The sequence below is a fragment of the Barbatula barbatula genome (genome assembly GCF_947034865.1).
Source record: "Barbatula barbatula genome assembly, chromosome: 20".
In the NCBI taxonomy this organism is placed as follows: Eukaryota; Metazoa; Chordata; class Actinopteri; order Cypriniformes; family Nemacheilidae; genus Barbatula; species Barbatula barbatula.
In genome coordinates, this window is record NC_136783.1 from 11,620,142 (window position 1) to 11,752,327 (window position 132,186).

The 132,186-nt window shown below is 38.8% G+C and overlaps 5 protein-coding genes across 22 annotated transcripts; 1 reads left to right on the forward strand and 4 right to left on the reverse strand.

Moving 5' to 3' along the window:
• Positions 1-18,029: 18,029 nt before the first annotated feature.
• dido1 (death inducer-obliterator 1) lies at positions 18,030-38,206 on the reverse strand. 10 transcript variants are annotated; one of them, XM_079482586.1, is made up of 17 exons: positions 38,069-38,168; positions 35,938-36,000; positions 33,885-33,998; positions 32,636-33,536; positions 30,374-30,716; positions 29,262-29,480; positions 28,420-28,624; positions 25,462-26,044; positions 25,147-25,306; positions 24,923-25,039; positions 24,720-24,821; positions 24,252-24,405; positions 23,627-24,110; positions 23,368-23,518; positions 23,198-23,287; positions 22,884-23,079; positions 18,030-22,046 (listed from the first exon to the last, which is right to left on the reverse strand). In XM_079482586.1, the coding sequence occupies exons 3-17, from the start codon at positions 33,964-33,966 to the stop codon at positions 18,550-18,552; spliced, it is 7,284 nt and encodes a 2,427-aa protein (XP_079338712.1). In that variant the 5' UTR covers positions 33,967-33,998; positions 35,938-36,000; positions 38,069-38,168; the 3' UTR covers positions 18,030-18,549. The 10 variants fall into 10 exon arrangements, with proteins under 10 accessions (XP_079338712.1, XP_079338713.1, XP_079338711.1 ...); XM_079482587.1 differs by having other exon boundaries at positions 29,262-29,477; positions 38,069-38,150; XM_079482583.1 differs by having other exon boundaries at positions 18,036-22,046; positions 24,672-24,821; positions 25,462-26,041; positions 38,069-38,156.
• Positions 38,207-38,964: 758 nt separating this feature from the next.
• zmynd8 (zinc finger, MYND-type containing 8) lies at positions 38,965-60,422 on the reverse strand. Of its 2 annotated transcripts, XM_079482595.1 has the most exons (21): positions 60,319-60,422; positions 56,629-56,699; positions 52,886-53,037; positions 52,106-52,327; positions 50,595-50,663; positions 48,918-49,031; positions 48,458-48,550; positions 48,265-48,352; positions 48,119-48,174; positions 47,948-48,025; positions 47,730-47,845; positions 46,709-47,205; positions 46,211-46,348; positions 45,431-45,586; positions 44,309-44,854; positions 42,795-43,295; positions 42,497-42,690; positions 42,326-42,406; positions 41,110-41,188; positions 40,627-40,866; positions 38,965-40,423 (listed from the first exon to the last, which is right to left on the reverse strand). In XM_079482595.1, the coding sequence occupies exons 1-21, from the start codon at positions 60,330-60,332 to the stop codon at positions 40,254-40,256; spliced, it is 3,675 nt and encodes a 1,224-aa protein (XP_079338721.1). In that variant the 5' UTR covers positions 60,333-60,422; the 3' UTR covers positions 38,965-40,253. The 2 variants fall into 2 exon arrangements, with proteins under 2 accessions (XP_079338721.1, XP_079338722.1); XM_079482596.1 differs by lacking the exon at positions 50,595-50,663.
• Positions 60,423-63,970: 3,548 nt separating this feature from the next.
• ncoa3 (nuclear receptor coactivator 3) lies at positions 63,971-94,422 on the forward strand. 2 transcript variants are annotated; one of them, XM_079482593.1, is made up of 23 exons: positions 63,971-64,056; positions 81,395-81,499; positions 81,589-81,749; positions 82,813-82,913; positions 82,993-83,167; positions 83,396-83,581; positions 83,693-83,779; positions 84,738-84,881; positions 85,011-85,158; positions 85,352-85,845; positions 86,440-87,434; positions 87,834-87,960; positions 88,157-88,315; positions 88,453-88,671; positions 88,922-89,036; positions 89,917-90,088; positions 90,254-90,604; positions 90,713-90,826; positions 90,915-90,977; positions 91,159-91,336; positions 91,658-91,838; positions 92,083-92,266; positions 92,536-94,422. In XM_079482593.1, the coding sequence occupies exons 2-23, from the start codon at positions 81,414-81,416 to the stop codon at positions 92,545-92,547; spliced, it is 4,452 nt and encodes a 1,483-aa protein (XP_079338719.1). In that variant the 5' UTR covers positions 63,971-64,056; positions 81,395-81,413; the 3' UTR covers positions 92,548-94,422. The 2 variants fall into 2 exon arrangements, with proteins under 2 accessions (XP_079338719.1, XP_079338720.1); XM_079482594.1 differs by lacking the exon at positions 90,915-90,977.
• A 2,401-nt stretch (positions 94,423-96,823) lies between these two features.
• id1 (inhibitor of DNA binding 1, HLH protein) lies at positions 96,824-97,896 on the reverse strand. The gene is made up of 2 exons (XM_079482606.1): positions 97,421-97,896; positions 96,824-97,316 (listed from the first exon to the last, which is right to left on the reverse strand). Exons 1-2 carry the CDS (start codon positions 97,772-97,774, stop codon positions 97,281-97,283), a joined length of 390 nt encoding a protein of 129 aa, XP_079338732.1. The 5' UTR covers positions 97,775-97,896; the 3' UTR covers positions 96,824-97,280.
• Positions 97,897-121,115: 23,219 nt separating this feature from the next.
• pfkfb2b (6-phosphofructo-2-kinase/fructose-2,6-biphosphatase 2b) lies at positions 121,116-131,849 on the reverse strand. Of its 7 annotated transcripts, none has more exons than XM_079482601.1 (17): positions 131,707-131,813; positions 129,692-129,838; positions 129,129-129,254; positions 128,708-128,804; positions 127,720-127,786; positions 127,536-127,610; positions 127,391-127,447; positions 127,155-127,279; positions 126,844-127,051; positions 126,587-126,733; positions 126,076-126,180; positions 125,515-125,644; positions 125,359-125,421; positions 124,946-125,010; positions 124,578-124,610; positions 123,969-124,163; positions 121,116-122,568 (listed from the first exon to the last, which is right to left on the reverse strand). In XM_079482601.1, the coding sequence occupies exons 1-17, from the start codon at positions 131,759-131,761 to the stop codon at positions 122,503-122,505; spliced, it is 1,761 nt and encodes a 586-aa protein (XP_079338727.1). In that variant the 5' UTR covers positions 131,762-131,813; the 3' UTR covers positions 121,116-122,502. The 7 variants fall into 7 exon arrangements, with proteins under 7 accessions (XP_079338727.1, XP_079338728.1, XP_079338730.1 ...); XM_079482602.1 differs by lacking the exon at positions 131,707-131,813 and adding an exon at positions 130,455-130,668; XM_079482604.1 differs by lacking the exons at positions 124,578-124,610; positions 131,707-131,813 and adding an exon at positions 130,455-130,696.
• Positions 131,850-132,186: the final 337 nt, after the last annotated feature.

Sequence of the window (132,186 nt, forward strand, 5' to 3'; positions counted from 1 at the left end):
CTTGTTTTTTAAATACTCCACATGTGGAAACAGTGACATCAAATCTGTTGAATTGCTGTAGAACATTGGAAACTCAAAGCATCTCAAAACATAATATAATCCAATATAAATTCACTCATCTATAAAACACATTAAGGCCTCCATTCAGACAAAGTCTTACCCTGTAGGCTACCCAGCAATTCAAATATTCCCAGACAGAGTCTTTGTTGAATCCTTTGAATCATAAGATAAGATAACCCCCAGCTGAGCCACTGCAGCTATGTTCAAGGGCAGACAACAGCTCTGAAACTCAGGAGAGGGAAACGTCAGCCACCTGGGGCTTCGTTTTGACAGTTTATATTACAACTTAAATCCTCAAACATTAGGTGGCAAATTCCATAGGACGTCTCTAACGCAGAGGGGAATCTACCATATGTTCAATATGTCCTCAAATCAAATTATCAAACATAAGTGCATGCATTGACTATTAATGAATAACTCTCTTTTGTCGTTCTCTGGATCAGCAACATCATAAAGAAAACCCTATAGTGTAAACGCATTACTACGTTTTTGTGGCCTTGACCCCCTTGCAAGATGAATATTTACAACAGCTACAACATCACATGAACTCTAACAGGAGTCTTTGTTATTCCTGTAAACTGTTTAACAGACTGACTGACAACATTAAACAGAAATCTCTTTTCTCAAAATCAGCAGTCTCAAAACGCTGTTTTTCATAAATCTGCAGCCAGACTGTGGTGGCACTAACTTTGACCTTTTTTTCTGTGTGGACAGGCGAAAAGCAGACCATGTTTGTTGGCATTGTAATTTAAAGGATATAGCTGGTGACTCAAAGAATAGCTCTGAGATAAATAGCCCTGCAAAAGTGGGTTACACTGTATGCAGAGGATGAAAACATGTTTTCAGATTTCTATGAAGAACTATTTCTGACCAAGCAGATCCGTGAAGTTCTGTGCCCCCACCTGGACTGCCACATTATGCGGCACATGTGAGAGATTAGAGGAAAAACATGACAGACACCAACATTTTACTCATAAACACACATATGTATTCACAGAACTGACCCAAACAGGAAACTTATCGGGAAAGAGGTTCAATGACTTTTTCCCAGACCTCAGATGTGTCTCTCACCACCTATATTACATTACACCTTTAAAAGAACACACTGAATGTTTCTAAATTTTCAAAACACGTAAAAGGAGTAAATTATTGTACTTGAAAGGCACATTCAGACAGACACTGTCTCAAAAACATTTAGCGAAAAATCTAATTGACAAATTTACACAGATAAAAATAGGTTTATAAAGAGACTTTATTAATGATCTTGCAATACTAGAATGTTTTTGTACTCTATAATACAATGTAATATATATGAGTGAACATATACACTCAAAGATAAATCTTTAAACAAATAGGGCACAATATACTGTATAATTCATTTTCACAGTTGCTTTACCGGTATTTTACATTATGCAATGAATTACATTGAGTACTTTGATTAAATAGATTTTTTACAGTGTACATATTAATGTGGATGTATACTTTTTCTTCACCTTCTCTAATTCATATCATGTAATGTTTTAACATGTGTTTTTCTTTTAACATTTTAATGTGTTTTTTATGTTTTTACTTGTACAGGTATACTTTGATACAATTTAAATAGTAAGAAACGCTATAAAAATAAAGATGACTTGACTTGAATTTGTTCTGTTTATCATTGCCCATGATCAAATTCTTGTTTTGTCTAAAACAACAACAATTAGTCATATTTAAAGTAATCCCAACATTCATTACAAATCCATTAGTAACCATTTAAGCACTAATGATTTAGTAATTCAAGTAACTATGAACTATCCTCTTAATTACCCCATTAAACCACAGAAAACATATTTTTCTCATTTTTTTCTGGTAACTCCAGGTGTCAGACATACCTCACATTTCCCCAATGAAGAGAACATGAAAGAAATCGCATCAGCACTCTTAGGCGACACAAAAGCACAGCTACACAAACAACATTTTCACCTTCCCCCAGTCCCTAAACCACCACCCTGCTGCAGAAAGACAGGTGAAACCAGGAGTCAGCACTTCATCAAAAATAGCAAAGAAAGACCTCCCCGTGGAGTCCAAGACCTCTTCAGCCAAATCAATACAAGACCACTGGGCATGGTTATGGGAGAGTGTATAGTTGTAGTTTAAAATTGTAAAGCTACTGTAAAAGTCTGTTATGATGAAGTTTGAGCCATGTTTTCATAATATTGTCAAATATTGCTGCTCTTCTGAAACTTTGTATCTCCATAATTTGTGTTATCTCCATTATTTTATTATTAAGTTTGTCACTGGGTTGTGCAAATATCTATCCAAAAAAAGTATTAAAAAGTTCTCGTCAACTTTTTGACAAAGTATTAATTTATCCTTTAAACATTTTTTTTTATCAATTTGATCATAGGAAACAAATGTTATGGTACAGTAAACATCATTTTAAATGTTGTTATGAAATCTGTTGTTTAATTGGGATTTTAGCTGACAATATGTAGAAATCAGTATAATTCATTCACGTTTTGCTTCTATTGTGTAATATCTGCCCGGTGGTGTGTTGCAAACATGACCGCAGAATGCATGACTTCCCTAAACTGACTTTTCCTACACCCAAAATATGTTACAATTTGTAAACATTGCATAATATAATACGATTTTGTATTGAGAATAATTCATGTTATATTCAGAGAGTGCAAAGTGGGTTCAGATATGACATGATAAGCAGGGATACATACGGTACCTTGATAACAAATCACTTACACACAGTCCACTCAAAATTACACAATCCTCCACACTGCACTGTAATAACATCGATTTACTGGTAATGAATAAAAGTCTCAAGAAGCCCAATAAAAAGACTGGAGGCTTGGCCTTTAAAAGCACAACACAATGGCCCAGTCAAGCACTAGCCTACAGCCTTTAGGACAATAGATTTATGGGGCCTGGAGATCTTGATTTCTTTTGAAAAATTGTGCATGGGGTCTGGCTGCCCTTTATGTCATGATTCATTCTTGCATTCAGTTTTGCCTAGTATTCTAAGGCAAACACGCGCACCCTATGGCTTTGCACCAAAACAACACGTCAGAGACCCCCATTAGGCCATGATAATATTTCAATAGTTTTTTTTAGCAGCTCATGGACTTGCTAAAGCAAAAACAAGTCTGATCTCAGTTCAGTGTAAAAGGCTAAAAACACTCTCGATTAACAAGGCTAAGCTGCTGATATTTCTTTCTGCAGGGAACAATAGAACTGTGAAAGTCCCCTAGTCTGAATTTACTTTTTCCTGTGACTGTTTTCACATCTTTCAGCCAAAGGAGACTGAACGGATGCAGATACTACTGTTAAAAATATCTGTGTTTTCTAACCTCCACTGGTCTTGGCTGTCAGACAGCCCTGAGCCTCTAAACACCTTAAAAGAGTAGTTCACTCTATGAACATTCCTTCTTCCGCAGAACACAAAATAAGATATTTTGAAACATGTTGGTAACAGAACAGCACAGCCCACCATTCACTTCTGTTGTAACTAATGCAAGTTAATGGCTGTTAATAACATTCTTCAAAAAATCTTCTTTTGTGTTCTGCAGAAGAAAGAAAGTCATTCAGGTTTGAAATGACACATTTTCATATTAAATGTGAACTATTCCTTTAAGCAAAGCTTTCCTGTAGCTCAGTGGTAAGAGCATTGCATCAACAAAGCAAGGTTGTGGGATCGATCCCAGGGGATTGCAGATACCTTTGTAACATGTATAGGATAATGCTATGTAAATCGAAAGCGTCTGCTAAGTGCCTAAATGTAAGCGAGAGAGGTGCTAAATAAGGGAAGTACATCTTTTTAATGATCCCTTTAAGAAAAAGATGTGGAATTATAAAGCAATATTTGAAAAACCCTGCATTTGTGCATCAGGCATATTGGTTATAGCATTTTTTGATAAAGTGGGACATCACAAATAGCTGATTGGATTGTTTATAAGCGCCTTTGATATTTACTCAAGGATTAAACTGTAGATCATGAAAAATATGCGTTGGTATTCTCTAAGGATGGTTTTGTTTGTGTTAAGTATCACTTGATGGGTGAATGTTATAGGCTTGACCTCTTAACCCAAAACTGGTTTAAAATGAATAAATCCTCAGTAATCAGAATGATTTCAGGGCAAGATAAGAGCATCCAATGTATGAGATATGCTTTATCGTCAAACAAGTCAAATTCTGAGAAGCAACACATTGACTCAAGTCATTATCAATCCACTTTTAAAGAGACTGTCTTGAGATATACAGTACTAGTAGAAGTATTTCACACAAAACAGATGAGCCCATAATCAATAATTCCATTCAAAACAGCCAGCCATTAGTGTCAGAATCCCACAATTTTTACATCTGCTTTTTATATGCCTTAGCTGAATCAATGCAAATGTGTCAAGTCTCAAAAACAACTTTTTGTAAAAAAAACTAGGAGAACCAAATCTCAAGGTAAAATTAGGTCAAAGTAAAGGCCATTCAAAGAGCGGAGACATCCTCGCACACAAACATAGATTATACTCCTACTTGAAGAAAAAGTCAAGGATGAACAGGCAATGACAGACCATCCTTTACTGTATGCATACACTTTAACCACCTCAGCAAAACAGTTTTGCTGAATTTCTTTTCATGGTTTTATACAGAACCAATTATATTATAAAGAGGCGGGACTGGAAAAGATGATTTCAGGTCTTTACTACTGCTGTAATATATAAACAAAACAATTATATTAAAAATATTTTATTAAGGGAGAGTAAAGTATCACTTATTATCTCTAAAATACACAGCTTCACTTCTGTAATATGCTATATTTTTTCAAAGCTGTTTCTGCTGTGTATTAAATTTTCCACTGAATTGTGTTGTGCTTTAGAGATAATATCCTGGAAGAACATTTCTGTTTGTTTTCTCTCATTTTTATTTTACAGCATACAATCTTGTGAACAGCAACACGGACTTGCCATTTAAAATGGTAAAGGGATTATTCTGTGATCTATTTTGTACCATGACCGACTACATAACCTACATCTCAATATCAGCAACATTCAGTCACTTATGATGAATTTATTACAGTGATGTGATGTTGCCATGGCAACCCAGGTTACAAGTCGCACTTCTGTTCTGTTATTACTTACATTGTATTCATCATCTATTTTACTCACCTCTTGTGTTTTCCTGTTTTCTGTACAAACCCGACTTTCATCAAATAGGACAAAATCGATCAGCTGCACAAACTTACATATGAAAAACAAAAACAAAACACTCATCTTTATCATGTTATTCATTTGATCCGTTTGAATGTACACCCAAGACCCCATAATAAAGGTAAGAATAAAACCAGGCCATCATGTGGCCATCTTCTGTGCTATGAGCTTTTGATAAGAGTCACTTGAGGGGGTTTACACGTATCCATTTTAATTTAGTGTGTTTGTGTTAATGTTTTGAGCATGTGCAAAGCCTAATGGCTTTACATGGAGCTGGAGATTGTTCTTCAGTGTTCAAAATTATTTCATTTAGTCTATAATCCCCTCCACAGCTAATTCATTTAAACCCATGGTGGGCCGATTAATTCATCTGAACATTATCAAAAGGTGTGGGTAATTCTGCAAGAGACCATTTCTTAAATTTGATAATGCTTTGATGATTAGATGAAGACGGTCTAAACAAATGGAACATGGGTCCATGAAGTGCTGTCATAAAACATAATTGTGACCATGACTGTCTCTTTGACAGATTGCCACAGTTGCCATGAACTTTACTGTAGCTGCACTTGGCCGATAAGCATTTGGCTTACTTTCAGTGTTATTGTGTTGTAAATACAATATAGACTCAATTGTTTTGCCTCTTTTAGCCACATATGCTTAAAATCAATAAAAAAATCATTTTCAAGATTTAAATGTATTACCAGGCAAACATCGAAAAGCAAATTATATTAATCTGTCACTTAAATAATAAAATTTTCATCACTAGTCTCATCTGTTAAGTTATTGATTTCACTTGACTCCAATGCAGGCTTGTCAACATTTATAGGATGCTCATCAATGTCTAGGTGAATATAAAATGCTTTCCTCTAAGTTTAACATTTCGTAACGATGCATTCACTCCACTATTGCATACTGGTTGTATCATGAATCACATTTTTAGGTTCCATGCAAATGTATTTATTTTGAATTGTATCCTATTTTTAATATTTCAATGCACTTCAACTGAATGAGAATTGAACCTTTCAATTCTAAACCATAACCGTTACTACTAAACCATACAGTAAATAGCTAAAGGGTATTAATAGTCTTATAATAAATATAATATAATAAAATTAGATGAGCGTAAAGTAAATCCTCATAATGGTACTTACATGGTATAGATTTTCATAATTAGTATTGGACTGCCACTGTAAAGTCTCTCAGAGCTGAAATCACCCCCACATGTGAGCTGAAATAAATGAAAGGCTATTATTTACCTGCTGTTTATTGCACAATGCACAAGGGAAATGCTGAGACAGCACCAGGGGCTCATTTCGCACAATATGCGGGCAACCGAAGCGGTCTGAACCCCAATTTTGTCAACCTTAAACATGTCCAATTTGATTTATGTGGCAGCTTTAACACAGCTTACTCACAGAGTAACCTCACATGTGGCTTTGTTTGTGTGTTAAATTTTTTAAGTAATATATTTATATTTGTCTGTTAATGACAAAAAATCATCACATTTAAACACCCTGTTTAGGATCTTTATGATGTACTTGACAAACTCACAACATGCTTGAAATCTTTAGAATAGCCTGCTGTGAGGCTGTTCATGTTACTTCAATGACAGATTCGCTTTAGGGGTTCGAACAATATATAACAATGGCATGATTTTATGTGTCTAATAATGTTGTCCTTCTAATGCAGAAGGGGAGAACAACTCATAATAGCACACAACCCATCCTCAGGGCGTACTGGCCATTGAGCTGTTATTGAACCTCTGTTTTCCTCATTCTCCGCTTGTTTTTATTCTGCCACATAAACCATTGCATTTCAATCTGTTTTCCATCTCTTCACCTCTCGTTCTGGCAGGCTGGATGACCGTGCCAGTGCATTAGCAACCAAATATATCTCTTTCATTGTGCTTCTTTGTGATCTTGGGTTAGGCTTGAGGTCAAAACTAGAGGAAATGGAGATAGCTCTTCATATCATGTAGCTCCTACAAGTACATATGGAAGAAGGATTTTTTTCTTTAATGTATTTACAAAGTCTTTTCATAATATCGTGAAGTGCACAGAGGGGAAATGAATGGCCTCTAGCCATGGAGATGTCTCGGATTGATATCGTGATTTTTAATTACCTGATGAATGGGGTGAACGTAGTGAGATGCGATCCAGAATGTCTTTACTGTGAGATGATAGCGTGTACCACAGCTTCCCCCTTTGCCCCTAAGGATGCTGAATGCTGTAAGGTAGAATAGAATAGAAATGTTATAATAAGGTCTTTTAAATGCATGTAGTAGATAAATATCAATTTCTTTATAAAAATCTATTCACCCTTCTGAAAGTTACAAGGAAAACAAACATGCGATCAGACTTACAGATGATGGATGGAGCTAGTGTAATATACAGCTTCTACAGATCGTTCTGTTGCAAACTAGGTTCATCGTGATTCTAAGCACACTGTGAACCTTTAAGCACTAAATTCCGTTACCACCACAAGCATGAGCTGTCTGGACCTGAAAACATGAGATGACCTTGTCAATAAGGTTAACGTGTTCAAAAACAACTGTGTGTTCTATTACAACTGCTAGCACATGGATCCTCAGCGTACAACGTATTACACCTTATGACAAAAAGTGCTTTATATGTGCTTTGTGCAATATTTTGGAGGATCAATTGACAGAAATGCGATATACTGTACATTAGTATGTTTTCAGATGTGTATAAAGATCGTACATAATGATCCGTTATGTTTTGATTACCTTAGAATGAACAACTGCTATCTACATACACCGCTGGTCCCCTTGCCATTCGCCATGTTGTTTTTACAGTTTCCCTAAATGGATAAACTGCTCTACAGAGCACGTTTCATAAATACGCCAAAGAAGGGAAAACATGACATCATAGTTCCGTGTCAGCCACCGTGGTGCTTAGAAAGAGAAGGGGAAGGGTTGCTGTTGGTTGCAATTCACAACCTCACCGTTAGATGCCGCTAAATTTCATACACTGGATCTTAAAAAACAATTTATGCATTGAAAAATGTTCCTGTAATGTACATGAACATGTACTTCAACTACACAAATGTACCCATCTCCAGAACCCTTAAATTGTATATATGGTCAATAGCTGCATGCTGCTTGTATATATTATTAATGTAGCACTTACTAGAGAAAAAGAGAAAATTATAGGATTACAGTTGCTGGAATACCATTTAGCTATTCCGCAGAGCGACACACATACTGATTTAAAGACAACTGAATATTTGGTTATTTCACATGAAAGATTAGACAAAATTAGGATTTGCACAGCAGGATTTCATCTGATTTAAACACTGAACTGTGTTTCACCTCAGGATGGGGAAAATACAAAACGTGATTAAAATGTCATGCCTGTATTTTAAGCCACATCACACGAAAGCTCAAATGTAACGTTTTCATGTTTGTGCTGTGGGTGATAATGGCATACTGTTCAAAGTGATTATTATTATTATATCTGGCCAATCAGATCAGCTACTGCTGAGAAGCATCTCCAAGATGTTTCAACTGAATACTGCATTACCCATGTACCCAATGTACCTCAAGAGCCATATTTTATGCAGCATAAATGCTGCGTTTTAAATGGTGCATTGTGTGGCTTTTAATTGTTTGATGGGGAATTTCCTTCTGTTGCACAAAAGAAGAATGTGATTCAGTTTCCATAATTTATTCATTTGAAGTAGCAATCCACTGTGACACCAGTGGTTTAATGAAGAGTAAATATGCCTGACATTTAGTATACATTGAGACCCAGAACATTAATTTTGTTTTTGTCTAAGCTGTTTAAATGTCACAGCAAATAAGGCCACGGCAGGAAAAGCATTGTACAATGTTTCCATATCATAAAGCAACCCTGCTTATGGAAATGATGCAGAAATACAGAATGAGATCTAAAACTACGCAAACACACCAGCCAACATTTTCAATTTCTATATTTGCTAGTTTGGATAGTCAACGTTTAGGCTTGCCATCCCTCCTGAAATAAACTATAGAACACATGACAGAACTTCTAATGGTTTCCATTTAAATACTTTTATGAACCATTAGCTTTTCTATTACAACCATTACAAAACCATAACCAGTTTTTGGGCATTATTCCAATAGGATTTATTGGTGTTCTATTGGTTCCCATCTACCAGATAACATCCCACCAATAGAATACATCACATACCAGTAGACACCTTTACAGTTTCCATTAAAACCAATACAACTCCCATTATAACCTTTTACAACTTTTTATTGTGTTTTGAGCAGGATCCTATTGTTTTTCTTCTGCAGGAGTATTGATGACCCCGATGCCAGACACAAACTAAAAGCAAGAAAACTGCTTTATGTTTCCTTAAATCCTCTGACATCTGTTGTATTAGAAAGTAACAACAAGATTTTGAAACTTTACAAGTTTACTATCCGTTCACTATCCAAAGGGGACCCAGCAGGCAGTTATGGATCTACAGTAATCGTCAAATCTGACAGTGATCTACGATTACAACCCAATCTGTAATATTTCGAAAGATTGCAGAGATTAGCCCTGCTTCGCAGCATCCTTTTGCAATAGACCATCAACGATGTTATTGTGTTTTTATATCATCATACAGCCATCGTAAAAATTGAGAGCAGCCGCTGTGACATCGGCACTCAACAGGACACATATGATCATCTACTGCTGTCATGATTTAGTGGGTTGTGGTGTCCAGAGGTCTTCTTGTCTCCGTCTATGTGAAATGCCATCAGTCATGACATCTAACTTTTACAGAAATATAGAAGATAACTGTGGCGTGTCATGATGATGCCTGCAAATGGAGTGTGAAGCTCCTTTTTTGAAGCACCATTTCATGACAGAAAGCTGTAGTGCGATAAACACATGATGCTCTCCAAACCATTTCTGCCGGCATTCAACAGGCATGAACACTTTGGAAACATCTGGCCGACCTGTGTGCTTTAAACGTGATGAAATACACCATTACAATGCAATGTCAGTTACAGGTAGATTTACTAATAATTAAAATGCTAGGCACCATGAAAGAGTACATGAAAAAATATATTCTGTGTATACCACAGTATTTAAATAAGTGGGCATGGTTAACACATAGATCAAGAAGACCCACAGTCAAATACAGAGCACTGGACTTGAATTGGGTTTCTAAACGTATGTGACTATCAACAATTGCACAGCCGGGTAAAAAATAAAGACATCATTACAAATGTTCATTTAATCAACATTTCTAGATGTATTGTGGCCATTTTAGTCCAGTGTCTGTTGAATTTTAACAAAATAAAACCTCAGGAGTGACATAAAGTCTTCCAACAGGAATGTTAAAGACTGATAGCATAAGACTCAAGGTGATCACATAAAAAATCTTTTTTTTACTTTTCTCAAATACATGTAAAAATATGACAGTTGTATTGCTTCAAAGTGAATATAAACTTTCTTTCTTTGTTGTATTTGAGGTCTGTAAAAATACAGAGCATCTTTTCTGTTTCCCTAGTTTTCCTTTTCTAAAAATAAATGCAAATAGAAAGAAGGAAACAAAAATGCTAATCTAACCAAACACATACCTATAAATAGTAAATTCAGGAAAACTGTAAATAAATTTGAAATGGTCTCTTATTTTTTCCCACAGCTGTACGTTGACATAAAATTACTCATACTATGATATAGGCCTTTGGTCATACTACCCAGCCCAGCAAATAATCAATACTTGATTTTGCTTGTGGTCCCCAAATAAAAAAAAGACTTGCAGTCTCAAATATATATTTTTTGTTGCTCTTTTGTTATGGATGATGTCTGGATACTAAACTGCAAGAGAGACCGTAAACAGAGATTTCCATGTGACAGACTTAAATAAAGTCATAATTACAATATGTAACTCTTACATTTAGAAGTACCAAAAACAACAACAAAGGCATAGTTTGATGATGCTGTTTTGTGGAATTACAGTATTGGAGCTGTTGCTATCTTGTAGCTCAGTGGTTATAGAGCATGGTGCTGATAATCCCAAAGTTATGGGTTCGGTCCCAGGTTTTGCACCACTTCACAAACAAAAATGTGTAGTATAAGGCAATGTAAGTTGTTTTGGATAAATATATACATTTTTACCGCCACTGATGGAAATCAATCCGACGAGTCTCAAAAAAGCTTGTTTAAGGATAATACAGACATAATAACGGTATCAGCAGTCTAGTAAATCATTAACAAAGATAACAAAATATAGTTTTTTATATTTTGATGCAAACATTTTACATATTGTGCCTTTAAATCAAGAAAAAATGCCAACAGTCAAGTCTAAAAACATCTACTGCAAATACAACCACTTTATCCATTACAGCACCTCATAGAGTGTTGAATAATGCACGACATAACACACACCTGCATAAGTACTTTCTCTTTTGCCTGTGGTTATATGAAATATCATTTTCCACCCACCCACGAGCGATAAGCCCCTGGATTTACTCTCCTTATTACCTCTGTGTAGCATTTAATTTCCTGGGTATTTAGGGCTGTTATTGCTACAAGCAGTCGCATGTCAGGATGGGCAATCACTCTGGGCAATGCAGCATGACAGTGACGCATCATTCAGATATCTGTGCGCGCATTAACCCAGCTGTTTATTTTCTCTAAGTACACCAGCTACAATCCATCATGCCATTGATTGTTGAGAAACATCTATGCTTGGGAAAAATGGCCTAAATGAAGTGTGTGCTATGGAAGGGATTGATTTTAATTTAAAGAACCTCACAAGTGTGCAATAATGAATATGTCACGAGTCCTCCGTGAAGGCACTAGACTTGCTCGCAGTTCTCTAGGGGCCAAGCTGGGAAGATCTCTCTTTACAGGGCTAATCGTGGGTATAATAGACCTCCACACATATAAATGTATGTCACTGTACTAGTTCACTGTATCAATCCTCAAAAGATGGGAAAAAAATTTAATGATTCCAAAGGCATTCTTAAATGTAACATTTGACTTAAATGAGACATTCAAATAGCAAAATAGTTCTGTCTTAAATATAAGGTTTTATATACATTTTATTTTCTTTGCATATCGTCACTGTCCTTCCAAAACCTTGTATGTCCAAATTCACAGTTTTCCAGGAAACTGTACTGTACATTTTAAACAATTAAATACTGTATTGTCAAAGATGAAACGTTTTAATATGTTTTATTGGTTAAATATTTGCAAAAGCCAGTGACAAACATAAAGGGTGACTACTAATAATGATTTATGGCAAAAAATTTAAATCACAAAATATGGAGATACTAGGTTTCAGAAGGACAGCAGCGATATGTGTAAAAGTGTGCTTTGTGTTGCATTTGTACACAGACAGATTTTATTAAACATAGTAAATACTTGCAGTATTTAATATATTACATTTATTCTTATAGCAGTTATTGCATGACAAATGCTTGAGACCCACTAGAACATATTTTTTACTCCATTACCTCTCTATTAATGTTAGGTGAGGAAACATTAAATGTTTAATGGCATCATTGTTACTGACAGACATAATAGTGGGAAACCATTAATCTTGCCGGTAAGAAATTTAATTAAACAAGAGACATTAAAACAATGAAATGTAACCCGAGTAACAACAGAGCAATGAACCACATACGCATCATTAAGCCTCATAAACGCAGTTTTATGAGATTTTATTTACATCAGCTGTAATTTAAGTTGGTAACATTTTTATTGCATTATATTAGCACTGACAAACTAATAAGGTATGATAAACCCGGCCAGACGAATAAATATGATGCAAAGCTGCTTGTACATAAATAAAATATCCCTGCAAAAATACCCTTTGGTTCACAACCCAAAATTACCCATCCCCTCTTCAACATGTCCTCAGCTGAGAGGAAGGATATACCCTACTTCCCTGAGCTCCACACCCTGTGTATAGCACACAGACAAGAGAGGCTTAAAGGCTCCCATAGGGATTAACCTGTGGGTGGGATCCCGCAGAACAGGCAGCATGGAGGATCCATGGAACTATCCCGCATTCCTCTCTCATCTATATATGATGACATCTGTGCTGTTTTTGTCATGTAACATTAACTGATGATCCATTCGTGTATGTGGTATACATTTTAAGGAGTGCAGTAAACATTGAGATAATGAAACCCATTTATTAATTCATTCATTGGTGTTCCTTTCTTCTTTCTAATTCCTTGGCGGTTAATCCCACATTTTGTGGTCTGCATAGTTGAGGCAGGAGAGGAAGTAGGCTGAGGGAGACAGGAAACCGGAAGTAGAATCAGAAATAAAGGAGAGCTGAAATAGCGAAAAGGGTCAATTCCCTCCAATAGTACAAGAGCTTACCGGAGAATGACAACTCTATCCCTGAAACCTGGAATCCTAAAGAGAAAATACTGTGTATTTCACGTAACATTATAACCTTGATATTGGTAATACATCTATTTTTTCCACCATAAAACATGTTTACCAAACCTAAAAAAACAAATTGCGGTAATAAAATAACCGATTCTCTGCATGGTATTTACCAAACTTTTTCAGTTGGGTATTTTTCACACATAATATTGATTATTTCCACTTAAAAATTTAATTACTATGATTTTGCTAATTGGTATGCACAATATAAATGTATTTCTGGTTTGGTGTTTTAGGGGTACTGCAACCTGACTGAGTTATGACAAAAAGCTTTGGGACACACAACAAGCATACATTTGACATTTATTGTGGCCATATACAATTAATTTAAACATTTTATTGTTATTGGTTAAGCATATGTTTAGCCTATCTGTGTGTGTGCGTGTGCGTGTGTGTGTGTGTGTGTGTGTGTGTGTGTGTGTGTGTGTGTGTGTGTGTGTGTGTGTTGATCACTGTGTGGTCTCACCTGATCTGTTTTGGTCAGTATTGCATTTTTTTCCCCATCTTAGAATGGGACAACCCAGCGGGAAAAATATATGAGGCAAGGTCACAGTACACCCTCCACCCCTCCAAGCAGGAAGTGTCCAAGGGCCTGGCCCATATGAGACAGGAAGCACAAAGTGCAAACCAGCATCCACAACCCAACCCTCCAACCAGGACGTACACAGAAAGCTCAACCTCACTTGCATGCCTGCAACAGAACTTAAGCATGCACCTTAACACAAAAAAGATATCACACATAGGTTACTAGTACTCTAGTCTACATTAATGTAATGTGTAATGTGTTTCTAACCACATTTAAAAGACACTGTCAAAAATATTATCAATTAGGAGATTCACAAGCTTTAAAGGAATTTACTTTAAACCGCCATTGTTCAGTTCTTCAAAATGTCTTCTTTTGTGTTCTGCAGAAAAGGGAAAAAGTGAAATGACAAGAGGGTGAGTAAAGGATGACAGAATTTTGGAAAATACTGTACTGTAACATTAAGAAATTAAACAACACGTATACTTAAGCCTCTTGTCCTATGGAGATTACAGTCACTTACCATAAATCTGTCTTTTCAGACATCATGACACAAAGTAACGAACGAAAGCGTGTGGAACAGACACTCCATGTGTGAAATATCTGTGCTAAATGATCACTCTTGGCAACATCTGCCTAAAGTAAACACATCCATCATGCATTAAATAATCTAATATGTGCAATATGCACAACAGGGGATAACTCCCCTGTTTTAATATGGGGTGTCAGTATACAGATTATTTATGGCGAGGACAGACATTTATGAAAACATCCTTGGCAGGGCATAGTTGCAATATCTTTTGCCTTAGATAAATGCACAAGATGCAATACCTGTAGATTATGCACACACACAGATACTGTGCAAAGTGTAATGATGTTGTGAGTGGTGCGAATAAATCATAAATGCTTTAAACAAACCACAAGGTATAACAGAATAATCAATCATTCAGTGTTCTGTCTCCCGCTCTATTTCTCTCTGTCCTGAAGCATCCCTGCAATGTCCATAGTTAATAATGATGTAAGGTCATTTCAGACATTATATTATTATTATTACATGTATTTCAGATACGTGAAAAGCACAACACAACATGTTACACATAACATAAACGGCAATAAATCACTTTTATAAACATTTTATTTAACATTTAACAAAAGGTAAATGAATCAAGATTTGGGTTTAATGGTCCACAGTCTGTTACATGTGAGAATACATTTTTGCCATCAACACCTGTCCCAAATGCACCCTTTATGTAAACTGGGGTCTCGTATCATCTTCTTGCATGTGTTGTAGGATTCTATTTTGCAAACCCATCATTTGAGTTATTATATTTTAGGTCACTTAAAGGGACAGTTCACCTGAAAATAAAATCCTTAGGATTTTTTTCCAACACAGAAGGTAGAAGTATCCTTTTTTTATGTGTCTTTTCTCAAAAGACAAAAAAAATAGGGACTGGGGCTGTCAGTATATAAAATTCGGCCATACATCATGTTTTGTGTTCCATGGTTGAAAGTCATACCGGTTCAGCTCAACATGAGAGTTATTGATCAGAAGGTAAATTTGTCGATTTTAGGTGAATTGTCACTTTAATTGTAGACTCAGAGGACTCCAAGGATTGAGGGTGTTATTTAGGACAGGTCATCTCGCACTAGTTTTATAAAATATAAAATAGGTCTACAATTTCAGTTTACGATTTTCTCTGACAGTGAGTCTTATACATCCTAATGCTCAGTTCCCAGGTGGTAAAGGTGGGCAGTCAGAAGAATCAGGATTAAGAGCAGACACATCATTAAGGATCCAGGAACACACAGATACAAATCTCTGAAAATGTCGGATGTGAGATATCTGCTTTGGGGCAAAATGTAGTGTGTTTAGGAGTCAGAGCTCAAACCAACAAGATCCCTTAAAAGGGGCCTTTAACCCTACTGGCTACGATAGAGTAAACAAAAACACGGACATCTTCATAAATGTACACACAAACACACGTTTTTATTAGTTTTAGTTGTCTAATGTGCATTGAGGCTTTCACAAAAAGATTTATTGCCATTGTTTATAACTAATGTGAGGAATATTTGTGCTAAATTAAATAAAAAATAGATGGTAAAATTTGAATCGACTTTGAACCATTAAATATAAATTTGAGCAACGTGGTACACTGGGGGAATTCAAATGCAGATTTTTCTCTAAGTTCTGCTGTGCATAACTCTTGAATGGTTATTTATTGAAAATACATAATATACATTTAAACTAATGCATGACACTATTCCAGGGTAATGTTGTTACACATTTTGCTGGATTCTAGCAAAATTCACATCACAGGCACACAGATAAAGGTCATGTGCTGAATGTGAGACAAACCACAAAGGCATATCTCTCAACAGAATGACAGATCGGTTCAGTAAGAAACATTTTATTCTGGATACTGTGGGTCATTTTTTGCTCTTTACACACTCCAGCTGTGATAAATGATAAGACAGCTGTACAGATATGACATTGAGTGTATCATTCTAAATGACCTTAGAAAGGGCACGATTGATGGGTATCACACCCATATACAGTCTATAAGAAAAGTACAAAGTAACTTTACAGAATAAAAAAAGGATTAGAAAGTATTGTTAGTTACAATTTATATTTCAAAACGCCTCAACATATAGGTCACATTTAGGAATAAAAGGAGTCAAAGGCTACAAAACACACGATACACTTTATCGGTACTATAGTTTGATAAATTGTAGTGTGATTTGAAGGGTTTTATTTTCAGTTTTCTCTCTGAGGATTTACCGCCACCTATTGACGAGATGCTAAAATGACATCATAACCTGTTAAGGCTATGCAAAACAATATGGGCAGAAGCAAGATATACTTAAAACAAACAAAAGTAAACATTTGGATATCGTGTAAAATATAAATTGACCATTTGTATTGTTTAATATGTTGAAGCGAAATTTGATGATTCGATTATTTATTGGAATATGTGCCCAAGGCGGCGAACGGAATGTAAATATTTTTTACCTTTATTTTTATTCTAGGCCCAAATTGTCCTTCCTTGTTTTATTTTGATATTACGATTGATTAAGTCGATCATTCCAATGGATGGTGACGCTTTTTTATCTCGCGTGTCGCAGTTCAATATTTGATCATTATTTTCTTCTTTTAGATTTTGATCGGCTGCCAGTGTCTTATCGTTTATAAACTATAGTAACTTTGAAAGTGTCACCTAGTAGTATCACATTGTTCCTCTGTATCATTACAGCTATGTGGAGTCCGGTATGCGTGAATTTGCTACATTTTACTAAATCAAAAAATGTGAACGTGCACTGAGTGAAACCATTAGGCCTATATTTCCACAGCAAACTATTGTAAACCATCATTTATTTTAAACACACGGCTATACAAACCTGTTTATTCAAGAGGTAAAATTCTTAGATACTCGTGTTTTTAAACGCATACTAAAACAATAGTTTGTAATTCCCTTGAAAAGACCCCAATCACACCAGTTATCTTTGTTTCAGACCAACAAGATTAACGTTATGAGGTGGCCAGCCCAATCTTCATACCTTAATCCAATAGAAAACTTCTGGGGGACATAAAAAATGCTGTTTCTGAGACAAAACCAAGATATATTATGCAGAGTGTTCTCAATGCATTCGTGTATTGTAAAAAAGTTGTTATAAGGATTAAGTGCTTTACTCACTATTTTCAAACACACTACTATTATTTTGAACACAACTGTAGGCCTACATATATTAACCTACACTAAGCATTTAATGTTTCAAACTATATCAAACGCCTCTATAGAAATAAGTTAAGGATAATGTCTAAAACAGCAGAGAGACAAGAGCACAAAGATTACTTGTAATCATAAAGAGGTTTAATTAGAACAATGTGATGCGCATCAGGAGTGGCTTTAGGACAATCTTTAACAGCCTATAGACACATTCATTAAATGCTGGTTAAGCTTTTACAATACAAAGACTTTCTACCGAGAACAACTCTTGCTTTTCCTTTACACATCATTTTAAAGCTATATGGCTTGCTTTTTCTATTTAGAAAAAAGTAGATAAAATCGTACCTGTATATACACACATACATACATATTTACATGTCTTGCTGTATTGTTCTAAACGTTTTCCATTTTTTAAAACAGCAGTACAGGGAGAAGGTTGTGCTGACAAAATTATCATCACGTAAGTAGTACACCCAAAGATGTCAAGAACATCAATGACTTTACATGTAAAAAGCATAAAAATGTCAAGCAAGACAAAGTACAAAAAAAGACTTTGAAGAATAACTTTTAAATCCATGCAACTTTAGAAAAAAAAAACATTCAGAAAATGTTCTTTCAGTTTTTCATCATCTAAGATGAATGACTTATGAGTGGGATTCAGATTCTGTAGACTTTGCCCTAGAGGTGTCAGACTTTTCCCTTCTGTCCTCTTTCCTGTCTTTGCTCCTGCTTCGGTCCCGTCTGTCTCTGTCCTTCTCCCTTGCTCTGTCTTTCTCCCTGTCACGGTCCCTATCCCTCCTATCACGATCTTTCCCACGATCTCTTTCTCGGCTCCTTGACCGTTCTCGTCTCCTGTCCCTGCTATCCCGATCCCTTTCCCGATCCCTTTCCCGGTCCCTTTCCCGGTCCCTTTCCCGGTCCCTTTCCCGGTCTCTTTCTCGGTCTCTGTTCTTCACTCGCTCTCTGTCATTATCTTTTCTGTCTTGTTCTCTCTCCCTCCCTCTGTCCCTGTCTCGGTCTCTCCTCTTGTCCCCATCTCCATCTCTGTGTCGGTCAGACTCTCTGCCTCTACTGCGATCCCTCTCTCTGCTGTGTTCCTTATCCCTTTCTCTGCTGCGACCACGCTCCCTTTCTCGGTCCCTGCTCCGGTCTCTTTCACGTTCCCTTTCTCTGCCTCTCTCATACTCTTGTTCTCTGCTCCAGCCCCATGATCGTCCGCCATGAGCAGAGTCACGGTCTCTTTCTCTCCTCCTATCCTCAGACAAATCGCGTTGCCTCTCTCTTTCTTCAGGCAATGCTAAGGGGGCATCTCTGTCGCGTGAGCTACTGTCAAATCTGCTTGGACGGTTGTGAGGCTCTGAATCATCTCTAGAGCTTCGCCGCCTCATTTCAGGTGAGTGTCGTCTCCAGTGGTCATCACGGTGGGTGTCAGGACTGTGTCCACTACCAACACGGACTTGCACTGGGATGGGACCATCGGTAGGCGTTGGAAGCAAAGGTCCACGAACAGGTCGAACATCACTTAGGCTGTCTTCATTATAGCTGTATCGTGGTGGCGGACCAGCTTCCTTATCGTAATGACCCAGTGGTGGACCTCTTGGCCCACCAAACTGCTGCACCGGTGGTCCTCGGTGCCTTTCAAAGTCTTGAGACGAACCTCCCCGTGGTTCGTCAAATGAGCCCCTGTGTTGAGGTGACCCACGAAACTGGTTTGGAGGTGGAAATCGCTGGCCTGACAATTCCCCTGTAGGACCAGAGGGAGGTCCCCTCCGTCCATCAAAGGGGTTTGGAGGCGGACCCCTAAAAGGTGGCCCTTGTGTGGGTTTCTGGGATTTCTCTATTCCCTGATAAGAGTTGCCATCATCAACAGGGCCTCTTGACATATTAGAAGGAGGTCCATGAACCTCAATGTTACGAGGGGGAGGTGGTCCACGCTGTCCGGGGAAATGGGATGGTGGCGGCGCTCTATTATCAAAGTGACTTGGAGGGGGGCCTGAGAATGGTGGAGGTAGTCCTCTAGGGGCAGAGAAGTTAAAAGGGGGTGGAGGACCATTAAATCGTTGCCCGTCGAAGTTTGGAGGAGGTGGTCCAGGTGGTAGAGGCCCTGGAGGTGGGCCTCTTGGTCCAATATGCTGAGGGGGTATTGAGTTCATAGAATTATCAAACATCTGAGGAGGAGGACCTCTCTGACCTATCGGTTGGTAAGGAGGTGGTCCTCTTGGTGTGAAATTAGGAGGCGGTGGACCTCTTGGAGCATCAAACTGAGAATTACCACTCCACTGATTCTGATAAGGAGGATACGATCCAGGTGGCGGATTTTCTCCTAGGGGAGGGGGTGGACCTTGCATTGGGGGAATTTGCATTGTTGGTGGTGGTCCTGACATCGGAGGAGGGAGATGCATGGGTGGTGGAACATTCATGGGTGGAGGGCCTTGCATGGGAGGTGGACCGAGAATGGGAGGAAGCCCGATAGGGTGAGGAAACGACATTGGAGGTGGAATGTTTGTGGGATTTGTTGTTGGTATATGTTGTATATGGGAACTGTGAGAATCCATATAGGATGAGTTGTCCTGGAAGACATCGTCTGGCATTCCTGAGTGGACAGACGTGGATGACGTACTGATCGTTGAAATGCTGTAATATGTGGTTGCAGTGGTCTCAATTGGCTGTCCACTGGACGCAACCTCAGCTTTTAGTATGCTGGCAGAATTAGGCCAAACCTCCTCAAAACTTTTACCCTCAGATTCAATAGGCTCATCCTTCATTTGTTCCTCCTCTGGCTCTTTATCCACATAACTTTCAACTAACTCCGGGTCGATGTTCTCCCCTAGTAACGGAATAGAAACTTCGGTGCTCTCTGTACCAAGGAAAGGTACCGCTTCACTTTCAGCTTCCTCCTGAGGCTGGGGTGCTTCTGTTTGCAGAATCTCATGCTGGACTTCGTGGGAATCCAAGGTGGTAGTGACCTGTGATTGAAGTGTGTCTATTGGTGTAGTTGTTTCCTCCACTGGTATATCCACAGTAGAGTCCGGCTGTGTTGTTTGTGTGTCTGAGGCTATAGTTGCTTGTGATGGCTCTATGACTGCAGTTGGCTGTGGAGATGTTTTTTCTGAAGTTTCATGAGACTGTTCTTCTTTCTCTATGGAATCAGACGTATGTCTTCTGTTTGCTGCTGCTGCGGCTCGAGGGTCCCTACTTTGCCTTGGGTCTCTTCTCTGGTTAATAACTGGAGCTGCTGAGCTCTTAGCCAGTAGGTCTTCAACTTTTTTACCAAGTTGCAATAACTGGCTATTAGCCAGTAGAGATGTGACAGGCTGTGAAATCAAAGTCTCTGTTATTTGTTGAACTGGATCCTCTAACAGCTTCTGTTCCTCTACTTGTTTCTCCTGAAGCCCTTTCTGATGTTCAGTTAATTTCTTACCACTTGGATTAACCCCAACAACATCAAAAATTGAGTCGTCCTCGGGGTCATAAGCAATATCATCCACCGCACCGGGGGTGCCCTCAGATAGCTTAATTGCTGTTGATAGTTTTGTTGAATTGTGAGTTTTTTCTGCAGCATAGCCAACAGCTGGATCATATTCTTCCTCTGGATCATACGGCCTATCATCCTGTACTTCCACCTCTTTACCCTTGGTTATTGCAAACTGCTGTACAATCGGGTCTAGCAGTGATACAGAAGGCATGGACACCTCTCCAGCACTTTGTTCTGAAGGTGATGAGACATCAGAATCTTGCTGCTTCTTACCAAAAAGTGTTTTAAGGATGGTCTGCAGTGGTGTGGAAGCGACTGCCGGTGGGGCTGTGACATTATTGCTTGTTTTAGAGGTGATACCAGATGCTTTCACAGAAGAAAGAATGGAAAGGACGGAAGTTGAGATGGAACTTGAAGATTCCGAGACAGTGAGGGTCGGTGGTGTGCCTGGTGGAGTTGTCCTGATGGCATCCAGACTAGATCGAAGAGCCTTGTCCTGTTTGATTTCAGGTTTTGCAACAATGAAAGGTTTGGGGAGGCCTGTCTCGTCATCTCGTAACGTTTTTGAACGTTTTTCCTCATTTTCAAGAGGGGCTCCAGGACGCTTCTTGTCTTTTTGGCAAATCAACAACCCCAGGAGGAGATTGGGACGAGCTGGCTCTAGCCCTGCAAAAAAAAAAATATTTTAGTCAAAATCACAGAGGTACAGCATATTCTTTACGTATATAGTCGCATTGGTTTCAGAGAGCTTGTTCCACAAAATACAGTGGTAACACTTTTACGGTACACTTTTGAGTATTACAGTTCGACATTATTTGTACATTTAAAGAAAACTGTTTTCCCTTTAAAAACTAATAAGCATTTTTACATACACTTTAAATTAACCCCAATGTGAATTTAATAATGGTTGGAATAACACAAAATCATATCAGTTTAGATCTAATAGATTACAAATTTTTTGCAACAACTGGTCTTAAAGTAAAGATGCTATTAGCACCCACATCACTCACTTAGCTTGAGCAGGGCAGATTACTTGATTTATCAACTTTGTTATTGTAATTTGCAGCATGGTGGTTTAATTTGTGTGTTATTTTACAAAGTTAATACTAATATTTGTATGTGTTTTATATTAGTGACATACATTCAACCTTTGAGCAACTCATATTTTCTATTGAAAGAAAAACAATTCTCTTTTAGACTAAGACACAAATCTAAAACCAAACTTGGATTAAGAAAATATTTTATTAGCACGTTTTACAGACAACAAGTAAAAAGAAGTGTGCATTCAAACAGCTAGGGAAGAAACACACATTAAAGCATATTTGACGTTGGTTTTCTTTTTTGTAAATTCTTTTTTTTGTAAAAAGCTCTCAATTGACAAAATAACTAACAAGAATCCAGATAAATACATTATAAACATGCTTATTTGTTGTTAACATTAAAACATATCAGATTTGTTAGATTACCTGTTACAGATTTTATAATATCCTTGCAGATGCTTACCTGGTCCATCAAATGGTAGAAGCTTGGCAGGCAGTGGGTCTTTTGAGCTCAGTGGGATGAGGTAAAGGTCTTTGATGCGCTTGTTGCTATTAGCCACCACCCCAAACCGCTTACGGCTACTGAAATAGGAAAACAGAGACACGTATGCTACCTCTTCCTCTTCAGTTGCTGGATGGAAACGAATGAGACAGAGTTCCTGAAAAAAAAACATTGAGGAAAGCGACAAGTGTTGTAAACTGTTAGCAAGTTAAGTTTAACAGGGTTGACTTAGTAAGTTGTAAATTCTCCTTGTTTTATATATTTTCATTTCATACTTTTGACAGTGAAGTCTTCAGCTTCCCCACATAATCCCACACTGTGTGTGGTGATATTCTACCGCCGATATGAATGGTGTCAGGCAAGTCCTGCAAATAAAGTAAAAGTGTTTATAGACCATCGAAAACTTCTGTATGACATTCTAACATTAAAACTTCAAAAAACAAACCTCCTTAATGTGTTCGAATGATCCAGAAACTAAGTAGGCTTTTGTGACAAACTTGGCGACTGTGTGCATGTTTATGAATCCTTTCCACAACATCTCCTGACCGGACAGGAACAAAGCTGTTTCTCCCTCAGGAGGGGGCTCTGTCACACTGCTGAAAACACACAAAATATATAATTCAAATCAATAGTGTGGAGATTGTTCATTATAACACATAACATTTCTTTCAGATGAATTGGATATGCTTTGAATACAACTGTACCTAGCAACACTGGACCCGTAATGCCGTGTATCTTGTGAAGAGGCTGTTTTTTGCACCACAGGTTTAGGTATAGATGATGGGGCGAGAGGGGGCATAGGCAAAGGACCCTTTGCTTCTACAACCAGAGGCTCAATAGGCATTGGAATACTGGCTGGTAAAGCAGAAACACCAACATCAGGAAGAGTTAAAGGTACGGATGACCGGTGACCTGCCGTACGAGGATCTCTTCGAGTTATTGTAACGGAGGAGACGGCAGCAGGAACTGGGGCCTGGACCAATGGCAATATACTTTTTGGATCCTCCATCACAGATGAAGAATCGGGCATGGATGTGTCTACACCAGTGTAATAGGAAACATGGGAGTGCTCAGGAGGGGCTTTGGACTGTCGCAGCTCCGGTTTGGACTTAAAGGTTGGCTCTGGCTTTTTAGGCACAGACGTTTTACTTTTTTTGGAAGGCGGTTCATCATCTGCGGACTTCTGACCTAAAAAATGAGCATTAAGTAATTTAATACACTGTATAAGTCAAACAATTGTAGTTATACACAAATCTAGTTGTACCAAAATGTTCCAACAGATTTGAAAACATTTTATTTAAATGTCCTTATTTTGAAAATATTTTCCACCTGTACAAATTTTGCAGTTTAGGTCAAACAGATGAGCCCTATGCTCTGCTGTAGTGTCTTTCAGCATAGTACTGAAGATATCAGGCATAGCGCTGGGTTTTCCAGTAGAGACTGAAGAATGTGATGTAGAGGTATGCTGGTCTTCCTGAGAGTCCTGCAAAAAAATTAAAACGAAAACAGAAGAGGAAAGAATTAAAGAACAATATTACAGGTATTCCAGATGTTACTATAATCCATTTTTTTTACACTTATGTACACCTTTACCAACAATGCACAGAACGGAACTAAGGTGATTAAGTTAAGAAAAAAAGGGAAAACAAATGATGCATCCAGCAAGCAAAAGGAAAAAGATTTTTTTAGGCTTCGGGAAACTGAAATGAAAGAACAGATAATCAGGAAAGCCAGAGATTCAGCACTTACAGCAGCAGAAGCCAAGCGGGGAGATTGGGAAGTGGCAGGCATACATACATCTCCATCAGACATTGGAGGAGCTTCCTCCATGTCTACATCGGGGGGGACACCTTCTTGTCGGGATCCGGTTTTGGAATGTCCGGACTGGGATTTTACATCCTTGTTGGAATAAGCAAACAAAGACCAAGTCTTACTACTGATAGATTTTTATGTAGTTAACGCAGACGATTTAAAATGTTTTTCTTGTTTGTTTGTTTTACCTCGGTGGTCTCTGTTTTTCTCCAATCTGACATCTCCTTGGAAAGAAGTTCTTCAGGACTCAATCTCACCAGCCTGAAAGGACTGATCTCACCACCAATAACTCGATAAAACAAGCCCTGACAAACAGATGAATCAAAGAATACAAAAATAATTTAGATAACAATGCACATTTACTCTCTATGATACATAAACGCACAAAATACGTGTACATTAAAGGACCAACCTTGTTTTTAGGGTCCTTTAGATTGAACATAAGGGATCGGTACTTGTTCTTGTACTTGTTGTCAGTGTTCATACAAAGGTTAAACATCTCTTTCTCAATGCTGACCGCCAACTTCCCAACTTCACTCTCGGACATGGAGAGATCATCGCTGTCGCTCACCCTGTGACATTTAATAAATTTTAATAAAAAACTACAATTAGATACCATGAAAAAACATTCAGTCCATATCTTAACCAGTGCAAAATTAATAAATTAATAAGCTATTGATCAATAAAACAAATAAAAAAACAACAGTATTTGTGAATCATCTATCACCTCTTATAGAGAATATCAGTGAGTGATCGCCTGATGTTGGATCTCATCTGGTTATTGGGTGGAGGTTGCGGCGGCGCAGGAGGTGCAGGGGGTTGGGTCGGTTTAGGCGTCGGGTGTTGGATGGATGGAGCGGTTGACACAGATGAGGGTGGTGCTTTAGAGGAGGTAGAAGTCCCACCCTCAAAAAACTCCTTCTGCCCTGCCTGTGGCTGTTTTTTAGGGATGGTGAATGTGCTCTTCGTTACACGGAGAGCTCCCGAGGCATGATGGCGAGATCCAGGAGGACCTGGTAGAGATAAAACTGGAACGGGAGGCGGGGGAGGCCCTGGCTTTTTGGGTTTGTTCAATTTTCCCTGTGGTTGGAGCGGTTTCCTTAAGTCTCTGACACTGCTCATATGTGTCGTACTGGGTTTGGCTTTGGTAGGAGAAGCATCAGCAGGTCTTTTTATCCCCTTTGAACCAGATGCCTTCTTCCCACCTTTGAGAACATCTGAAGCAGGAGCTTTCTTATCCACAGGTGCTGGCTCCTTTTCTGCCTTCACTTCTTCATTTTCCTCCTTTTCATTGTCTTTATTCGCAGCTGCTGGAAAATACAAGAAATAAATGGAACCATCAACACAAGCAAAATTTATAATATCAAGTGTGAATTATAAAAGTAAAATTATTTCAAAGTACTGCAGTGCTGTTTATATGGTGTCTAAGGATGACTCATATATTAAAAGAGTAAAATGTAGTTTGTTTGATTCACATATTTTAGTGCCTTGCCATGATATAGTAAACACTCATCTCATGTTAATGAACATAAAGACCAAGCTCAGGAAAACAAGTTATTGATCATTTAAGATTTATTTAAAAAAATGTACTTTCATTATCAATGTGTAAGATACACCTTACAAGGAATAAAATATATATTTATATACATATATTCCTTACTATAAAATATCTGCAAACCATGTCAAACAACTGTACTAGGAAAACCAGTGGCTTCATATTTAAAGAACCAAAACAAGCAAATGTGAATCAAAACGATTAAGGGTAGACCAACAAAATGATAACATTTTATGTCTGAGACCATTTTAGATCACTTGAGCATCAAATGTAATATTTTAATGCAATGTCATCAAGAAACACTTCTAAAAAAGAAAATGCTCTGTATATATTGTGAGATGCAAAATGATATTTTTAAGTGTTAAAAAGGAAAATCCTATTGTCATATTACAATGGAAAATGACCATGACTTCCCAAATATTACAGATACATGAGGGAGGAATGCCAATGTATCACATTGAAATACAAGGGTAAACATTTGTGCAGTAAATACTACAGCTCAGAAGTGTACTTTAAGTGCCCTCTGTCAAATTAATCCACATTCATGTGTTATCCAGATCAGACGATTTCTCCTTGATCGAAATGTCAACATTAACAGCACAAATGACAAACAGCTGAATGCAACCTTGTGTACACAAATTACACTAAATATGAGACTCAAAACCACATGACCTGCTTAGACAAAGGCAAAAAGATTTTTATCCTTAATATTCATAATTTGATATCAAACAAAGGCAGCATTTTTCTTTGTGTATTCTTCTATAATGACAACTCAACTTTCTCCCTTTAAAGTCAACCATTCCCACTGGAGACGCACACTCAACTTTCAATCTCAGCTGGACATAAACCTGTACACTAACCTTTCTCCATATGTAATAACTTCTTAAATTATTTTGAACAGAGAAATGCACATATGCATAAGTCTACAATCTATGTTCGTGTATAAACATAGCTCAACATTTCCTTGTGTGCTGCAGTAATAAGGCGTGTAAGTTCTGTCGACGGTTGTGGGGTGAAATGGTGTCCTCGGCTGTTCTTGAGCGTTCCTCATTTTTTGGTTGTCTTGGACTTTTCTGAACTCCACGGTTCCTCTCTCGGACCGGCTCCAAGGACTGTAGGATTCTTATTGCAAACCACGGTGTGACATTTGGCTTATGGCTGACAAAGGCCAAAAAGAGGCAAAGCCATGCCATCCAGTGTTGTAATCCAATAAACAGACTTCTTTCACAATTGAAGCACAAGGCCATCAAGAGTGTTATCCGTAATTTCACTTTATTTTGAATGCCACTTTTCTCAATTGGGGTTTATAAATGCAGTGCATGCAGGTCAAAGGAATATCAAATGAAAAGCTGTTAGATTAAAGTTACACTTTCACTGATATGATAGCTTTGTAGTCAAAGTCTAAGTAAGAGATAAGAAATATTCTATACTTTGTGATAAGGAGGACAGGGTAAAAAGACACCAAAACCTACCTGTTCAGTAGTACCTGTCCTGTGAGGTCAGAACATCTTTTTGCATCTATTGCCCCCCCCCATGTCGGCAGAGGTTGGAGATAAATTGGTAGATAAACGCTCAAACACACACACACACACACATACTTCACAGACCTTGTCCAGTTGGTATTGCAAATGTATATCATGGCAAGGCACTATAGTTTGGAGTCAAAATCCTACAAAATTTTACATTATATTTGGTCATCTTATTTTATAAAAAAAATTCTTAAGATTAAATTAGATTAAATACTTTTTACTATAGACTAAAATACAATTCCTTTAAATGCATCTTTATTATCTATACTTACTATTCTCAAATTTGATAAACTTACCTGTTCTGGAGCGTGAATGACCTGATACAGGCACTTTCACAAAGCATTTTACAACAAAATATGTAGTGTAAGATGTCCAACTTGAACACTTTCAGAATAATAGCTGTGCTAATATTTCCCAGCACAAGTTTCCCTACACATGCATATATTGTGGATTTCAGTCCAATTTAGAAAACAAAGAACGTTTTTTTAGATCTCTGAACTCAAGTCACCTATGCTGCAACATCACTCCCGACAGTTCAACGGCCCTATTATTGGCAGAGACAAGACAATAAAATGTGGAAAACCCTCAGAGAGATACATACACGCTTTGTTTAACACAGATGCTGATATGGGAGCAGTCTTTTCTGGCGTTACTGCCATGTAATTATGATCACTGGACCAGGATGACATGGCTGCTGGAGGTGGATGCTCCTCTGCATGCTTGTCTTCATCCTCATCTTCCTCAGTCCCAGACTCGGAGTCCTCCTCTTCATCCTGGTTAGAGGACCTCCTTTCAGAGCCACTCTTCTATAAACAAAAACAAAACCGAAACGTTAAAACATAAATGTGACCCTGTCCGTGAAATCCAACTCATAATCTAATTATAACAGCATCAGTTTTATTTTAATTATTACTTTTACTATGATTTTAATCTTTGGCATGGAATTATTTAGCCAACGTTAAAGATATCAGAGTTATATTTTCACAGAATGTTCTTAACGTTATCTAGGATTATTTTATGTAGAAAATAGTAAATCACAAAACATGACTTTGGCTGGGTTTTCACAAGCAGGATCATCTATCTCTCGATATACATTTATATTAAGGCACTTATATTCATTACTTTTTAAACACTGATATTGAATCTTTGAATTGAGCTACTTGTTAACACTGCTACAACTTTTAATCAGCAACAAAGTGTCTGTAGAAAGTAATAAAATCAAAACATTTCAGACAAAAACAGTAAGGTCTAAAGGACCTTGAATGACAAAAAAAACATTGTACCTTTCTCCCTGACTTATCTTGCACCTAAATTTGCAACCATTTGGTTAAATGTAACACCAATAGAGCCGTTTCTCTAAACAGAACAGTCATAAAATCAATGGATGTAAATTCATATTCCACCCAAAACGAATGCTGACCATTCTCGGGTGCTTTAGAATACCTTTTGCAACGATTTATTAGTGGTATTTTTCTGTTGTTTGGGCTTGCTTTTCTCCTTCTGTTTGGAGTCTTTTCCATCTGTGGTGATAATCTTCATGGCAGCTGCGGCATGTCGAAGGATGCAGTCATTCCCACAGTAGACCGAGTCAGGAAGAGCGTCTCTCTCACAGCCAGGACCAATGCACTTTGGAAGGGAAGACTCCTTGGTTGCTGTCACCTGCTAAAGACTCAGGCACGTCACATTTCTGCAGCCACTTGAATGTGTCAGAAATGTTTGAAATATCTTACGTTTTTTCTTTATTAATTTAATTACAGTAGATTGTCCTGATGTGCATGAGTGCAAATGAAAATTTCTTTAAAAATATCTATTACTTCTTATATTTTCATATTTCTTACATTTAAAAATAGAGTGTTCTTTTTTCAAAACTTTGGCTTTCATAAGACAGGGCAGTTAATAAAAGGACAAAACAATCAATACTAATAATGTGGCATTATGGTTTGCTTTATGGATTACAACTACATTTTATGTTTTCCTCATATACTTTAAAAAGGATAATTTACAACCTGTTTTTTTATTAATAAGGCGGCAATCTGCATTTTACCACTTTTTGTATATTTTAATCCATGATTAAACTGTCTTTAAATTTGATATGAAATTAGACAGTGATGGTTACAAAACCTTCTCATTTTACCTAAATTATAGAGGGTAAAACACCTTGAGACCACAACAATGAATAAAAAATGTCTTTACATAAAACTATGATACATTTACCTTTGTTATTCTAGTATTAGTCAAAAGACTAGTAGATAGACGGTTTGTAATCATAAACCTACCAAACACTAAAACAACCAGATAAGATTCTATATTAGATACCAAACAATTCTTTACATTTAAGAATCTCATACTCGAGATATTACAATTTACAATATTACATTACCAATCATTTACAAGTTAAACTGAAGTTTGCAAATGTCAGGCAATAAAATCCTAATATATGCATCAATCACATGTGGATCAAAAACAGCATTGCGAACTAATGTCAAGTTTGTCAAACTGATGAAACCACAAACAAGCAAGCAGCATTTAGACTCTCGATTCATATTGCAACATACCGGCTGGAAAATCTTTATTTTCTTTTTGCCACTAGGATTGGCAGCCTTCTCGATCCTGCCTTTGATTCCCAGGTCATCGCCAGCTCTCTCCTCTGGTGTCACTGCAGCAGTGCTTGATGTTGCCGGACAGGGCTCTGCTTTACGAGGGCCGGATGCTGGCCGTTTGCCATTCTCTGCAGCTGCTGCGGAAGGCCCGGCCTTGCTTATCTGTCCTTTGTGCGTGCTGCAGTTAGGACAGACGTAGTCTTCTCCGTTTCTCTCCATCAGCCGGCCTCTTGCCTCGGTGATGCCCACGCAGTCGCCATGAAACCACTCCTCACAACGATCGCAGCAGATCATGAACCTGAGCAGATGGGTTTAAATAACCAAACACCCTCAAATACATATCTGAATATTTACTCAGACCAGAAGTGATAACCCCCAAAGAGAATAACATGCACTGAAATTTTTATTCTGGGTTGATACATGCTGTTAAACAGTCTGATGTGCCTAATATCATTTTAGGTTTTTGCATTTTAAATGAAGATATAAAATCTGAACAGTTTCACACAGTTTGTAACTCTTCGGGTAAAATATCCCAAAACCACCAAGCCAGAGTTAACAATTATTCTTCAACAAAGAAATTTTTACTAGACAGAGATGCGCTCAACTTATGTCAACTCAAGCTTGGGATGGGCTTCACCACGCCTCTCAACCAATGAGAGCATTTGGGGTTGGCTTAAGACTGCTGAAGCGAGCACATTACCTAGGAACGCCAAAACTGAATGGAGAAAGGTTGCGAACTCTTACATGGACATTTTGTTTCAAATATCTTCCAGACGTCGGAGTTGATAAAACAAACCACTCCATTTCGTCTCCCCTCCTTCAGCCATGCACTTATCTATCAGTGCACTCGCCCCACTAAGACGTAATATGCACGGGTGTAAGTGGATTACTTAACGCTATTGATGATAAAGCGGATGGAAATCAATAGCCAGAAGAATACAGCCTGAAAAATACAAACATTTCCCTGGCTAAGGTACAAAACAGCAACTACAACAAATTGTGTTGCGTGCATTGTATGCAGTGTGAGGCTAATGCACAACACATGCACGACTAGTAAAAGTTCTCTTTCACATCTTTTTACTCTGAAACGGACAAATAAACCCCACATTACGTCTAAATTTCCATATAAGCAAGGTTCCATGTAAAAGTGGTCTGTTTTAACGTTAACAGCTTGGAAACAAAAACGGACACGTTACAGAACATTAGATACGTATAGATAGAGCGCTCAAGGGGCAGCAGCATAATATTTAATTTGATTACATTAATGTTTAGGTTATTATTTACAAGAAATATTTTACTTTAAAATTGTTAATGCTACTATGTAAAGGAAATACTGTTGTGAAAGTTGTTTATTTTATTTAAAGGGTTTGCAAACTAAATTTTATTGTACTTATTGTTCATATCGCATTATTGAATTTTACGCTAAATGCGATCAATCACAGAAAAGTAATGTGATTAGTAGCGATTCAAATGTTTAATTGCAAAGAAGCAAAAACGTGATGACATCTTAGCCCTGTGTCAGCCACCTTTGAAAGAGAGGTGGAGTGAGCTATTGTTTGCAATCTCACTACAAGATGCTGCTAAATTTCATAAGTTCTTATTCAACTATTTTTATTCTATTTAAGATAACTTGAGTACAGTTAGGTGTATGACTTGTGTTGTCTGATATATTAACTATATATCATAAAGTAACATAATTTTATTTAACCATGTACAAGACCTTTTGCATCTGCTGATCACTTGGAACAAAACAACAAAAAGAAAAATCACAATATCATCGTTTTGATGAGGAACATTATACAGATCAAACAGTCATATTACTAAAAACTCTTAACCATACATATTACTAAGCTTATCTATTCACCACATTGACTGAAATCTTGAGTATTTGTAGAAAGCCTCGTCGATTAAATACTATATTAACATATAATATTTTATTATTAATTTTTAACCTTTTATCAACACTAAAGGCTTTTCGTAGCCAAGTGAGTCATGATATATGAAAGACTTAATAAAACCAACAACTATGAAGCGTCATGTTAATTTTGAGCTTAAATACAACACATCAGAGTACTGATCTTAAAATAATCCTCACAGAGCTACATGACATGCTGATCACACGAGACTGGTTTAGTTTCTGACTTATTATTTTTAAAATGTAATATTTTACATATGTATTATATAGAAATATTATAGACATCTTCCAAAGACACATACCTTTTATTGTGTTTCTGCCTGCAGATGCAGTATAGTGCATTAGGGTCATAACCGTCATTGTCAGACTCGCTTGAAGACGACTCTTCATCATCATCATCATCATCTTCCTCATCTGTGTCTTTGTGGAGCTTTGCTCCTGATTTGGGTTTAGTGTCATTTTTGGATTCTTTACTGAGTGACCTGGTAGGAGGACGTCTATTTATGGACTCATCAGAGGACTTCTCTTTATTCTCCTCTTTATTCTCCTCCTCATCCACCTCCACCTCTTTTTCCTCCTCTTTCTTCACATCTATCGCTTGTTCGTATTCTTTTGACTCTACATCCTTTCCATCTTCAGCATTGGCTGCAGTCTCAACATGTTCTTCTTTTGTCATCTCTCCTTCAGCCTCCTCTTCGTTCTCAGAGCTGCAGTCGTCACTGACCGAGCCACCGCTAGCTTTAGGCTTGGCGGTTTTTCTCCCCCGCCCTCGTCCTCTTTTCACTGGTGAGGCGACCTTGCGTTCCTCAGTTTTGGCCTCTGTGTTGCCATCATAGCTGTTCTCGGAGGCTGTTTCAGCATCAGTTGGGGTCTGGGATGGTGGGTCTCCACCTTCGAGTCGTGAGGGACAACTCCTCCTTCCAGTTCCTCTTCCTCTTTTGACAGTAACCAAAAACTCTTCCAGTTTGTCGGTGCGCTTAGCCTGCCTGCCACTGCGACGCACAGGGGCGCCCATTGCATCTGGAGTCTCCGCTGCCATATCACCAGGGATTTCTCTCTTGGCAATGGTGGTTCGACGAAAGCCCCAGGTCTTCTTAAACTCACGGGAGGGCTTGGTGGATTGTTCAGTGTCCTCTACTTTATCTTCACTAACATCACTTTTGCCTTTTTGATTTGTGACGTCTTCGGAGACTGATGTTGGTTCTGTGTTCAAAATGTGCAAAAAATCCACAATAAACAAATTATGTAATAAATTTCAGCTTTCAATAAACAGCATGCAGGATATTCCTGATCACAATTAAAACTGTGAGAAGATCATATGAAAATGAAAGAGCAAGTGAAATTGCAGCCCAAAAGAATCATATGCAATTTAAACTGGCATTGGAACATCATTGAAATATTCCAGTGTAGGAACATGGTTTTGAGAAATTGAGATTTAGTGATTTCTTGATATTTAAGTAAATTCCCCATTGGAATTTTGATTCCTGACAATCTGACTCCTTCCCACAGCTCTCATGAAGAAGTGCACGTGGTGGAACGAGCTATGGGTACCTTGTGAGCTGGTATCCACTGGATCCTGGCTGGACTCAGGCTCAGCGGCTTGAGCCAGCTCAGGGCTCACACTCTCCTCCATAACAGAGACACACTACTTTTCAAACAGAATATCTATAATTAAGAAAGAAAAAAGATTTAAGGAACAGCACAGCTCCTTTATGTTTCCAAAAGTCTTTCAACCAGGGATGTGTGGGCTTCTAACATAAGTAGATGCATGCGTGTCTAAATGGAGCTTGCTTTGCTTTAGATGTTGCTAGTATTTGATCATTAGCTTTTTTATTACTTACATACTCAAAAATCATCTTAAAATCTCAGATCTTTTGAGTTTAGCATGATGTGTCAAACCAACAGACAATTAAAGGTGTGAAAGATGCTCATAACACTTTGAAGCAGAGATGGTTGAAAACCCTTTTGCTATTCATCAATAATATCAAGGTTGATTTTTAAGTCCCAGTGAAATAACTAATACGGTAGAAATATTGCTGCGTTTATAGTAAATAGCTTACCAATAAGGGTCATTTTCTTTTGAAAATTCATGTACCCTCATTTACTTCAGTTAAAATCTGAAAATGCGCTACCGCCCTGAAATGACTATCCATCTGAAATGATGTAAATTAGACGGCCTTGCCCCAAGCATCTGTAAACTCATCCCCTTCAACTGTCAGTCTGCTGCCAGTTTAATTTCAAAATGTTTTAACACATACAATCAATTTGCTGTGAAAAACTCAAGCCACGCTCATTTTCTCCTTTTAAATACCCTTTCACTCGGAAATGTGTCAGAAAAAAGGTCAAAATGAATGCAACTTCCAGTTTCCGGAGACTTTATAAGGATATTTCACTAACAAATCAGATTTCCATCGATCAAAGAACCGCTCGACACAGCTCCTAGGTCTTAATAAAGGTCTTCGGAGGCGAACCAATGCATTTGTTTAAGAGATATATCCATATTGACAGTGCTTTTAATGTTGAGGTCTAGCTTCCGTCATCTCTCGAATGCATGTAAACCAGAGGCTTGTTCTTCCATCAAATGACGGTGACAAAATCTCCCGCCAGAATAGACGCTAACCTATTGACTGAAAACAAAAAACGCAGCGTTCTTCAACCGGAACTTACAACACGCCTGCGTCATCTTCCAGAAGAACAAGCCTTGAGAGATGACGGGAGCTAGACATAGAGCTGTCAATATGGATATTTCTCTTTAACAAACGCCTCGATTGACTTCACAGGACCTTTTTTAAGAGCACAGAGCCATGTTAAGCAGTTCTTTGATCGATGGATGTACTTTTTGGAGCTTCAAAAAAGTAAACACTTGTTCACTCCCATTCTACCACTTGGAAGCAAAATGATACATGGTATTATAACTTTGACAAGTTTATTCTTCCAAAATAAAACCATATTCAGTTAGGATGCATTGAGGGCGAGTAAAACATGGGGAAGTTTTGATTATGTTGTGAAATATCCCTTTAAGAGCATACTGTGCTCTTTGAAACAACCATTTTAATCTTTTGTTTTGGTTACTTCCTGTAGCTATGCAAAAGAAATACATTTGAAAGGATTTTGACTTGGTATTTTAAGAAAATATTTGAACATAAGACATCTATAAACATGGTTTTGCACAAAAATAAATAATGATGGGGTGTTGAACTTCATAAGTGATATAGGTTTGGAATAAATAACAAGGATTGGATAAACCATCCCTTTAATTTCTCGATAAGGTTTTATAATACCCAACAGCATTCAAATGGTCACATTACTGAATCATTGAAATTCTAATAATTAACCGTCCTAATACTGTAACTATTTCAAGTTTGTCTGGCGTGAAGCAAAATGACACCATAATGCCTTCTAATGGAAAAGGCTGTATTGTTAAGAAGTATATGTATCTTGAACAAATGCAAGCTAAGAAAAAAGATGGTGACTCTGTCATGTATACCGCAATGCAAACGCATTTTACACACTTTAAAAAAATGTAATTTAGAGTGAGTTCTCACTAGTTGAAAATCTAAATATTAGTCCCCATATCGCATGAAGGGAGTAATGAATGCCGCACCTGTTTGTATCAGCTTCTCGAGCTCTGCTCGACCAAGACAGGAACTCTAAAACAGACAACGATCTAAAAAAAGAAAAATGAATAAATCCGTAAAAATAGCAAAAGAAATACTTTGAGCATCGTAAACTTCACATTAAGAGGCCAATGTAACATCATATTTAGCAATGCACTTTCAGTGTAACAGTGTAAACCAGTTGTCTGGAGACAACCAAAAACGGTCTCAACTCTTAGACATATTTAAAAAACATTTATATATATATAAATATAACCGTATGCCAATGCACGTAAAGCGAGATCAAGTTAGAGTATTTCTTTTACTGGTGAAACAGATCATAAAGCCGCAGCTAATATACAACAAACAACTAACGTTAGCACGTTTAGCAATATTTAAACAAATTATTCAGTTATCGTATCATTCCATTTGTTAATAGTTTATCATTTGCATAATCAAATTGCTGTTATTTCCTCGATTATTCCCTTTCGGCCCATTAAAATGTAACTGTGTGACGCTTTGACCAAAATGCTCCTAAAAGTTAGCACAGATTCAACGCAAGCATGACAGCCTGTGATGTCACGCGGTGATCGCAAAAATCTCTCAACATGTTTATTTAAAAAAAGTCACGCAACATATATTCCCTCGATTACTAGTAGAAAAACATTATAACATAAACATGTATAATAGCACTCAAATGCAGATATGGACACATCAACAGTAAATAAGGCCCATTCGCTCAACTCCTAGATTATATTTAGAAAGCTCCTTTGTGAATCCCATCCTTCGATTATCTTTCTTTTTTGTTTCAACTACATAAACCGTTAACAAAATAAATAAAACATACATAACGTTACATGTTGTTGGAGAGCTCTGGTATGGCCGCCACGGTATTATATGTCATAGTAACCCACTCGTACTTGACAACAAAAATGACGCAAGAACTGATAACCTAATAAACTCCCACAAGTATTTAGAAATAAAGCATGTGATAAACCCTAATCCAAAATGCCATATTACAGAGATAAAATAGACTAAATATGGAGTTCGCTTAACGTTACTCGTCTGTTAGCTTTAGCACATCGTTAGCGCGCGACCTCCATTTCACCCGCTCGTGCTCAGTCTCTCTTACATATGAACGCTTTGTTTCAGTTGTTTTAATACTTAAACATGGGCCAAAATATCTAAAGAGAGGTATATACGAGCCGGACATACAGTATGCGAGCTTTCTGTACAATATGCACCGAGGGCATTAACTTACAATTTAAACGGGTGGGTTTAGGTCACGAAGGATTGCCACGTGACGAGTTGCTAATAACGTTATACACATGATCATGCTAACGCTTAATATTATACTAATCTGAACTGGATCACATAGCAATGAATGCGTTCAAACATATAACCACTTAACATAACTATTTCTTACATACAAACATCACATGTGGGGTCGTCTACACACACTAACGTGATTCACGCCTTCTCCCATCAGTGCCGAAAATCACAAACTAGAATCACAGAAGTAATTCAGAAATAGGTCGTTTTAATACAATAAGTAATGACTTGAAGACTTTAAATAAATGCTCCCAAATGAATAAGTTACACCTCGTTTATTGTTAAACAAGAGGACCTCACACACCCACTTTAACACCATTAACTTACAAATAAATTTCATAACATAAAATATGTAATTGAGAGTCACACTCAAAGAGAAGAATCACAGTTATACAAATAGTACAAAACAGATTAACAAGTCACATAGTTATACAAAACAATGTGCATACCTTAACATTCAACACTGTACCACATCAAAGCAACACACGTATAACGTTACACCCTTTTAATGTGTAATTACACTGTATACAACAGCTTTCAGTTGCACACGTCACTAAAACATAGATTTATCCCATTACATCTTAAGGCAATAAGTGGGTTTACTCATCTGCCCAGGGGTGTTGGACAAATCATTCTTATATCACATAAATATGGAGGCTCGAGGCGCCATTACTGGAGCGCGAGTTTCGCTGCTGCAAAACTGACATACCGCATGTGCATTAGTATACATCTACACATCTGTTCAGCTCAGACGAGCCGTGAAACGACATGCAATACTGTTAACTGCGACAAAAACGGAATACTCACTTGCTAACATTAATAATGTTCGGCCTGCAGTCAGTGCAACAGTCTGACCTCCATTTTCTTTCCTGTTGATGATGGTGGCGATTGCAGCATTAGCTTTTGCTTCAGATAGCATGAGGCAGAACGCATTCTCTCGTTTAAAAAGTCAAGCGCCACGCTGGCGTGGAGGAGTAAATGCACCAAACACTAAGCGTGTAAAAGTGCGCCCTCTAGTGTGAGATTCATGGCATACTTGTGACAGTTGAAAGATGAATACATCACATGTGCATTCTGTATCATTGTTCCCGCCGTACATTATAGGTGTCCTGGGAGCCCGTTGCAATAATATTTTAAAACAAATTATACTGAATACAAAAGTTGTGCCCTCGGTGTTTCTGTGATGTTACACCAACAGATGGGAGAAGGTCTGCGGTTCCACAGTCCAGTCTTAATATCGTCCTCTGATCTTAAAATCATCATGATGTAGCCTCATTCTAGTCCGCTAGGTCTAAAATCTTTTGGTTATTTGTCTGTGTGTTCTTGTCTTGTCTGGCAAGCATTTTTTTTTAAATTATAATATTCTTTGGGTCATAATTTTCTAAATGCAATTGTCATGTAATTGTATTCTAACTACCGTATGTTTGTAGTGTGTATGTTTTTTAAATGGAAGTGTCCCAAGTTTCATTATCTAGATTTAGAAAGATTGATCATTGTGATATCCAGTCCTGAAAAGATAATTTTTTTAAATTTAAGTAATCTTATAAAATTGAAAGACAATTTATATACTCAGCTGCTCAGCTTTAGACTAGAAATTGTTTGAATCTCAATAAAATGTTTACCAAAATACTTGTTCGCTTTATTTAAGACAATAGAAAAACTAGGTCTCATGTATTCCTCATCAAAGTAGGACTTGAATGTGAAACTTTTCCAGGTGTTCTTTAATACAGTTGCACCATACAAAAACTATTAAATTACAATTAAGACCACCAGATCTTTATTCATATACAGTATGCAAATATCAATTTGTTCTTTAGTTTGAAATCACTCTCTTTTTCTGTATGTGGTTTGGAATAACATATTTATGCACTATTAACATAAAATGAAGGAATGTTTCCGTTCAAAGTACAGCAGTTCTTCACACGTTGAAAATAAAGCGTGATAATGAATAAACGTTGAAAGTTATAACTAGCAAAGACCTTTGGTGTCCTTGGTGTAATACAGTATATTAAAAACGAAATTGTTTGATAAAAACGGTACCCCCTGCCCCACAAAAAAATACAGAAAACAGGAACAATGTTTCCTTCTGAAAGACCAAGAAAAAAAACAGAGAATTTGGTAGAAACCAAGTAATTTCGAAATGAGTAAGACAAACAAGACAGTGTATTTTTTCACTTATCATTAGTCTAATGCCACATTTCATTTATAAAGTGATTATTAATAAATAAAAGTGAACCCATCAGATCCGACTCATGTCACAAACATAACTGAAACATAACCAGGACCAATGAGGTGAACTGGAGGTATCCAAAGGCAGTAAAAATACTCTTAGGCATTTAAGATATATTACAGTAACGGAGGTAAACAGATCATGCTGACTGTATTAATGATAATACATCGTTTTACAACAAACCACAATCTGTGTCCACGGACACAATTCTACCAAACTGTGATGAAGAAGTCATATTTTGTGAAACAGTGTTTAAACTTGTCTTACCAATGTAATGACATAATATAATGTCGTCCCCAATGTTTTATATGACCAAATATTCTTTTTTGAAAAACTGGCATAAATAAGATATTCCAAGAAATACAGAACAGTTCTTTTTCCATAAAAAAAAAAAAATTTAATCAGATCAGAAATTCTGAATTTCTAATCGTCATCTTACAAACAAGGTGATACCCCCTGAATAAGGCGGTATATAAATATAGCAAAATAAAAAAAAGTTTTCAAGGATTTTAAAGAAACATAAATTAACAGGTCTTTCTAAGCCCTCTAACTTATTTTAAAATGAGATCAGGAAAATGTTTGGGTGGTCTGTGTGTCTTTGTCTGGAAACATTCAGACATGAAGTAAAAACTGAAAAGTATATCACAAAAGCACAATCAGGCAAGACAAACATATTGTTAAATAAAACGTTTTTTTGTAGTGAATAATCATCTATGTACACCTGTACAAAAGTCTGTGCTGTGTAGTGTATGTTCACGTAGGCTAGGACATTGTGACAATGTCCTTGGATTTATCTAATTCTTTGTTGTTATCAGCAGGTGAAGTGGTTACAGTCTCTCTCGGTGGGTTAGGTCCATTGTTGGGTTGCACGGGGGCTTTGGGAGTAACATCTGCGCCACCTTCTGTTTCTTGTTCTTGCTGTGATGATGTTGCTGGAATGCACAGTCAAATTATTCATTGAGAGGGATAAACATATATGAGCATGAGTAATATTGACAGAGGGTAATGATGGCAGATTTTTAATATGTAGGTCTCTAGGTAACTATTCTTGTAGTAAAAAGGGTCATTTTATAGTGGTTTTAGTTATAGTTTGGTTATAGTTACGTGGGTGTCTAATCTCCACACTATATCTTACCAGACTGTGTACATGACTTCATGTGTTCAGGCCAGTGTGCTTGTTGGCAGGGGTAGTCACAGTAACTGGTGTTCCAGCAGCAGTAGAAAATGGCCTCCTTTCTGCAGTTTGCACACCATTGCTTCTTTTTCGTTTCATCCACAGCCTGCTGTTTCTCTACCTCCATCTGCTTCTTGACCTCCGTCACGATTCGCTCTCGCTCCTGCTCAAGACTCTGTCTCATCTCGGCCATGGTCAGCTCTTAAGATCACACACAGACGTTTGTTTCGTTTGTTGTTTATGCATGTTGTTTTTTTAGTTTCTACAGTAGACATGATGATTTTTATAACTCTAACCCTCACTATGCCATCCCTAAACCTAACCTCTGCATTTGTATTTGGTCCCCACCATGTATAGAAACCTGTACACACTCACACGTCTGGTCATGATGATAAGCTCTAAATCATAGCAATAGACAACAAATGTATATGAATAAATAAGTACCTAAATTGTGCTTCATCTCAGATAACTCTTGTTGATGTAGCCACTGCAATTTTTCAATTTCAATTCGCAACCGCTTGATCTGTAAGAGAGAGGAAAGTAAGCCATTCCGTTCAGGTGACCAGGTTGCTTAAATAATAGTGTTAATGGGTGTTCACATTATAACGATAACTATAAAAAGTAAGGTTTAAAAAAATCGTTCTTCATTTAGGAGGATAGGGGGTTCTCATCACAACACAGAGAACGATATCGTTTGGGTCACTTTCAGAGTGATTTTTTCCAGCCAGTGAACGATAAAACAGTCTCTGGCGGATCTCTAATGTTTGGCGATTGATGATCAGAATAAAAGAGATACTTCACCCAAAAATGAAAATTCGGTCATCATTTACTCACCTTCGAGTTGTTCCAAATCTGAATACATTTGTTTGTTCTGATGAAAAAAGAGAAAGATATTTGGAAGAATGTTTATAACCAGAGTTTGCCACCCATTGACTACCATAGTAGGAAAAAATACAAATGGTAGTCATAAGCCCTGAACGGTTTGCTGTCCTACATTATTCAAAATGTCTTCTTTTGTGTTCAACAGAACAAAATCATTTTTCCTACAATGGGAGTCAATGGGGGGCAAGATCTGTTTGGTAATAATCATTCTTCCAAATATATTTCTCTCTGTTCCTCAGAACAAAGAAATGTATAAAGATTTGGAACAACTAGAAGGTGAGTAAATGATGACAGAAATTTCATTTTGGGGTGAAGTATCCTCACTATGGAAAGTGGTGTGTTTACGGTGGCATATTCTATATTTGCTCTTGTATGCTTATTGCTCCCTGAACTCTTTGTAAGTCGCTTTGGATAAAAGCGTCTGCCAAATGACTAAAAATGTATATGTAATGCAGTATATCTGAGCAAGCTGGGAAAATATATGCTTTACATCCCAGACACGAGCGCACCGTCATCCTTCAGAGAGAGCATCCAGCCTTTGCTGTGCTTTACTGTCATATTTTAAAGAAAATACGTTCGGTTATGAAAACAACAGAATCACATGCAAGTCATGTACTTTCATTTAAATGAGTGGGAACACTGCACCGCGCAGGCTTAAAATGAACATAACGTTAATAACGATATTCGCTATTGTATGCTGGTATGGACGCAAGTATAGTTATAGTTAGTGTTATAATTTGAACGGCCCTTTATACTCTTCAATGATATGAGTACAAACCTCAGCTATAGTGTTGCCTGAAGTGTTCTTGGAAAGATCATTATATATCTCAGACATCGTCCCTTTAATTCCATCCATGATCTGTTCAGAGTTTCAAAACACTCAGTCAAGCATATCAACATTTATGAACCAAATGTTTTCAAGATTTGATTTCTTTCAGGAATATCTCACCTTGTTAGTGTACTTGGCGATGTCAGCTGCTACATCTGCAGATGTGGTGGGGATCTGGAAGTCTCCGGGTGTGGAGGTCGATGATGAAGAGCTAACAGTGGCTCCTGCTGTCACGGTGCCAGAAGCCGGCGTAGTGGTGACAAGAGTGACCGCGGATGAGGACGTGCTGTGTGCCGAGTCTTTCTGCTGCACGGCTGGATATACAAACACATCAAAGTTAACATGAGAAACATTGACATTTGAAATCTTTTCAATAAATCTTGTTACTAAATATTGATCTATTCATCTTCACGCATACCTTTAACAGCCTGTCTTGTCTGATATCTGGTGCTAGAAGAAGGCTGCTGTCCTGACGAGGACGAGGAGACCTGCGCTTGCTGCTGCGGCTGTTGGTTGTGCTGCACCTGCGTTAACACCTGCGCCTGCGTGGCCGGCTGCATTTGGCCCTGCTGCTGCCTTTGAACCTTTTGCATGTGCCACTTTTGCGAGGACGTCTGAAACTTGGTGGTGGGGTTCCACACCACGGCCTGCTGAACCACAGGCACAGTCTCTCTGGGTAGTAATGGACGTTGTTTCTTTATGGTACTGGTGGGGGTAGGTGAGGAACTCTGGGTGCTGGAGGTGGCATTGGAGAGGGTGGAGGTGGTCAGAGGGGTGTTGCCTGGAGCTGTTGTGAGGGGTAATATGTTCAGCGGGATCGGCACTGGGGACTGAGACAGGTCTTTAATGCTTGGGGTGGAGGACAAAACTGCCGGGTTCTGAGGCTGGGTAACAGCACTGGAAATAGGAGTGGATTTACCTGAAATGAAATAAAAATGATTGATATTTACTCAACATAGCGGCCCACGTGATCTAATGTTATGACTGTAGTCTTTTATGTGAGTGAACGTGATTTTAAAGATGTTTCAATGGAACTATTCTATAGAGCACAAAACGTGACATGCAAATAAAAAGTTACATATATTGTAGCCACGAATAATAATTAATTCCCACGATTTATTAAGATAAATCAGTTTTATTAATCTTACTGATTTTATAAAAACATACTTCATTTTTCTGAGCAGATTCCTCATCACAGTCCTCAATTGTTTTATGCTCATACGGCGCTCTGGAATACTTAATTCTGATTGGCCTGTCGCAACAATCCAAGTTCAGTTATGACCGCTCAAAATCCATAATGTTTAATTTTACACATAAATGAAATATAACTATGACTTTATACATGAGATTATATTTACAAATGATTAAACCAAGCTGCGTGTTCTTCTCATTTGAACTGCGTGACTCAAAACCCAAAGTAAACAGAAGGTCTACATTCGATACAAATGAGGTAATAAAATATTTCAAATTAATATTGTAATAGGCCTTATTTATCCCTTACGTACAATTTTTTGTCGCCTTTGTGTGAAACACATTTTCCTGTTTTATTTCATGGTTTTCTTTAGTGTTGCAGAGATGATTAGAGATGATGTATCCGTGCAGTCCAATATTTAAAAAAAAATTATTTCCACAATCAAATCATTAAGCTCGGTGGCATAACCAATGTGGATGGTAGCGCCAAAACGTTCCACCAAGTCACCAAACTTAGAATGGGAAAAGCTCTATTTGAATAAATTCCTGTTTGTTATCTAACTTTAATATTTTTGCAGGTTAAGAAACTGATGTAACAATATCAATTCAATATCGATTTGTTTTCACGTATTCACATAGATGTGTTTTTAATACATGCCTTAATTAGTTAAAAATGCTCATGAAAATCTATTTAATAAGGCAAAGTTCTTTATTGACCCTGGTAACTAAAGGCAGTCTCACCTTCAGCTTTTGAGCCTGCAGGCTCTTTGAGTGCGGTGACAGCAGTTGAATCTCTCCTGGTCCTCTTCCTCTCTTTCCCCGCCTGCTCTTCCCCCAGATCAATGACCAGCTCTCTCTCTGAATCTGAATCCATGTCCACATCCACAGGTGGCCCATCCTCCTCCAACGTCTTGGGTTTCTCTCTAGACTCAGGCGAAGCAGCCACTTTTATCTTCTCTGAAGGTTCTTTCTCTGATTCTGCTTTAGCTGTAGGGACGACAGGGTTTGTCGTCTGGGTGGGTTCTCCTTTGGTTGCCACGTTGGTTGTTGTGGTAGACTCTGTGCTGTTGTCTTTGTCCTCACCGTCCGCTGCTGAGGGTTTCGTCTTTTTTTTAAGGGACTCTTTCACGTTTTTCCCATCAGCCGCGTTTTTATTTTCTAGCTTGGTCTTGGATTTCTGTTCATCGTCGCTGGCGTATTCACTGTCGCTGGAGTCAGACTTGTCGGACTCCTCAGAGTCGCTGTGCTCTGCACCTTTATAAACATCCTCTGATATTTCATCTATACCTGTGAGACAAAAGAAACAGGCTAGTAAATGAAAATGTAATTCAGAATCAATCAATAAGTATTTGTTTGTAAATGAAGAGGCCTGTAAATAATGTAGAAGTATTTTACTTAAAAAAGTATTTTATTTAAAAAAGTATTTTATCTATCTCATTGGTAAGTGAAAACAGGAAAACCAAGGAACATTAGGCACCTTACACATACATCTCTTGCCATAAAAATGCCGTAAAGTAGCGTTTTATGTTTAGAGGTCAAATGACTCCGGCAATTTGCCAGCGTAAAGAGTTTTAACAATGCCGTAAAAGTTTTGTACTGATGTTATGTGTGAATAAAGCTATAACAATGCTTTGAGCACGTCTGCAGTAAAGATGCGCTCTCAAGTCAACGTTTTAGTGATGCATTCGTGTGAATTAATAGTAGAAATAAAAAAAGGGAATTGTAATTGTTGCATTATATTTAAATCAATATAGTGGATTAAAAGACATTAAGAAAGTGTATTCAATGACAATATGATGACCTCAAGTCTTTCAGGTGGCTCTGGTTCCCAATAACCCTGTCAAATTTGAATCTGAACCTTACCTAGCTGTGCTTTGCAGCTCTCTATGGTCTTGTCCAGGTTGAGCTGGAAGCGACTTCTGATCTGTCTCTTAGGGGAGGTGAGAGAGGGCTGCTGCTGGTTCTGCTGCTGAACGCTTTCACTCAGCTCCTTCAGGTCCATCTCTGCTTTACTGCGATCTAACAAAGAACACAAGCATCTCAGCCAAGAGTGTATATGTGTACAGCCTCATAAATGACGGTGGAGTTCCCAATCAGCTGAAGATCAGTTGTTAAGTGTATCTACGTATTTTTTATAAAAGGTCTCATCAAGTGCCACCAACATCACATTATTGTTTCTCAGATTTGTCCAGCAAAGAGAGCACCGCAAACCTGTGCCACTGGTTGAGCCAATGCTGCTACGACGGGTTGCTTAAACAAATAGATAAATATTTTTAATGGTGCTGCAAAGCAATAACTTTTACACTTTTGAGTGTATTTGATAAAACACCTTCCGGAATAAGGAAAAATGTAGGGAGAGGCTTGATTTTGTCCTTCGTGTTAGAAGCCTGGGCCACTGGACAGTCAGTTTACTCCCACCCCCAGGCCGAGAGATACGTCACACAGAGAAGGGGAAGTTAATATTTTTGATGAAAGATTATGATGTAAATGACTTTAAAAAAATAATGACCTGTATGGACAAATCATTTATGACAAACATTGCAATATTTCATAAAATTAGAATTTTGTTTTTATTGCATGGTTACTTTTAAGATCTATGAGATCAAACCTGAGTGACAAAATGGAGAGGTGATGAATATCTACCAAGGTTGAGGTTAAGGATGCTGCCGGTGGTGGGGGTCTTCTCCTGTTTAACAGGGGTGCTTGGAGCTGGAGAGTGGAATGGTTTAGGGCTTTCTAAGCTGCTGCCAGTAAGACCTGCTTTAGGAGGAGCGGGTGATGCTGTAAGAGAAACAAATTTGCGTATAAACTACACATTCACATTTTGGCAGATCATCATTTACTCACCCTCTAGTCATTTCAAACCTGTATGACTTTCTTTCTTCCACAGAACACAAATGTAGATATTTTGAAGAAAGTTGGTAACCGAACAGCACTGGTCCCCATTCACTTCTATTGTATGGACACAAAACCAATCATCGGATGCAATTGAATGGGGGCCAGTTAACAACATTCTTCAAAATATTTCTTTTTGTGTTCGGAAGAAAGAAAGTCATGGAGGTTTAAAATTACAAGAGGGTGAATAAATGATGACAGATGTTTTTTGGGTGAAACTGTATCATCAAACTGTGTTTTATATACCAGTACAATCCATTGACTCCTCCCCTGTGCTGTAATGGGGCAAAGCAGCTTTAGCATGGCTTTTTTCTGCAGTCTCTTGCTCTCCATCAGATCCTGTATGAGCAGAGGAATTAGTGCTCATTGGTGAACGAGGCATATCCGTTAATGAGATTCGCCTTCCAGTCCCGCTCCCTACAGTCCCACTGGACACCATGCTCTTGCCCACGAGCAATTTAGGAGATGCTGTTAAATCAAAGCTAAACTTGATCTTTTCTTGTTTCTCAGGTTTGACGCAGCCCGCACCAGGGTTTTCTGGGTCCAAAAGCATCTGGAACTGGTTGTCCGGTGTGTAAGGCGTGCGGAACGCAGCATAATTAAAGACAGCAAACTTTTTGCGGATGTTTTCGACATACACTTCCATCTCTTGCATGGCACTGTTGAAGATGCTCTTGGTCTTTTTGACAGAGAACGGGATTTCTTTAGACATGAGGTAGCAGTTGTTAATAGGAACCCAGGCCCTGAAAAAATAAACAAACAAGTAAAAATAAATACAAAATAGAACCGATGATTCATGATTCTGTATTTCTTAAAACTTACAGTGAACAAAAGGAAAATATTGATAAAATCATAATATTAAATAAATAATATAATCTATAATAAATACATCTATATTAAATATATAAATGCAATAATATATTTATATTAAATATATTAATATAATATGGATATATGAAAATATGATCTTCATTATATTATTCTTTTTAAAAGATAAATAATAATAAATATACAAATAGTCTTATGGTTTCAGAAGCCTTGGAATAAAACATATACAATACTGTATTACTATACTTATGGTGTTATTTATGTAATTTTATTTTTGCATAATTTTGCCTCATCCAACGCCATTCTCATCCACTTCATGAAAAAACGAGCAGTATAAATATTCTAACAATATGTGCTCTGCGAATAATGAAAATAAATATTAGAGAAAGAAATACAAGACACAAAAGTTCATACATGTTGTCACTTAGCCATTTCTCACCTGTCATGCTGCCCGAAGAATCGAGCATCCACTTGCCCATCTTTGTCTCGAAGAGCTTTAGCAGGCCAAAACGGAAACCCCTTCAGCTTGGCCCATACCAGAGGGTGGGGGTTGCTCTGATGCACACAAATTTTTCATGAACAGAGGGTTAACTCACACTTGTTACTATGTGAAGAAGGAATGTAGAAATGCCCCATCGTTTTTGTGAAGACACTCACACATGGTTCACAAAACCAGTTGTCTCTTTTCTGGCACGCGGAGAGATAGCACTCCGGACAGACTTCGATCTCATTCATCTGTTAGAAAACTGGTGTTAAACCAACTGGCACTACATTTTGTGTCACTTTATGTTCACTGTGTGATTTAATATTATACCGTACAGTACGTACTTCGTGTTCACAGATTTTTACAATAACTTTTGCTGTAGCTGTAAGTTTATGGTTGCCTAGGAGAACAAAAACAGCACATATTTAACAAAACAAAAACTCAGAAAAACAAATCTATTAAAATTGGAACAATTTATTGTACAACCAACCTCCGTTATAAATAATGCAGTTGTGCAAAATCCACTTCACATCAGCCAGGAACGCCTCGGTGGAGCCATACATTTTCTTTTTAATGTTCTGAATAGTAACAGAACACTTATGAAATGCTTTATAAAATGCCATACACTTTAAATTTCTATAATTTACAAATTAAAAATTTTAGGCATCATATGCTTCGCTCACCTTTTCTAAAGTGCAGAGATCCATAGGATTAAATATATACTCTGCATAATCTGGATGCTGATCCAGTGACACTGGCTTCTGAAAGGGCTCCGTCTAAACAGAACAAACACAGAGAGAGAAAATATCCTTTAGCATTAACAAATCTCTAAAGGTGTCTTTGCATAACTGTTAATGCCTCACTTTCCACATCTCCACTAACTACGAAGTTTGACATTTTCTGTCCAGTAATGCACTAAGAGGAGAGGGATGGGCCCAATAGCACCATTGAGAAGTTAAGGAAGCTTTTCAATGTTTGTAGAATATGTCCATGTCTACAACGATTATAAAGCAGATAAAAGACACTTTTTCATCATTCCTTGGGTGTTTTTTATAAATATAATGTCATTAGAATTACACTGCCACAAAGTGGAGATGACAAGTCTTTATACTGTGTTTGCTGAAGGGGAGACATGATACTTACACCTGGCTGTTTCATCTTCTGCAGAGCAAACTTCAGCAGGAAGGACAGCTGCTCCAGTGTGAGCATCGTCATCGCTTTACTCTGAGTCTCTATGCATTCGGCAACTGTTATTTTCTGAAAGAATAGAGAGAATCCTAAAGATGTATATGAGTACATAAAAACAAATAGACTTTTTCATTTTGTTTTGAAATAAGAGTTTGATGTTTTATGCTGATAAACATCACATTTACATTTATTCATTTAGCAACTTGCAAACAAGAGATTTTTGTCGACCTGTGTTATATATCAATATTTTTTCAGTTTTTATTTGTGTTGTAAATGTTTGTAGTTTCTCGTACCCAATCAAAACAGAGGTTATTTACATACACTAAGAGCCTCAAATGGCTGTTTAGCTGGTTTAGGTAGTCTGTATGAGAGAAAATTATTCCTATTTTGAGATTATCTTTGAAAACCGATAGATCGATGCAGTAAATAAAATTGTGGCGGCACATACGTTGAATCTCACTAGTTCTCAATGTGTTGTGTTGAAAGGCTGGTGCCAAGGTGTCCACACCAAAAGGGCACCCCATCCTGAGAAACACAGAACTTTATCCAATACAATGAACTCCCCACAGGGTTTGCATCTCCATCTCAGACGGCATACAACAATGAATGATGATTACCAACTCACACCTTTACATCTGTTCTCTTCTCCCCCTCTCGTCTTTCTCTCCATCTCTACACGGAGCACTTCGAAGCTCACCCATGAACTGGATTTGACAAATACCATATCTTTTATAAACAAAGAATGTTCATATGCATATTTTGTTTCATTTGAAATGTCTGGAACAATGGTCCAATTTCCACAGCAGCAGAGCAGATCATATCATAGGTTTGAGGGTTTAAAGATATTCTGCTCACTGTTGATGGTGTGTTTCATGTTAATGCCCATGTGTGGCCTGATCAGTTCCAATTTTACGATGTAAATTGATGTTGTGTGGAGGAAGGGTATTTTGGTCTGGGTATTCAAGGAAAGCTGGCAAAATGTTCAGGGGGCTTTTTACTAAGATGAACCCCATAGTGTTCTCTGTGCCTTTAGCCTTTTTCTACTATCAAGTATGCATCTAAGAGTCGTAGACTAATCTTTGAGTATTCGTTCTGCATTATTCTGAACCTTTAATCACGTTCTTATATTATGATTTCGGTATAAGAACATCAGTTACATCCTTGTTACCGCAAATCCCCGTTCAGGTTAGTGATGGACTAGAATCCTGTCTAGGTGGCAAGACACACCAGCTGAGAATTTTTGAGATCCGGCTAACAACTTGGCATTAGTTAAGTGTACTTAGAGCGTGGAGGCTAATAATGTGAATTTCGAAAAACTGAAACAACTAACTATAGTTAGAACAACTAAAAAATAAATGTTAACAAAAAATGTTGTCTAAATAGGGTAAGCCTCAACCTCTGGTTATTGTAATATTATTCTATTTAAGTGTAACTTACATTGGAAACTATGGCATGATTATGTAAAGCTGCCACTAGAGAGGCTAAGATGGGTCTATTTATCTCTGTGGAGTGGTCCTGGCCTCTGGTTAGTAATACTTATTACTCTAATTAAAATTTCATGGTCTAGACTAAAAAAGATACGTTTAGCAGTGAGTTGCAGGGGCAGCCACCTAAATGCTACTGGTCTCTTACCTCTGGCAATGACCAAGACTGACGAGTTTGTGACCGTGAGATCCGCGTATAAACGGCCGGCGCGAGACTCTAAGTGACATGAGAATCGGATGAGTAAATATAGTTTAGAGTAAAGCAGGAAAATCAAACATGTATCCAAATTGCATGATTATTATCACGTATAATAATCAAATACAAATAAAAGCATTCAACAAGGTTTCCCATTTATCTTTTGAAGTAAGATGAAATTACGCAATGTTAAAATAATGTTACAATAGTAACCCAGTGCGCTGGAAAGACAGAACGCCACTTGGCCATTGGGTGGTTGGTGGTTCTTCTTCTCTCACATTTTTCACCACCTACAGTGTTCATTTGCGTTTTGTCGCAGATATACAGGAACCAATGAGATTCGACGTTATCAACGTGCCACCATATTTTAATTTACTGTGTTGATTTGTCTGTTTCCATGGATGTTTTGATTGCCAAATGACTTCAAAAATATTAAACATTCAGTTACAACGTATTCATATGGATGTTTCCTTAACATTTAACTTTAAACTATTGTAACATAGTTATATAAATATAGTTTTTACAAAACATGGATTTTCCTGACAGAAAAGCATTTCCTTTTCACATGCATTCAATATACAAAAAAAAATATTAGGGCCAGATTTACTAAACAGTGGAAAATATAATTAATATAACAATTTAAAAAGGCGCAGTTGGGAGTGGACATTTCTGCATGTGATTTACTAACAAGGCACAATATCTCATTCCCATACTGACCAACGCAATATACCAAAAGCAGCACATAATAAGTTGTAACGTTTATGGTATCCTATTAGTCTAAAATAAAGAGAATGCTTATGCTGATTTATCACGTTTAATACAATTATTCTAAATATTTAAAATAAAACACCACTGTTTATCTCATTCATTTAATCTGCAAATCCTTGACAAGTAAAAAACAACTGACAAGAACAAACCTGTGTGTATAATCACACATTCGTGGCATTAACGGTCAGTGTCCTCCATCTGATTCCGATCATCTCATGTTTTATCATGGAAAATAGAGAATGAGCGAGTGTACATCGGATGTGTACGCTCAGAGTGCATTGTGGGTAAACAAAGTGAACGAATGTAGGGAATGAAGTAGTTCATTCAGGTTTCGGACACCACTACAAAATGGCGGACACCCAATATAGTGCACTATATAGGAGATAGGCAGCAGTTTCAGACACAGCTTTAGTAAATCCTGTTGCATGATTCATTTACAGTAAATATTCTCCTCCCATAAAGTTTGCGTCTGAAGAAGAAACGAATGCACATGCAAAAAGGTCAGTTGCAAAAACACCTTTGTTCCACACATTTTCAGCGCTAATTTTCACTGCGTGTCTTTAGTAAAAAGTTTAAAACAGTAATTTTCTATGCCAAAAAAGGTGTTTGCGCTGCCGCAAGCTGTTTGTAAATCTGGCCCTAAAAAACAAAGATGATTATTTATTTTTTTTGCTGTCTTGTCATGTCATAAGTACCTCACATTCAGGACAGAACCAGTCTCCTTCAGGCTCTGCGGCCAGTTTGAGGCACTTAGCGTGGTAGACACGTGGGCAGAGCTCACAGCAGAGCACCTGGCCCTCGCGGTGGCACACCCAGCAGTAGAAGTCATTCCGCCCGTCCTGCGGTACAACATCAACAGGGTCTGTGGTGAGTGCGGGCTGCTTCGCATAGTAAAAGGGACCATGTCTTAGTTCTGACTAGAATGCGGGCGAGAGAAACAGAGGGTCGGGTTTTCAAAACACAGGTATTAAAGTTAACAGGACAAAACAAGCTGGCACAAAGGTTATCATACAGGAAGTGGCATGGAAAGACGCAGACAGGTGAACGTTGAATTAGTGACACTTCCGTCTGAAACTGCCTTGACAGAGGTGAAAACAGGATGCAGACGGGTCTAACAAATCATCTTGTCTACATTAACATGAACCATTGTCTGTCTGTCTGGCATTCGTTTTGGCTTACGATTCCGAACTCCAATAAACAAGTTTTTCATATTGACCATGTTGAATGATCTCTTTTCCGAAAATAACCTTAAAATAACACTAGCGCCACCATGCATCTGATCTTGACAAAAAATGGCCTTAGTGGATCTATATTGGTTGATGAAGGTAATGAAAATTACCATTAAATCTAGCAACGTACCACTATGTAGAAGCCACCCAAAAGACAAGAACAGACACACTGTTAGTGAATGAATGAAGTGTAAGTGAGGCTTGCTGGAAAGGAACATGGGTTTGTATGGGGAGAGAAAGTTGCACCTGATCTTTGCTGTTATTGACGGCTCCAGGTTTCTTTTTCTTCTTGGCAGGACAAGAGGAAGATTCGGATGGGGAGTGTCCATTAGAGGAGTGAGGAGGGCTGGAAACCTTGCGCTTCGAGGCAGTCCGTTCTACTGACCCTTGATCAGAGACTGCAAAATAATACCACAAATAAAACACATAAACACAGAGCAAAGACATTATTAATTTGTATTTAAATATATGTATGTTTGTGTGTGTTTGTGTGTTTTATGTGTGTGTGTGTGTGTGTGTGTGTGTGTGTGTGTGTGTGTGTGTGTGTGTGTGTGTGTGTGTGTGTGTGTGTGTGTGTGGCAACTCTAACATAAATACGTTTTTTAATTCAATTAGTGAGCAAGTAGATAAATAAGAAAAAAAATTTGTGTTCTAAACCAATTCCCAACTGTAAACATATCAAAATGATTTAGAAGTTGAGCGGTCGTATAAATTTTGCCAGTTTGTCTTGTGGAGTATATGTAAACTTCTATTATGTGAAGTAGTATATTCAGGACAGTACTAAATTAAATTCGCCAAGGGGTATAAGTCAGACAACACTGATTGCTGTTTACATGAATTGCCTGTTACAGTTTATATTTGTAGTGGGATTTGGCTGCAGGGGCGGGCGGAATGACCAAAAATCTAATTCATGGAATGAGTCATTTTATTTCAGTGTAACGATTTATTTCACGTTCACAATCTTCATTAAAATTCTATATCTTATACCAAATTTAGCTTAGATTCATTTATTTTATTATGGTTCATTTGAATGCTCACCATAGTTATAATGTAGGCAGGTTATGAAAATGTACTAAAGATATCAAATTAAGTTTTGATAATGAGATCTATTATTTATTTATATTTATCTATATCATATGTATACAATACGAAGATAGACAACATGTATAACAATGATGTATGAATATATGCACAAACATGTGTGACTGGTGATATAAACTGGTGTTCATGGGGTCTGTACTGTAGGGCTTCATCGCTCTTCACTCTCTATTAAATGCACACTTTTAGTGTGTTGCTCTCTGTCTTCAGGTTTGTTTATTTTCGCACTTGCCTTTGTACTGCAAGTCTCTGGTGACTCCACACGCGTCTCCCAAAACAGGGGTTTGTGGCGTGTCACGTCAAAGCGCTCACACAGCGAGTGTTTTACCGGATTTCGACTCCCTGTGAGATTTTTGACTCCCCTATTTCTGATTGGTTCATTCACTTAGGATGCTGCTTTGTGGTTGGTCCCTATCTCTAAAGCCCAACCCCACATCTAATCCTAACCCTAACCTTCGTAGGGAAAACAGGGGAGTCATAATCTCACGGGGAGTTCAATTTTGAAACGACACCGGACTGGAGTGAATTACGAAACTACAGACTGAAAGAAGGTCAAAAGTATGGGTGCATCAATTCACAATTTTCACACAATCAAAGGCAGAGAATGAACTAACGAACAGACAAGGCTCAAATACAGAGGGGAACATAATTAGGCTGAACAGAAATAGTTGTGGGACCAATTAACTAATAAAGAACACAGAAGACAAAACCACAACATAAAACCAAAATGGACTTAAATTGTGACAATACAACCTACTCCAGAGCGGCGTGTCCTCGTGCCGACAAGGTCCAACAGAGAAGGGTGAGGGCTCAGGAGGGAGACGAAGGGCATGGCAAGGGGCAGGTAAAAAGGATAGGTAGCAGTCAGTGGTGCCAGGGTGGTCAGGACGGGGGGAGGAGCCAGGGGAGGGCCCGGAGCCTGTTGATGGTCCAGAGACCAGCCAAGATGACAGTCTATAAGGGACTCACCAGGACCGTGGGGATCCGGAAGACCAGGGTGGAGCCAGAGCAACCGAGGGAAGGAAGAGCCTGACAGAGCCATAGGGAAAGAGTGACGAGGCGTAGCCGGAGGTTTGGAGTCCTGAGGCGGCAAATGGTCGACAACTGACCAAGGTGGGGCCATAGGGATGAGGGTGCCTGGTGAAGCGGGCCACGGTGGAGGCAGGAAGGAGGCAGGAGCCAAGGTGTAGCCGGTCTGTCAGAGGGCCGAGGTGGAGTCCGGGTCTCGGAGGCTGGAGGCGGAGACATGGGATACTCAACCCCTGAGGTAGCTGGCGGCTGGAGATCAAGAAGCTAATGCAACCCAATGGCGTTGGTGTGCAGGGGGTGAGCTGTGGGGTCTCCGGATGCAAGCACACCCAGGGAAGACAGATTGGCTGACGACAACAAAGGAGCCGGGAGAGGGAGGCTCGGTGAGACCTTCTTGGAGGCTGAAGAGGAGGCGCTGGCTGATGAAGAGCTGGACGGGACCAGCGGTGACTCGGAAGAGCTGGACGGGACCAGCGGTGACTCGGAAGAGCTGGACGGGACCAGCGGTGACTCGGAAGAGCTGGACGGGACCAGCGGTGACTCGGAAGAGCTGGACGGGATCAGCGGTGACTCGGAAGAGCTGGACGGGACCAGCGGTGACTCGGAAGAGCTGGACGGGACCAGCTGTGACTCGGAAGAGCTGGACGGGACCAGCGGTGACTCGGAAGAGCTGGACGGGACCAGCGGTGACTCGGAAGAGCTGGACGGGACCAGCGGTGACTCGAAAGAGCTGGACGGGACCAGCGGGGAAGAGCTGGACGGGACCAGCGGGGACTCGGAAGGGCTGGACGGGACCAGCGGGGACTGGGAGGGCTGGACGGGACCAGCGGGGACTCGTAAGGGCTGGACGGGACCAGCGGGGACTCGGAAGGGCTGGACGGGAACAGCGGGGACTCGGAAGGGCTGGACGGGACCTGCGGGGACTCGAAAGCGGACTTCCCTCAAAGCCATTGATCTCCCCCAAGACTCCCACAAGGAGTCATGGCATAGCCGGCTTACACACCTGGTCAGACCTGTCTTCAGGCTCAGGCTCCTGGGCGATGATGGGCTCAGTTGCGTGCTGGCGCTTGTGTCATGGTGGGCACAGGCTCTCCATCTCTGGTGTTCTCTGGCAGATGCTCTGTGCAGCAGGGTAATGTCTGGTTGGTCTCTGGGGCCAGAGATGTCCTCAGCGGGGCAAACCGAAAAAAATAGTAATTTACTCTCCGGCACCCACTCCATTAAAACGGTGTATTCCTCGCAGGGACCGTTCGCTGGTAGGCGTGCCTTACACCACTCTCTCAGGCTGTCAGGGAAGCGAGCAGTGAGGGAAGTCAGATCTAAAATGTCCCTGGTGTGGTCCTCCAGTAAACGGAAAGCCATCCGGGAGCAGGCAAATAGACGTAAAAATATATATAAAAAAGAAAGGAAACTACCACTTTAAACATCTGTAACAGGATTTGACTGTAATGAAGCATTCTGAACATAACCAAATGTAACACAATGTACAAAGGAACAGACAAGGCTTAAATACAGAGGGGAACATAATTAGGCTGAATAGAAAAAGGTGTGGGACTAATAAACTAATAATGAACACAGGCAATGAACTCAGAATACAAAAACAAAACCACAATAACAAAAACAAAACTAGTGAAACTATGAGAATATTATTGTGTAAATATAATAAATTACCTTAAAATTTGGTCTTTAAAAATACTTTTCAGATGTAACTGTAGTTTGATTACCACCCACTTAAAAAGTAACTGTAATGAAATACAGTTTCTCAAATGTTGTGTTCTAAATACGTAACTAAGTATGTTACTCCTTAGCCCTGGCAATACATCAATCAAATTGACTTATGTCACAGAATTTAGGAATCTCACCCTTGGATCGTGTTGCGATTTCCATCCCTTCAATTGCATCTGACTCCGCCTTCACTTCTCCTTCAGCCAAACTGCAAACAAGAAATCAATGCTGAATGTACTTAAATGGATTTAATGGTGTGAAACAGTCACCTGTATCTCTGATGTAATTATTTCAAGTGAAAATTTATTTGAGGATTGAATCAGTTAATGAACATTTAATTCAACAAATGAATAAATGAAAACTCTATGTTCTGCTAACCTACTGTTTACAAAGGTAAAAATGCACTTATTTACTATTTTAAATAATCTGGTGGTTATTTCAGCATTGAATGCAATAGATGGCCATTTCACACACTGAAAGAGCACTAGGATGTCATATCTATAAAAACAATAGACACTACAAATCGACTTATATCCTTGTGGCCTTTTTTAATAATGACTAAAACACATCACATTTGACACATTAAAAGTCCAGTTTCGGGGGACCTATTGAAATAAATGCAATATAATATGACATATAAATATGTCTTCAGAGGTGTCTTCATCCTTTTTCAGCCACCGTACTGCTTTGAATATGAAGGGTGGAGTGAGGCATTGGTTGCAATTCACAACCTCAAAACTAGATGCTGCTAAATTCCATACACTGGACCGATGATTGTTACTCTTAAGATACAACAGTTATTCCAAACTTCAAAATTTCAGATGACTATTTATTCTAAACCGACATTTAATGAAAATGCAATGTATCTCCTGACACAAAAATATTTCAAAGTTCCTTTCTGGAAATAAACTATACAACGTGCCTGTCTATCCTCAAATGAAAAACAAACCTGGCAACAAACCTGGCAACATAACACTGGCAGAGGCAGCAAAGACAAAACTGTCCTGTTTCAAATTCCTACAAACACTAAAAACACTGATGACCCATAACTGTTCAGATTTTGTTAGCCTGCCATTGTCAGTTTGTGCTGAAAAGCAGTGTTAAACCTCCCAAAAATGTTTATTCCTTATATAGGTTTGGGACCTACTATGCCATTCAACATTTCGTAATGCACTCATTCTGCAGGAATCATTTTTGAAAATGATTCTTAAATACCATCCAGTAGTCAGCAGAGAGAAGCAGCATTTCTCGTTCCTGATGCCCGGGCCACTACCACACAAACATGCCCGCCATTGCACACCTCACCAAAGAACAGAGCTTATCGTCCACCAGTCAACCTGACCACAGAGAAAATCACAACATTACTGACACCATTCTTGTGAATTTTCTTTCAGCCAAACACACCTTTCCTCATAAAGCCTGAAAATGAAATCCCTGATAAACCAGAAATATCTTTGCATTTCCCATCAGGTTTTTCTCTGTCGTCCACCCCCAACCTTCAAAGATAGGTGGGGAGGGGGTGTGTGACAGCATGCACAAGGCAAACATCTGTACAGACTGAGCATTTGCCATGTTGGCCTCCTCACGTCCAACCTACATGCACCATCCACTCCCCACACAGCAGCATCCAGCTCCACTGACATAATCAATAACCCAAAAGCATCTGTCAAAAACAGCAAAATACAACCATACATAGCACACACAACCTCAATATATAATCTTCCGCACAATCACGTCAACACTGTATGATTCTCCACATAAAAACTGACACAGCATAACAACAGCATACCTTCTTCTTTACAGGCACAGTACAGATTCTTCTTTTAAATCTTTTTTTCAGATATAAAGGCAGTGAGGGATGAGACAAAGATGGGTGCAGAATTTTCCAGAAGGGCCTTGCTCTCCCTGCTGCTCTCAGAGCGATTGTCAATCTTTAACCTCGGCTGTGTACTGCCGATTGGTTTGAGAGCCACACGGAGGCGCGTGATTGGGCAGCTGGGGCTGTGTGGTTCTCTCCGCTTCCCTCTCTCTGCTGCAATGCAGGGAGGGCTGCTCTGCCATGCACCAGGAAAATGCTCAGAAATCCCTCATATATATCCCTTCTACTGGAAAACTACCCGGCTCCTATATGTGAATAAGCACCGGATTTCGGACAAACATGTCGGGTGGCTTTTTTCGTCTTCCTCCCCTCAGGCACTGGTGGCTAGTAGAGATCATTTTGATCGTGTTCCCTCCCTGTCGTGTTAAGTAAGAATCTAAGAGAGCTTTGACAAATGAGTGACTTGCAGGAATGCAGTAAAGGTCTTATAAGCACCAGGAGACAAAGAAAAGGCTGGAAAATGTAATTGGAGTCGGAGTAAATTGCTGATCTTGGGAATACTCCGCATGCGATCCCATTTAGCCGTCAGCCGCCTGCCAAAAGGGACCTCATGCATCAACAAATGTTTTTTTCAATTTACACAGACATGCTGTAGTAATAACAACATGTCATTTTCTGCTACTGTAACTAAAAGTATTATGGGTGATGATGATGAATGTCTAATGTTTTCCTGTTCTTTATCTCTCTTCATATAAGCTTGACTAGATCAAGAATAAAGGGACAGTTCACTGAGAAACATCAATTCAGTCATTATTTGAACATGTATGGTTTTCCTCTGCAGAACACAAAGAAGATATTTGGAAGAATGTTGGTAACCTAACAACATTGCCCACCATTGACTTCAGATGTGTGGACACATAACCAGAGACATTAATATCTACTTCGTTCTCCACAGAAGAAAGAGTTGTATGCTTCGACATGAGGGTCGACAGAATGTTTATTTTTGGGTGAACAGTCCCTTTAAATGTCAGTAAATCAGAAGTAAAATCATACTGTTAAGCAGCCTTATGTAAACAAACAATGAGGCTCAAGACAGTTTAGCCAAGATAACATGTTTGATTTGTGTCAAACACAAATTAAGAAATACTGGAAGCTAAGGTTAAAAACCCAAATTAACACCTTGGATTAACATTTTGGTTTCGTCAGAAACAGTAGTCTACAGTCCTGTGGTCTGACCTCAGACTTCTACTATATTAATTCAAGTACCGGCCAAAATAATATAGGCAATCCTTGCTATAAATATACATTAAACAGGCAAACATTTTTAAGTAACAGCCTTTGTGGTTCCAAAGCTGAAACCGGAAATGGCCAACTCATACCAAAACTGAGTTTTGATAAAATGAGTTCCTGTCTTTACAACCTATGTATACAAACAGAAGCCTATATTTACTATGAAAGATAAACCTAATTTACAATATCTGTTTAAAGTCGGGAACTTCTTTCTGCACCTCCAATAAATCTGTCAGCAGACGTTTCTGTGTGCTGTTGTGAATCAGGCCTAAATCCTTAGCAAACTGGACAGTCAGTATGTTCGGCCATTGAAAAGTATTCTTTAAAAATGAAACATGAGCTGCATCTCAAACTCTCTCAATCTGCACGCGAGCTTCCTCTTACAAACTGTCTGCTCCTCTGGGCCTTCCATTTTGAGAGGCCCGGCCTGTGACACAACCTGACACGACTGTGCTCTTTCTTTACCTCTAACCAGAGAGAGACAGAGAAGCCATTTCGGACATTGTGTAAGCACAGGTCAGCCATGTGATCCTGAAAGACAAACTGAACAAGAGTAAGTGTGATTTCCCAGCTCTGTGCCTGTCAGGATCCAGATCTACAGTGTGGGGACAGGTTTACCACCTTCTCTAATCCAATACATTTCTGCATGACATAATATAAATGTTCAACATTAACAGGAAGTGCAAAAAGCAAAGAAGCAATGAAAAAGCAGGCTTACCTCTGTGGATGCATGGCTTAAAACACAGTGTCAATGCTTATTAAAACATGGAGGACTGCCCTCAGCCCTCCCTCTCTATACAGACAGAGCACTCTCAGCTCTCCAAGCCAGCCAAGCCAACATTCTGATAAAAGCTATAAAAGCAGTGCAATGATTGGCCGGGGCTCAGAACCAGAATGGAAGGCAGCTTCTGATTGGTTGAAACGTTTCCTGAGTAAACGTCTTTTGTTCAGCTCAGGCAGGCTGTGGCTGGATTGTGGACTGAAAATGGAGCTAGGCCTCGATCGTACAGACTAACGCATACCAGAAATAATCTAAACTCTACAAGCCGCCGTCTTGCTGTGCATTTTATACACTATATTAAAAAATGAATGATATAAAAGGTAGAGGATGAAATGTGTGTCACAATACATGCATGAGGCCCAGAGTCTCTCCCTGAAGTGAAATCCAACAGAGGTGAAGAACGCCAAGAACACGTCCTTCAGCTTTAAAGCATATCTAAGGAAACACATTGTCTGCAGTCTAATCTCTGGGAATTTGTGAATCATTCACTAGCTGAGAATCATTCACTACTTACCAGACAAAAATCATTTTCCTTTCTATAATATTCTCATAATAAAAACTATATTCACAAAGGGTATTGAGATATTTAACTTGAACCAGAACCAGTAACTCACTAAGCTCCCTGTTGCAAAAAAGTAAAACTACTCAATATGTTACAAAGCTTACGGGGTTTATATTAGACCATTCTAGTCAGACAGGTTCTGAAGCACCCTCCTGCAATTCAACTGGCAAAACACACACCATTCCTTTAACTGATTTTGTCTTATAATTAAAGACATTATCTTCAGACGACCTAATCCATACTTACTAAACCACAAAGGCTGAGCATTACGTGACACTACATAGTAGACTACATGAAGTATGATACACTGAAACAATGAATAATCTGTCTTTTAAAAAGAGATATAGTACTTTGATACCTCATAGCTGTTGGTTTTATATTAAATATTGTTCGGTAAGTTAAGTAGAAGCACAACTTGTCACTATTTAACAAATTAAGGTTGGAGATTTTAGAGAAAAACAGTGCTTGCTCTAACAAAAGCACAACTATGACGTCATGGCGTTAGGATCTATGAGTTACTCGTCACAAAAATAGCTAACTACAGTGGTCATAAATTACACCTGTCTGGTGGACATATTTTAACAGGTCTATGTCAGACAGAATATATCATTTTTATTTCTAATAACTGTTTATGAAGTCGTCCTTGATACACAGACAACATGATCATTATCTAAGTATGGTTGCACTCGGCTAATCCAGCAATGTAAGCAAGCTAAACACGCCTAATGTAACAGCATCAAATGAGACTGTCAAACTGTATCATTCCAGACACGTTTTGTCTATGTAGCCTGTTTAGTAACCATTCTGGGATGGTCATTAAAGACGGTTTGACAGGTTTTGTTACCACAACATGTCTGCCTTTCCGCGCGCGTTGTTTTTCAGTGTCAGACGGCCTCGTGTCAATTAGAAATTATAACCTACAGTAAACAAAGCCAAAAATGATTCTTTGTACATCGTGGAAGTAATCTTATACGATAATATTTTCAGATTATATAATGTGTTTTCATACCCACAAAACTCTATTAAAAAATTAGATAACACAAATGTTTATTAAACGATTCAAGATGATTCATGTCTTCATTGTTGCCGGTTGTCCACTAGAGGACGCTGGTCGGCTATCTAGCCTCCCATGTAGTTATCATTGCTGAGGACAGCTGTCTACGACTCCCTGCTGCATTAATAAATCAAAACACATACTGACACCGACACACACTCACACAGCATGCAAGAGCTCAAGCAAAAGAAATATTGATATAGAGATTTCTTTCCATTGGTGCACTGCTTCTTTTTCAGCTCCATATCTCAAGATTCACATAAGTCACATGCTTGTTTGTATGTCTGCATTTGAGTCGTTTTCCACATAATTAATCTTATATATTAACAGCATAGAAGGTCTAAGTAGTCAAGTGTTTTGACTGAGATGACTTGATTCATATTTGGTCAGTGCTATAGCAATTCAATTAATCTAGTCAATTTTAAGGAGCCTTAGGCACAAAACTATAATTGACTCACTTAACTTGATGCTCACCATTACATTTCTAAAGAGGTGATTTAACCTTGTAAATGTTTTAATCACATCATGTTGGGAGGGGATGGGTGAAAGAGGGGCTCGTGGCTAGATGTTTGCAGGTAGAGAATCTATAGATGCAGATGATTGGGGGGCTATCTCCTGTCCTTTTAAACCGCGATCTCCTGCCTTTTCAAAGGGGACAGACGGAATGAGGGGGTTGGGGGTTGACCGTCTCACACTCCTAGAAGGGGGAAGCCAGTTTATGCCGTGAATTGGGGGAGGGAACAACAACAGGTCTATAGGCCTCTTGTTTTTGGAAGAATGTTAGCAGGACACTCTTATTGGTTTTTTTCACACAAGCATGCGGTCAAATACACGGATATCTGAAATGTTTCCTTCGATTGCACAATGGTATTATTCTCTAGGCTCAAACGCTGTTTTGCATTGCTATCAATTATAATTAAATCTAGAAGATTTAATTTTAACGTAAGCGTGCAAATAAGGTTTATTTAATAATATTTTTATGCGAGTTTGCCCTCAGTGATTCTAATGGCTGGATAATTGCTTGACTCCATGCTTCAATTTTACATCTGCATTCTTGGCCAGATGAGACCAGAGGTTGTATAGCAGGGAACTGTCATGACAGGAAACAGCAAGCAATGAGCTAATTACTCTCTCTCTGTCTCCTTAGTCTGTCTCTCTCTCTCTCTCCATTTCCCTTCCCCCTCCCTCCCCTCCCTTTTTCCTTCCCTCCCTCCCTCTATAGCATTGGCTCCTCCAACAGTTGAAATTCTACACTGGTATGCCTCAGAGATCACCATGGAGACGAGTTCATTGCTATCTTCCTTGTCTGGTCTTCAGCCTCTGCTGACCACAATAATAAGAGTGTGTCCTAAAAGGCCCTTACGACCATTCAATTCTATTTCCATAAGGATCTAAAAATATATAAGCGTACAGTACAGAGTGCATAGTAAATGCTTGACTAACACGCCTCCGATTATTTACTCTTAGGCTATCAAGTTTGTTATGTCAATAGGAAGTCATTTATATTGTACACTCGAAACCTTTTCTATGTAACATTTCCTCCTGAACATTCAAAAACAAGCAGCTGCATTTGTTGCACGACCATAACAGTGTTAGTTAATTAACAAACTGAATGTAACTACTTCAAGTTACGCAATTAAAGCGCTCCGAACGAATCAACGCGAGATCACTGTACTTATCTATGCACATACGTAAGACGTTTCATCGGGCATACGTGACGGTTATCTCTGTGTTGTCCTTGGTTGGGCTAAAAATAAAGGCACTGTGTTTTTTTCTACGATATTGCTACTACTGCCCATCTCCTACTGGATGTCTATTTTTCGATCTGCAGGGGTTCATGTATTTGTAGTTTCTTTTTTCGAGAGCTCCTCGTGGAACGGCAGATCGCGTTGATGAAAGAACTGCACTACCCATAGTGCCCCGCGCGCACGGTTCATGCAGGCTTCTTTAGGCTTTGGGAGTGTTTCCCATTTAAACAAACATAGCTAATGCTGAAGATGGCGGATGCGTAGAAGTGGCTTAAAGAAACTGGAGTGTTTCACTGGATATATTTACACCGGTAAGTGAACGGAATCACTTCGAACGGGATTGCGGTCGTAAACGGAAACATTTGAGTAATGATTGTGTTCGTGAAACAATGTTACGAGATGCCGGTGATTCAGTAGTACATTCTCCACGGTGGGGATCTTGCCACCTAGTTATTCTACCTATGAGACAATAATCGTAGTAACACGGTGTTGCCAGACACAATATTCTCCAGCTTGTTTGTTTACTGCGAGGGCTTGAACGTTTTATAACAATAATGGCTTCTTAACATTTTCTCTCTTATATTTATAAGAACGTTTTGTTGTTATTAAGTTGATAAAGTACTTGACTGTTTCCATGCAAAGTTAATAAACATTTGTGGAGGTTTGCGTAAACTTACTTACCAGTTCGACATATTTGAATGAAATTCCTCTTTTGATATTATGAGTAACGTTAATGGCTTTAATGTTGTTCGTGTATGTATTGTATTATAACCATCGCGGAAGGGTTTTGCAGTTTTCAGTCTTTGATCAGCAGCAACTTTGTTTACCAGTTTGTGGTGCTAGATTGAGTCACAAAATCATTGTTAAGCGTTGTTCGGAGCTGAAGTTATTTTTTCTTAAATGTAACATATTTTTTGATACGGTTAAATCATCGTTGATCATTAAATCCACGAGACATCAGCTGCCAAACAGGATAGCTTGAGTCTCTTTCTCTTATCTTTCCCCTTAGTCGATATGACGTTTGCTCAGCCGCTTGATTATCATGTTTAAACTGCTACAGACCCAGTTTATTTCGATATATGCTGTATAGGATGCTGTTTGAACGTCTGTGTCTTAAACCCTAGCGAGCTGACCGTATAGACAGCGGCATTGTTGGTTAGTACAGGCGCGTTCTGAACGACTAGATTCTGAAGAGCGTCAGCATTCTTATCAGAAACATCATATGCTATTTTTAAACACTCATTCTTTACCCTTGCAATGTTAATGGAAATGACTGAGCCCGAGCACAGTGCACTGCATTGCTTCTCCAGAGTTTAGGAAGTTTCTTATATGCATATCCGTATAGTCTCTTTAAACGCAGTTGGAGAGCCAGATGAGCTTTGCCTCGTACCTTCTGACCACATCTCACCATTTCTAAAATATTCACTGTCCATGTATAGAAACTTTACAGAGCCATATATTAAGTCGTAAGCCATATATTGGTTTTCTCCAAATTCACTTGCAAGAATAGCTTTAAAACGTATTTCTTTGACACTCAGGTGGAGGTAAATAACATGATCAAAATGACGGAAGTCTTGTTTGTAAACACGCTGGCTGTTTAATAACATTGTTGAAAGGAAATCCTGACTTATTTCCTCATATTGCTTTTACAATGCAATAAGAAACATGCTGATAACTTTGATATTACTTTTCCAATCTGGTTCCTTATCCTTGCAGAGCTATGAGTGTTTCGTGTTGCAAGTACGCTGACGTTTCAGTACCCATACAAGATATGCACCGGTTTACTACAGAATGTATTTTTATCAGCACCTTTGTTAGCAGCATGTGTTGACAGACAATTGAATGCATTACAGATTATACAGAATGTATTACAAATGGGTTATGGACCCTTTCCGTCTCGACATTATATCTTGGCGCTTGCACGCAATGGGACCCACGGATGGCCTGACTGCGTGTGGGAAAAGACCCTCTGAACTCTTCCTCACACTGGTCGCAGGCTGAGGCCCCCCCTTCCCCCTTTATCTCTTCCTTTCTCCCCAGATCCCCCTCTCTCACACGCGGAGCGTCAGGCTGAATTAACTATGAATCAATCTTATGTTGAACGCTTTGACTGCAGATGGGGTTAAGAATTAAAGGATGCATAGATTCTCTGTCCTCGTCCATTTGTTAGGTTGGGCTCTATAACTTATTAACTTGGCCGCTCTCAAGGGCAGGCCCAAGATGCAATGCTTGTACAATAGATCACATTATTTAGATTTTAAGGATTGCATGGGTTATGATTACAATAACAGACTGTTTTTTTCGGCTAATTATTTTAAAGAAGTTGTATCGACGCCATCCTCTAGTGGTTCGTGTAAGAGAAGGAAAACAGTGTGGTTGTTGTGGGTGAACGTTATTTTTAGAAAGGGTAAAATAGTACACTTCTATAATCTGTGTGTTGTTTAATGTAAGATTAAAGGGGGGTGGGGGGGATGTAAAGCACCTATGGTACTATTGTAAAGCACCTATGGTACTATTGTATAGCACCTATGGTACTATTGTATAGCACCTATGGTACCATTGTATAGCACCTATGGTACTATTGCTCTTTTATGACATATCGCTTATTGCTCCCTGAACTATTTGTAAATCGCTTTGGATTAAAGCGTCTGCTAAATGACTAAATGTAAATGAATAGCAGGAGTATTCAATTAAAGTTCCAAGAGGTCTGATCTTTATATTTTCTTCCAAACAGATATTCGAGGATATAGCGGCAAAAGATAAATTACATTGTGATGTGATTCTCCGTTGTGAAGACACGTGGCTAAATTTAAACAAACAAAACAAGAAAAAGTTTTAAATGGTTTATTAGGGTATGTCTCACGGTCCGGATGGAACGAAGCAAAGGTCCGGATCCGGACTGTTGTCCGCCTATTGAGGCTGACCGGTGTATGGTGGGGCTCTAAGGCGGTTGTGTTGACGGCCGCGGCTTGAAACAAAAGCTTGGTTGTTGCACTAATTGAAATGTGATACCTGTTCCTTTTGATGACTTTTTGCTCAGGGTAGTTAAAGGTGTCGTTGCAGGCGTTTTTTTTGTTTAAGGCCTGTAAAGTTACAATGCGTGCAGTCGCGGTGTGGTTGACTCACATCTAAGTCACTCGTGTGCAACATGAGTAGAAAAATGAAACACCTGGAACTTACATGATGTTAATGATTTATTGCACTCATTCCCAACCAAAACGTTTTGAAAACTAAATCTTTTGGATTAGGATTTCTTCGAGGAGTTTGGACTGTAATATACTGCGCTAATTTGTAGCCCTGAAAGCCTGCTGTAACTTTCCCTTCTGTAAACCAAAGAGACAGACAGAAAAGTAATGTCAGTGCTCCCCGATGAAGTCCACACAGCAAGTAATAAATTGAATAATTTACTATTCCATTCCTGTACACCTTTAGGCAGCATGAACGGGTGCCAGATTAACTGCATTGCTTTGTTTATAAACCCTCGCAGACAACATTTCCAGTTTTCATTTCTCTCCATTTGTTTGTAAACAACACGTCTGTTGAACTTTCTCCCCTCAGATTTGAACGTTAGACGTCCCCGTAAAGGGCTTTACTTTTCAGGTCCGTCGACTTCTAAAATTCTAAGCAAATCATTTGGAAACTTGTGAGTCATAATTGAGAGCGCGAGCCTCTGCGTGGCATCCATGTGCGAGTGCCGCTGTGTTTGCTGGCTACGTTTTACAGCTCCCTTTAGTGTCCTATAGCACAAGTCAAATTTAAGAGGAATGTGTAAGTTGCATCCAGCTGTGGCTGCTTGTGTAAAGCTGTGTTGCCATGACGACACTCCTGCACGACTGGCTCAAGGTCGTTCGGGCGGTGACGACGAGCTGGATGTGGTGATGGCGTGCGCACGATATGCACACATACACGGAAGGAAGCTGTCTGCAGTACTCTGGGTTTGAAAGTAAAACTTAAAAATATAACTCAAAAATGCAGGAATTGTCCTCTTTGTTGCATGAAAAGATTGAGGTGTCGAAAGGGTTTGAGGAGAAACTATGTGTTTTTTATTTACTTATAGCTGTTGTGCATTTTTGTTGTTGTGTATTTACTTTTCCAGTTAGCAGTGGCTCAAGTCTCTGCATGATCTGTTGATGTTTTCCAAAACGCAGGCTGGAAGGTTACTATTATTGCTGTGAAAAGAGAAAAGAAAGGGGGTGAAACGGCTAACAAGGAAAAAAAAGAGTGAAAAGTACTCAGTTTTTTTCCTCTATAGTTATTTGGCTTTCTCACCCTCAGCTGAAGAATGCTCGTAAAACGGGTTCACCTGAATAAGCCCATGGGAGGGTAAGGCCCTGGTCTGGTCTTGTTACCATTTTAAAAAGTTAGCAAGACTTTGTGTGTGTTTGTGTTGTGCTTAGGACCCTGTTGTATAATAGTAGAGAAAAGTTTTAAGTCATGGTGTAAACGTTACCAGATGCTTTCTCCGGCAGTTAGACCTAGAGGAGAGAGAGAGAGCAACAGAGAAGTAGATGGAAAGAGAGAAAGTCAACTTTGGATGAACTTCTCAACTGCTTAGCGGCCACCTTGTTTTCATTTTGCCAGCATCCCCACCCCCCAATTTGACGAAAGGTTTGTGGAGAGTTACTCAGAAATCCACGCTTACAAAACCCCACTGTAGTGCTGGAATTTTACTGCTGCAACTACTGTGGAATTAACTCTACAATGAACTCTGTGTTAAATCTTAAGTGACTAAATGACTGATACATTTTATATGTCCAGGTATGAGTTGTTTGTGTGGCCAAGATTTAGGTTATTTTTGACTCATGTGTTTCAGTGGCTCAATTTGTAAAACATTGCATTGGCAATGGAAAGGTTTAATTCTACTGAACACACATATTGATAAAAATGGCCAAATGGCTAAATGTAATACGTCATTTATGGTATAATTCAGCCAAATAATTTAGTTTTGTAGAATTTAGTTTTCAAACAAGCTTTTGTTTATGTCAAGTTGTTATTCAATGAAAATATTCCTCTATGCTACTGCTTTCAAATGTCGAACATGTTTCTGTTTATTCAAATATTTCCCATCAAGACATGCCATGGCAAGTTTGATGTCAGTGCTTCAGAAGACTAGGAATATAGCTTACATCTGGCGTAGACTAGTTTTTTGTGTCGTCTTTGTCCAATAGTTGTTCTATGCTTTTATTGTTTCATAAATTCCCGTAAGTTGTGTTCCATAGAAGTAAATAAGAAGAGAACAACATGTTTGTAATTGATAACAGAATTCGAATTTTTGGGTTCCTTTAAAGGGCAGTTCATCAAAAAGTGAACATTTTGTGATTTACTCACCCTCTCGTCATTTCAAATCTGCACCGCTTTCTTTCTTCCGCAGAACACAAAAGAAGATATTTTGAAGAGGGTTGTTAACCCAACAATGGCGGTACACATTCACTTCTATTGTATGGACGCAAAACCTATGCAAGTCAATGGGTACCGCCATTGTTCGTTTACCAACATTCCTCAAAATATATTTTTTGGTGTTTTTCTGGAGAGAAAAGTCAGACAGGATTGGAATAACAAGAATGTGAGTATGATGACAGGATTTTCTATTTAGGGTGAACTATATGCTGCAATTGGTTTTTGTGTTTAAAATAACCCCTCTTCACCCCTGACCTCTCCTCTCAGATCACATTCAAGTTTAGAAGTCTTGGCTCGCCGTTTGCCCATATACTTCAGCTTTCTTTGTTCCCGAGGAGAGTCTATAATCTCTCTTGTCTCCGCCTGAAAATCTGATGTTGTTAAAGAGACAGGGCGCAATAGGATTTTAGCATCGCAACAAAGGTAGGATGCAGGAAAACAGGGTTGTCGCATTTTTGCATGGAACAGATGCTCCTTATGCATTAGCCTTGAAAAACCATTGCACCAGGTGCGTGAAGGAACGGTTTGTCCTTTTAATCACATCATTTAGGTTTTAATTAGCCACTGTCGTTTACTAATGCAGGCATTGAGTGCCATTGGACCGGTCACACACCTGAGACACATGTGACGCTTGTCAAAGTGCATAACCATCCGACCGGACACCAGCATCGATGCTAACGATTGACCATTTTAGCTGAAATACCTATTTGCATTGGATGTTTCTGTCAAACAAGATGCGATGTGTTCAATTGCAATTACAATTGTGATGTTTACGCTCCAAAAGGATGTGGGGAGGGTCTTTTGGCTTTTGGTTTGAAATGCATGTCATTCTACTGGGCAGGTTCCAAGACCTTGTGGTAAAACAGATTATATCCTGGCCTCTCCGCTGTCTGTCTGCCTGTCACCATGGCTTCACTCATGTTTGTGGCCTGTTGTCAAGGTGACAGGCCCGGTTGTGGGCGGGGACAGCTTTCCTCACTGTGGAAAAGATGATGGGCATCCTATTGCCTGTAGGAGGTCCATCTATCCAGTGCACTATTAATAGACCTTATGATTACATGGCCCTTTTGTTATTAAAACATTTTAATTAAACTTTCGTTGCGTACACAGTGAACCAAGGTTATGCCACTAGGTATGCATCATAATGGCATGTGAGCTACTTTACGTTACCTTGCAGTGTTTGTTTTTTAATTATCAAATAAAGATATGAAACAAATTGTTATTATTGCATATTTTAAAAAAATTCAGTCAATTACTGAATTTTTTGAAAATCTGAGGGCCATTTGTCATTTTGACAGATTACGCTAAAGGTGATTTTTTCAACTTGTAACTGTAAATCTAATCTCTATCCATTCTTTGCAAGTGGCATAATAATAAGCCATTATCTAGTATTGTCTCATCTTTGAACCCTCAAATAAAACAAAATTAAAAACTGGCAATAAAATTTACTAAATTAAATCTGCCAGAAGTTGTGAGTTCGAGCCAGACACACAATGTGATGACAATTCCTCATTTTATGCGAGCACCCATTTTTAGTACATGCAGATAAGGATTAATTGTATTTTGTAGTGTTGTGTTTTTCATATTTGCATGTTTAGGCACAAATGTTGTGTTTCAGTGGTTACTGTGGAAAAAAACTAAAGTCATTGGCGTTTAACAACATGGCGCACAGTGTCTGTTCATCTGTTCTCTTCATAAATAAATAAATGCATAATTTAGCCGAGGGGTTACAAAACCTTGTCTTTCCAGGACCTTCCTGGGCGGCTGTAATGTATCTAAAGACCCTCCAAAATATTTTAAATGGAAATTTAGGGACATGATACACATTTGTTTTCTTTTAATAGTATTTCTGAATAGTTTTAGTGATTTTTTTGTTGTTTGTGTGAGTTGAATTATATATAGTATATATGGTTTAGAACTAGCAATATAGGTTTAGTTGCAAAATAAACAATCAGAGGAAGTAATTAACTGGACTTATAATTAACTGGACTTATTATAACTGGTCATCAACCATAGTAGCAGAGTTGTTTTATGCGACCCACCTTATCCCACAGTTGGGGTTCGATTTGCAGGGAACACATACTTTATTGATCGAATACACTTTAACACAAAAAGCTGTTATTCATTATGAAATTGTTACAACTGACAAAGTGAAAATGTAATGCCACTTCTGTTTCTTATTTTTTAAGATATTCATCGTCAAACATGTGTGTTGTTGTCTTTTTTGCTCTGATTTAATGTTTTAGCTTGAGATTGTGCTTCTGTCTAGCAACATTAAGCTGTAATATATTAGATGTGTTATAGACATTGTTTAAATATATTCAAAGTTATTTTGTTGAAAACACATGCAGAACTGCACTGCAGAATCACTTGAGACCATTGGAAGTCTGATTCACCTTAAAATTACCTTAAAGTTATGCGAACACACCATATAGCAAAGTGCTTGGCAACTTCAGGTGGTGAGTCTGGTTGGTACCATAGCCAATGTTAGAGCTGTCTTGTAAGGTTTACTTTATTGCTTAAAGGGACAGCTCACTCAAAAATAAACATTCTGTCATCATTTACTCACTCTATAGTTGTTTCAAATCTGTATATATTTCTTTGTTCTGATGAACACAGAGAAAGATATTTGGAAGAATGCTTATAACCAAACAGTTCTTGGCCATCATTGACTACCACAGTAGGAACAATTACAACCGAAGATGATTTATAACTGTAAATGGATCACACTTTGAACCTTATTACAAAGTCTTTTTGACATTTATGCCTTTGCCTAAAATAAACTTCACAAGAACACAGCACCTCTAGCTATCCAAGCTCTGTTTCACTGCTGGAGGGCTATTTTGCAAGCCCTTGCATTTGTTTCCTTGTATTCGCAACACACCAGTGTTTGATGCAGAAATCACGCATTGATTAAAATGTAATATTTGCTTTAACCTCCTAATTGATCTGCAAAGATTTACTCATTCTGTTGGAGAATTCAGAACACATAATTTTTATACCCAAAGAAATTGTCAGTTCACAATGGAGCCTGACAGTTTGACTCATCACCTGAGCTTGTCTCCAATCACCATCTGACCAAACAGTGTTCAGGATCAGTGCGTAGTGACCGTTTTCTCACTCAGCACCCAGTCAAACACCATCGGCAGTGGCAACATAGCCCCACTGGCTGACCTCACAGCGGGTCAGAGGTTATCTGAAAGAAAAGAACAAGCCAACAAAAGCAACTAGCCTTTAACCCTGCTCATTCTCCTCTTTAGAGAGTGTTGAGAGTTAGCTGCCACTTTGCAGATCTACAACTCTCCAAAATACACAGGTACAGGAAGTTTTCAGGTTTTTTATAGGTTATGTTTTTGTTTTGGTGTAATTCAGGTGAAGGAGGTCACAGCGGTGCGGTTGTTTGGCACTGACACGACATGGTTATTCTGAACACAAAAAGAACGTCTTTCTTTTTGCATTTTGAGGTAACACATTTCCCATGGTGCACCCCTCTTTATAAGAAATTGCACGTTAACTCGCCAAATTACTTTTCCGTCGGCATTGTATGTGAAAGAAAATAATGTCAATGATCAAAGTCGAAACATTTTGTGTAGCTTTTACCATTTGACGGGTTTCGAACCCTTCATTGTTTGAAGTTCAGTTCTTTTCCTTGAAATAACTGATACTATCCAGTCAGCCTGCGTTTTTCTGCCAAAGTGACTAAGAGCGTAACCTTGAAATATTCACAAAGGCCTTTTGAACCCTTCCAGGCTTCATCGAACGTATTGGCAGTTCTAACTCGATTAGTCGATTTTTATCTGCAATATTGGAGCCACTTTGGAACGTTCTCCTGCCTCCAGCCTTTCTCACGTGCTCCCCGGTTGCTCGGCCCAGTCGACCTCTCTGTTGTCTCGGTGCTCATAAGTAATTTAAACACGCTTTTAATAGTGTTAGCCCTGCGTCGAGTTGACGTTTAGCCTGCGCTGGGGCAGCATGTGGTTAGGCAGAGCGAAGGAGAACCTTGACAACAGAAGGGTCATAGACTGGGGTCAGCATGGGGCATTTAGCTCCCTTTGCAATGAAAATTGTATAATTTGATTTGTGAATGAGCCTGATGAAAGGGAGAAAAGCAGTTTGTTTGACCCACTAGATAACCAGCTGTTTAAGGGAAAGAAAGAGACACTGGCGACGGCTGTTTTACTCCTGAATAGTTATACTTAAATGGTATCGCCCAGAATTCAGACAAAAACGGTTAAATTGCCTAATCTTGAGTCTGAAAATATATGTTATTAACATATGGCTGAATCGGACAATTGACACTTATAAATAAATGACCCACGAATACTATATAGGAAATCCTATAACGTTTGTTTGGATATAATGTGATTATTCATTTTGTTTTGTTTTTAACGTTGGCTTACCTCATTAAAACAGAGCCACTAGTTGAAAACCTATGATCTAGGAAAAAACAATAATAGTTGGAAAAATATTAAAATTGGCTATATTACTATTTTGTTTCTGGGCAATTCAAGCGTTAAAATTCAAAACTTACATTCTCTGAGAATTGAAATTTTGGAGACTGTGTTTATTACCGATATACTGAATCATCTGTTTATATTTTAAAATGTATCCTTTATGGATATGACCAAAAACGTGACCAACGTTTTAAAAAAAGACGACATATGTTGTACAAACCAAAAACAAAAATACCCAGCAAATAGAAAAGGGATGGCTCTTTATAGAACATAAAAAAGTTACTATATTTTCATTTTCATGTGCCCATTTATGAGGAATATGGACCGTTATGGACATGACAATTACGTTATGGATGTGACAACTCACCTGTCTATGGGAAACTATGTTTTAAAAAGACAAAAAAATGCTTCATGTGGGTTTTTAAAACACCAAATATTTACACCAGACCTATCGGCATGGTGAAAACCTTTGGTACAAAACTTTTTCTTCCAGATATCTGATTGGACAGTCAATTTTTTTTAAGGTATGTTTTTACATTCATGTTCATACGTTTTCAATGAAGATACTTGTTTGCATTAACCAAAGAGAGTTTAGTTTTCTCTTTGTCATAAAATAGTTCTTATATCTTCGCTCGACAGAGTTGCTCTACCTTTAACTTTGTTTATAGTCTGCTGTTCTAGCGATTTCAAAACAAATCCAAGTAGCGAGAAAGAATCCGAATAATAAAAGAATCGAGGGGGGAAACAGAAGCGAAAACGAGCAGCGATCCTCCTGCCAGTAGAATCCTTTCGTAGGGTTCAGAGTTCAGCTGCTGCGCTGCTATTGGCTGAGGAAAGGTGAAATTAAAACCACTGTAAACTTTTGACCCTGCCGGAGCTGTGCAGGAACGCCCAGAACCAGTTTGGAATGGAGCCTACGCTCTTCCTCTGTTTACTTGGAGAGAGAGAGCGAGGGAGGGAGGGAAGTGGGATGAGCGAGCGCCAGAGAGAGCGAAGGCTAGAAAAAGAAATTGACACAGTCTGGAATGAATACGTTTTTTAACAGCGTAGAGCAGTCAACATGAGTTCAAGAAAAAAATAAAGAATGATGGAAAAAAGAGAGCACAAGTTCCTCTCTCTCTCTTTTCTCCTCCCCTTCTTCTCAGTTCAAAAATCCATAGATGTTTTTCAGAGCGGAGCTTTGCTCTTTAAATGGGCTTTTTATGAGGAAAATGGGGCCCACCCTCTGCTTTTTCCATCTGCCCTTCAAGCGCTGTGTTTTTATGTGTGTAAAAAAGTCAATGCTACATTAGCTCACTGACTAAATCTCATGCTAGACGACCGAGCATGTTACCCCAACACCCCTGTTCTTCTTTCTTTGACGTTTCTTTCCGTGGCTTGCCGTCCTTTTCTTTCTCGCTGTGCTTTTTTCCCCATCAGGCTTCTGAATGCCCTCTCTGTCATAGATTAATGAATGAATTTGCATAATATGGATGGACTCTTGTGTACATCTTTTACCCCCATGCTATGCAAAAGCGTTTGTGCCAGCCATTGTTGAGTTTTCCCTCAACTCTGCAGTTTTTGCAGAGTGCTGTTGGTAAGAGAGGAGGTACATGTTCTTGTACATTTCTAAAGGGGATAAAAGGTCCCAATCTGCTTCTTAAAGGACAGTTCTCCCAAAAAGGAAATTCTGTCCTCATTTACTCTCCCTCAGAATGTTACAAACCTGTATAAATGTCTTTGTTCTGCTAAACACAAATGAAGATATTTCTAAGAATTTCAGAAACCAAACCGCTCTCATCCCCCATTGACTCCCATATTATTTATTTTCCCTACTATGGCAGTAAATGGGGGATGAGATCTGTTTAGTTATTGACATTCAAAAAAATCTTAATTTGTATTCATCAGAACAAAGACATTTATACAGTTGTAACAACCTGAGGATCAGTAAATGATGAATTTTCATTTTTGGGTATCCCTTTAAATGCACTTATAATTTCACTATGCATGTATGCATTCAATTAAAAAACCCTGGAATGTATGATCGGATAAATATTGCTTGATCACACAGGATATCTAGTTGATATCACCTCACCAGTTTTTAAGATCTAACATGTCCGATATCTTTCCTGTCGTCCCCCCCCCATCTTTCCCAGAGTGTACAAAGTAAGCAAAGAGCGTTACTGCGAAAACCTTATGGATGTCTGCACGTACACACATGCTTGCCACATGTCTGCATGTCTGGGCTGTTCTCTATTGTTCTCTCTTGCTTTTCGCTGGCAGTCCTCCTCCAATCACAGCCACTCTCTGTCTCTTGTTCTTTAACTGTGCTCTTTTCTTTCTCCCTGTATCTCTTTTTGTTCTACCTGAGCTCATCTCATTCACTTGCTGTCTCACTCCTCTGCAATAGTGGCTGCACGGACACACTCTGAACTGCTGTGTTCTGCAGCACAGGTCCGGTGACTTGTGGAGGATGAGGTAGCACACACCTCTGAATACATTTTGTGCCTCATGCATGGTGAAGCCACAGCGTGCATGTCATTGTCTGTTGCGTGTGTGTGTGTTTATTTAGTGTTTCACTAAGATCAGATTTCATGCCTTATTTCAGACTCTTCCATAATGCGGCGGCTATTCTGGGTCTGAATGGCTTCTGCATTCTGTCTGTTTCTCTCAGCTATATTCTACCCTATAGACTCGTAAAAGCTTGAGGATTTAACCCCTTAATAATAACAGTAGGCTTGTAGTAATAATAATGTAAATAAATAAATGTTGTACTACAAAGACCTAATCCCGCTTCCCAGTGAATACAATTGAATGGCTCATTTTTAAAATGAACAGCAGTGTGAGCTTGGTTCTCTTGTCAACACCTTTACAGTAAAAATGAAAGGTCATTAGGAAATTCATTTTACTTCTGAAATATTGTTTTAATAAAATTACACAAGAATTGTGTAATATTCTGTCTGTAACTAATATTGGATTTAAACTGAATGTTAGGCAATAATATGTTAACAGCAGGCATGTGTAATTTGCTGGCTGGTGTCAAATGCGAAGCTTATGCTTTGCGTTCTTTCTGTTACTGGCAGCTTTTTTAAGAACTTAAGGTTTGTGAAAGGTGCCATTACAATGAGGTATTGAAAATAACATTTCACATTAATGCATGATTTGTTAAATTACTTAATAGTCATTTATTGCAAACAGTGTACAGTCAGTTGCAGGTGTTTCTTTTTAATAATTTATTTCACCTTTTAACTCATTGTGATAGTTTTGTATGGCCCATTGAATTTCAATGCTGAAATGTATGGAGAAGGGGCTCTGAGGTGCTAAAGTAGACTGTGTTGTGTGTGTGCATGTGGTGACAGGAGGCAGTCCCATCAATAATGCAGGTACTCTCTGTGTGGGGTCAAGGCATGATGGGATATTAAGACGTTACCCTACTGGTCGTCAGGGAAACAGGCTGAGGAGACCGGATCAGCGATTGGATAGAATGGTGTGGTTTTGTAAGCTATATCCGTAGAATTTGTTGATGGTAAACTACTTTATATTTGAATATATTTAATTAATAAATGATACTTTGCCCTCCAGCTAATGTATTAGTATCCATAAAATGTAGCGCATACATTTTTTCTAGTAGCCCTTGAAGATGCAGAATTTGGATCCATGGAAAGCATTTTAAGACCATTTTCTTATTTGAATATTAAGTGTTTCTAGGGAATATTTTATTTCCGTAAATCGAAACCCTCTGGTATATATGTCGAAAATTTCCGTAAATCAGAACCGTCTGGGAATATATGTAGAAATCTGACAAGATTTTACTTTAGTGTCATTAATTACAATCTATAGCAGAATTACTCAAAATTATTAAGGGAACACTTAAATCACATAATATATCTCTATAAACAACGTTGTCAAATAAAAAACTATAAACATTATATATAGCCGCAGAAACAATTAAGAAGAGGCCATTCCAAATTTTCATTAAATCAGCATTTCTAGATGTATTGTGGTCATTCCATTCCTGTGTCTGTTGGATTTCAACAAAATGAAGCCTCAGGAGCTATAAAGTCATCCAACAGCAATGTAAAAGACTGAAAACATGACAAGACACATGAAAACTGTGATAAAAATCAAGGATACCGCAATAAAAGATAACGTTTCAACTTTTCCTAAATACATGACAAATATGACTGTTGTATTGCTTAAAAGTGAATATGAACTTGTTTTCTTTGCTGTATTTGAAGTCAGAAATATACAGAGCATGTATTTTGACCTGTTTCTCCAGTTTAAATTTTCTGCAAAGAAATGCAAATAGGAACAAAATTTTTATTTGAAATTTGGGAGAAACATTGTCAGTTGTTCACAGAATGAAACAAGAATTAGCATTTTACCTGAACAGATACCTATGAATAGAGGATTCAGAAAAAAAGAAAATCATTTTGAAATGGTTTCTTCATTTTTTCCGCATCTGTATTTATTCAAATATAATCATTAGTTAAAACTTGTCACGCAAGGTTAGTACATGATTACATCACACTAGTCACATGCAATTTGGTGGTCCACCCTGATGAATGACGGTGTAATCTAGGGCATTGAGTTTAGCCAATCATATCAGAGGTCATTTACATATAGGCTTGAAGTCTTAAAGATACAGTATCAAAAACAGCCTTCTAAGGTCAGCAAGAGGGGGGAATTATCATAACTAAATGATAAATACTGGTGCATGGTGCCTTGACTTGGGTAAACTACACAATTGTAGACTGTCAATGTAAAATCTTCCTAAATGGTGCTTTGACAAGTTGGTTATAGTGCTCTTAGTAAGAGAGCGATTGAGTGGCTGTTAAAAAGATGAAACGATAAAGAGTATACACGGAAAGAGACAGACAGACATATTAGCTTCTGAGAGAAGACAGACCAGTTCAACCCATGAGGTTGAATATGTAAATACAGTTGCACAGGGCCAGCAGGCTTTTTCCAGGAAGAGGAAGTGGTGACGCAGAACACTGCGTGTGTGAGAAGGCGCAAACAGGATGCCTCCTTTTGCCGCTTCCTGATTGTGATATTCTCGATAACTTTTCCATTAAAATAACCATTATTCTCAGAAGTGCTGGAAATGCATCTTCACATAATGATGCTCCTCAAGTGAGTTCTGGGAGAGGTTAATGCAAAAGCTCTGTTGTAATGAGCAGCAGTCTTCTTTGTTTTTATCAAATACTCTGAATCTTTTACGGGTACAAAAGGTGAACAGAGTGAGTTGCATCACTGTAGATTGAAACCTTAACATGCTTCGAAGGAACAGTTTTCCAGTTCTGTCATTATTCACTTCCACAGAAAATGAAAATTCTGTCTTCATTTACTCACCCCCAAGTTGTTCCCAAATCTGTATAAATTATTTTAAAAAACCAAACAGTTTTTGTCCACCATTGACAATCATAGTAGGAAAAATTTCTTCATAAATGTGATATTTTGTAGAATGTAGGAAAGCAAACGGTTCTAGGGCACGGTTGACATTGCCATTTTTCCTAGTGTCTTTTTTAGTGTTCCTGTAGGTCACTTGGTAGAGCATTGCGGTAGCAGCACAAATGTTGTGGTTTCCGTTCCTGTGGAGCTGTAAGCATCTACCGTAAGTTGCATCTATAAAATGGAAACATGTAAATACATAAAAGACAAAATATTCAGATACATCCTGTCCTTATTATGGTAAATAATGAGGTATCAGCTGTATCTCCATTATAGTGTGAATGGCGACTGCAAAGTCTGATTATTCTGTGCGTGTTGTAGATTTGCGACAGGCTGCCGTACGTGTCGGCAGAAGCAGCGTGCTGCGGCATGGACAGAGTTGTGTAATGTCTCACAGTTGAGTTTAGGAATGATGAGCTCATACCAAGTGTTTTAAGGTGACAGAGGGCAAACTGTGTGCGTCTGCGTGTGCTCTCAAGCGAAGGGAAGATGCTGTACGCGCTGTGTTTTCGGCAAGGGAAGGGAAAAAGACTGTGACCTGATGGCCCGTGCTCTGAGATTTCCGCTGAACTCTGGGAAGGGTCAGGCACGGGGCAATGTCAGGCCTCTAAAACAAACACACTCACACACATACAGCAGAGGCTCTGTGACCACTGATAGAGACTGATAACAGTAGATGGAATGAACGGAATGGAGAAGGAAAGATGGACAGACGAGTTTGTGTTTGTACAGCGGCCTCCCAAAACATATTTGGACACTTGAGTCACACTTTAGAGTGTAATTGCGCTATTATTATTGGTACATTATTATTACATGAAATAGAGTGGCATCTGCAGGAAAATGATGCTAGATAGATGTGTTTCGCAGAACTAACCTTGTGTTTTTGCTATTGCTGTTAACCAGCTGGTCCCAAGGTCATTTTTAGTGTATGCATGAAGTAAGTTCATCTCAAGTTCACACAAGTCTCCTGGCAGAGTCTCACAGGTGTATTTCATTAACTCAATAGGCTCCAGTAACGTTCAACATTTGTCTTCATTTTCAACAGTTTGTGTATTGTGTCATTAAAGACAAAAAGACATTTTACACAAGCAAAGGTTTAAAAATCATTTTAAACGTTAAATGCTTTCTCTTATACTAGCTTAATTTGCTTTGTTGTGTGTCACAACATTGCTTTGTTTGTTGTATCCTCCCGTCATGGTAGTATTGACATTGTTTTTGCGATTCCATTTGTTGGCACTACTGACATAGAAATTACACTTCGCTTAAAAAGGAAAAGCCAACGATACTTGGTATCTAATATGGCTGTGATATTCAGAGGTTTTTAAAGGAACAGTGCACCCAAAAATGTCATCATGTCTTATTTTACTCACCGTCAACTTGTTCTTCATGTGTATACACAAAAGGAGATAGTTTGAAGAATGTAGGAAAGCAAACCGTTTTTGGCCACTATTGACAACCATTATAATTTTTTTTCTGTTGTAGTCAATGGCGGCCAAGAACTTTGAAGAATGGCCAAAAACTGTATGGTGACAAGCATCCGTCCAAAGACTTTGTGTTTAGCAGAACAAAGACATGTATACAGATTTGACAGTGTAAATGATGACAGAATTTGTTTTATGTTGTTCATGTTATGCTCATGTACAAACACGGTGTTTTACTTAATTTACTGAAGTAAAGGAAAACATCGTAAATGACAGTAAAAGTAATCTGACAAGAGAGCTCACACAGACGGAGAAGTGAGAAGCGTCACTTAAGAAGAGGAAGCGTTGTGGTTCTGTGAAGTGGGCGGAGCAATGACGGTAAAAGTAGGAAGAAATGGTGTGTAATAATGAGACGTGTAGGAGAGACTTTGTCATATGTTTTTCATCTGATTCCTCATGTTTTGTGTCCGTTAGATTCTCTGTGTGATTTTTATTTAATCTTAAGTAACGCTGATGCATCAGCATCAAATTTTTTATGAAATCATTACTGCATTTCAAGTATATTCTGCATCGTACGACTTCATGGATTGAGATAATTGACCCAGTCCCTGCATCAGAAATACACTCACACCATCCATTTCCCTGGGGGCCTCGCTTCACTCCATCATAATCAGTGTCTCTTCTCAGACACACACATGCATACAGCACCACTGCTGTGGCCAGGAACATTCCGCGCATTCAGCTGTATGTGGGAACACTTAAAAATAAGCCTTAGACACACACGTGTGCAGTTTTGCACTAGAACTCCTTCAAGTGCATTGTGTTGAAATTAAAGTCAGTTCATTATTTGTTACTTTGTCGTGCATAAGAAAAACATTTGTTTCATTTTAAAAAGATAGTATGCTTTGCAACGTGTCAAGTTTGTTTGTTTTATGCGTTCTTAGGTGCTGATATGTTTTAAACATGAGTAGAGTGGGTGAGAACTCACTTGAGCCCCTGTGCTCGGACCGGAAACGCAAGCTCTCCACATGTGACACGCCAGGGCAAGGGTAAGAAAACAAATATGTGAAATATGCAGCGCACTTCTGGGTATTCCATGTTTGCAACATTGTGCTCACTGCGTGTTTGTGTTCTACAGGTGTGATAAACGCAGGAGGGAACAGGAGAGCAAGTACATCGAGGAACTCGCCGAACTGATTTCGGCCAACCTTAGTGACATCGACAGCTTTAATGTCAAACCAGACAAATGTGCCATCCTTAAAGAGACAGTACGCCAGATACGACAGATCAAAGAGCAAGGTGCGCGAGTGTGCTCAAACTGCTCTTTTACATATTGGTCTGTGAAAATATTTACTGAACCCACAGTGTACTTAAACAAATACATATCGTTGGTTTAGAAAACTCTGCCGCCTGGTGGCAGGTGGATTGTCGTGGCGCTTCAGTGTGGTGGCCCCTGATATTCAGTTCAATCCATATTTATATAGCGCTTTTCACAGTTCTGCGTTGTTGCAAAGCAGCTTTACATACATTTAGGCAGTACTCGGGTAGTAAATATAAAGAAATAAGAAAAATAAGAATACACAGAAATCATGGGATAATACTACATGGTATTTTTGTTGTACAATGATGAAACTTAAATGATGTTTCATAAGTTTTTGGTGAGACATTTCTATTGATAGTACTAGTAAGCACTATATCATTTTTTGTAATTGTTACATCTTTAGTAGCTGATAGAAACCTTTTTAAATTCTACTCAAACATGACTTTCTGTGTATGAAACCACGAGGAATGTTTCATGAATCAGGCGTTCACAACAGGACGATCAACATGAGACTGTTTGTGTAACAAAGGTTGTTTTTATCTCGTGAAGATCACCATGGCAACAGGCGTGACACTCCTGTTACTTACACTTTGACAACTGTCAAGATCTTCAATACACCTTTATTGATAAACTCTGCTTTTATTATTATGAATGTTTTCTACAATGTGCTTTTCTTGTCTGTTTAAGTATAATTATATATTCCGTTCATGAATGTAGTCTGGGAAATGCAATGGGAAGCATCTGCTGTAGTGTTTGCTGTGAACAAGTTGACACATTACTTTTTTAATTTGAACTTTTCAATTTAACATTCCATTCGATGTAAAAGTATATTGGAATACCACAAATACTTACAACCATATACCAAAATAAATAGTCTCACATTTTCACATTTTAAGATGTGATGAAGTAATCAGTTTGTCTACATTGTTTTATTAACATAGTATTTGTAACAATACAGTTGTGATATTCTTTAGCCAAATCCGTTTATAATGGTTTCCTAATGTTATTGCTAAACACAATTTGTGTGCACACATCATTCAGGTAAAAGCTCATGTGGCGATGACGACGTCCAGAAAGCGGATGTGTCGTCTACTGGTCAGGGGGTCATCGACAAGGACCATCTGGGCCCTCTACTGCTTCAGGTTTGATTGATTTGAATGGAATCATAACGCAATTTGTTTGTTTATAATGCAGTAATAACTTCTGATTTATCTCTGCTAGGCCCTTGATGGATTTTTGTTTGTGGTGAGTCGCGAGGGCAGCATTGTGTTTGTGTCAGATAACGTGACTCAGTATCTGCAGTATAAACAGGAGGAGCTGATCAACACCAGCATCTATAACATACTGCATGAAGAAGACAGAGAAGCGCTCCATAAAAACCTTCCCAAAAGCAACGGTAAGAGGACTTGTGAGTAGATTTATGTGAATGTTGCTCTGTTATTGTCCTGCAAAGCATAAACGCGGACAAGCACATGACCTAAACTTAATTGCATTACCAACACACTACCTTCATCCCACATAACAGGCTGTTATCTTTAACATGATCGAAGTCCATCCTTTCAAACATCATGCATACTGTATGATATGTGTCAAACCCTCACATGTATGTGTCATGTACGTTTAGGTCCCAACAGTGTGTCATGGGGTGGTGATGCCTCCCGTCAGAAGAGTCATACATTTAACTGTCGTATGCTGGTAAAGTTTTGTCATGGAGGTCCCGGAGGAGAAGAGGGGGGCGGTGGGCCGCGCTACGAGACAATGCAATGTTTCGCTCTCACGCAACCTAAAGCTATGATGGAGGAAGGGGAAGGTAATCCATTTGTTCTCAGAATGTCCCCATGAATTAAGATTTGTGTTTTTATCAGTGCTGACTTCAGTGTGATATGTCTCCTTTAAGAGTTGTTTTAATTTCGTCTTGTAGACCTGCAGTCGTGTATGATTTGTGTAGCACGAAGAGTGACGGCTGTGGAGAGGACAGAACGATTCAGCACTAGACATGAGCTTTCAGGTAAATTCACTTCAGTTGAGGTTCTCATAGAGCAAATGCTGCTTTGGAGATAACACAAGTGTCTCCTTCGATTAAGGTTAACTGTAATTGTTCAACATCAATGCGTCATTTGTATTATGGACATCAATGATACCTCAGTTTGCGTGGTTAGTTCAGAACAGGTGTGCTAATACTACTTTGAGGCCAGTGTTTTCATCCAGGGATTTGTCGACACCTGGGGGTGTGTGGAGGTACTGCAAAATTATAAAACGGAATACTTCATAACATTATAGCTATTTCAGTAAACATAATGATCTAACATTATACGCTAATATGAATTAAATAATAGTTAACAGTGATGAATTGTATTTAAGAACTCATTTATAACAAAATCTAGTTTAAAATCTAGCTTTTTATTTTGGGTCGTATCTGTCGCAGATAAAAACACCTTTTTTTAAGAGAATGGTTTTATAATTTTACCTGGTGAATTATTAAAAAGATCAAAATTAATCATATAAACCAAAATTAAAGAAGATATATCATATAAGTACATCATAGAGACTCCGTCACCTCCCTAGCAACAACCCAGAACACTCTGGCAGCTGCATAGCAACACCAAGGCAATGAGTTTTGCACAAGCAAAAATGTATTCACATTCTCTACAGCACAGCTATTTAATTATTAGCTTTACTGTGTTTTAAATAATTTTAATTGGCTTTAATTTTTTTACATTTCATGACCATTTTAATTACATTTTTTCTCATTTTAAAATTAAATTTCTTTTAATTCCTATTTTCCGTTTATAAGTTTTGTGCCTCAACTTAATACTTCTTTTATGATACAAAAGGCCTATATGTTTTGTTTCACTTAATAAGAATGTTGTAAATATTATTTAGTATGGTATAATAACTCTTCTCCTGTAGGTTTGTAGAAATTAAATTTTAAAATAACATGCATCTGGATGTGTGTTTGACCACAGGTAAACTGATAGAGATTGAGCAGCAGAGTCTGCTGCACACCACCATGCGTCCTGGCTGGGAGGATTTGGTGCGCAGGTGTATGCAGATGTTCCTGAATCGCAGTGAGGGTCAGCCCTGGTCTTACAAGAGACACTACCAGGAAGGTATGTGGTTTTACTCTTTCATGGGTTTGCTACACAGAAAGACTTTCCAGAACGAAATGAAAAGTACAGATTATATTCATATGATATGTATTTGTTCCCTATTATTGCATGTCTTCTCTCTCTTTACAGCATATGTTCATGGTAGAGCAGAGACTCCGCTCTATAGGTTTTCTCTGTCAGATGGCACTCCTGTAACGGCACAAACACGCAGCGAGCTCTGCCGAAACCCTGTTACCAATGAGCCGCTGACCTTCCTCTCTACTCACCTTCTGCAGAGGTCGGTAGAGCTCTGTTCAAACTCCAACATTACACAGAGTTCTCCAATTTTAAAGTGAAATGTTGTGGCTTTTTGTCCATGCATAACACTTTGTGTTGTTCTGTTTTTTCCATCCATTTGTTGACTTTAAATGAACCTCTGTAAGTCATGGTATGTTCATCATCCATTTCTTTTATCTCCCTCTTCCACACAGGGAGCAAAATGGGTACAGACCTAACCAGGGTGGTGTAATGCGATCAGTTATGGGCAATCCCAATCCAAATGCTCAGATGAGCATGCCTCCTGGTGGGGGTATGGGAATGGGTAACACAAGGGGCTATGGCATGAATGAGCAAGCTCACATGGGACCCAGAGGCGCCCCTATGTACGGCCCAGGAAACCGCATGAATCAAATTAACCCAATGCATCAGATGAATCAAATGAATCAGATGAACATGAATCCGATGAACTGTATGAATCAAATGGGTTCTATGAATCAGATGAACTCCATGGGTCAGATGAATCGCATGGGACATCCTGGCATGAATCAGCATCAGCAAGGTCAGTTCCATGGTGGTGGTTATGGCATGGGCATGACGAGTCCTTCCCAAGGGAGCCCTGGTTTGAATCCTTCTCAGCAGAATCTCATGGGGTCTCCACGGATACGAGGGAGTCCCAAAATGGGTGCGAGCCCCTTCTCACCTGGAGGTATGTGTCCTGTGATACAGTTCAGCAAACCACCCTACCACCCCCCCAAAAGTCTTTTTTTTATTTTTATTTAGCTGTGTTAGTTTAATATTCAGTTAAACCTTTTAGTGCCTTCACTCAAACTTAATTTTGTTTAATGTTGACGCTAAATTTTCAATCGCTGTTTACAATATTTAGGCTGATATTTATTTGATTTTAATTAACAGATATGTTTTAGTGAAGTATAAAAGCCCTGATGCAGGTTTCATATTAGACTGAATGATTCATATTATCTAAATTATATTATCAATATGATATATTATTGATAATTGTATTAAATAAAAATTTGTATTATATAAAATTTGTTGAATTTTGTTGTATGTTCATTTTATAAAAAAAAAACAATTTGTTGAAAGGGTCCTGTAGTTTGGTCGCATTTATCGGTTTCTTTTGCTTTGTATCAGAAATAATGGTGAAGATGTTAAGGGCAGTCCACGGACGTGCGCATGTGCAGTACCGTTTGTTCATGTTGTCCCTTTGAAAACGTCCATAGTGTGTAATATATTATCAAAATATAATTTTTTCAGTAAATTATTCCTTCACCTTATGTCATAGGTATGCATTCTCCAATGGGCCCTGTCAGTATGGGCGGCACTGGTGGATCTTCTGGTCCCACAGTTGGCAACAGTTTCTCGAGCAGCTCTCTGACCGCCCTTCAGGCCATTAGTGAAGGTGTGGGTTCTTCTCTGCCTTCAGCTCTCAACTCACCTGCCCACAAATCCGACAGCTCTCCCAGTATCAACTCAACCCAGTCCAGTCAGCAAAGCCAGACTGGCAACAACAAACCCGGCACCGGTGACTCCAAGAGCCCATCTAGTTCTCACAGCAGTGGTTTAGATCAACAACAGGCCTCTTCATCTGAGACCACTATGGATAAGCCGGACAGTCAGTCTAGTAAGGACGGTTCTGCTGGACCTGAAGTCAACAGAAGAGTCCCTGATGGAAAAGGCCACAAGAAGTTACTTCAGTTACTCACCTCCCCAACTGAAGATATCGGGCATGCAACTGGTGCACCCGTGCCAGGTCGCGCCTCTACGCCAATGAGTCTCGAGTCCAAGGAAACAGGAGGTGGCATGATGAGTCCTTCATCAACAGGCGTGTCCTCCTCATCCAGTTCATCATCGGGAAATAATGCAAATCAGCAAGGCTCAGGAGGTGTTTCATCTACAGCTTGTCCCAGCGGCTCCGTTCAGGAGAAACACAAGATACTCCACAAGCTCCTTAAAAACGGAAACACGCCTGATGAGGTGGCTCGCATCACAGCCGAGGCCACCGGTAAGGCCTCTCTTGGTGCAGAGCACCAGGGTGCCGAGGCAAGGAGTTTGGAACTCAAACAGGAGCAGCACAGTCCGAAAGAAGGAAAAAAGCCACAGGCTCTTCTCCACTACCTCCTCAACAAGGATGATTCCAAAGACCCGAATCCTACAGAGGCCAAGCCAAAACTGGAGGAGCTGGAGGGGAGAGGGGCCAAGGGAGGGCAAGGGTCAGGGGTCACAACCTTGAACTCAAACAACCAGGAGGGCAAAGTCAAGCTCGAGCCACCTGATGAGGTAATTGAGTTGCTTGTTGGGTTGAGAGTCCCTCAGCTCTAGATTTAATACAATCAAAATTGTAATTCCAGTATTGTTTCACAATATTTTAAACAAATTCTTTTGAAAACATCAAATTTCCAGAGCATTTATTTGCTTAGAATTTCATTTTAATTGAGCCTTTATGTAAATGTTTGTAAATAAATCGGTCATTGAAAAATAAAAGTGAATTTTGACATAAAATACAGAAGTAAAACAATCGCAACTTCCGGTTCACAGGGACTTAAAAGTATTCAAAGTACTAAACTAATCCCAATTACTGTATTGTTTTGTTGATGCCCTGCCAAAAAGATCTGCCTCGTTTAGAAAGAACAATCTGATGAAAATGCAAGTTTTAACATCAGCCCTTTGTTTTTCCAGCTGGACAGCTTGGAGAGTATTCTTGGAGGCCTGAGGAATTCTGCTTCTGGAATGTTTGCTGATTCTAGAACTGCAGGGTCGGAGGGGGGAAATAAGCAGGGCAATGGACCCAACAGCACTGCACATGGTGAGTCACAACACCTCAAGGGCAAGTCAGGCGGTTGGCTGTAAAAATATGATGTGACTAGGTTATAGCACGTCAAGTTCAACAGAAAATGTGTTGAGAAAACATTTGAAGGCCACGTGAATGTTAAAGGTTTAGATCTTTGTCTGTACCAATATATGTATTAACTAGTGTTTTTGCAAACTACTATGCGTTTCAGACCGGGAGGGTGTTGGTATGGTGTCAAGTCAACGTGTGCCCTTCCAGAGGGCAGTGTCTGTCGATGGTAAACCCTTGAGTGGTCCAGGCATGTCGGGTAGAAGGAGCGCCCCCTCGTCTCTTGTCAAACAGGAGCACACTGATAACCAGATGGCCATGGGTTAGTTTCTTTCGCTTTCTGTTTGCTCTGTGGAACATAATTTGGATTAGTTAGCCATTTTAGTTAGACATATTTATTTACTCTTTCCCGTACAAGCTTTTGGTAGATTTTTAACATTACCAACCCGTTGTTCCCAGGAGGTCCGAACAGACCGATGGGAATGAATCGACCCCCTATGGCAGGTGCAGGCGACTGGGGAATGTCCAGTTCCAGTGGCAGCCCTGTAGGTCACCCTGGCATGGGTCGCGCCGGAATGGATCATAATCCTAAAGGCATGATGGGAGGACCCATGGTTAACAGATCTAATAGCGTTCCATCAAACAGATCTATACTGCAACAGCAGTTGATGGAGATGGGTAGGTGGTTGTTTAGGATAACACCGTGTCTACACCGAACACCACCGGCTTGTTCTAATGGGACAAAATAACATTATAATGGGTTCGAATGCGTTTTATTGTCTTTTGTCACGTAGCTCTGTTTCCGGTGTAGATACGGTGTTGGAGGTTTTTGACAAACAAATATTTTAAAAATAACTTAAATTCAGCAGGATAAGCAAATTACAACAGATTGCTTACTATCAGATTGTGTGTGGTGTTATTTTTGTAGGGCCTTATGAGGTTGGAATGGGTATAAATGCATTCAGAGGACAAGGACCTCCACCGAGGTCACCTTCATGGCCAGACAATGGGATGGGAATGGAAGGAGCACAAAACACAAACAGGTGCGTTTATTGAGCTTGTATTTGCCAGGTTAAATCGGATCTGTTTCTTTACTTCACTTGCCTTTTTGATGGTGGTGAATGTAAAAGTTGCTGAAAGATATAGATTAATGAGATTTTCTTAAAGGAAGAGTTCAACCAAACAGAAAATGTTGTCATTTAGCCACCCTAAGGTTGTTCCAGAATTGTATTCATTTCTTTGAACATGGAGAAATATATTTGGAAGAATGCTTGTAGCCAAACAGTTCTTGGCCACCATTGACTACTATAGTAGGAGGACATTTCTTTGTAAATTTCTTTGTTCTGTTGGACACAAAAGAAGATATTTTGAAGAATGTAGGAAAGCAAGTAGTTCTGGGGCACTTTTGACTACAATTGTAATTTTTCCTACTATGGTGGTCAATTTTGAAGTTTATTTTGTAACCCATTGTTTTTTAAACACCTTGCCAGATTTAAATTTTATGTTTAACCCTCCATTCTACAAAAGCAATCTTCCAGTTGAGAGATATATAAATGATTTGTAAAAAACAAGATTTATGCCAACTCATGTTTTTTTTCTTTAATGTCTACTACAATGGACACCATGACTGAAGAGTTTTCACAATACATGTGAGCAGGCTTTGCGCAGGCTTTGCATTTAAAACACTACTGTAAAGACAAGGAAATCAATGAAAATATCACTGTTTACAAAATTCAATTCAGTCACTATTTATATCACGCTTTATGTAGTTTTGCATTGTTTCAAAGCAGCTTTACCTACATCTAGGCAACAGTTCATGTAGTAAAGAGATTATATGAAAATAACGAAGACACAGAATATACGGCATTATAATACATGGTATTGTTATACAAAAGTGTGTAATTTTTTCTGTATGTTTATCAGGTTACCCTTTAATAACTCCTTGGATGATCTTCTGGTTCCTCCATCCACCACCGAGGGTCAGAGTGATGAGCGAGCTCTGTTAGACCAGCTGGACTCTCTACTCAACAACACTGATGTCATGGCTCTGGAGGAGATCGATCGCGCCCTTGGCATACCAGATCTCGTCATCCAGGTAAACAGTCAGTTCAGTTCACAGAGTTCAGTACGACTTCTGTTCTTGAGAGAGGACACACAGCCCACATGCACTTAGAACTTTTATGTGTAGACTTTATATGATGCAAGAATCCTGTCTTCCCAATAATCAATTCAAACTAATATAAAAAAATATTCAATTTAGGGTCATAGTACAGAACAAGCCCCACCAACAGACCCTTTCTCTGCTCCCTGTGCCGACTCCACTATGGGAATGGACCCCAAGGGCATGTACGGCCAGGGCTATCCGGGTCCCCCTTCCATGGGGATGCAGGGCGGATATGGTCCTGGTCCCAACTCTGGACCCGGTCCCATGCAGGGGCAATCTGGGCCAGGCTTTAACCCCATGATGAATCAGATGAACCAGCAGGGTGCTTTTCCTGGAATGGGCGGCATGGGTGGTATGCATCCACGTGCTAACATGATGAGACCTCGGTTGATGAATCCAACCAAGCCGCTCCGATTACAGCTGCAACAAAGATTACAAGGACAGCAGGTGAGTAGCATTACTCTGTTAACACACAATCGATAATATTTCCCAATCAACCTGAGAAAACAGTAAACATGCGCAAATTTCATGGTAACCATGTGTCCTTTACTTCAGTTTTTGAACCAGAATAGGCAAGGCATGGGCATGGGCATGGGCATGAGGCCAGATAACAGCCCTGCAGGAAACCCTAGCATGAGACCTAACATGCAGCCAGGCATGGCTGGACAGGTATTTTTAGCACCAGTGTATTTTTCCCTATATATGAAACCTTATGTTCATTGCACCTCTCTTACATCAACCTTTCTCTATTCTTCAGCCTGGGTTCCTAAATGCTCAGATGATGGCGCAGCGGAGCAGAGAAATGCTTAATCTATCAGAGGTGCGAAGACATGATTTATGTTAATATATGTCAAATGTCAAACGTGTTCTGGTATAGTCAGTTCACCTATTTGTGAAAGAAGAGATGGATGGTACATAAAAGCAATTGATAAATATATAAAAATACAGATGCAATGCAATATTATTTAGTGTTTCAACTGTTTGTGGTTCTTCTGCTGCAGATGAGAAGACAAAGGGCAATGATGATGATGCAGCAACAGCCACAACAGCAGCAGGTTGCACCCGGAGGCTTCAGTCCTCCTCCTAATGTTACCGCGCCCACAGTAATGGACAACCCCATGGGAGGACCCCCAATGAACCAGTCCAGCCAACAGGCTTTTAACTATGGAGGCAACTATGGTAGGCTGAACTTATACTCTTTAATTTGTAGTGGTTTGAAGTGACACTAAACCAGACTGAATTGTAAAAAGTCCCGTACTTAACTCACGCCTTTGTTTAAGATCAACTTTTTAAGAGTAACTAGCTAGTGAATGGCTGATATTTCTTTATGTATATGAACTGTTTTAGGAGATAGTATTTAACCTTTAAAATATCTGATTAACCTTTAAGAAATACTACATCAAATACAAAGAATATTGATTAACTCACCATTATAGTAATTTGACACATTTGACAGTATTTAAGTATTAAGTTTTGTAATTATTTGTGTTTTGATTGCAGGTATGGGCCAGCAGGGGGACCCTTCATTTGTGGGAACAGGTAGCAGCCCCCCTAACAACATGATGTGTGGTCGTATGGGTGGCCCTCAGAATCCCATGATGCAACCGCACCCTCAGAGCAATCCCATGTACCAATCTGCAGAGATGAAAGGATGGGGACAGGGGCCCATGCCCATGAATAGGTAAGTTATAAATGTATCTTTTGACTGGTTGCATCTAAAATAGTTAAAATATGACAAATACAGTCGTTGTCGAAATAGTCACATCTGTATTACATCAGCTTGAAATTGCCAGAAAACTACTTGATATTGCATGAAAATTCATTGCTCAACAGAATTCTTTGAACATGTCCATTAAAGTAACAAAACATTGTCTATAGTTATTATTCTTTACAAGATTTTAAGTAACTCTGCTGTTTGTTTCCAGTTCATACTCGCAGCAGCAGCAATATCCCCAGCAGGGGGCACAAGGACAGTATGGGGGCATGATGATGAACGGATCCATGCAAGGAGGTGTGAATGGCAACGCCGCAGGACAGATGCCCCCAATGCAGGGCCAGATGGGCATGAACGGCATGGGCATGGGACGCATGCCAATGGGACCCGACCAGGTACAGAATGTGATCTGAATGAAATTTCACATTCTTTGTTGCAATATCTAAAATATTTGTATTTTAAAACATTAGATCAACTTCGAAAAAACTGTCAATGATATATTCTAAATTTGTGTCAGTGGTATATTGTAATGAAGGCCGTGCAGTTTTTTCATGGCTTAATTTCTCCCAATTAAACATCACACCCATTTGTTTTGTATTGGTGTTGCATACTTTAAAAAGGACTTTTCTGTGTATGTACTTATCTACACAACGTGTGTTTACAGAAGTACTGCTGAGGCAATGAGCCGTCTCTATGAAATGGACAAGTTGGAGTCTAACTCGGACTCTGAAATTTTAAGCAACAATCCAATGAGGAAACATCAACATGAATATGTCAAATCTGCCTCATAGAGGTAAAAGCACTGGACGGGTCCAGTAGAACTCGACTAGGAGAGAATAACAATGAAAGGGAAAGAGAGACTCACGCCTTTGTGTCCAGTAGCACGTGCAGCAGGCTCTCTCATGTCTCTAGCTGTACTGCAATACACAACATAACCACCCGAGGGCACAGAGTAAGATTGGTTATGGTACATCTTGACTGTGGGGGAGCACTTTATTTTAAGGCTAGTATGGAAAAGGATGGTTGCAATATATTTCTTGCTTTTTCTAGCCTTATAGAACGATTATGTGCATATTGTCTATTTTGAATTTGTCTCTGACATTTTAAAGAAAACCATGGGAATTGTAAGCAAAATAATTTCACATATCAAAGCAATAATCCTCCTAAATGCCACAGCTCAAAAGTGGTGCGTTAACAAAAAGCAAATGGTACTGCAGTGTTAGACAGATGTTTTTCCTTTTTTTGTGTGTGTGAATAGGATCGAAATTGTAAATAGTGTATGCTACAAATGTATCATACATGCTTTTACTACATAATTTTTTTGCACAGAGTTTGGACCTCTGTTAGGTCCATCTTATCTATATTTTAGGTCAACTGCTCTAGGTTTTACATCTATTTTAACTTGTCAAAGGGAGAAAATATTTTTGTTTTATCTTATCCAGCACCGCCTCTTCTTTTCTTTTTCTTTTTTATCGATGGCCATTATGTTTGGATGGCACTTTTTCTAAATGTTGTATGCAGTGACGCTTTCATGGTTTTTATCTCGGCTGGTTTTGTTTTAACAGGAAAAATCAAGTTTTCCGATCATTCGCAAGATGATCTTGATGTTGCCCTTTAAGCTAGCTCTTACTAGGGAAAATAACTCACTCACTGTATGGTAACGGTTGGTTCTTCAGAAATCTACCTTTAAGAAACATGCACAATCCAAAGATCTCTTTTAGTTTCTCAAGTTTGACGAAAGAATAGTATCATTTATATATGTTTTTGCGCAAAAGCGCAGAGTAAAAGGTACATATCATATGGACATATTACTACATATTATGATTTTGTACTATATTCTGTATACATACTAAATGTGTACCTGTTTATTTTTGAGGCCAGTTCATATTTTAGCAGTATTGTCTGTGCTTATGGAGGTTCTCTCAATCATGCGGTTTATTCCTTCAAGTTTTGATGGTTATGAATTATCTACAGAACTGCCAAGAACTGCTCTTTAAAGAGATTTGTAACTTTTGAAGAGTTTTTAATCCACTTTTAAGAGTCTCTTGGATGTACTTTTAAAAGTAAGTTCTGTAACGACACCGGTGCAAAGGCAGTAACCACACCTTACTGGTTACTGTGATCATTTCGTTACACACACATCAATCCTGAAATGAAAAGGCTCATCCGTGCATCTATATATTGCAGTAATCTTTGCTCTTTTCATTAGTCAAGTCTTTACCATCAGTGACTTATAACATTGATTCCCAATGAAGGGAAAGACATTGGAATGATATACAATGGTAAGCTAATAAGTCTAAGTCTTTCTATTTCAGGAAAGAAACACTATCATTTGTGTTTATTTCGCTAGATTACAGTAGAACTAGATTGTGACAAAAGTATATTTTGAAATTGTAATTCTGGAGCTTTGTGGTTATTCTGGGCTGTTCCCTGAATTGGTTGATTGAGGGATTGTGAACATGGAAGATTTTACAGGATGTAAATTACAGTACACTTAATTATTTTGCTTGATGTTGATATTGTTGTAAATAAAAGTTCTATTTAAACGTGACATGCGTCTGTGTGTGTGTGTGGGGTCCTACATGAGAAATCGACTATTTAGATGAATAGATCAATAGATTTTGTATTAATCCCATATGGGAAATTATTTTGGAATTAGAGCCAGACATATCACTACAATGCCACACAGAAACACAAACATGTAAAATTATTAAAGATTTAAAGAGAATGTTCACCAAAAAGAGAAATTTCTGCCATCATTGGCAGAACAAAAAAAACAAGATGTTTTGAAGAATGTTTAGAAACCAAGCTGCGACGGTATTCACCTGCATTGGTTTTGTATCTGTACGACCGAAGTGAATAGGTTCCTTGCTGTTCGGTTTCACAACATTCTTCAAAATATCTTGTTTTGTGTTCTGCAGAAGAAAGAAACTCATACAAAGATGTGAGTAAATGATGACCGAATTAAAATCTTGGGGTAAGCTATCCCAAAATTTACACAAATATCCAAATGATTGTTGATTAAAAAACCACACAAAAGTATATTCACAGGATATACACATTATAGAGTAAACATGCAAAATGATGCCTATTTGAAGATGTAAAATTAAAAAACGGGAGTGGGTAAGGAGTGGGGAGTATTATAGATCTGTTGAAAAACAATAGGGGTCAATGGCAAGTCCCAAAGAACATACCGAAACAATTTTATAAAGTTCACTGCGTTTCCGTTGCCACAGCGGGGCGCTACAAGCTAAAATGTGTCATTTCAGAAGACCGTATTTCTCTTCATCAAATGTACATTTTTAGTAGCAGCTTCACATCACAAACGAAACAATGTGTAGTTTTTTTATAAAGTAAATTTTTTTTTTACAAAAATATATGGAATAAAATCCCAATAGGCTAATATGGTGTTTTTAAATATTTCATAGTAAATCATATTTATTAAATAATGAATAATAAAGTATGCTTACAGTAGCCTATACTTTTATTTGGGGTTTATTAAATGACAGGAAGATTTACTAAAGGTGCATTTGGCAGTTTCTTTTAGTTTTGTTGTTGTTGTTGTTGTTAAATTTGTCTAGAACACATCTCTCACGTACCTAACATGATTTTTAAACCACGTTAAAAAGGCTTATTAAAAACAAAACGTGTCTGCTTTGTATTCCATAATTAAAAAATAATAATGTACAGTATTTCCAATTGACATATAAAACAGCACGTCCCTTTTCCAAAGCGATGTAGAGCTTTTGTGACGTTCTTGTGGAAAACTCTGCCTGTAAAAGTTGGCCGGAGTGTACGCCGCTATGTTTAAATGCGCAAAGTTCTTATTAAAAGAAGGTCTCGTTGTAGTATGTGGGAAACTATACAGAGGGAGTGAGAGTTCCTTGGCCTTGTTCCCGGCCCATCTGCAGCCCGGGCTTGCGGATTACTGTTTGTTAATGTTTCAATCAGCTGTGTGCCGAGGAATGTGGAGCGATTTAACCTGAACTTCCCCAGGTGTGCGGCGGCGCCGCTCAGTCTGCGCCCTCCCCTGCCCTTGGCACAAAGCGATCACACAAACACAATCACACACACTGGCCGTGTCTCACAACGCGAGGCCTGCAGCTGCGCGCATCGCACCGCAGGGAAATGAGAAAAACATTGCACCAGGGAGACGGAATAAATCTTATAACGAACTGCCTTCTTCTCGGAAAAGACTTAACCCTTCCTCTGCCCGCTATTTTAAAACTGAGATGCATTAAATAAGTGTAATTATAGACTTTAAAAAGATGTGAAAAATATCTCTAGCTAAGAATAGCTTTGTTGAATGGACGTAAATGAGTGATGAAGTAACTTAACTAATTAAATCAGATTTGACAAGTTTAATAGTTAATTGTTTAAATTGGTTCTTGTTGCCCGTCTTCCATCCTATAGGGCCTAATTGAAACCAACACGGCACACTCACACCATTTATTTTCCAGGTTTATATTGATTGGTAACGTTATTGCAGTTGTTTTCACTTAATATGAACTGTATCGAGACAAAGATGTTTATTTTTAGCCATTCGAGGAGATGACCTCAAAATGAGTTATTTCCAAACATTTAACAACTTGTTAAAAGTTCCAAGAATGGTCTCAAACCTTGGGAGGCAAACTTTAAGGCCGGTTTCCCGAACAAGGATTAGTTTAAACCAGGACTAGGTTAAATTAGGATATTTAAGTTATGTTTAACAAAAAACATCACTGGTGTGCATCTTGAGACAAAACAATCGCACTGATATATTTTAAGATATGCCAGTGTAAATTATTTGCGTTAAAGACACCTCTAACATTTCAGTTAGTCTGGGACTAGCTTTAAGACCTGTCCGGGAAACTGCCCCTAGTGTCTAACTATGATTTAAAAACTAAACTTTCTCCCAAAGTCAACTTTCACACAACCCTCCCCCCATACATTTTGACAGAGCAAGTCGCAAATAGTCTCATTTTCTGGTTTTATTAAAAACACAGATACATTGTAAAAAACACAATAAAGCGTTCACATCATGTGTCATTGTAATATACAATACATTCTTCGCTCAGTAATCTGAGAAACGACCTTTACAACAAAATATAACATTTCTCTAAAGATTATGAAAATATCGACAAAAAGAAACAAGGAAATGCATGAACTAAAGGTGAATAATCGCCATGGATTCCACAGCTAACACACAACAGTCTATGTATGGGAATATTTCAGAGAGCAGGTCACAGTTCAGTCTGCATGTCCACGTATTTTGTGACTCTCCTGAAAGTTTTTTCCTCTACAACAGAAGAATATGGGATTCTCCCAACAGTTCAAGGCGTCACGACTCTGCCTGTCCATCACGTCAGCACACCTCGTTCGTCCTCCGGGATGCTTTCTGTCAGTTGATATGAACCCTGGAGCATCAGTTTAACGGCACATGATTCGGTCATCCGAGCATCCGTTCTGCAAGGAAAGAAACACGGTCAGTCACTCAAACTCTTTCAACACTCAACGTGTCATCTGAATAGTCATGGCAATTCAAAACAAGTGTCGCATTCGACATTTACCTCAACTGCGATGCTGGCCAGCTCGGCGTTCAGAGTCGTAAGAGGAGTGCGGGATGCGGAGTTCTGGTGCTTCTTGCCAGGCTCGTCCAACTCCACTTGCAAGTCCCAGATGTAGTCGATAACGTGCTGCAGGATCTCCACCTTGCTTGCCTTTTTGTTGGTCGGTAGCGTGGGCACCAGCTCTTTCAACTTGCTGTAGCAGCTGTTCATGTCCTGAAGAAACATGGTCATCTGCTCATCCAGGAGCGGGATCTTGCATTTGGAGATGGTTAGGCTCTGGTCGGAGAGACAACGGACGACATCTTCCCCGCCGACGTTGCTCTTCAGCGCGCAGGTAGGTCCCACAACTTTCATTTTGGCTGTGTTTGTTGTAAAAGTGACGATTTAGTCAAAGAAAATACGCGGAGTTGAAGTAATGTGCTCGTACTCCTTTTTTGGTCTCGCCTCGTCGAGTGTGCGATGACAGTTCACCATATGCTCAGGCGCGGAGTTGTTCGGTATTTATGGCGTATCGGGGCTTGTGGGCGTGCGCCGAACGCTCGTGTTTGCTAGCTCGGTCCAATAGGATTTCACCACAGTCGTTCCCCGAACCAATAGCAGGAGAGCTCCGGTTATCGCAGTTACAATATGCTTGGGGGATGGTGTTACAAATGGAAACAAATGTGTGTCTTCTGTGGATGATCTGTGGATATCCAGCTGTCCGTGGCCTAAAGACTCCACAGGTGAAGAAGCAGACAAGAGGGGTGGGGGTGGTCGAAGTTTAACAGGCAACAGTTATTACTTAAATATGAAACAAGCTTCTTATGTGGGCTGTTTCGAAACAAGACGATTTTAGGCCAACAAGTTATATAGGAGCCTTGCTTAATATGACATATTTGTCAAATATGATCGTGGTGCAACAGGGCATGGAATGAGATTCAACGTGTTGTAATTCAAGAGACTGTACTTATTTTTCAACTCTGCTACTATATTAGTAGACTATCGTTGCTGTTGTATAGGCCTACTATTCAAGTATGCGCATAAAGAATAAACGACCTGCTGCAATAAAGTAGCGGATATATGATTTGCATGATGCTGAGTTACTGTATTGCACAATCAGCCTCGGCGACGACCGACATTGTGGTTATAATTTTTTCATTTATTTGTTTATTTTCGAACAGCGATTGGCTCATTGACCTCCAAACGCGTTTCCTCGCACAAACCTCCAAATTCCTTCACATGTGCGCGTCGCCTTGAGCGCGCACTCGCAGAACTTTGCATTGCTCTGCTCTGATTCTTCCCCCAGATTGTCCAAACAAACCGAAGCAGACTGCCGGGCGCCAGCGCCGTGACGTCACCCATTCATTCGAGCCTTGACGCCTGTCAGCCTGGCGCCGAGCGGGCGGTCTCCATAGCAACAACAAACAACAGGCTCGCATCCCTCCGCTCTCCCCCATTCACCTGCGCGCCGCGGAATCCTGAGAACAAACTGGTCAGCGCTCATTTATCACTTAAAACCTCTGATGCGATTAACGCTCCGCGCACCTGCAAACTGCCATTGTGGACTCTAAAGACGCTTGTAAAGACACAGAAAGCGAAAGACAAAGTGAGAAATAGGCTATTGAGCTGCGGGGGGTTTTCTAGCAGATTCCAGGGGTCGCTTTATTTTATTTACTTTTTGCGAAAAACTTTTGTTTGCCGATAAACCTTTTAAAATATGTTTTAATCAAACCAGTGTTATGTTTCATTTATCATACAAATAACCGCGCGTTTGCAAAGTCCAACGCAATAAATAGGCCTACTTTGAAAACTTTAACGCACACCGTGTCACATGTGTACATGCATAGTTATGGCTTGGACGCATATCTATACATCCAGCGGGGGTTAGAGGGACTGGAGCGTTTCTGGCTCGGTCACAGCTGAGCGGGGTTGAGGGGAGGTGGAGGAGGAGCTGAACAATGGGAGTGCAGTATCGGGACTGTGAGAGAGAATCTCGGCTGGAGCCGACGAGTCTGGAGCGCCCCTCCACTCGCTCATCCCGCTTTTGTTCAGCTGCGCAAGCTATCAGCACTTCCTACCGACTCCAACAATAAGCCCTCACAGCTGGGCTCTCCAAAGCCTGTTTACTGCACATCAAGGGAAAGAGAGGCAAAAAAGTGTAACATCCCCCTTGCACATACTACTCGCACACCCTGATGAACTTTTGGTAAAAAATAAAACCTATTCCTAGAAGTATTTTGAAGAGAGAAAACGCTAGGAACCCTTGGCTGAACTGTGATTTATTCATCGTTTTTTGTTTAGTGACCTCGTGTGCTAGACAGCAACCTTGCTTTTATGTTTAACTGAAGCATACAATAAAACTTATTGTGCAATTTACATCACATCAGACTACTGTTACTATGTAATTCAGAAATCATCCATATAAAGACCGCTTTGAATGCAAGTGATGTCTTGCAAATCAAGCAATGATGCTATCCGTTATTTTTTATGTGATTTCTGTTTTTAATGGTTTTGGATTTGATGCTTGTCTTCGTCTTGTGGCATCTGCATGTATCATTGGCTTTCCCTTCTCATGGGAAAAGTGGCCTCTGATAATTGTCCTCGAGGGAATCACATCCTGTGTGAAGTCATGTGACAGTTGTCTAAAGGCTGCAGTGTTCTGTGCTGTGTCATCAGCTGGTTATGATGTCTTTAATTCAACATCACAGTGATACAAAGCAGTAGCCACAGAAAGGAACTGTTTAATGCAATGTGGAATGTAAACAATAAGACTTGATAGAATTATTTGTGGTCTGGACCTCTTCTGATTTATGCTTTTACTTACTACCTGGTTTTAAACATTTAGCAGTGAATAAAATGCTGATCAAACAATATTGATGCAGATAGGATGCATTATGATGAGGACTTATATACTATTATATTAATTTGGCCTGACATATGTCACTCCTGTTTGAAACCCAGTGGTCTTCTGGTAGCAGCTTGTGAATGTTGGTCTCCCCACACACTTTCACGCTACACACTCTCCGCCTGGCTCCCACACACACTATCAAAGTGCCTTAATGGCTCCTAATTAGCTCCCCATCTGCTGGTGACAGTGCACCGGTGGCATGCTGAAGCCCCATTCAGAGAGTGGGCATTGTGCACAGGGATCATTTCCACTCGATTGGAGATTGCCTGGAGAGGACTTGGACCTTTGGAAAAGGATGGGAGAACCCGGGTTACGGAAAGGGAGGAGACATGCCCTGGATTCTGGGAGAAGCCAAGGGTGGGACGGGGTGGGGGACTTAAAGGAGGCCGATGCACAATGGGCAACAGTGTTGCGGCTTGTTGCAAATCTAATAACGTCCGAGTTCTTTCTGTCCTCTGGATGCCCCCCGTCACCCCCCGCGCACACAAACACATTTTGTTTTCCACCTCCCTTTTTCTCATGCTAGCTGGCAACAGCTCTCCTTCTTCAAGTTAATCTTCCACCCTGTCCTCTTCTGGGAACAGACGTTTTTTTTGTGCTGTTACTGGGGTAATAAATGAAAGCAGACAGCACCATATTAACGTCCCCAGAAAGGGACAGAAGGCAGAGTTACTGAGTGGTATTAAAAAGGACATAGTTGTAAAGTCTGGTCTGTGTGTCCGTGAATAAAGCGTTTACAAAGTGGATACTTAGAGCCCATGTATGCCGGGTGTTAAGATCCAGATTGGGAAATCCGGTCACAAGTGGACTAAACAACTATCAAAACACATTTGGAGTTATTCAACAATGCAAAAACAAATCCTGGACAAGATTAAACAATCACCTACTTACCTCTCCATCATCAATTTGGCTAATATATGGGTGTCAATCTTTCTCAGTTGTAGCATTAAAATAAGTTTTAGTTTAAGGTGGGTAAGCATTTTTTTGCACGGTACTGTGCTGTACTGAGTGATGCATGCACGACACTTCCCAAAAGCACTTTGACTCTTCCTCTAATTGGGTAGCAATCTAAATAAATTAACAAAATTAACAAAATAATATGGTCTGGAAAATGTACGATACAAACACGAAAGTATAATCAGAAAATATATGAAATAAAATAGTGCAACACGACCGATATAGAGCAGCAATATTTGCTGTCCTGCTCTAAATACCAGGTGTGTACAAAGCCTTGTTTTTCATGACTTCTTTACTCCATGTTATTATATTCACCGCTTAATGATTTAATGTGCACAAGAGAGTCTAAATTGCTCCAGGTGGGCAGTAGTCTTTTGTTAAAGATTGTAGACTCTTGCCCCACCTTGACAAAAGAAGGAGAGTTGAATGATGTTCTCTCGCTTTGGCCTAATTTACATCACACTGCCTTTGAGAGAACAGTGATCCAGAGGATGTGTGATGTGTGTGTGTGTTTACGGGAGACCAGCTGCTCACAGCTGGGGTATAATGGCCAAGTTTTGGAGGGAAGACCCTGACTACTGGGCAGCTGTCACCAGCAGCAGGGGAGAGGGACAGAGGCCATTTAGCCTGAGACCCTCTGGAGTGTTTCTGCTTGCTCTGTTTTAAACTAAAGACTACTTTATAGTCATTTGAAAAGCAGTTCAGGGTGAAAACTAATTGTGAATGCTGTTACAACTGGATGTGACGTCACTCTTAAAGGGATAGTTCACCCAAAAATAGAATTTACTCATGACATTCCAAACATGTGTGGCTTTCTTCTGCAGAACACAGTGGATGAGATTTTGAAGAATGTTTGTTACCAAACAACTCTGAACCCATTTGACTCGAAAATAACTTATTTTTGCGTAGCACAGAAGAAAGAGTCATAATCAGATTTTGAACATGAGTGTGCATAAATGTTGACAAAAGTTTTATTTCTGGGTGAACTTTCCCTTTAACTGATGCCATATGTTGTATAAACGCAGGCTTTGTGTGGTTAGGTTCATCCACTAGAAGTATGTTCAGCTTCTTCCATTGTATAAATAAGGCTTAAGAGTAGTGTGTGTCAGGTGCCATGCTATTTCCGACATTGTTTAGCGCTGTCAAAAGAGTTGCGCTCAGCAACTATTTCTAGGTCTGACAGCTTGTTGCAACTTGTTGCTCATGGTATGGTATGGTTGCGACTCAAAGATTGTTGTGTACTCAATGAACAGCGTCACCTGACTTCCTCTTCATACCTGCATGTGCTAAAATAACACCAAACCGATCTGTGATGATAAAAGTATGTCCGAAACATGGGTGTGATGGTTGCAGCTGTGGTTCCATCACAAAGGCCTCTTCAGAGAAAAGGGACAATACCAAACTCTGGTCACTCTCTCCTCTTCAGTTCCATGCTAAGATTAATTCCTCAAATCCGTTTTCCCAGTGGCAGTCTTAAAGAATGGGGAGCCCTCCTGTTTGTCAAAGCGTATTGTGCCGATCGCCGGAGAATGAAACCCGTTGATGGTTCTGATAAATAGCCGTCAACGTTGACACTGAACAGACCTTTCCAACTCTTTTGTTTTCAGTATTGCATGTATGTAATCTGGATTATTGGATTTCAAGATTGTCCCTCTCTGGGTGGTATGGCACTCTCGAGATACTTTGGTTTGACATGTATGGTCATTAAGAAGTGATTTGTTTTTGAACTGCCTGCACGTACAACATAAACATAAATATGTTTACACACAACGTAAACATAAACTTTTATACGTGTTATCACGTATAAAAGCTCACTCGCTCAGCAGTGTTAACTACGTCATGCTTTCAGAAATGCTTGTGACCCCCTAACAAGCCTCAGGATCAACAGGTGCGAGAAATGGCAGGAGGCAATGAGGCAATCGAGTCCGCCGGCAAACATTGTTTGGTTTTGACTCATTGGTTTCATTCCTTTATTAACGTGTAAATAGGTTTGAAATCACCTCAGAAAGAGGTAACCAGAAACTCACATGTATCAGGTGCTGCTGGGAAGCTGTTTGTCCACAGAGCCGAGGCAGTTAGCCACACCCTAAAATACACACACACATTCTCACCCAATGTTTCTCACACACACACCCCGCACAGGTGTTTAGCCTGCAGCTGTAGTCAAGCTACAAGTGAAGCTCAACAGACATTTTGCCTATGTTTAAAAAAAGTGTGGACACACTGCCTAAAGCTGCGTCTATCAGTTCAGCTGCCCATCTGCCAAATGGCAGGGCTGGGCTGGTAAATATAATGGGGGTCATTTTCAACCACTCACCTGTTTTATGTAGGTACTATATGTAAATGTAGTCAACTCCCAAAGGAATGGAAGGATCTATCAATGCCCGTGGGAAGATTATTGTGGTTTACAAAAACTGAAAATATCAAACATTTCTGTAAAAAAGTATTAAATCAAATTGTAGACTAAATATAAATGAGAAATTATGTTTCAGGATAAAACTGAAATAAATTTATGTTGAAAAACCAAAATTATTAACTGAATAAAAACTAAACCAAAACGTGAAATAAAAAAGAATTAACATATTTTGCACTGTAATAAATAAACAAATAAATAATATAACGCAAAAGCACACAAAATAGCTATACATTAAAGTAAAAATGACATGAAAATATATAAAGTAAAGCCAATTCAAAATTTTACACTTTAATATAAATGTAACATCAATTAATACTACAATAAAACCATAAAAACTGCTATCAGTAAGAATATAATCTTTCACCACTATTGAATTCAATAGAAATGACATCTTATAGATATTCAATACAAATTTAATTGGTTTAAACTTTAAGGGACCCGTACCTTAAGAAAATAAAATGTACTTCATATTTATATGCCATACTTACAATATATTTTATACTTCATATTTTCATGCTAAGCATATATTTTTTTCACTTTTCGGCTACCATTTGTTGATATTTAATGCTATGAAATGCATTCATTTTATGTTAGGCTCAAGAGTCCAAGTAATTTATGTTGCAACTTTATTTGTCTTTTATGAATGTGAAGCGTGACTCCGTTAAGTGTGGGAGTCCATAGGAATGATCGCGGGAATAATTGAGGCTACAATCTGGATGCAAAGGATGCATCCCATGTCCCTTGGGCATTCTCACGGTTAAAGAATGCGTCCCCTTCGTAAACACACACACACACATACATACAGTGACGCTATCTCTTTCCCACAGCCACAACCATACACTTGAACACATACACATGTAGCTGCTGGTACTTACACGCAGGAATCCAATTGTATGGAAAAGGGAGCAGAAGGTGCCCTAATTCTTTAACAATTTTCTTTTTTTTCGGTTATATTGTTTCAGGGGGTTTACAGTAACAAAGGGAGTGTGAGTGAACATTGTGTGTGTAGTATGTTCTCACTATCTTGCTTTAGTGTCTGTACATGTCTGTGTGTATTCATCTGTGAGCATAGACTCTAAATCACTGTGTGTGCGTGCGTGTGCGTGTTGGTGGTTCTTGGGGGGCTATACCGAGAAAGTTGAATGAACATAAGTAGACACTTAGAAAATGAATTAACAGAGCACATTCCTCAGCTCTCTCCCTCTTTATTCTTTATTTCCGTGCCCACCCCACCCCTCCATGAGAAAATCAAACAGGTGGTTTTGGCCTGTTAGAGGGGCCATGTCTTGTAGAGGTGGGCTGTCCCGCAGCCTGTTGAAGACACTGAAAAGCAGCGTCTCTTCTCGGCTCCAGCTTGATCCCAGCGTCCAGTTAAAGAGAGTCACTCTCATTACCATGTCAATTCTGGGAACGGCCCGGAGACCTCAGCTGCACCCTTACAGGCAGCCCATATGGTGCTCACTTGGCAACCAAGCCATACCCCCCCCCAAAACACATTCTCTCACACACATATAGTCACATAAAAAGACGTGTGAAAACCTAAATTTGTTGAATTGAACCTCCGTCCAAGCACACAATCGACCTCACAAAGACATCGATGTGCAGAGACGGGGTATAAAATACATGGGTTTGAGCGCACACGAACATGAATATATAGACCACCCGTCGCACCACCTTTTAGAGCGGGTATCAAAGCAGAACAGACAGTTAAAGAAGGCCTGGGGCTCATGTGCACATCTTCTGGCAGAGCTGGACCACACAGCGGCTGTATGGAGGAATGCATGGCTTTATACCTCATTTTACTATGTTTGAAGGTGATCTCATCAAAAAGTAACCATAATTATTATTAATAATTTGTCAATTCAAATGTTTATGCACATGTATATAAATATTGCAGGCTTGTTTTCCAAAATAAAACCTTTTTTTGTAGCTTAGATGAAGTTTGTTTTACACCCAGAAATTAAATCAATGCTTGTATAGAGGTATGTCAAAACATATGAAACAGCAATATTGTTATCTTGCTTAACGGCTTCATGTGTTGATTGATTTAAACTAATATTGAACGTATTATTTGTAAAAAACGGATAGCTGAACAAGCCACCTGCACAGCCATTAATAAATCTGTCATGACGAACAAAAGAAGTCCATGTGCAGGGTGTTTCTCTGTATTGAGGCATCAGAGAGACCGAAGCTGTGAGGTATTTCCTTCCCTAACAGTGGAATGTGCTGGATCAGAGCCTAATAGTTACAGGAAACTAAAGGTGCATGTGCTTATGTGTGCATTTGTTACATTGTGTGTGCGTGTGTGTGCGTTTGTGTGTGTGTTTGCATCCTCTTTCATTGCCAGCGTGCAGCGTAAATAATGATTCTTAGAGTAAGTAAACAATGCTGGGAAAATAATAAAGGACTTACATCATAATTGTAGTTTTGTGATGTCAGAATGGGTTTGTTGTTATTTAAAATGACCATACAGGGTGGTTTTTGAAAGTAGAGGTTAATGAGAGATCATGTGAGAAGTGTTCAAGAGCACATTGCTCTTCGTCACATGCACATTTCTCATAGAGCACAAGTGATAAAAAAACATTATTGATAGGAGAAGTCTATAGCTGTTTAATTCAGTAGGTGACCTTAAAAAATCACATGACCAGTCGAATACTTTTTTGTCTAAGTTCCTATTTTACGCACCAATAATTACTAACTTCTAACAGAATATTTCCATAATGCCATCAGTAACAAAAATGCTTGTGTTTTTAAGTAATTCAGCTTTTACACTGATATTAAACATTCAATAAGTGTCAATATAAAGTCGATATATACGGTTTCATCAGAAACCTGGCCCAAAGTTAACTTCCGTCTATAAATTAAGTCAAAGACAGCTGCCATATAGACGGTTTCATCACCAACAACAAAAACAAACTTTATGTGGCCCAAACTTAACTTCCGGTAGACCTCAGCAAAGAATCACCATTAATATGATTACCAAACACAGACCAGAATGGGCCATCTGGGACAACTGTCCGGAAATAAAATACAAAAAACCTATACGATACACTGTAAACATTTTGGTGTAGTCATGCAGCTAGTTGCCAGTAACGTACAGTAGATTTATATTTATGTAATTTATTGGCAACAGTTTGTTCAAAGATATGGATATTAAATGAATATTAAACATGAACAAGTCTTTATCTTTACTGAGGAAAAGATAAAATAACAGCCTCACGCAAAGCATTCTGTGAACCAGAAATCCACATTTAACTTTTTTTTTCTAATTTTGGTTCCCAGAATGCATTGCATGATGCTGCTTATTAATAGTCTTTTTCTGTAAGGATTAAGACTTGTTAATGTTTAATGATAATTTATCTTTGAATAAACTGTTGCCAATAAATTACATAAATATAAATCTACCGGCATTAACTGCTGGCATTAATACTGTAATCTCCACAGAATTTTTTTACAGTGCATGATACTACACAAGGTGTGCTTCACGATGCCATAAAATAACCTTTTACGTCTAAATGGTTCCATAAGGAACCTTTAACGTCAGTTTCACAAAAGAGTTTTTGTTGCAAAAAAAGGTGTTCTTCACATTACAAAAAGAAAGAGATGTTTTCTAAGGAACCTTTGACTGAATGGTTCTTTTTTAAACCAAAAATGGTTCTTCTATGGCATTGCTGTGAAGAACCTTCAAAGTACCTTTTTTTTAAAGTGTTTACTACTATACTAAGTGCACCTTCAATCCAAGTATCTTATTGTTACAATATTTAAGTCGATTAAAGGAATTCAACTAAGCTGTTGCCTTTCCAACATAAGCTGTTGTCACTTTTCTACACTGTCACTTTTTCTCTCACTTTTCTACACTTTTATTTTAGAAACAAGTCTAATCGTGTTCACATTATCAGTCTCTGATCTGTGATAACATACCCAATCAATACATAGTTTTCTCTTTGTGTTTGCACATGCTCAGTACACCGGCTTCCACAAAGCTGCAGCTGTGCAGTCACATACGCAACAAGATTTCACAACATCCTTCTCCCTTCACTGGAAATATCCTACTTTCCTCCTCCCCTCCCTTCCTCCCTCGTTCTCTTTCTCTCTGTGTATAAGTGTCTTCAGTGAAATGCCCTGACAGCCCAGCAGGTGTGCGACTTAGTCATCCACTCTGGCCTACCCATATTTTATCGTTTCTGTGCGTGGGTGTCTTAACACTACTCCTTAAGTATGCAATGTTAGATTTCACCATAGTGCTAGTCACAGGTACATGTTGTAATCAACAGATGATCTGTTCGCGACTAGCCCAGCTGCCTAAGTTTTTAGCAAAAGCGTCACTCACACGGGCGCCAAACATCATGACTCTGGACTTTCCAAGCTTTCTTATGTATGTGTGTTCTGGCACAGATGTGCAGTGGTTCTGACTCTTTGTACAGCTGGCAGTAGTTTCTGTTTCTAGAGATGAGAGCACGCTGTGTGTCACAACTCCCAGTGTTCACTCTCTTCTGTTTATCAGACACTCAAAGTTATAATCAGACGGCTTATTGACACCCTCACACGCTCACATTTATCTAGCCATTGAAATCGAGATGTTTGAGGGTCCACAAGGCCAAGAGTGCTTATTTTCATGGCATGATTCTAATCATTGTATTGTTTACACAAAATCATTTATGTTTAAACATTTGGCAGACACAAAAGAAGATAGTTTGAAGAATGTTGGTAACCGAACAACGGCTGTACCCGTAGACTTGCATTGGTTTTGTGTCCATACAATATAATTGAATGGGGACCGCCGTTGTTCGGTTACCAATGTTCTTCAAAATATCTTCTTTTGTGTTCTGAAGAAGATAAAAAGTAAAGGATGACAGATTTTTCGGGGAATTTTTTACCAAAACCATTGCACCACCCTACATCTACAGCTATACATGCAAAATCCCTACACAAAACACACACCCTGTTAGATAATCTTTTAAACAGCACATAATGTCATAATGAAGTATGTGTTTCACGTTTCTTATTATGGTCTGAAGAGCTTACTGTTTTCCAAAATCACCATATGTCTGTTATCCAAATATAGCATCTAAACATATATATTTACTCTGGCTGGGTTCTTTAAGATGAATGGAGTTACACCATGAGACAGAAATCAGTGCAGTCATACTTATCGTGATTTACAGACACACGTTCACACAGCCGGGCCGTGTTTAAGATCTTCACATCTGTCACCAGTTAAGGCCCACACTGTTGCCATCTACATGATGAATTCATCCCGAGTCTGAAGGATACATTAAAAGCCGTTGGAACAGCGAGTGTCACTGTAAAAATAATTGCCCTTGAGATTAAAAATAAATATTGTTTAACATCAGAGTACTAAACTTAAAGACGTTTCCCAAAGTAAAATGACATGCAGCATCTCGTTGTAAGAGAGAAACAGATGGGGAATCTTTGGAAACACACAACAATGAAGATGGAGAAAAGAAAGTGAAGGATCAGAGCTGAATGAGAAGAAATGGATGAATAAGTGAAAGAGAGTGAGAGAGAGAGGAATGAGAGATTGTCTTTCTGGAAGGTCTCCTCTCAGATGTGGGCTCTTCTTCTCATGCTAATGAGATGTTTCTTTAGCTCTGGCTCTGTTTGCATAACAATGCTGAGAAAGTGAAGGAGCTAAACTTCAGCTTTCTTTGGGAACCAAACCCTGGCCTTTCTTCTGGAGAAAAACACTCTTCTTCTTTTGTCAGAGCAATGAAAGTAGTTCTGCGCAGCTGTGTGAGGTGATCAAAGCCGCTGCTCGAAATGAGTTTGAAATGACCAAAGTTGGAGATGTAAAATCAATGACATTCCAGAAATACTGGAGAAGAACATAACAGAATGAGGAGCAGAAGGAATCTCTATTTCTACCATCGCTGTGTGAAAAAAGTATCTGAGTGTGTTTACTGGGTTTAGTTTGGGAACCAAATGATCCTCAACATTTTGGGGGTATGAGATATGAGAAGAACTTCAGAAAAGTATAAAAGTTCTTATGTAATGAAATATAATAGATCATCCAACGTATAATAACATTATATTATATAATAACATTATTTAATATATATACAATATACATATTTATATATATATAAAGTAAATAATTTAGCTTATACAATACAATAGATGTCTATGTAGAAAACGAAGTAAATGTACGTGTGTGTGTGTGCGTATCTCTTTATGAGTACGCTTTACAAATCCAACACAATGTGACATATTATGAGCACAAGGTTATAAAAGCGAGCTGAATAATGTCTGTGTTGTTACTGTGGATCATGTGTTATGGCTGTCCAGATGTGGAGGTAATGCCAGTCAGTCTCACGCAGTAATCTGAAAGACTGGAGCCTCTTGTCTTTCTTGAGCGTGTCCTTGTGACATTGTTTTGTTTCTTATTCTCTATCAAACATGAGCTCACTATCTTAATGATATAAAAAGGTCATTTGAAAGGCCTTTGATCTAAAAATATGACTTTTGAGACACTACGACACTTGTCACTTATTGCTTGACCCTACTGTTTCCATGCTGGTCTGGGCTGGTTTCGGGCTGATCTACCTGGTGGACATAACGATATTTTGTGGTAAGACTGGTTACCTAAAGGTATGTGATGGTTCATTTTGTTGGGGACACCAATCCCATGCTGGCAAACCATCTTCCAAAACACTACCGCCTTGTATGGATTTTTTTACCGGACCCTACACTGTTGTTTCTATATGTGTAACATTAACACACACTGCTCGGACTCTAGAAATGCATCTTACAGGAAGCTGTGAGCATTTGCACTGGTCCCACTTTTGCACATCCTGCACTATTTCACTTTCCTTTTCAATATTGTTGACATTTAATTTGTGACATTTTAATGCCTATAGTTGTAGCTTTAAGAACATATTTTGTTTATTTAATGTATTTCTCTGCTGCCTAAACCTTAGCAAATTGAATGTAAAGTACTTGGCAACTAAATTTATTCTGAAACAACATTTTGACCGAAATATAAATTAGGTTAAGGTATTTCACAAACTATTATGCTAATGTTAAAAAAACAAGTAATTAAATAATACACACATATTCTTACTTAGGTATGATGACATCTGTTCAACTTTTTCATTCGCAGCATAGTTACAAATATATGGGAACTGGAGAAGATTAGGCCTACACTTTAATATTACATATTATTCCCAAAGAAAGCTCAAGTTTTATCAATTTCCTAAAAAAACAGACATCCGAGATTTGAGAACGATATCAAGGATTCTATAGTTTATCCGATGTATCTTTAATGGCGAGTATAGGAAATCACATGACAAATGTTGCTCGTTTCTCTCACATTTAAACTTCTAGAGTCCAGGTGTTCAAGTTCCACTGTAACGGCTACTAATGAACCATTAGCATCCTTAAAGAAACGACGTAATGCCTCACAAAGGCTTTTACGGTAGTTGAAATGTTCGTGTGGTTAACTTCGTGTGGTGGTGCTCAGAAAGTGTGATGATTCGAATGAGCTATTGTCTCCAGAGTCATCACCTGTTTCCTCAGAAAGGGTCACGATCCATTAGCAATGAGCGCTACACTTAGCACCTCTGATGCTCCTCACGGTCTGAATGAGGAAGTTTATACCCAAATTAGCACGAGTATAAGCAAGTTTTGCGGCCTCGCGTGTAGTCACAACCTAACGCCCAACGTCGCTGCTACTGTATTCATGCAATCTGCCGCTACACAAATTAGCACCCACTTATCTGAGGTGATACTTTTTATTTTGATGCAAAGCAGCTATTTCCTTATTCTCTGTATGCTAAGTGTTCAGATAAGACACGGATGGAATGCTTTAAACATATGCGGTGAACGCTGCTACGGTCTGTGACATAAACTTTAAAAGACTTTTTTATGAACCTGAGGGGAGTGTAAAGAGTCATTCACTAGCATGTGTTTTAAGGCATTGTAAATACGTCCCAGGTTGAGTCTTTGCCTTAATTAGTTCACAAATGTATATATTTTTATCACCTTTGTATTCTTACTCGCTCATGGTGATTAAACAAGTACTTACTCCCTAAATGAATCATTGAATTAGATTTGCCGTTCTAAAATGTGGATGGAATATGTGAGTTCATGAGGATTGAAAACATACTTTTTTGAAAGAGAATGAAAGATGATGTTGATTGTTGACGTGCTGTCACACATCTGTTCTTCGCTAGTACTTTACAAGGACCACGGTGACAGGAGGATCCATGGCGACAGGAGGCTGCCCGTCTGGTGCCAGTGTATTTTTACTGGGCGGCAAATAATAACTCACAGCTGGCAGTGTGGGAACAGCTGCTGCAAACATCACTACGCCCAGCATCTTTCTCCTGCTCACTTTTCCTCCCTCGCTTTAGGGCCCAGACTCGCTGGAGCCGAAGCTCCACAGCCCACTTCCTCTCCCCAGAATTCACTTCCTGTCATTTGATGGGGCTTCCTGTCACGCCTCTGTGATCAGGCCTTGAGAAACCGCTTCTCTGAGAGTAGCTTCCTGTTTCAAAGACAGCTGTAGAGATAGTTCCTGCTTTTTGCTTCACTCAGGGAATTCTCTCTCTCTCTCCTTCTCTCGCTCGCAAACATGCACAATCGTACAAAAGGCATGTTCTCTTATCTCATTTGGACTGCTGATTTTTCCATTTCCTTTAGCTAAGCAGGTGACTGCTGTTTGCTGATGTGGCCATTGGTTTCGTGTCATCAGATTGTCAGCCAGCTATAGATTAGTTCATCCAAAAATGTTCTCACACTTACTCATGTTGTTCTTAACATCAATTTTTTTCAGAACATTAAAGGGATAGTCCACCCAAAAATAAAAATTCTGTCATCAGTTACTTAGTTACCGAACAACGGCGGTACCCATTAACTTGCAATGGTTTTGTGATCATACAATAGAAGTGAATGGGTAACACTGTTGTTTGGTTACAAACATTCTTTAAAATAGATTTTGTGTTCTGAGGAAGAAAGAAAGTCACACAGGTTTGAAATGACAAGAGAGTGAGTAAATGATGACAGAATTTCCATTTTCAGGTGAACTGTCCCTTTAACTGCTGTGGTTACTATAAACTGTTGTCTTATGGACCTAAATTTATGCATTTGGCAGGCATCTTGTTTCAGAGGTAGCGTGCCTGTAAGGTACACATTTTACACAAGAATCCCCAGTGGAAAGTTATTTGGTTTTAGAACATGATGTTGACATAATACATAATGACACCACGAGAGGAATAATGAGAGAATTTTCCTTTTAAGGGCGATCTGTTCTCTAAAGGCAAATGAACAAACAGATCTTGAAATTAGCTGTCTCAAGTCTGCTGTTTTGTTCTTCTGACGTCGATTCCTGGCATTCCAGTTTTTTGGATTCCCAAGTAAAGCACAATAATTCACGTGGAAAAACATTTGCAAAGTGGAACAACAGCTCTCACTCCGTTTGCTTATTTTTGTCACTTTGTTGTGTTGGCATATGTTTGAGACTTCCACGGCAGTCCACGAAACAATCCAAACGTCAGACACAAGCCAACCGTCTTGGCAGATAAAGCAGACAGAGAAGTGGTGGAGTGCCATGGAATGCTGTAGGTGGGGAGGCTGTAGGTTTCTCTGGAGATATGCGCCGATTGGTACATGACGTAAATGGTATAAACCGTGTGTAAGTTTGTCTTCAGACGTCCAGTCTTGTGATCCTAACATTAGATATACAGTATGTTATAGTCGATGATAGAATTACACTAGAAAACTATTATTGCGTTACACGTTTCAGTACATTTTCACCTGAACGCTTCCTTATTATCAAACTTCCTTTAAGGGCACATGTGTTACCCTTCTGTCCATCTACTGTGCCCATCTGGTGTGTGTGTTTGCATGTGTGAGAGGGAAGCAGCGGGGTGCTTGGGTTTGCACTGGGACAGAACAGGTTGGAGACGCAGCATGATGAATTCAGAGAGGCTGGTTTTAACCCAGCAGGCCCATCATAAGGGTCAGTAAGAAGAACCTTTGGCCAGTAGAGCTACAACACATCACATACACCACATTATGTGCAATCTGGCCAAGGCAAATAGAGCAAACGCCCCCTATCAACAATAGGATTCATGTGTGGTAAATCGTTTATTAAATTAAAGCTGTGAATATAGCCACATGCAAGGTCCTCCTTAAATATACAGTATATTGTAGGATGTTCAAATTAGCTGTTTTTCAGGAAAAGGAAAAAGCACTGTACTGAATAAACCCTGTGTTGTAAAAGTTAGCAAACACTCTTTAATACCTTTTTATTGTTGAGATATTTGTAAGTAATAAGAGGCAAATTCACTGTAAATTAAAAAAATATGACTATAAAATATTTAATTATTGCATCTGAAACTAATAAAGAAACAAGATGAGGGTTTTATGATAAGATTTTAACAATAAAAACCCAGAGGGCTTGTTTTAATTTACAGAATATTTTTTCCAGCTGGACTGGATGACACAGTTTATTCATCTAAATGTATATCATGACAAGATGATCATAATGATATCAAGTGTGACATGGTTCTGTTAAAGAGATCGATACATATTCTTCATCATTTATTTACCATCATGTCATTTCAAACCTGTATGACTTTCTTTCTTCAGCAGAACACAAAAGATGTTTTGAAGAATGTTGGTAACCAAACAACACTGGACCTCTATGACTTCCATTGTATTGACACTAATCCACTGACACATTTCTCAAAATATCTTCTTTTGTGTTCCGTGGGAGAAAGAGTCACATTGAGGGGAAAAAATAATGACGTCATTTTTGACAAACCTATTTTTGGGGGGTAAAAACCGTTAAGGACTTTACGAGGTAACAGTTTATGAGAGAATAGTAACATAAGACTATATGAATACTTAATCACCCTTTGTTTCTATAAAACAACACAATCTGTGTAGAATCGAAGATTGCACTTAAATCTATATTTAAAGTGTTGTTACCTTCCTCATTCCTTAACTTTCTGTTTGTCTTTCCTCTGTCTCACTTTTCTTACCTCTCTCTCTCTCTCTCTCTCTCTCTCTCTCTCTCTCTCTCTCTCTCTCTCTCTCTCTCTCTCTCTCTCTCTCTCTCTCTCTCTCTCTCTCTCTCTCTCTCTCTCTCTCTCTCTCTCTCTCTCTCTCTCTCTCTTCCTCTCTCCGTCTTTGGGAAGCATGCCTTCCCCAGCTGTGTGTTCAGCCCCCACAGTGAGGGCTCAGGGCAGGCCAGGCTCACAGCTGGCCAGACATTGTGGAGCCAGTCGACAGGCGCATGGAGGGCCGCCCGCCCCGGCCTCTTCCTTTGCAAACATGCCCAGGTGTGGGGCCTGATGGCTGGGCCTCTGATGTGTGTGTGTGTTTGAGAGGGGGGTCAGAGCAAGAGGAGGCATAAAGGGTGGGTATTCCCACTGAAGCTGTGTCAACACTGAATGCAGGGGAGTGTTTGTGGCATGGGGGTGGGTAGGGGGCAGTTTGCAACGATTACTGGCTCATTGTAACCACATTGTAGGGAAATTGCTCATATTTGCCAAGCAGCCAGGCGGGCGCATGGGCAGATGCTCGAATAGGAAAAAAACGCTCTAAAGGAGTATTGTCGGGCTTTAATTGAAGATCCATGCAGGCGTGGCGGTTGTTTTAAAAAGGCGACGGAGCACTGTCAACGCATGCAAACATGCGCACGCATACATCACGAAAAATGTTTTTTAAACCGCATATGGGAATTGTGTACTTCACATGTCTGGTAAATTACAGCAGATGTATGGTGTTTTGCACTCGTAGATGGATGGTTGAATCTGTTAATCTATGATCTCATCCTGAGGCACGGCCTGTTAGACAAAGGGTCCAAGGGCTGGACAAAAATGGTTGAATGAGATAACAACCAAAATCCCAATAAACCTTTGAACATCTTTATCTGTGGCCCAGACGCACACGCATGTGCACACAAATACGAGCACACACACACTAATGAGGTGCCTGAGTGATGTCTCTCTGGCTGTTTCGATTTTCTCACCAGCTTTCCTTCATCCGAGGCACAGTGTTTCAGTCCCCCTAGCGGTGTAGATTAAAACTACATCTTCAGAATCCTGCACATCTGTACGCAACAGTCCCTGTATTGAAGAATCAGCATAGTTATGAAAATGTTTTCAAGTGAAGATTTCCTCAAGATGTCGAAGGACAATACCACGCAATATTTTAAACTTAAAATAAAATAAAATGTCAAAACATTATTACCGAAGGTTGTCACCATACCAATATGACCAATGTTAATATTTCGTGGTTTAAATGTATAGTCTCTCTAGCTTTTAAAGCTTTAAAAAAATGAATTGTCACATCCATAACTGTCCATATTTCTCATAAATGGACACATGAGAATGCAAATATTGTAACTATGTTATGCTCTGTCGGGTAATATTGCTTCTGGTTTGTACATTTTAACTCACAGAATTCCCACAAAGAATGTTGTCTCTCCAAAACGTGTCCTTTTTTGTCACATCCATAACACATGAATTTTCTCTCTTTAAAAATAGAAAACTCATAGAATGTTATTTTTCTGACTCTATCATCAGGGTTTAGTAAAATATAAACAGATGGTTCAATACATTTGACAAAGTTTTGACTGAAAATATTTCAGGAATTGCCCCGATGAGTTTGAGATACAATTCATCTACATTTCTTTGCATTCATACCAACATTGAATCCCCAACAGAGATCTGAAGGTTAGAAAGTTCTGTTAAAGTTACATATGGAACCATAGCGGTTGCAACTTTTTCCAGTGCTTACAAATGCCTTTCTGACAAACCATAAAGATTTGGAGGGGATTGTCAATCGATATGATATGATAGATGATTTCAGATTAGAAGTTTACTTCTAATCTATGTTAGAAACTGCTGTTATTTCACTCAGATGAGAAGTTTCAGATTAGAAACTGTGTGCTTAATTGGTTGAAAATTGTTCTCTGTTAGGTCATCTGCCCTCAAAATCCCCCACGAGATGTCAAAATATTCACAGCACAAGTGTGCACTCGCTCGACAACAAGGCAACATGCATATAAACTTGCACTCGCAACGCCATGCTTTAGCTGCATATTTGTTCACTTTGTGTGATTGTTCTTTTTTTTTATCTCGGGGAATGAATTGTTGCTCACCTGTTCACACACGCTGACAAAAGCCAGGCAGCGGAAGCAGCTGTCACACAACTGTATTGGTACAATACTTTAGTTGCATGTTTGCTCAGTACATATTCTCACTTTGGTCAGCTCAAACATCCCTTACAAACAGCATACAGATCTCATGTACTCTTCAAAAATAGCTCACGTCTTTGGGAACAGTATTTAAACAGCTGAACATCTCTCCTGGCCATGTTTACCCAACGCACGTTGGATACTGTCCATGTGCTTCTGGTGCATGTACTGAGTTGTCATTCAAGATCCATCATGAAAATCTAAAACAGTGAAAAAAAAGTTTTGAAGGGCAGCAAGAATTAATGAATAGAACTTTATCTTGGTTTATAAATCAATCGTATAGTGAATGATATGGTGGAGAGATATTAGACATAAACATGATAAATACTATGGATAAGAACCTGAGCCATGATCTTAAGAAATGTTTTGCCTATTGTTCGTCTTTATTGGTAGAGCTGTAACTGTGTTGACATGTGCTGCTGATATTTACTGAAGACCTTGGGGGCCACTCCACACATCTGGAGTCTAGACTCAGCGGCTCTACAGGCCCGAGACTCCCTCTCTCCTTTCCTCTTTCTCTCCTCCGTCCACTGTTTGCATAGCTGCTTGTGTTTAATTTCAATTAAAATAGCCCCCCTTCAAGTGGTTAATCGATTCTGGCGATGAGCGACAAAGTAACTGGAGCCGAGTGTCCTCAAAACACGCGGAGAGAAATATTATTGCAAAGACTTACGTAAACCAGGCAAGCATCTGTGTTTGTGTGAGAGAAACAATGTGATTATCACTTGAATTTTTGGGCCTGGAGGAGCTGTTTGTTTTAGCTGACTCATCCTTGTAGGCACACAGGAGAGAAAAAACGACAACACACATGTCAATTGTTTCTAATAGAGGTCAATGAGATTAAACGGAGATTATCACATGACAGCCTATCTAGATGTAAATATTTGTTTGCGATATTGTGAAAATGTACATTAGTTGTCACCCTAAACTACCCTAGTGTACGCACACACATAAACACACAAAGGAAAGATTCTTGTTAACTGTAGTGTAATGACAAATGCTCGTGTGCAGTAGAGATCTGCTTTACCTGTTAATCTTTTCTCCTCCTCCCACCCGCTCGAGTTCATACACAAAGAGCAGTTAAACTTGACAGTAGTTTATTTTACAGACATTCTCTGGCCTCTTCTGTCGTCCCTTTAAATTTGTGTGGAACTGCTCAAGTCATTATGCACAAAAAAGCTCCAGTAAAGTATATGACAGTGAAACAAAAAGTATTTTTCATAATCAATATTTATCTAAACATCCTTAAAACAAAAACTTTTACTTGAGAAGCGGAAGACAGCAAGAAACAAAACAATCCAAAACGGCTACCGTTGGCTACTGATATTTATTCATATTTCACCATATCAGTAAGGTAATATTTTAAGCTTATAACTGATCAGAGTGTTAAAAACTGATTGAAAAAGCTGATCAGGGGTTTTCAGAGATGGAGGGGTTGCATTTTGAGGTTAGAAAAACTTTGCAGAAACTTTATGAATGAATAAAAAGCTGTCCGTTTTCATTTTTTTAAATGACGTTTTTGTATTGTGCATTCCAATGGATATAAATCAAACTCCAGTTTGTTGTTGTTTTGTTTAAGTAATATTTACTTAAAAAATACAGAAAAACATGATTTTTTTGCAAACAAACTCTGCATATATTATTTTTAGTTAAATCTACATTTATTCTATTTATTATTATTACTTTAATTTGTAGAAAAACAAATGTGTACTTTTAATAAATTTCCCGTTGGCTTATTTTTCCAAATGATCCTCAAACAGAGATTCGGTTCTGCACCCGCAGAACGGTGGAAAATCTAGTTGAAATGATCTTTGTGTGTTTGTGAGAGAGCGAGAGAGAGAAGGTATATAAATGAACCTCTGATTTAAAGCCCGTCCTTATGTAGGACCCCTCCCTTTTCCATGTTCACCCCTTCTCTCCTTTCTGTGCCCATAATAATGGACACGGTGTTTTTACGAGAGTACCAGACCTAACCCCATTCACACTGCACCACTGAGTCGGCACTAAATGGCCCCGTTCAGCTCACCGCTATTAAACAGCTCATAAAAACTGGCCACACAACTGCCCGAGCCACACAGATGCAACTTCACGGCTCCTGATCCCAGCGTGATGCGGACGGAGACAGCTGCCTTTTCGGAATCGAACACATGATGCTTAATCTTCTACAATGAGATGAATTATTAGGCTTAAGGAGGGGTGTTAGAATCAGAAATGGTTATAAAAGGACACCGAGCAGAGTGATTTAAGTGGTTTGGAGAGATTTAAGTGGTTTTACCACAGGACTCCAACATCAAAAGCTAATAATAATTACTGACTTCTCCAAGGGCCACACGATTCAGGTTCTTTCCCACCACGACTGCTTTGTCCCTTTGTTTTTTTCCGTCTTACCGAGAGTAAAGGATATCATATTCCTCTGAAAGCTCTCGGACAGGTGAGCGGTGCTTTGGGTGACCTCGATCTCTCACATTACGGTGTTAAACTGTGACTCTCTGCTGTTCTCGATTACACACACACGCATGCACACACGCACACACACACACACACACACACACACACACACAGGTGCGATCCTTACACATCATTATGTTTCAGTTGTCAGTGAGTATCATACATCACCAGGGCCCACGGTATTACATTACATTGCATTATATCTCTCTGACATGATCATACAAGGGGCTGTTTGGGGCAAAAACATGACATAACTTCTGGGGTTCATTGAACAAACTTAGCAACTACGTGACGTTATTCAAATATAAAACTTCATGTTGCAAATATTTTGATGAATAATATTGAATATTTTCACTGACTATAGCTTTATCCAATTGATGCTTTAGGAAGAATTTTATATTTGAGCCAAAGTAAACTGCACAAAAGGTACTGATATATTTTTGCTAATATCACATTATCTAAAGTACACATTAAACTGAAACCCATCCTGCTGCGATCTCAGTGGGTAGCTGGGACAGTAAAATATGTGCAATAGCCCTAAAAAATATTGAACACATAAGCCTTATAAGCACTATCAATTTATTTGCATTATATAACAAAAATCAGTATGTGGAACGCAAAAAAAAAAAACTTTATAAAAGTATATTTCAAATGATGAAAAATAGCTACATTGTTCCAATTAGGCTAAATGTACTCATATACATATTTCTGGTTGTCAGTCGTAGATATGACAAACTGTACCTGCGGTTATTCGACAAGAGCACCTGTGCAAACCTGATGGAAACTTCAGATCATGTATAGGGACCAGTAGTGAATAGTAGAAGAAAAGTAAACAAAATAAGTTATTTCTGATGAAAGGTTCAGCATTATTTGTGCCAGAATGTCTGTAACAACTGGAAATGTGTTACTTGATGTTTATTATATATATTACAGAGAGAATGCTCAAAACCAGTTGATGTTTATCATTCTTCAATAAGTCTGGTATATTTAGGGTGTGAAACAGCTCTACAGCATTGTAACTGTTTTCCTGACCAGGGCACCTGCGCTTTTCAACCCTCACTGATGCATGCATGCCTAATATTGACAAAATCCTTTTTGAAGACTGGGATGAAATTATTTGTTGTTCATCATTGAAACACAGAACCAGACAATACGGTGAGCATCAAAGCACACATAAACAAACAGAGGAAGGGCCTGATGAGGTCCGGCACGAATGTGATGCTGGTATCCAAAACCATCTGGGTTGGTATTGTGAACAGGGCAGTTTAAGATGTTTCTTCCTCCACCTGCAGTGACTCATACATTAATACTTCTGCCGTGCTTCTCATCTCTTTGGATCAGGGTTATATAACACAGAGAGGGCAGTGTGGGTGTTTGTGTGTGATCCAGGTGCAGCGATTCACTTCTGTCAAGCACACTATTATGATACAGATGAAGAGGAAGTGAACTGGCCAGCTGGATTCCACTGGCAAGTGTCATTTAGTACCATAGCATGGCTTTTTAGCTTTAGAACAGGATGATACAATACCAGTTTCTATTAAATAGGATATTTTAAAGGTTAAGATTCCTTGTCAAGTTTGAAACGATGTGTTAAATAATATTACAACGTGGAAACTATTGCTGCTGAATGAATGAGACGTCCGAGTGCCAAAAAGGTAACATTTCGTCATCTAGTGGCCATTGCTCGCCATTACAGTAACAAAGCATGAAGATAAATATGATCATTGCAAAATAAGAATTACAAGAAAGGTCTGATATTATATAATAGATTTTAATTATTGTATGTACTTAAAGCAACCACCCTAATAAAAAGATTACAGGCGATTTTACAAAATTATTTCCTAACTTACATTCGTGGCATCTATGTAAAAGATAAAACATTGATTACATAAGTGCAATACATGCTTAGATATCTGAATAAATGCAGATTTGTTTCGTTAGTTTGAGTCATCCATGAAACACTTTGAAGTAAAATCCCGGACAACTGGACTGGATTATGTTGAATTGACATGAAAATCTTTTCAGGAAAGTTGAGATGTCTAGCATGTGATATGCCGTACTCCATTTTAACCCATTTCCTACATTATTTTATAATTGTGCATGCAGATTTGACCTCATATTAAATGTGAGAAAACATGGAGTTGTACTTGCATTTGTCACATTGCAGGACCATTTAAAAGGAACAAGAGGTAAAACAGGTGTTTATTAAACATTGATTGTAATAAAAAGTGTGCAAGCAGTTATTTGACCTAAAACAATTTGACTTAAAATGAAACAGAAAGTTAATAGACATGTTATGCATTATAAATTTAAATGCAAAATTATAAATGATATGCTGTTGATTGTTATTAATCTCTATTTAATGGCCTTTGTCCTGGAAACCCCTCCCACGTGTGCATCTGAACTATGGATACATAATGTGCATATAAACAGTAACAGACAGTAAGTTTCTGTTTAAGTTTTAACAAACTCATAACCAGGGATTACCAGTTTGAATTCTCCAGCCTAAAAGTGCACTTTCATGTAGGATTACATGGTAAACAAAAACCTCAATATATAAAAATACATTTGCCAGCATCACTGACCTAAACTGTAAAATGAACTGATTTAAAAGTTTGCAGCTTTGTCATTATAATGCACATTTCTACAAAAATGTTACCTAGCTAGCATTTTAAACTTTACACAATACCACATAAATATCATTCATATATTACTAATAAATCTTGCACAAGACAAACAATCTTCCTGTTTTGTTCTATCGTTATGTACAAATATACTCCTTTCACACTAGGCACACTTCCTTTAATATTCATTTGGTTTAATATTAAAAAACAATTAATTATTATGGTTTCTCTGATAAATCTGTGCTCAATCTGTTCTAGCAATCACTTTTCATCTTTCTAATAAAACAATATTTAGTCAGCCACAGATGTATTTGCACAACTAATGTTTGATTCTCTTTGTTCTTTCTTCAATAAGGCATATCAGAAGAGCGTTTTGAGTGATATTGATATATTAAATCATAAGAGGGCATGCAGAGGGCAGATGGGAAATATGGTCCAGTCATTGATAAAAGTAAGCTGGTTGTGGAGTGGGAAAATGTGAAAGCATGTGACATGCAGGATTTTGATCATTCTCTGTCTCACTCAGAAGCGGACACAGTCATTAAATTCATCTGCGCTGTCAAAGCTGTTTCCTTCAAACAAGGAGCCCTTAAAAGAAAAGAAAAATGGGTGGCATAAACATTTAAACAGTTTTATTATGTCACATAAACAAAATTGTATTATTGAAATTGCAGAATAAAATATCCCATAATAACAGACAACACAAAACGTTTTCAAAGGTTTAGATTCAATCACTCATCACCATTACGACACAAACGACATAATAACGAAATCTTACAGAATGAACAAAAGATCATAACTACAGCAGAAAAAATGAAGCTCTAAAGGAAATGACAATGAATGAATTCAATGAATCTTTAACCAACACCAGACATACACAGTTAGTTACTTATAACCTAAGTGCCCTTCGTGACAGTGTATATGAGATGTCAAACAGCATAATGAGATCTGTGGTGAAGAAGAGCTTTTCAAACACCGTGACATTAAACATACTTACAGATGACTGGCTGCTGCACGAGACTGTGAGGACAGAGAGAGTGAAAGAGAAATAGATGATAAGGAGAAAGAGGGGAGGGGAAGACATATGAAGCACAAGGACCACAATCTGCCATGTGTACACTCACCGTAGTACTCAAAAACAAGACAAAACTGATTGACTGCAGTGCAGAGTAATAAATGAATTAAGAACAACTGACAACAACACTGAACCACAACATCACTGAATTTTGTTAATCGAGGGAGAAAAATAAATAGAAAGTGTTAAAGAGAAAATAGGTCAAATATTTTTGTCCTGTTTTCCAGTCAGAAAATGAACTACAATATGAGAATATGAAGAATAAGAAACATTTACTTACAAAAAGGTTTGCAAGATGAAGACTTGTTTTAAGATAATATGAGGTATATTAAGCTTACAATTGTTTTGATTGGTAAACATGTATAACACATTTTTGTAAGATTTACAATGAAACCAAACATTAAAGCAGTAAGAAACCAACTTAATTCAAAATGTATTCTCTAGGCACGTTACACATTAATGAACAAAATATTGTCTACAACAACAATTATTCTCTAAACAATCATTCATGCAATTTTGTTTCTCTATTTATTTAGTTATAAATATATTTAGAGGTGTTACTGAAAAACAGGACAAAACCACACGCAATTATTATGCAAAATATTATGTGTCTTCTGAAGCCCGTTTGATCGGTGATGTGGATGGGTGTGATCAAAAGAGCCAAAGACAGCACAATCAAAGGTTAAAATAAAGCAAACACTGTGTTAAATAACATGCATGTATGAGGAACAGAACGAGATACCATATAAAACCCAACAGAAAGAATCATTTCACGCAGTTTGCAAACTGCATTCAGCAGCTCTGAGTGGCACATTAAGAACATCAGGGTGTGCTGGGTTAGTGTCAAGAAATCACTGGTCCATTCCAGCTAGTTTTAGTCTTTAAACACAGTGCTTTACATTCTGACACTAACTTGGTTTTGCTGAAGCAGCAGTGCCCCCTCTGGCATGTCGGGGAAGTGCAGGGTGGTAGGGGAGGGAGTGAGGGGCAGCCAGGGCCGGTTGCCGGCACTGTAGAGGCGAGGCCTTTTAACCTGGTCATGTGTGGAGAGGGGCGTGTAACTATTCCGCCTCTGAACAGGAGGGGCGGTGTCTCGCCTGACTTTCGCCTGGTTTGATAAGGGAGAAACTGGGAGGGTTAAAAAGAGAAAAGCGAACCACCTACCCACATACCTCATCTTTAAAAACCTTAAGCACACATTTCAACAGCAAAATAACAGCAATTATGTATCAACAGGCAAAAGTAATCATATAAATTGCTACTGTATAACATCTCAAAATGTTTACATCACAAAATAACATGAGCATCAAATAAACCTCTTTGAGGAAGTAGAAACGTTTACTCAACGCAAGATTCTTGCATCACCACATCATTACAACACATTGTAGCCTAATCGGATGGAACCTTCAACAAAGGGATTATCAAAACTCACAACACAAACCCACATATAGTTACAGCACAACCACAGCAACCGCACAGCAACAAACACATAACTGTAGAATTATGCATAACAGTATTGTACCTCAACAACAGTTGTTTTGTGTGAAACCTCACTCTGATGAGGAGAATCAGACCACAAAAGAAAAGTATTTGTTTTATCAAACTTTACAGCTCACAGTTTGATAAAAATACAGACACATAGCTTAACTAAAGAAGGATTTCTGAGAATGATGCAGCGGACAGCACAGACACCAAACAACATGCAGTGATGCTGTGATGAGATTCAGTTTAAATAAAAACCAAAAGGATGCTTGTGTTAAACACATGAAAAACTGTTCCAATTCTGAGAGAAAAATGTGACCACCGATTACATTAGCATGAATATTTAATATCACCCATTAACAATTCATTCTGTTATAAAGAATAGCACAGAGACAGATGTGGACTCACAAGTGGTCGATCTCGATGTGTGTTCACGGCCTCCACATTCAGGTAAAACATCTCCACTTTGCAACCTGTAGCGGAAAACCAAAATGATCTGTGAGCACATACTGTATGTGTGTATGTTTGGGGTTCGAAGTTAAGAGGCATGCATCATCAAAATGTAGAAATACAAAATGTTTTAATAAAAAATTAAAAGTTTGGTTTTCAGGATTGTCTAAAACAAATACTTAAGATTCCTACAATTTCTACTGTATGCCACCAATCCAACAACCAAATTTTTGACATGAAAAAGTTCTGATAAAAGGAAAAGCATGCAAACATAAAGGCATTTTCACCAGTAATCTCAATCTTTTGAACTCCATCTTAGTGTTTGTATGTCTGCCACGAAACTAGATAGTAGAAACAACTGTCCAACATACCATAGGCAACAGGAGTGAGCTTCGTGACAGAATGAAGGGGACATTTTATATAGGGAAGGTCATCTAAGGGACAGAAAGATTACACAACCTTTGATACAGTTACAGCACAAATGTGTTTCTGCATTTCAGTGTGTGAAAGTAAGGCTTGCATCTTGCCTGCGCTCTTGTCCAAGAAATATGCCAGCAGACAGCGCATAACCGCCTGATGACAGATGACCAGAACATTGCCCTGTCTCTCAAGCTCCATAATGACAGGCTCCAGTCTCTGAACCAGATCCTGATACGACTGCAGGGAGAGAAAGATAACGTAACATGCAGCATTGTATTGCTTAGTATAATTTAAACGGATGAGTTATAAAAAAAATATGTTTAAAGGGGCAAAATCCTGCAATAAAGCATTTTCGCATGGGGCTCAATGAGATTCCGCTCTGTTTTGAAACCAGTCTCTGCATAACCTTATATGTTTTGCTTATAGTCAATGTTTTCTTGTACAGCTGCTTTGTAACAATGAAAATGGTAAAAAGCTATATATAAATAAAGCTGACTTGACTCTCTAGCGGCCAGTCAATGAATTGCAGTTTAAGTCACTTCTTTGTTGGTTTCATGAGAGATTGTCGCTTGCATAACACCCAGTGGAATGGCCTAATATGAACTCAGATAAGGGATGAGAAGCAGCATGCTCTCTAGGGAACTACAGCAGATGTATTGTACATGTACCTCTCCTCCTGGATATCTGTAGTGGTACTTGTCCTGATCCCGGAGTGCAAACTCTTCTGGGAATGTGTTCTGGATCATATCATAGGTCATCTCCTCACACACACCCTACAGCAGTCAATGTTTCAGTATGTAATACATACAAACTACACGTAACTGTGACATGTAACATTTTTGGAGGATCTATTGACAGAAATACAATACAATATACATAACTATGTCTTCAAAGGTGTACGAAGACCTTACATGATGAAGCGTTATGTTTTTATTATCTTTGAATGAGCTATTTCTATCTACATACACCGCGGGTCCCCTAACATGGAATTCAACATGTTGTTTCTACAACAGTTTTGTAAATATGTTATCAACGTTGGCAAAGAACAGAAAACTTGACGACATCTTAGTTCTGTAGTGCTTCGAAAGGGAAGGTTGCAATACGCAACCTCACCGCTGCTAAATGATAAATTTCATACACTGGACCTTTAAGTACACAACAAATGGCCATCATACTAACCGCATCTATCTCATTGAGGATCTTCCACTGCTCGTAGGGAACTCCCAGCTCTTCGGCTGTCTGGATGGTTCTCCTCAACTGGCTGGTCCAAACCTTCAAGTCAGACAGCTTGTGCTCTTCAACAAAATCACGAAGGGCACTCGCAAACTACAACACAGACAGAAAGAGTAAGTCAAACTCTTTAGTGCCTTTCCCAGCAAGCATAAAACCATCTGTAATAAAAATATAATACGAAGGTAGATTTAATTAATCCAGACCTTTCTTCCTCTGGGGGAGAGTTCAGAATCCCCCCCGATACGGCCCTGGACGTTGTGCTCAGTCTCTCCGTGCCTGCACAGGTAGATGGAGTGCGAGTGTACATGGATGTTCATGAGGTAGTAGACAATCTTACTCTGAATGTAGTCCTGAACGTGGTTTACCAGGAACCGGCGACCCACATTCATCACTTTAATAAAGGAAAGAGCTCTGGAAAAGAAATGTGGATGATAAGACATAACTATACTAGACAAATACAGTGCTTAAATCTATATTTTTCATCCATCTATTTTTATGTGGAGAAGATTCTTACTTGTCATAAGCATCAGGGTCTAATGGTTGGTAAGTGACCTTATAACATTCAATACGTTTCAGAAAATCATCCATGACTCTCTCGCGGTGTGTCTCTGGATAATCTGGACTTGACACCTTGACATCCTGTAGGTTTATAAAATGCTTGTCATCAGTAATATACAACAAAACTGTTTTATTATCTGAAAAGATTTGATCATACCACTTATTTAACAGAATGCTAACCAAACAACATACCAGGATATTAGCAGCAATAACCTCTGGATCATCACAAACTGACTCCACAAAAAACACCTGCAAACGTAAACAATGAATTTGCGTACATTACAGTTAACAGATGAGAAAACATAGACATTCAATTGTGGACATGTTGCTAGCATACCTTGTATGCATTCTCCTTCACAAAGTCTAATATGAGATCTCGTCTTTCTCGAGTTGTGTTTGTGGCATCAAAAACCTCAAAATAAAAACAGGTGATTATTTATTTATCAAAAGGAAAAATACTCTCTTTAACACTACTTTTACTACACAAGTACTGAGGTGAACAGAGCAAAAAGTAACCATACAGCTATTTGTCCGCCTTCCTCATTCAGGTAGATCTTCACATCTTGCAGGGCCACTAAGGCACAATGTCTATTGGACAGAAATTATTTGTTGAATTTGTAAGAAATGAGAAAATGCAATTAGACAGGTTCTATTCTCAGGTATGTTGTACAGACAGGACTAATGTAATGTGTTCTAATGTAACCTTATCAAATGGGTTGAAATATTGTTTAGCCGCTCTGATGTCACATGACTCAATGCAAGGTGTTTCCATGGTTTATGGACATTTTTCTCCTAGTGTAAAACAATTTACGAGGCCATTTGCACCTTTTTTGGTAAAACAACTCAAGAAATCATTTGCACCTTTTTTGCAGAAAGTACATCTACCCTTGTAAAATGTGTTTGGGATGGATATGCTGGGGTGGTTAAAAAGGGTAAACACAGATGGGTAAAGAATTTCAAACAACACCCAACTCAGACAAAGCTACAAAAATTGGATTTCAAGTGATGTAACCATTGAAACTCATCATTAAATGTTCCTTTCCATGTCAAAGATACAATTCGCCCAAAATGAAAATTCTGTCCTTATTTACTTACTCTCACTCTCTACCATAGTAGGAAAAATAACTTTAGAAATGTCTTTGTTGAAATGTAGGATTGTGGGAGGAATGTAGGAAAGCAAACAGTTATGTCACACGTTTGACTACCATTGTCATTTTTCCCACTATGGTAGTCGGTGGCCAAGAATTGTTTGGTTACAAGCATTCTTCCAAATATCTTTCTCTGTGTTCATCAGGACAAAGAAATGTATACAGATTTGTGACAACTCGAACTCGTAAATGACAGGATTTTATTTTTGGGTAAACTGGTAGACTACTTGTGTCTACTTTTATTACAAAACAATGTACGGTACAATATGGAAAAGTAAATAAATGAAAACAGATCTTTCATTTTTGAGCGCTCTTGTAACTTTAAATCATGCAACTGAATCCAACTGAGGTATGTTCCTACTTCCGTATCACCATGGCTTCCTCATTGTCATGCCTGAAAAAGTCATAAGACTTGTATGCTTTGACCGCCTCCCTCCGGTACACGCCCAGGTTAAACACTGCACAATACAAAACAATTGAATGTTAGAATGACATTATTGAATCACCTTATAACATACAACAATTCTTCAACTCGGCAACAGTTCAACTCCCAGTGCTGCTTTAGGAACATCTGACTTCAAATTACGGCGATTGAATGACTTGTTTTACGGGTTAGGGTGAACACAAGAGAGTCTGCACAGTGTTGCCAGCATAACCGTTCAAATAATCCAAGCTCAGATTCATTCTCTGTTCAGACTGTGACGTCACACTGATGAGCTGACTGCTATAAAAAGAGTTTAAAATTGGACACCCTGACAGCTTTCTGAAACCTGTCCGCTCACCCTTGGTGGGAACTCCTATCCAGTTGAGGTAGCGTGTGAGTTTTTTCGACATGTACGTCTTGCCTCTCGCAGGCAGACCTATCATGACAATCACGGTGGGGGAGTTGGTCATATAGGATGCCCATGCTGTTGTTGGACAGACACAGACAAACAGATGTGTCAACAGAAAAATAAAACCAAGAGATACCATGAGCTCAAATTAATACATTATCCCGTAAATCCTTTATTTGTCCTTTAATATGTTTATATTTAGAGGGAACGCCCAGTGTTTACCTCCGAGCAAACTCAAAATAAAGGCACCCTTACCCTGATTCGCAGTTGGCATTACAGTCAATAAACGTCTAAATAAAGAACAGGTGAGCAGGTTCATTTCTTATATAGTAACCAATGACAATAAACTCAGTGACCCCTAACACTTTGGTAACTCTAAGGATCGATTACACACACACAACTCCACACAATACTGAAATCACCGCGTGTCATTCCTTAGTTTCCACTTTGTCATCTATCTTGCTAGGTCTTACTATTCTTCACACGTTCAACAGAATTCGGGGTGAACTTACAGCATTTCTTCTCTTGTCCTCTGAGCTCTGATTTCCTGGATTCAGCAGAACTTGCTGGACCGGTGTCTTGCTGCAACCATGCCGACATACTGGCTATGACAAGTTGAACAACTCCCTTATTCATCCAACTGTAAAAACATATTGCACCTGCAGAGACCGAGAGAAGCTGAGAGATAACGCCAACTCGATCTATGTTAGTGGTGACAAGGATATTGCTTATTGTAAGACAGATATGACAGATCCATATACACCATGCGCTACTCATTGACAGCTGAGCTTATTCTGCCGCATGCATGGCCAGATGCCCACATCATCATTTTCACACCCAGCCGCAGCAAATATAATGCTATACGTCACCGGAAAGAAGACGATCCTCACATATTATGTACGTCACTGTGGGATTCTCAGAATTTCACACGGCGTCATCATAGAAATGATCCTTATAATATCATTAACGTAATTATAAATAACAGCAATAGGACTCGAGTACGTCATAATAAGAATGATACTCTGAACACAAGGTGCGTCATAATAGAACACCCTGAATCTGTCAGTCTAGATCGATGGCCCTCAGAATATCACGTCATAATACTGATGACGTTCATGATATTCTGACACGCGGAGGATCTCCCGAATATCATGCATGTCACTACAACACGTTCCTGACAATTTCAACCAGAATGACATTGGACAATGATTTAAAATGACACGGCTGTTAACTATAAGATAACCGAAAAGAAAGCGTTAAGGTATTTCGTCTTACAGTGTTTTGACAGTTCGCTTCAGAGATCCGTTGGCTTCGGTCAGACCGACAGATTCACTTCTTTGGCGCAGTGCTGTTACGCGAGCCGGTTGTGCACTTGACCTTTCAAAGTATGGCGGGAACTCCGGGCCAAAACCTAACGTCCGATCGACCGACCGACCGTCCGTCTGTCTAACCGAACGTCTGACCGGACCTCTTGAACGTTTGTGCGCGTGACCCACGTGACGACCTGACGTGACGTCAACGTCTCAAAATAAGCGCTTTTTAATCGATAACACATCGACATTACAAGCATTAAGTTAATTTTTACTTAAAAACGATTTGAACTGCTTGTGCTGTACTGTTTTTATTAACACTGGGTGTGTTTGAAATGTATTTCAGTGTTTAAAGTGTTTACCATTATGTTTTACTCTGTAATACAGGTTTACTATTTGATTGTTTTATAAAAACAGGGGGTTTCAGATGGATTTCAATGTTTAGAAATACGTCAATTTGCTCTGTGTGTTTTATTGGTTACACTCTGTTTAAGTTTTAAAGATAAGCAATAGTGCCTCCAGAATTTAACTGTACAGGCAATTACACATATAACAATAAATGCATTGAACTTCAACTGCAGTTTTCATGAGAGGATTCATCAGAATTTATTCCTTTACAAAAAATGTATAGTTTAAAAAATATTTATTCTTATCAGTGTAAAAAAAGAAACAGTACATTACAGTTTTTCTCAGTCCAAATTGCTTAACTACTTTAACTATAGTTTAACCATGGTCATTTGTATTTTACTAAATGTAATCAATCCACTAAAATGAAAATATTACCACAATTTTACTATAATAAAATACGGTTTAAACAAGATACAATTTTAACTTTATTAAGAAGAGCTATAGAAACATAGAATAAAGTTGAATAGAACTGTTTAATTACACAGTGCCTCACAAATAAAAGTCAGGAACAAAAGTGTTATTTTATGAAGCGCGGTTTTTAATTTAAACCTGTAAACAGATAAATATGCTGTGTTATGAATTTACCGTCACCAAGACTTGTTTGTTTTCATATCAGCCACAAACAACCAACTGGCCAAACAATATTGCTACATTTCTTTCATTAAAACCCTATAACACGTTCTTACGTGTGTTTACATGTTGTTAACACGTACCAATAGCGCCCGGTCGACAGAGCCGGTATTCTATCGTCTTAATAACGTGTTTTCCACCTGTAAGAACACGTTTAAACACGTTTGTGTTTGCTTTACCTTTATTTAACATCGTATGATTCAGTATCCTCCAGCTAATCCATTTTTCATTCATTTAATGTCTGGTTTAGACGGTTATATGATGTAGAATGTTATTAAAGTAAAATAAAGTGTAATCCTTCTTCGGGGTTTATTTTGGTTGCGGACCGATATTAGTGGCGCATACCGCCATCTAGTGACGGAGTGTAAAGTCCCATAGACCCTAGAGACCACATACTGCGTTACTTACGTTTGAAATATGTATTTATTTAATAGTTTGCAGCTTCAGGTGAAAGCTTTAAATGTCCATGTTTTGAGTTTTGTATGTTACAGTAGTAGACTAATACAATTGTTCCCACATGAGAAATACTCCAGTACACTTTTAATATAGTAAACTGTGATATTCCTTCATACTAAGTGTTAGATCTTTTCTAAAGTAAATATTAAAATATAGTATTTACCATTAACAAGTAACTATATTCTAGTATACTACAATACTTT

Bases quoted from the DNA above. Each gene is read 5' to 3' on its own strand.
- dido1 (XM_079482580.1), bottom strand. From the start codon at position 33,966: ATGGAGGAGAGTGTGAGCCCTGAGCTGGCTCAAGCCGCTGAGCCTGAG. The intron at 28,625-29,261 runs GTATTCTAAAGC...TTTTGTTTATAG, and splicing joins CTAATAAATCGTTGCAAAAG to AAGAGTGGCTCTGAAAGGAG. The intron at 26,045-28,419 runs GTATGTATCTCT...TGTATTTTCCAG, and splicing joins ATCTGTGTTAAACAAAGCGT to CAGCTGCGAATAAAGACAAT.
- zmynd8 (XM_079482595.1), bottom strand. The intron at 47,846-47,947 runs GTGAGTGTCTTC...TGTGTGCATCAG, and splicing joins ACTGGTTTTGTGAACCATGT to AGCAACCCCCACCCTCTGGT. The intron at 42,407-42,496 runs GTGAGATATTCC...AACTCTGAACAG, and splicing joins TCGCCAAGTACACTAACAAG to ATCATGGATGGAATTAAAGG.
- ncoa3 (XM_079482593.1), top strand. From the start codon at position 81,414: ATGAGTAGAGTGGGTGAGAACTCACTTGAGCCCCTGTGCTCGGACCGG. The intron at 85,159-85,351 runs GTCGGTAGAGCT...TCTTCCACACAG, and splicing joins TCTACTCACCTTCTGCAGAG to GGAGCAAAATGGGTACAGAC. The intron at 90,978-91,158 runs GTGCGAAGACAT...CTTCTGCTGCAG, and splicing joins AAATGCTTAATCTATCAGAG to ATGAGAAGACAAAGGGCAAT.
- id1 (XM_079482606.1), bottom strand. From the start codon at position 97,774: ATGAAAGTTGTGGGACCTACCTGCGCGCTGAAGAGCAACGTCGGCGGG. The intron at 97,317-97,420 runs GTAAATGTCGAA...CTTTCCTTGCAG, and splicing joins TGGCCAGCATCGCAGTTGAG to AACGGATGCTCGGATGACCG.
- pfkfb2b (XM_079482599.1), bottom strand. From the start codon at position 129,956: ATGAGTAGCGCATGGTGTATATGGATCTGTCATATCTGTCTTACAATA. The intron at 129,255-129,691 runs GTAAGTTCACCC...GTCCAACAACAG, and splicing joins AGGACAAGAGAAGAAATGCT to CATGGGCATCCTATATGACC. The intron at 128,805-129,128 runs GTGAGCGGACAG...TGTATTGTGCAG, and splicing joins GATAGGAGTTCCCACCAAGG to TGTTTAACCTGGGCGTGTAC.